We start from the raw sequence: 144,179 nt of genomic DNA on the forward strand, positions 1-144,179 counted from the left end.
TGTCTACTCACACTAAGTACACTGCCATGTATTTTTTAGAATGCTATTTTAATAGACAAATTTAGAAACAACCTAATTCCCACATAATAGACTATACAAATAATTCCTTTATTATTTGAGACAATTAAGAGGAATAAATTACTTATATTTGCACCAAAATACATGTGTCTCCCATTTGTATTGTTGAGAAAAGGAACTTGGCATAGAAACTACAACATTTACTATTTTACCCACATAAATGTCAAAACAGTAAATTCTGTGATGATAGAGGCTCTGGTGGTTTCCTAGGAGAAGTAACTGGAATATGAATGAGGCTTTGGGCATGTTATCAATGTGCTATATTTGACCCTGGCTGTGATTTCTTAGGTGTTTGTAGCTTTATACTTGAAATGCTTTTGTAGTACTGTGAGCAGGAAATCAATCTGTACCTTTTTCTGTAATTAAAAATGAAGCTTTGTAGACACTGGTACAGACACATAGTCTAGTTCACGTTGTTCAGAAAAGGAGATGACTGATGTTTCTTACATGGGGTATTATAGTAAGACAAAAGTAAGAATACACTTGCTTTCTGTATAACAGGGTAAATCAGAATACTTATGACTATAATTACAACTAGCTGTAGGACTTAAAGGGCTGAACTGGGAAGGAAGCAGTGAGGATGGGATGAAAATATGCTTAATCTTCACTTCCGGAACCATTTTTATTTTAAACCAGTGAACATACTCAAAATATTCTTTTTTTTTTTTGTTTTTTGTTGTTTTTTTGTTTTTGTTTTTCGAGACAGGGTTTCTCTGTGTAGCTTTGCGCCTTTCCTGGAACTCACTTGGTAGCCCAGGCTGGCCTCGAACTCACAGAAATCCGCCTGCCTCTGCCTCCCGAGTGCTGGGATTAAAGGCGTGCGCCACCACCGCCCAGCTCAAAATATTCTTTGAAATATAAACATCAGGTGTCCTTGTGGTATGATTGAGCATTCCTTGGGTATATGCCCAAGAGTGGTATAGCTGGGTCTTGAGGGAGATTGATTTCCAATTTTCTAAGAAAGTGGCATATTGATTTCCAAAGTGGTTGTACAAGTTTGCACTCCCACCAACAGTGGAGGAGTGTTCCCTTTGCTCCACATCCTCTCCAACATAAGCTGTCTTCAATGTTTTTGATCTTAGCCATTCTGACAGATGTAAGATGGTATCTCAGAGTCATTTTGATTTGCATTTCCCTGATGATTAAGGATGTTGAGCAATTCCTTAAATGTCTTTCAGCCTTTTGAGCTTTTTCTGTTGAGAATTCTCTGTTTAGCTCTATAGCCCATTTTTTTTTAAAATTGGACTGTTGGTTATTTTGATGCCTAATTTCTTGAGTTCTTTATATATTCTGGATATCAGCTCTATGTCAGCTGTGGGGTTGGTGAAGATTTTTTCCCATTCTGTAAGGTGTTGTTTTGTCTTGTTGACCAAGTCCTTTGCCCTACAAAAGCTTCTCAGTTTAAAGAGGTCCCTTTTATTAATTGTTTCTCTCAGTGTCTGTGCTACTGGTGTTATATTTAGGAAGTGACCACCGGTGCCAAAGACTACTTCCTATTTTCTCTTCTATCAGGTTCAGATTTATGTTGAGGTCACATGCTCAACTATGTTCATAGCAGCATTATTTGTAATAGCCAGAACCTGGAAACAACCTAGATGCCCTTCAACTGAAGAATGGATAAATAAAATGTGGTACATATACACAATGGAGTACTACTCAGCAGAGAAAAACAATGACATCATGAGGTTTGCAGGCAAATGGATGGAACTAGAAAAAATCATCCTGAGTGAGGTAACCCAGACCCAGAAAGACAAACATGGTATGTACTCACTCATAAGTGGATACTAGATGTAAAGCAAAGGATAACCAGACTGCAACTCAAAACTCCAGGGATGCCACTTAGTAAAGAGGACCCTAGAAAAGATACAGGGATCACCCAACAACAGAGAAATGGATGAGATCTACATGAGCAACCTGGACATGGGGAGGTAATGGAGAGCAAGGGTCAAGGGAAAGAAAGCTTAGGGGAGCTGGAGGTCCCAGCTGGATCAGGATCAGAGTGGGAGAACAAGAAAAAAGATACCATGATAAATGAAGACCCCATGGAAATAGGAAGAAGCAGAGTGCTAGAGAGGTCCCTAGAAATCCACAAAGATACCTCCACTGTAGACTACTGTCAATGGTCGAGAGAGTGCCTGAGCTGACCTGCTCTGCTAATTGGATGGCCGAACACCCTAACTGTCATGATAGAACTCTCATCCAGTTACTCATGGAAGTAGATGTAGAGATCCACAGCCATGCCCCAGGTGGAGCTCCAGGAGTCCATTCAGTGAGAGAGAGAGAGAGGAGGGATTATATGAACAAGAGATATTGAGACCATGATTGGAAAAAGCACAGGGACAAATAGCCAAACTAGTGGAAACACATGAACTATGAACCAATAACTGAGGAGCCCCCATAGAACCGGAACAGGCCCTCTGGATAAGTGAGACAGTTGATTAGCTTGAACTATTTAGGAGGCCTCCGGCAGTGGGACCATGACCTGTCCTTAGTGCATGAGGTGGCTTTCTGGAACCTAGGGCTTATGCTGAGACATTTTGCTCAGCCAAGGTATAGGGAGGAGGGGACTGGACCTGCCTCAACTGAATCTACCAAGCTGAGCTGAATTCCCAGGGGAGTCCTTGCCTTGGAGAAGATGGGAATGGGGGGAGGTTGGAGGGGAGGCTGGGGGGTGGGAGGAGGTAGGACAGGAGAATCTGTGGCTGATATGTAAAATTAAATTAATTATAAATAAATAAATTAATTAAAAAGAAGAAATATAAACATCACAAGATGAAAATGATATGTTTACTATTCCCACTGTTCCTTCTTAAGGTTGTTAGAACTCAGTATGTCTCCCTTTTACAGAAAACATTGCCTCCTCTGTAGAGCAGTTTCTATATCAACTGTATCCATGTTTACAATAAACATTCACAGATGGTTTACATTTAACCTTGTCTGTGCATGTGTGAGAGAGAGACAGACAGTCAGAGACAGAGACAGGAGGTCAGGAGGTCAGGGATGATGATGCTTCTTTTCTGAGTAACATACAATGCTATAGGTTTAGAGATTCTGTAGTTTGTATTTATTTCAGCACTAACCTTTTGAGCAGATAGCTGGAACACTTTGAGACCTATCACTTAGTATTCAGTTTATGCCAGTGACTTTGGGGTAAGTGAGCCCCTGTTCCATCTCAGCTTTTTATTCGAAGTGTTGACTGAGTGGCATGAAGTGCTGCGGGCTGAAGAAATGTGAAGTAGGAATTCGGCTGGTTATAACAAAGCCTGAAATACCTGAAAGAAGCCAGGAGTCTTTCCAAAGGATAAAGCCAAGGCTTATGAAGTCTTGGTGATATTGGCTTTTGAATATTAGTCATTTGCCACTATGAATTTCTGGTGTGCTACTGTAGCTTTTCTATTCCCAAGAACAGTATGTTTGATCATTCACTGGGCACAATTTCCCCTATACAAACGAAGTATTTGTATAACTTTCTCTAACTGTATTAACAACAGACACAGTCAAAATCCCTAATTTCAAGCCTTTCTGTAGTTATTGTCATTAGCAACATCTGGCCAGGACCTTCTTTGGATAGATGTTATCTGAGATACCTTTCGAACTTTCTAAGAACAGACTTAAAGCATCCAAACTGTCTGTTTTAGAAGGCCTATCAGATGTGCTAATTAAGCCTAACCTTCTTTCTTCCAAATACTGTCTCTGCTCTAGATCAATTAACTCAGAACTAAAGGGTTTTTACTTACCAGGTACCTCAAGCTGTGACTCAGGTTGCCTAGCTACTGAGTGCACTCCCCTGCCCTGCCAGAAAACAGCAGCAGCCAAGTTATCTTGGACAGATAAGCAGCCAAAGGAAAATAAGGCAGTTTTATTTTCACTTGTCACTGATAGACTCTTAACACCTTACCTAACCACTTCTAAGAATACAGTTTGAGCACACAAAATCCCTCTTGCTTAGATATTAACTGAATTTGACCATCAGTTGATTCTATTACCCACTAGTCACTTTCCTTTTGGGTTGTAAATGATAGCTGACAATTACTGCTCTTTGTGTGGACCTTATCACCCCTCCCTTTGACCCAGAAGGAATTCAAGCCTGGTGATCTTGCCTTAGCCAGAGCATTATTATTGCATGGGCATATAACTGTAAACCTCAGGGACCTTAGACTAGACTGAGAACTAGAAGAATGAGATGGAAGATGAGGGAAGAACTAGAGGAGGAACTAGAGGAGGAAGAACCATATGGAGGAGGACTAGATGGGAAAGAATAAGGTGGGAAGAACTAAGGAGATGAGAAAGAACGAAATGGGGGAAGAACAAGAGAGAGAACTTAGCAGAATAAAGAGAGGAACTAAGGACTAAGAGGAACAGATGGGGAAGAACTGGATGGATGAGAACCAAGATGGGGTAGAGCTAGATGAAGGAATTAAGACAGCACTTAGAGGGAACAGCAGGGAAATGTAGAAGGAATCAGGCAACAGAGGAGCTAGGCATGAGAGCAGAAAAGAAACTGTGTAGACAGAGAACTGACTTAGGAGAGCAAAGTGAATGGACTAGAGATTTGTGTATGTTTTTCATTTGAGAATCCTTCAGATTAATTCTCGCTGCTGGTAACATCTCTTCTGGAACCCTGGGAAAAGACTACTAGAGGCTGGACCCCAATAGCCTCTAATAGTGAAGGATAGTCACTTGCCATTGGTTTACATACACTTCATGAAAAATGTCACAAAACAGTGATTCTTTTAAAAAGAAAATGTGTTTGCCAGTGACAATGTTCCCGCCTTTGTGTTTGGCTTTAACAGTTCTGATTTTCACTTGTTACTTTTGTTCATGCTACATAGCCACACTAGGTCTTCAGTGTGGGTCACGTCCAGATCATTGAGTACCCAAACTAGAGAAGTTGAACAGTTTGGACAACATAACCGTACCGGGTGCTTTCTCACCAAGAGATGAAGGTTCTTATTCTGTGGAGACTTTTATTTTCATTTGAAGAACAGAGGAGCAGGGATGATCAGTGATCAATGTTGGTCCTAGCATCACAGTCGGGGCCCTCTGTGCCAGGGGTTCTTTGCCACAACAATTTGATCTCAAATCAGAGGCATGGGTTAGTCTACTGGTAAGAGGGCAAGCTATGTAAGTGGGCTCTGGATACGCTAGGCAGAAAGGTGAAAATAACAGCATGACTTGATTCAAGTCGGTAGCCATAGGTATCAGCTCACAGACAAAGATATCGGTGATACCAAGTCTTGAAGGCTAAAATGGCTATGCAGGGACCTGGAATTTCCCTTTTGGCTCTTACCACTTTGTAAATATGTTCTCCCCACTGGGACTGGTATGATTCTTAACTGTGAATTAGCAATGACTCACTTAATTCATTCTGAGTTTTTTCTGTACAGCTCAATTGTATTTTATATTATATAGATATTTAATTTTAGGCTGTATCTTTGGTGTCTTTGGAGAAACGGTAACTAATTAAAGAGACTTATTACTTCCTTTTGGTTTGGGGCAATTATTGGAGCTTTTCACTGCAATGACTAATGATATTTTTATATAGTTAAATAGCTTGTGGGAACTACCACTCTTTATTCTGTGCACAAAGGAAAATACCTACAGGAATAGCTGGGTGTCTTATGTATGATTAATGAAGGTAAAGGAACAAGAGAACATTGACATAACACTAAAGGCAATTCAGCAAGAAGAGTTCTTGGAAAGTTGTTCCAAGTTCCTGTGTCTTCAATAACAAAAAGGAATAAGTCTTCCAATAACAAAAAGGAAACTTGAGTAAGATAAGGATACCACATGGGGTCATACAGCTCAAGAAAGTTATGGACAGACTAGAAAAGATCCAAGCTCACAGTGAAGTTCTCCTAGTAAGGAGATGTCCTTATCCTGTGTGTGTGTGTGTGTGTGTGTGTGTGTGTGTGTGTGTGTGTGTATTTTGAGACAGAGTTTCTCCACGTATACCTGGCTATCCTGAAACTTGCTCTGTAGACCAGATTGGCCTCAAACTCGGAGATTTGCCTGACTCTGCCTGAGTGCTGGGATTAAGGGTATGTGGCACCACTGCCTGGCTTCCCTAACCCCTCTAAGATCCAATCTTTTTGCTTCAGATGATGATGACTAAGAAAAATGGCAGGCATTCTTCAGCTTTTGAGCAGAAGAAAGTGAGTCTTTCCACAGAAAGTTACAATACGGATTGTAATTCTTAAGACAGATTTGAAGGATGCTAGAAAAATCGTCAACAGTCATTGAGAAACACCCATGGGCCAGAGAGATGGTTCAGCAGTTAATCGCTCTTGGTGCTCTTTCAGAGGACCAGAGTTGGGTGGCCAGCATCTGTAATGGGCAGCACACAACATCCTGTAACTTCAGCTTTCAGAAATCGAATGTCCTCTTCTGGTCTCTGCAGTATCATACTCACAGTTACACTGCTTCACACAGGCACACAGATAATGCAAATATAATTTTAAAATAATGCAAATTTTAAAGACTACCCTAAGAACTAGTCGAGGACATTTAAGAGTCAGAGAAGGTCCAAGGGCTACCTTTGAAATTACCAGTAACTTCCGTCATATCCACAGGTATCTCTTCTTCTGAACCAATGGTTATGAAGGTTGGGCTCACCTTTAATTTTACTCACCATTAGTGAAGTAGAAATTAGACATGATTGCTTCTGAACACATTTCTCACGTTAATCTGGTTAGAAATAGTGATTTTTTTTAAATGTCCTATTTTTTCGCGTGGAGTATTTTCATTTTTCTGAAGATGTCAGCTTGGCTAGATGAATTTTTAATTTTCTACTAGCACTATTTGTTATTCTTCTTGCCTTTTTATTCAGTAAGATTACTCAAAGAAATAGGCAGAGTTCATAAATATGCAATAACAGTTCTAAAGTATTTCCCTTAAGAGTTTAGACAAGGAAATATCATAATGAGTCCACAGAAGGCCTTTTCATGAAGAAAACACATAAAATTACTTTTGTTACATTTGAATTATGATTAACAGAATATCCGTGACTGTAGATAAATAAGAAAGCATGGGCTAAAAGAAGTGTTCTTATCTCCTGTATAACTTCAAATATCAAGATGGAGGGAAAGATGGGAGTATACAGGGCTGGGCAGGGTAGCTCACATCCTCTAGACAAAGCTAAAAACTTAAGCAGTCACCTACATATTTGGGTCAACAAAGCATAAACCATGGAGGAAATTTTAAAATGGAGAATTAGCTATTCGTGCTTTTTCTTTTAAAGATAAAAACCATTAAACTCAAAAAGGCCAGAAATATTTTATTGATGTAAAGATACAAACAGATGATAGTTGAGATGATATTTTCAAATTATAACCATCATTGAAATTTTAGACAAACTTTAACAATTATTGTTAATCTTAATTGCACCACAATTGGTTTCTCTAAATCTACAATTACATTTAAATAACATCTGTTAATTTTTATCAATTTGTTTCATAAAGAAAATAGACGATGATATTTAAAAGTCCATGGAGATAAAATTAGTGTCATCTCCAAAAACAAAATTTCAGAAAATGTTTTCAAACATATCCATATTAAGACACTATCTGTCTCCACAGTAAATCTGTGAAGCATTGAGCTGTTTGTTTTGATGGTTCTCCTTTACACATGGAGATACAGATTCAGTCCTTTTAGTGAATTTTCCAGTGTCATCTACTGTGCCAGAATAGCACTAAGTAAAATCTATTGCTGTATTTTGTTACACAGTATAGTACCTGACCCAGAGAAGAAAGACTAAGCACTTGGTACACAGTCACTGAAGGATAACATAGTGGATAAACCATCCTGTTATGTGAATTTTAAAACAATTATCACATTTGCTCTCTCTTCCTTTATTCAGGAAATTGCATGGATGAAACCGCACCTAAGGGAAACACTTTATCCACTGTCCTCCTTGTAAGTTTGAATTGCTGAATGAAGGGGCTTTGCAAGATAGTACCATCTGCTCAGATGTGAAATGATGTATTTCTAGGTTTCCCTTCCCCTCCAAATGGTTCCATGAATCCAGTTCATTGTAGTGTTGGCCTTTGTGGTGTGAATTAAGTCTGTCAGCATCTGGTTAAAACTAACTTTCTTATAAAAGTTACTGATGTTCCAACATTAATGCTGAATATATAATCCACACCTTACCCAGAGATTGATAAAACTGACCTGTATTTTGGATCTCAAGAACCGTAGTTGGTTGCATTGTTTGAAAACCAATCACATGGCTAGGCCATTCACTGAGTAGCTCAGTCAATGCTGAGTTGATGATAGTGCCAGAAATGGTAAGTCATTTCCTGAGCTAATTTGTCATAAGTTCAGCTGCAACTGGAAATGTGCTGAAAAATTACAGACACATTTTCTAAAGTTGATAAGAAAAGTTCATTAAAACTGAGTGTTTGTATCACCAGGAAGATGAACACTCTCAAAGGTTATTTATAGTGATAGACATAGATGAGTAAGTTAAAAATTGCCATTAATTTAACTGGCATTAATGTCCAATTAGTCGAAAGAAAGTAAGACACTTCATGAACATATCTAGGACCAAAATGTCTCACTTGAACTTTTACAGCATTTGTATTGTTTTCAGTTGAAAAGGAAAACATTTAATTTTATAGAAAGAATGTATTGAGAAATAAAATTATGTTTGCCTTGGTCACGCACGATTATTGATTTATCTAAACCTTCACCCAGGTGATGTTTTCACTGGGACATAATCTGGAGACATGATAATTTCACATCTCCTCATTCCCATATTAAACGAATGATTTGCTAGACATGCTTTACTACAAGTACATGTCCACAGGAAAGAATGTCTAAATTGTAGCTCAAGACAAACCCCCAAAATAAGATTTGTCAAGCATTTGTTCCTTGTCATGTCCTGTCTGTCTGATACTTTGAGTTTCAAGAATGCGACAAGGGACTTACAACACTCTGGTGTAAGTCATACCTATTGTAGAACCTTGCCACAACTGAACTAGAAACAGACACGAATATAATGATGCACATAGGTCCTTGGGTAAACTGAGTTTACTTAAATGATTCAGAAGAGCAACTTTTATACATGCTCCTCTACCATTTACACCTAGAACACAGTCTGTTACCACTTTAAAAACTATCTACCTGAAGCCAGAAATTTCATTTTGTAATGGGCCAATTACCCAATTATATCTAGAAGACCAATACAAAATAAACTTTAATGAGTATAGAACCATACAATAACTAGAAACAGCTAAATGTAAGTACCCCTCCCACAGCAGCAGACACACATGAAGATTTTTAAGCATTAGACCCTCCAACACATTTGCTTATTAGTCAACCCCTTTGTCCACGCCATCTCTCTATGCCAGGCAGAAAGGTAGAATGTTTACAATGAAATCTCAGCACTAGATAGTTTCAATTGCCTGTGCCACTGTGGACTAAAGAGAAGATTCAGTTTTCACCCCCTTAATGCAGTTGTCAGGGTCATGCACGGGTGTCTATTGTCCTTGCTGTTTCTGTCCTGGAGAGTTGGGTTTCCCAGAGTTCTCTCCATGGCGTTGGGCAGGAGTGACAGGAAACTGAAATCCATAGCCATTGTATCCATCCAAGTAGACACATTGAAAGAAACTGATTGGATCTAAGGAAGAGAGCATGGTTTTGTTACAAGCAGGGTCTGGGCATCAGAAGAGCAGATACACTGAGCTGGGCACCACAGTAGACTATAGTTAGCCTCCATGGCTCCTGGGGCGAATTAAACTTCATTATGCCTTGGGATGTTCAAAAATAAAAATCAAAACAACAGGAATCAGGATGGGGATATTGAGAAAAGTAAATGAACCAACATAGGGTGTGTGTGTGTGTGTGTGTGTGTGTGTGTGTGTGTGTGTGTGTGTGATAATGTCCCAGAGAGTATTGAATTGTTCCATTTATCTTATTTCTGAAGGTATGAGCTCTGCTGAGACAGCCTGCTTTATCCTTCCTTCTGGCAATGCCCAAACCCAGGTCACTCAAGCATAGAAGAACACAGGAAAGTGAAATGAATGTAGGACAGGGCCAATGAGATGACTCAGTGGGTAGAGGTGCTTACTGTCAATCTTGACTACCTAAGTTCAAGCCCCATAACCCACATGATGGAAGGGGGGAATCAACTCCTAATGTAGTGTCTTGTGACACCCACACACTAGATGCCTATCCCCCACCTCCACCTAAATGAATAAATTTGTTTTTAACGAATGCAGTGCAAAATATTCCATGAAGCGACAGGCAGAACCTGAGCTCTGGATGTTAAACCAGGTCACCTTGGAGGCAGCTGTGCTGAGATGTAATGCTTCTCCTATAATCACAGACAAACTTATTGACCCTTTACTCTTTTCCAGACTATCCTTGTATATTATTGCAAACAACTGCAGGCATTTTTGCAGAAGGCCAGGGAAGAAAGGGCCAGATTTGTATGAATGAAAAGAAGCATGGGGGAAAGAAGCTGAGAGAAGTAATAATACCTCTTAGGCTAGCCTCCCCAAATTCCTTTTGCCTCAGCCTCCCAAATTCTGAGATTAAAGGCATGAGTCACACTGAGGGTATCTTCAGATTCCAGTGCTTAGGGGCTGTCCAGCCTCAATCACCAGGTTTTCAGAAATTAACCTGCTTGCCCTTTTTGTTCTAATTTGGTAGCACAAATCCTCTTTTCCCAAAGCTGCAGAGACTGTAACAGTGAGTGTGCATTAGATGGAAGTAACAAAGAAGCTGTTGGAGTCAGAGAGAAATAACAGCCCTGACTCTAAAATGCAAGGGCCTCTTCATGAAAGGTCGGTCTGTTCCATTTGAGCTTTAGCAGATTCCGGTGCTGTCCTGACATATACATCTAACTCAAGTTGAAAGAGCTATTAATAAAAATATCACTGGTTCCAAAAGTTTTAGAACCTACATTAAAGGCTCCTGAAGACAAGGTTATAAAACTACTGTTAAGGTAAAAATGGGAAAATGCTTTGATATAATAAATTCCAAGAGTGGAAATTACTGGAAAATATTTGAAAAATGTTTAATGTATTTATTTTTTATTAAATTTTATTTTGTTTTGTCTTCGAGGAAATATTTTTGCTCTGTAACAATGGCTATCTTGGGTTACTTAGTATGTGTCCCAGATTGGCCTTGAACTCATAGCAATCATTATGCCTTAGCATCTAGAGTGCTAGTAGTAGAAACCATGCCTGGAGACTTTTAATTCCATTTCTTTTTATGTTGAAATAATTTTAGATTCACATGCAATTGTAAGAAACGATACAGAAATGTTCCATGCATGTTCACCCAGGTTCTAACATAGGCAAGATAAACAGGAAATTAGTGTGGACACAATCTACATATTGAAATTTCTTTTAATGCTTTTTTATGAAATAAGAGAGTTCAACTAGTGATGCAACTTAGTTGAAAATTATTAACAGTAGTTTATCAATAGGAGAGTGTGAAAGCACGGATAATAATTGCTTCTTCATGAATTTTGCAATGGTATCTGAAATTATTACATCAATACTGCTTATACTCCTGTATTTCTCACAGTCTGATTGTATGAAGCATTCCAGTGATCATCTTTTATGTGTTTCTGACATGTCAGTATCACCAGCAAGGCTTGCAGCATAGTAGGCATCCAAACCTCTCAGTTAATAAACCACTTCAGCAATTTCCTACAGAAGGCATGGAAGAAACCATGCACATCTTAGAGGAATTATTTTCTCAGGTAAATATTCAGTTCTTTACTTTAAAGCATTATTTGTGATGACCTTGTTGGAACTATTTTAAAACTGCCTCTTCTATTCTGCCTGGTGAAGGTCTAATTTATATATATATTTATATCTATATCTATCTATATCTACATATCCATATATCCATATGTGTGTGTGTATCCATGATTTACTGTTTAATATATGAAAAAAAGTCTAAATTGGAAGCACTGGGAAAATGATAATCTTGAGCACCAAGTTTTGCAACTGCATGCAAATTATGATTGGATTCTAGAATCAAGGATCCCAGAGACTGGCTGCCAAAAGCTTGCCAGGTATCCAGGGATGTCAAAAGGAAATTTGAATCTTGGGAATCAATTTCCAAGCAACTGAATTACTAAAACCTATTTTTACATTTTAACAAAAATTTATTTAAAGAATTTCAGCACCTCACTTCTACTGTTCTGTTATACAGCAGACAGGAACTCACATTTAAGTAAGATTTACCTAGAAAGCCCAGGACCAGAATTGTACAGAATGGCTTGCGATAAATGACACTTCAATCATTACTTGGAGTTATCCAATGCTGCACTTCTTTCCTGACATGAAAATGACAAGTTTCTCTTTGAAATATAAATGGCTCACTTTAAGGTCATTCTTCAGGCCCGTGTTAAAAATCTTTTTTCTTTAATTGCTATTCTTGGGAGGCTCTCAGTTTAAAGTTTATAGTCTAAGTAGTATCTACATTATTGGAGGAGTTAGTTGTTTTTTGAATTTAATTATAAACTTACTTTTTTGCTTCTTTGGGGAAGATACATCATCAGTTACTTCTAGAGGAGGAAAATTTAAAAGGTAAGTACTAATATGTGCAGAGATACATATGATGTCCACAGTGTGAGTCTTCTATACATGAGCACAGTATTTTAGTGGCAGAAAATGCCCTTCCTACACACCTGAGGTTTTTTACTTAGATTCAATTCAACTTTCCTCATAAAAATGAGTGCCTAGGTAAAGAAACATGCTCTTGGCAAGTGTATAAACAGGAAGGCTGGCCCTTTTTGTTGGGGTGCTAACAGACGGGGATGAACTGGCATGCACTCATTTCTTAACATGTGGTCTTTGATGCTTAGGTATAAAACTGTCAAGTTAGTATCTACATAAATAATTCTGACTCTTTAGAGCTCAATCATTCTTATATACTGGAGAGTTTGCAGTTTTCTTTCAGTACTTCAAAATATCACATAGACTCTTTTAACCAATAGTTACTCTAGTGCACTATGGGAAATTCATCCTTTCTGGGTTTTGCTGTTCTTTGGTTGGGTCATTCATTACTTATCTTTTGCTGTCTCCACTTGCTCCATTCTGCTCTTATATGCAATTGAGATCTAGTTCTTAAAACATGGTGATGGTGTGTGGTGCTTTTCTTATTTCACCTAACACAATGACTTTCAGACCCTTCCGTTTTGCTGCAGATAGCAGCTTATGGGTTGTTTTTCTTGCTGTTGTTGTTTGGTTGGTTTTGGTTTTGGCTAAATCAGAACCCATTGTGTATATACGCCACAATTCTCGTACCTCTCATTTACAAACAGGCATCTGGGTTCACTTTGTGCTATAGCTATGTAAACAGTGCTGTAATTAATATGGACATGCAGGTATCATTTTGTGATAATAATGATTTGTTTCGTTTGAATATATATTCCATAGTGGAATTGATAGATGATGTATTAGGTCTACTTTTAGTTTTAAAAGGAATGATTGTATCTTAAATTGCTAAATCAACTGTCATTGTCACCATTTATAACAATGACAATTGATACATTTTAATGTAACACACTTTAATACAAGATTAGACCCAAAATTTGTTTGCGAGACATGAGTATCCATTTATCTTACTGTGTCTCTTTTCAAAGCAATGCTTTTTACATTTTGAATGAAGTCCAGGACCAGTTACAGAACATATATTTTATAGCAAGAAGAAATCTTGGACAACTTTTGCTATCACAGAATACAAGCAGAACGTAAAATGAGAGGGTCATAGCAGATCCAAAGTCAGAAGCTAGGAGCTCTTCAGCAAACAACAATGACAAAAACTGACCAAGCTAGTTCTAATTCTCACTTTCCAGACAGAGATATTTGGAAATGTTTGACTTAGATTAGACATCTGGAGGTAAGAAGCTTTTCTGAGTGCATGCACTATGTGTGTGTGTGTGTGTGTGTTGTGTGTGTGTGTGTGTGTCTTTTCTAGTTCCTATCTTCCCTCCCTTACTTCTTTTTTTCCCTTTATGAGAAGGTTGTTGCTAAAGGTGACTTTTTTCTTACATAGGAGCAATTCTTGACAAAATAATAGGTTTGCACTAAATGAAGTGATAATTTTGTTATCATTAAACATGATAATCTTAAAGAATGTTTCTGCAGATTAGACAATATCAGTATCTGATTATTACATGTAAATAATGTCCATCTAACTCATCCTCAATATTCAAGGAAATGAAGAGTTAATAAAAAATATGGAACTATTAAAAAATAAATCTACCACATAGATGTTAATAATTATAGCAAGAGATCGAAAAAAACTAAAACACACAGACAATAAAAAGCAAAACATTGCGTTCTTGAGAGAAAATGTGGAAAGGATCAGAATGCAACTGACTCACCTTTGTCTTTCTTTGAAGCTGGTACGTCTTTGGAATCTTCTAGAACACAAAAATAAACGTAAACCACATTCTAAATGCTTTTTGTTCTTCAAGGGAAAATGCTCTACTTAAGGTTTTTTATGAGTTATAGGTCGCTAATCTAAATGCAGCATCTAAATCAAGCATTCTGACTTGGGAAATGGGTTTAAAGGGGGCAGTACTGAGCTGCTCCAAAGCAGAGAGACAAAATACAGGACATATCACATCAAAGTACAGGACATATCACATCAAAGTACAGGACACACCACATCAAAGTACAGGATGTATCACATCAAAGTATGGGACATATCACATTAAAGTAAGGGACACATCACATCAAAATGTTTCTAAGCAACAAAGCAAACAGTTAAGAGAATAAAACCACAACTTATAAAATGAAATAAAATATTTGTAAACCATATAGCTGATAGAAGATTAATATATAAAATATGTAAGTTATATACCTAGAGAGAAAAAGATAGCCCAATTATAAATATCCATAAAAGGTATTCACATTGTCAAAAGATACATAGAATGTGGTCAATAACTATGTCGCAATTCACAGGCCCAGAGAGGCTAGATAATAAGGAGGGCTCAAAGGGGGACACTTGGATCTCTGTGGGAAGGGGAAATAGAAGAGATTTTCTGGGTGGACTGTGGACATGTGGGTTGGGAACAGTAGGGATCAAGTGGGGGAGGTAGTGGAAGAGTATAAAATAAATAAATATTAAATATATATTTATAAAAATAAAATAATTAAAGGAATATATAAATAAACGTGATTCAGATATAAAAAATGTATTGTCATGGAAATAAAGTAACAATCATTGTAAGATATCACATGTCAAATTGACTATTATCAAATAATGTCAAATAAAGCAAGTATTAAGAGGAAAAGAAGCTTTTTTACTTTCTTAGTTGGAAATTAAATTGGTCTGGTCAGCAAAGAAAATTTATGGAGTTTTCCAAAACCATAAAAAATATGGATCTGTTATATAACATTCAGCAACTCCACCTGGGGGTTCATGTTCAGGACGTGTTTAGGCTCATCATGCACATGAAATTTTCTAAGATAGTGCCTGGAGAGATGGTTCAGTGGGTAAAGAGCTTGCAAGTATGAGAGTGTGGATTCGGATGTCCAGAATAATCATAACATGTGGTGGTGCAGATCTGTCATCCTAGCCCTGGATGTGAGGAAACAAGAGGATCTCTGAAGTTTGCTGACATTCCCAAATCAATAAGCATCAGAGTCAGTAAGAAATCATACCTGAGAAGCTAACGTGGAGAGTTAAGTAGGAAAACACCTATCATAGACACATAGCTTCAGCATACATGTGCATGCACCTACAAGAATCTACACATGCATATGTGCACAGAAAAACACATGGACAACTATAGTATGTGTACATACACACACACACACACACACACACACACACACACTTCTCTAAGACAACAGATTTTAATGTAAAATTCTTACTACAAAAGTTAATTGAATCAATCAGTATGTTAATCAGCTTGATAATCATAACTATATCTTGATTCATATGTATATTAAACCATCAGACTGTACAACTTAAAATGTACAATTTTTTTTACCAATTATACCTCAATGAAACTAGACGAAAAAGACATTAAATTTGAACTGAAACTCAAAGACATAAACAGTAACTCAGTTATATTTTGAAAATTACCATGTCTTTTATACATTCTGGCTTGCAGGCACATATGGAATCATGTGGAAGAAAGTTTAAATTATTATAATAAAAGAAGAAAATGGAAAACAGAAAACAAAATTACTAGCACCATTTTTGTAGTTTGTAATTAAAGGTTGAATTGACCTGTTTTAAAATTTATTATTTTGTCTTAGCTCATTTAAATACCGATGAAATGGCCATAATCTTAACCTGACTGATCAACAGCTATAAATAAAGGAAATCTACAAATGGTGAGATGATATTTGGAATAAGATAGTGTGTATCTTTTATAAAATGATGCCAGACTATCTAAATGAGGAAACATAACTGATATTTTTAGGAATTTGTATATATACATACAAAATTTCTGTACAAACACAAAGTGGTACAAGGACCTCATTCATAGAAACATACATAAGAGTTTGTAGGTTATAACATACTCAACCACTAATTCCAAGTAGAATAAATCTTAACTATACTCTTCAAATATTATTTTAAATATGTGTATATTGTATCTGTGTATGAGTGTGTACGTGTGAGTACAGTGTCTCCATATTTCCATTTTTTATTCCTTAGAATAGTGTTATCAAATGACTTTTTAATCTTAAGGAGAGTTTGAAGACTCCAGAGAACTTTTGTTTACATAGATAATAAATCCGCTGGTAATTATGATTGGAAAATAAAGCAAACATTTTAAAATACATTTTGAAAGAATCTCAAGCATATATTTTCTTAGAGCAATGATACATTCCTGTTTTGACATTCTCTGGAGATCTCTAACAAGGGAGTGGAAAAGGTCATAGGAGATGGATGCTAATATGAAAGTTTCTTTTCTTTTCTCAATATGTGTATGTGTGTATGTATGTATGCGTGTGTATATGTGTGTGTGTCTGTGTGTGTATGTATGTATGTGTGTGTGTTGTGTGTATGTGTGTGTATGTATGTATGCGTGTGTCTGTGTGTTTATGTATGTATGTGTGCGTATGTGTGTGTTGTGTGTATGTGTGTATGTATGTATGTGTGTATGTGTGTGTGTTTGTATGTGTGCATGTGTGTGTGTGTTTGTATGTGTGTATGTATGTATGTGTGTGTATGTGTGTGTTTGTGTTTGTGTGTGTGTGTGTGTGTGTATGTTCCAGGTCCTATCCTCCCTTTCTTACTTCCTTGTATTCTCATTATGAGAGGGCTTTTAGTATAGGTGGCTTTTTTTAAATTAAGAGTAATTCTTGATGAAATAATAGGTTTGCCTTACTTGATAAAATTTTCTTTAAACTTGATAATTTTTAAAGAATATTTCTGGAGATTAATCAATAAATGCACCTGGTAATTACTGTTAAATAATATCCAGCTAGTTTTTTTTTTAGTTCGTAAAAATACAATATTATTAAAAGTTAATTCTACCACATAAATGTTGCCTACAGATTCCAATAATTGTACAAAGAGGTTAAAAACATTAAATTAAACAAACAAGCAATGGAAAGCAAACCATTGCATCCTTGAGAGAAAATGTGTAAATGGGTAAAGGTAACAAACTCACCTTTGTCTTTCTTTGAAGCTGATGTGTCTTTGGAATCTTCTAGAGAACAAAAATGAAAAGTAAATCAGTCTACAGCCTTTTTGTTGTTCGAAGGAAAACACTCTACTTAAAGATTTTACCAACTACAGGTCACCAATCCTAAGCGCATCTTAGTTCAAGCATTCTGACTTAGGAAGCAGGAGTAGAGGGGCAGCACAGAGCTGCTTCCAAAGCAGAGGGACAAATTACAGGACACATCATATCAAAGGATGGGACACATCACATCAGAGGATGGGACACATCACATCAAAAGGTTCTAAACAACAAAGTAAACAATTCTGAGGTTAAAAAGACTTAAATGAGATAAAATATATGCAAATCATATAGCTAATAGGAGATTACAAACAAGTAAGTCATATGCCTGGAGAGAAAAAAATAGCCCAATTAAAAATATCCATAAAATATATGTGCATGGTAAACAGTAACATAAAAATGTGGTCAATCTCATTAATTTTCATGGAAATGAATTAAAAATCATTATAAGTAAGCTGGGTGGTGGTGGCGCACGCCTTTAATCCCAGCACTCAGGAGGCAGAGACAGGCAGATCTCTGTGAGTTTGAGTCCAGCCTGGTCTACAGAGCGAGGTCCAGGACAAGCACCAAGTCTACATAGAGAAACCCTGTCTTGTAAACCCTCCCCTGCAAAAGCATCATTATAAGACATCACATCGCATGTCAGAACAACCATTATCAAGTAATGTCAAATAATAACAAGTATTTAGAGAAAAAGAAACATGACAATTTGTTTTTGGATGCTCTAAATCAACATAAAAATCTGCTGTGGTGGTCCACATCTGTAATTCTGGCCCTGGGTATGAGAATGCAGGAGGATCTCTGGAGCTTGCTGACATTCCCAAAACAATGAACATCAGGGTCAATAAAGATCTTGCCTCAAAAGCCAAGGTGGGGAGTTATGGAAGAGAAGACCTGAAATGGACCTGTAACTTCAACATGCATGTGCACATACCTGCATATACACATGTACACACACACACACACACACACACACACACACACACACACACACACTTCTCTAAGACAACAGACTGTAATGTAAAGTTCTTACTATAAAAGTTAACTGAGCCAATTAATATGCTAATTAGCTTAGCATCATAATTATATCTTGATGCATGTGTGTATCAAACCTTCATGTTGTACACCTCCAAACGTACAATTTGTCTTTACCATTATACCTCAATGAAACTAGAGAAAAAAGACGTGAAACTTTAATTAAACCTCAGTTATATTTTGAAAATTACTTTGTCTTTTATGCATTCTGACTTGCAGGCACACATGGAATTGTGCAGATGTAATTTTAAATCAGACAACACTAATACAATGTACTGGAGCAATCTTGACTTTCACTGCACTCTTTTAGTACTTGTTATTGTTTTATTTACTCCAAATTTGCATATTTTAACTAATAAATGGAAAAGAGGTAAGATAGGTCAATATTTGAATTTTCCCTAGTAGAAAAGAAACGTGACCTTCAAGGAGAAAGATTATTATGTAAAAGAACGAAACAGAAAACAAAATTACTAGTACCATTTTTATAGTTTGTAATTAAAGTTTGGATTGACCTGTTTTAAAGTTTATTTAAATGTTGGATTAGCTCAATAAATACTGATGATATGGCCATCATCTCAACCTGACTGATCAACAGCTATAAATAAAGGAAATCTGTAAGTGGTGACATGATGTTTGGAAGCAACATAGTATCTATCTTTTGAAAATGATGCCAGACTATCTAAATGAAGAAAGAGATCTTCCTTTAAGAATTAGTGTGCTTATATGAAATTTCTGCACAAACTCAAAATGATACAAGGTCCTTATCCACAGAAACATACATAACTGTTTGTAGGTTATAACATACAAAAAATTAAAACACTTATTCTCATAAGTTCTTTCCCCCAGGATAATCATAAATGAAACTTAACTATGTTTTAAAAACATATTTTTGTTATTTTCACTATGCGTCTGTGTGGGTGTATGCATGTCAGCACAATGCCTCTTGTAAGTGGTGCTCAACCTTCCTAATGCTGTGACCCTTTAATACAGTTCCTTGTGTTGTGGTGACCCCCAACTATAAAATTGTTTTTGTTGCTACTTCATAACTGTAGTTTCGCTACTGTTAGGAATAGTAATGTAAATATCTGATATACAGGATGGTCTTAGACAATTCCTGTGGAAGGGTCCTTCAACTCACAATGGGGTGATGAGCCACAGGTTGAGAACCACTTCTCTAGAGCATGGCAGATCTCCTGAAGCTGGAGTTATAAGTGTTTGTGGGTTGTCTTCCTGATATGGTGCTAGGAACTGAATTCTGGTCCTCTGCAAGAGCATTAACTATGCTTTAACTGCTAAGCCATCCCACCAGCCCCAAACCCCACTCTCAAACGGGACACTGTTCAGAGCGTGAGAAACCTTGGCACGCTCAATCCTAAATGGGAGGTCTTCATCAAATCCCTCTCCTCACAACTCAGGGAACTATGTGGAAGAGGAGGTGGAAAAATTGTAAGAGCCAGGGTAGATGGGAGACTTCAAGGAAACAGTGAGTTTCAGACACACATACAAACTCACAGAGTGTGGCTGCATATATAGGACCTGCAAGGTCTGGGTCAGGTGGGGTCTCAGCACTGAAAAGAAAGTGGCCATGAGCCTCAGTTCCGAACTCATTATCTCTCTCCATTTAACAACCACTCACAGAGGAAAAAGTATTTTCTCCAATGGAGTCTCACCGGCTATGGAAACCACACTTAAGAGAGGCCCCTTGCCCAGCATGAGATGGCCAACACAAAATGAATGCAAGTGGTATTTTTGGAGTTTTTCTCCTAATGCTTTGTTTATTATTATTATTATTATTATTATTATTATTATTATTATTATTTTTACTTATTTCTTTTGCTTATCTATTATGGTGGGTTTTTGTTTGTTGTTGTTGTTTTCTTTTGGTTTTCCAAGACAGGGTTTCTCTGTGTAGCTTTGCACCTTTCCTGGAACTCACTTGGTAGCCCAGGCTGGCCTCAAACTTAGAGAGATCCGCCTGCCTCTTCCTCCGGAGTGCTGAGATTAAAGGTGCAGGCCACCACTGACCAGCTCTATTATGGTTTCTAACTTTGTGTTTTCTCTATGGTGTGTGTATGTGTGTTTGTGTGTGTGTGTGTGTGTGTGTGTGTGTGTGTGTGTGTGTGTGTGTGTATTGTATATGTGTGTGTTTTCCTGTATATGTGGGGCTTTTTTGTGCTTTGTATTTTTTACTTTGTTTTCTTTCTGTTTGTTTGCCTTTCTTATTCTGGGTTGCTTGTTTTTCTATTGGACTGTTTGTTTTCCTAGGGAGGGAGAGAAAGAAGATGGGTACAAAGAATTTAGGGTGAAACAGAGGAGGGGAAACTGTGATGAGAATATACTGTATGAAATATGTATTTTCAATAAAAAAATTTAAAATAACAGAAAGAGATTCAGATCTGCTTCCTGAGTAAAATCTAAGTCATGATGGAGGCAGGATAGCATAGGTTACGTGTGGCTGATGAAGGAGACAAACTGAAGGTCCCATATGTTGGCAGTTAGGAGATTGCACACTTTATACACATATACTTGTATATAATCTTCATACATTATCTGTACAAAGTGTTTGCTAAACAGACATGTGTATGTAGTATGAGTTCAAGTTTTGGTCAAAATTTAATAGTCATAAAGAAATAGGCAGTCTGGCATCAGTGCCAGTGGGACATAGGGTGGATAATTATAAAACTTTTAAATTTTAAAGAGACAATTTTTTGTTGGTCCCATTAGTTTTATAATCTCTAGAACAGTGATTCTCAGAGAGATTTTTTTTTAATCTTAAAAAAGATTGAGGACTCCAAAGAACTTTTGTTTATATAGATAATATATCTATTGGTAATTGATGTTTGGAAATTAGAGCAATCATTTAATAATTCATTTTGAAAGAATCCCAAACATCTATTCTCTTAATGCAATGATGCATTCGTGTATCATTAGGTTCTGGAGAATTCCAGTGTACATTTATCAGAATAAGGAGTGGAAAATGTTATAGGGAATGGATGCTATAAAGAAGGTTTTATTTTAGTCAATATGTCTGTGTGTGTGTATGTATGCGCGCGCGCACGCCCATGTTCATGTGTCTGAGCAAGCAATTACATGTTGCAGGTTAAAGGACTACCTTGGGTTTCCCTCCACCCTTATCTGGGACAGAGTCTCTTGTTGACTGCTATGTATGCCAGTCAGGTTATCTGGTGCATGAACTGACTCTGACCCACGTCTTACCATGGGAGATTGAGTGCACAAAAACATGCTACCAAGTCCAGTTTATAATGTGTGTGTTGGGGATCCAAGCTTAGTTTCTCCATGCTTCCCCAACAAGGGCTTGAGTTATATGTCACTTGAAAGAGTTAGGTGATTCCGAAGATCTGCTGAGCACACATTGAGAAGTGCTAATTCAAATACCAAACTGGATTTCTATATGATAGCTAATGTATTACAAAAATAGATAATGTAATACAACATGTCAAAAGAAAGGGGACTATTTAAAAATAGGTACGATAAATTCCATCAAGCCAAAGTGTTTTAAAAATAAAATAGCCAAGTAAGTATTAGTTCTTAAATGAAGTCAAGACTATGTATATGCAATCATAAACAAAATTATGCAGAATATCAACAATAAAACAGACCACATAAAACTGGACTATTCAAAGTAAGAATTACTATATTTGGATGTATTCTTGACTTATGTATTTTATGGAAAAGCCATTGGGGTGGTTAGTTTTATGTCAGCTTGATATAAGCTAAAGTCATTTGAGAGAAGGGAACCTCCATTAAGAAAACATCTCCATAGTATCTGACTGTAGGCAGGCCTATAGGGAATTTTGTTAACTAGCTATTGATAGGGGAAAGCTGAGCCCATTGTGGGCTAGTGGTCCTGGGATCTACAAAAACAGGCTGAGCAAGCTAGTAAGCAGGAACAAGCCAGTAAGCAGCACTCCTTCATGATCTCTACATTGGCTCCTGCCTTCAGGTTCTTGCCCTGTTTGAGTTTCCATCCTGACTTCCTTCAAGGATAGACTATGATGTGCAAGTATAAGCCAAATAAACCCTACCATCCTCAACATTTTTTGTTATTCTTCATATAACAATAATAAGCATAACTAAAACAGCCATTAATATTCAATATTAATTATTGCCAATTAGCTAATGCAAATTTCACATTAGAAGCCATATTTTAAATTAACTTGAAATATAATAAAAGTGAAATCTACATTGTTCAGGAGAGTTATCAGTTTCAAACTCTGTTAAAATAACTTCTGAGTTTGGATAACCAGAGCACATTTAATAACACTATCTGATGTGTGCAAATGGATTAATTAGGAGCTTGTTTTAACAGTATTCTCTTAGGTGATGTAAAGTTCAGATTTTCATCCTAAAGATGAGACTTACCATGTGGATATTTCTGCATGATAGGTGTGTTTAGAATACTAAAATTAAACAATTTGTAGAGTTTATTTTTTTTAAATTTACTCATTAAAAATACCTTTTCAGTAACATCAAAAGAACTATGAATATTTTTTGCTATGTCAGGTACTCTACATATATGTTTTCATGGAAATTTAAAAATACACCTAAAAAATATATAGAAAATCTCAGCTTCTTAAAAGACAACTGAGAAACAATGAAGACTGAAAAGTAACTTTGCTGAAGTAACATAGAAAAGAGAGGCATGAGGCCATTTTCTCTAAATGTTTAGAGCCTCACTCTTCCATCAACCTACTCTAAGTATTCATAGGTACCATCTCATTGACAATGACTGTCAAGAAATCACAAGAACTTGCATAGTCAGAGATAAGAATGATAATACCTAAAAAAATATAATGATGGGACAAATTACAGTAAAGTTTACATCTATATCTAGGAGTTTCTATATCCTTTTGCTAAATAAAGATCATCAACTTCAATCGTTGTTCACTGAAAAGTTATTGAATTTTCTTATATTAATGACCTATTCATTATAAGATTCTTTTGGGAAACAATCTGGGTAGATAGGAAAAGAAAGAATGACCCAAATCAGAAAGTCATTCTGTCATTCACAGTGAGTGCAATGACTCAGGTAATAAAGAGTAAAAAAACAGCATTATTTGATAAGAGAACTAGATGGGACAGAAGACACACTGATAGTCAAAACTGTGAGTTCTATGTCTAAGTGAAGAGGGAGCAAGACTCAATGTTATAGGAGAAATTTCTTGGAGATTTAGAGAAATGGAAAGACTTAAGAAGTATGACATTATAAAAAAAGTCACAAATAACTATGAAGTTGAAAGAAGACTTCAGAGTACTGTTCCAGTGTAGACAGCGGGGTTAAGAGTCATAGTAGGTGATTCTAATGAAGAGGAGGAAAGCAGGAAAGAACACTAAGATTGGAATTTAGCCTCTAGAGCACTGGTTCTCAACCTTCCTAATCGTGACCCTTTATTCCTCATGTGGTGACTCCCAACCATAAGATTATTTTCATTGCTACTTCAGATCTGTAATTTTGCTACTGTTATGAAATGTAATATCTGTGTTTTCTGATGATCTCAGGTGACCCATAAAAGGGTCATTCAATCCTCCCAGTAGATCATGAACCATAGGTTGAGGACCATTTCTTTAGGGGGAAATTACTAAGGAAATAGGTTGGCTTGAAGCAATGTGATACTATAGAAGTCACGAAGGAAAAACATTTCTAAAAATGTGGTGGATCCACGGTGTATAGGGTTTCAGAAAGGTTGGTCATGGCCACTGACCTTTGTAACTTCAAATTCTGAAATGAAATTTAAATGAGGTATTTGAAGTAAGTGTGGGGTGAGTTGATCCAGATGTGGGAAGTTAAAACTGATGGAATGGTAAGGGGTCAATGAGAGATAGATGTCAGAAGTATGACTACATGAAAGCTCCAGGAAGCAGACATGGCAATGGGCGTGGCACAGAAGAATAGGTGTACATCTGAATGGGCATAGGGGAGGGCATCCCTTAGAGCAGTAGTTCTCAACCTCCCCTAATGCATGACCCCTTAATACAATTCCTCACGTTGTAGGGACCTCCATGATAAAGTTATTTTCATTGCTACTTGGAACTCTCATTTTGCTACTGTTATGAATCATAATGTAAATCGGTTTTCCGATGGTCTTAGGTGACCACCATGAAAAGGTTGTTTGATCCTAGAAGGGGTTGGGGCCCACAAGATGAGAGCTGTTGCCTTAGAGTGAAAACAGAACATGCCTGACTGATGGTCAAAATGAGAAGTGGCACATACAGGTCAAATTAAAGGGGGATTTTTTTTTTTAGTTTGTTTGTAAATTTTTAAGGTAGTATCATGGAACTCAGACTGGCCTCAAGATCACCATGTAACTAAGGCTGAGAATACGCCCTGATCCTTCTGCCTCCACTTTCCAAATGATGGGGTTACAGGAATAACATACCACGCCCTGCTTTGAGGAAGAAGTTTGAATGAGCATTTCCTGATTTGAGACACAGCGAGGGTGATAGCATTGTAAGATGAGCAAGATTAAGACACAGTAACTTGTAGATGATACATGCTAAGGAACTCATCGTGATAACGTAGATTGTTAATTTCGTCTTTTCTATTTTAAATCAGCTATCTGTAGTGGGGACCAAAGTACCCAGAAGATAAGTTAAAGAATGAGAAAGATGCATTTTGGCTCCTGGTTTTAGAGTTTTCCATCCATTATCCCTCAGCTTTACCATGCTGGGTTTGAGTAAGTTTGGGCATCAGAGTAGTATGAGCATATGGAAAAGGAGCATCACATTATGGTAGATAGGAGCCAATAAAAGAAAAGGATATTTGTGCTATCTGGGTCTCTTATTTTCTCCCTTTATTCCCTGTGTGCATCTATCCCACAATATGGTGCTGTCAACATCTGGAACACATCTTCCCTGCATGTCTGATCCCCTCTAACTGAAATCACAGAAACACCCAGACACATGCTTTACTAATCACTAGGCGCCTGCTAATTTGGTCAAACTGGAAATCAAGATTAACCATCTCACATTTTAAAATATATAATTTTACTCTGTGATGTTCAGACAGCTCTGCATGTTCTTAGCAAACACAATAAATAAATAAAATCTAGCTAAATAATGCATGCATTTTGTACATACACAGTTACTGCATCTTTTCTCTGCTAGCAATCTGTCTGGATAGCTGCAGTTCCAAGAGAAACTCATTATTAAACATCTGGGAACCTCAGGCACAAACACAAAGGAAATTCAGCCTGGAGTTTTGTATTCCTCCCTGCTCCTATTGCTTTATTAAATTCAACACATTGCTTTGTATTTTTAGAGCTATCCAATGTTTCAAATTATTTTTCAACTGACTTTCTGAATTGTGCATAAACAGGTTAATAGAATATTATATTCTATGAGTTTATATTTTCCCAAGAAATCCAATGCATCCACCATGATTCAAAGCAAGAGTTAGCAGATAGTTTATTTTCAGCTCTCAGGTGGGAGAGGCTCCTCTTATACACTATATTATTCAAAATGATCATGAGATTTAAAGAAAATTAACTGCTACACTGAACAATAGGCACGCATTCTTGAACTTGGCTCCAGGGAATAATAAAGTATGCAGAGACAGCTCACATTTAGAATTTTGCACACATCACATAGTGAAGCCAAGGGTGTTGAATAAACGTATGTAGTCCTTTCAGAGTATCCATGCTGTCACTCTTAGAGTGAGATGATTGTCTTGAGGGCAATGTCAGAATAACTTAACGTCACCCATAAACGAACGAGGCCACATTGCTGTGACCCAAAGACTAATAAGGAACAGTGGCAAACATCTCACCAAATGCACCTAACATAGAATTTCTCAGGGTCAGCAAAGAGGAGAGAGGTATTCAGAATGATATTCATGCAACCAGTACATAGAAGACTTCAGTCAAAGTGACTGTTCCATTGCTAACTTCTGGAACAAAATGAATTCAGTTACACTTGCTCCAAATTTGAGGTGGTTTTCAAATCTAACCAAAAAGGCAGGAAACATACATTCTTCCTAGTAATTCACTTGATAATTTTACTCATGTTGATACCAAAATGGAATCTGCCTCTAGCTGGAGAAGAAGCAGGTTTACATGAACGGTCACTACCACAGTCCTTATTATCACCAAATACCCACATAACTAAATGATCAGTGATATTATGCACCAAACACTATTTATATACCTTACTATTTTATGTTAGTTGATCTTCCCAAATTTTGTAGAATAAATATCATTGCGATTCAAATTTTTAACATAAATTCAGAAATATGAAGTAATTTTACAGAAGTCCAGAATATTTCTGAAGTTGAGGCCCCCAGTATCAGCAGCCACACTGTCCTATGAAACAATTTGTAGAAATTTGATGTTAATTTCCTTATATCAAAATTTTTGATATCATGATTTTTCATCATTCTATTCTAGTAATTACCCCCCTCAATAATGAAATTTAGGATTCTATAATCAGCTGCTCTATCTTTTTAGTTATATATTTAGCTCATAAAATAGTATGAAGCTAAGACAGATGGTGATTCTCCTTTTAATTTAGAAATGTACTTGTTACTGCTCAGCTAATATCAGATGTGGGGAAAAATAAAAATAATTTGGGCATTATTAGTTCTGGTGATATGTTCAATTGCATACCCAAGAGCTCATATACTAAACAAACAACACAAAAGAAAAGACTCCCATTTGTTGAGGTTCTGAGCTCCAAGTAAGGTCTTTTCCTTACTTTTAGCTGATGAGAGTTGGGTTCTTGTGTTGTGCAGGATATATAAGTCTATTCAAAACTCACAAATTAAGCTTCAGTGTAGGGTCTGGAGGCTGGGGTGCTTTGTTAAGATGGAATAGGGCAAGGAAATAAAAAATAACAGTAACAGAAGTTAAATCTTCATCTCTTTCAAGGAAACTGTAAAATAGATAGACACCAAAACACACGCATAAAAAATAAATAAATGGACCCACAAACACCCTTGGATGGAAACAATGGCTAAAATTCACAGTGAATCAAACCTGTGAAGGAGGAATTGGGGCAAAGAATCAGGATTGTGAGAGAGTGGGGAACAGAAACTCCCAAAAGGTGAGTCGATATCTTCCTGAGTGAATCACACTGACTTGAGATCATCTGCCAAAGTGGGCAGGGGCTTTGCCCACTTCAAAAGTAAGAAAGCAAAAAGGACGACCCGGAGGGCTGAAACCACAGGAGCAAGCAGGTACCCTTGACTTCTGGGAACCGACCAGCTGTAGCTCATTTTCATGATGAGAACTCACCAAAAGGAGAGAAGCTCCTGAGCTTGTAGTAAAAGTGTGGAAGGTAGGACAACTGAGACAAACAAGAAAAATGAAACTGTATTTTTCCTGTGAGATTTTAGTTTATTTTCACAATGACCTTTCCGCACACAAGCTTGGATTTTAGCACAAAATACTTTGTAATATTCAATCATGTAGCTGTACCTCAGGTGATGTATCCACTCCATTGTTGAGGGCATGTGGGTTATTTCAGTTTGGCCAATTATTAAGCTAGTTCTATAAATATTCATGCACAGCCTTTTGTGTGAACATGAGTTTTCATTCCATTCACCCTCCAGGGAGGAAATGATGAGGTTTTAATGTAAACCTGATGTTTATTTAAAAAAATACTAAAGCAGTATCTATGATTTCAGGACCATTTTCATTCCTAATAGCAATTATAAAAGTTCTGGTGGCTAAAAACACTGTCCTCATTTATTTTTCAGTGTTTTAAATTTTTCAATGATTCCAGAGCATGTGAAGTATTACATACAAGTGGATAAATCTGTATTTTATTAATATCTAGTGATGTTAAATTTTTTTTATACTTAATGTTTACCTATACATTCTCCTTGGCAGTTACTATTGAAGTATTTTATTTTGAATTTCTTAAAATTAATTATTAATTGTTGTGTCATATGTAATAGATATTAATTTCCTTGTGACAATCATCTCATGTATACATACAAAATCATATATATAATATATACAAAATCATATATATATATTATATATATTCTCATATATATTTACAATTTCAAGGTTGGCCTTGAAATTACTGTAGAGGTGAGGATAACCTTAAACTTCTGGTTCTCCTACCTCTATCTCCTAAGTGCTGCAATTACAAGCATGTACTACCACAAAATGTTTACGTAGTATTGGGGATTGGACCATGGTTTCTGCACACTGAGCATTATACCAAGTTGCTCCCCAACCCGGAATCACATATTACTACGAAACACAGATTCTTTTTCAAATATGTGTTTCTCTTATATATTTAGTCATTTACCTTCCCCAGGGTACTGAAGTAAACCTATAGTAGAGCAAAGATGTAGTAGAATATTATTTTAAGGTGTGTTACTTTTGTTTACGTTGCATTTGTTTAACTCTGTGAAGCTCTGTTACTGTGCCTGTCTAAAACACATGCTGGTCTAATAAAGAACTGAATGGCCAACAGCAAGGCAGGAGAAAGGATAGGCAGGGCTGGCAGGCAGAAAGAATATATAGTAAGAGAAATCTAGAAGGAGAAAGGAAGAAGTAGCCAGAGAAGGAGGAGGATATCAGGGGCCAGTCACCCAGCTACACAGCAAACTACAGAGTAAGAGTAAGAATTACAGAAGTAAGAGAATTGGAAAAGCCCAGAGGCAAAAGGTAGATGGGATAATTTATGTTAAAGAAAGCTATCAAGAAAGAAGCCAAGCTAAGGCTGGGCATTTATAAGTAAGAATAAGCCTCTGTGTGTGATTTATCTGGGTTAGGTTGGTGGACCCCCAAAAGTGTAAAAACAACCAACAACACAAAGCCAGAGAGAAATGATAGCCTCAAAGAAAGAGAGTACATTTAAACTGACCAAAGAATTCTCCTACCCTAACAGTAGACTAGAAATGCAATGGAATAATAGATTGAAAGCTTCTCTCAACATGCAAGTAGAGACCCAACTTACATTGCTTTGTGATCAATGACAACAGGCTTTTGGGCTGGAAATGGTAGAATTCATCTACAATTTTATCACTTGGGAAGCTGGTAGTGAAGGCTCACCAGCTGGAGTTGATCCTGGACTAAAGGTAATACTTGTCTCATCCTCTACCCCAACTCCACTACCCTAACCATATAAAAGGCTAATTGTGGGACGCCATAGAACAATTGTATTAAAGGAAATCTGAGTGGGCTCCCAAATGACTTTGCTGAAGGTAGTTCTGAAGAAGATGTCACTGGAAGGCAGACACATTAAAACATTGGAAGCAGTTAAACTGGCATAAATATAGACATATATTGACTTAAATAGAATATAGATTAAATTAATATGTTGGGGTTTCTAAGGACTGCAAGTACAGAACACAATTAGCATATAAATGACTTGATGTGATTGGATTTGTATGTTTTAAGAGATTGGTAAGGGAAATAAGGGAGACCTCTTCCATAGTGGTATAGGATTCAAAAATAGAACACATTTAAAAAGGAAAAAAAATAAGATTTGAAATTAGAGAAGACTTTTATTTTGAAAACAGCTTAATTAAGTTAGAACTTCCTTTAAATTCAGACAACTATGTAAAAGAGTGAATTATGACTATACAGAAACACACAGGAACCTAAGAAGCATAATATTAAGCAGAATTCTCAGAATGCAACCTCTAACCTGTAGCATGTTACCCATGTTCACAAACACATGCAAAGTTATAAGGATGATATACAACTTGAAATGAGAAAAATATGCCAAGGAGCTCAAAAGTGATGTTCTGATAGTCCTTGTCTCTGACAAAATTCAAGGTATGTAGTAAAGTGGAAAACATACTGCTGGTGGCAGCATATGCTTTGTGTGCTATTTTATACATGTCATATTTTCCATAATGAACTAGGTTTAAAAACAGAACCACTCCAATTGTTTATATTTGTTTGCATACTTGATCAAGAAGACATAACACTCAAATCATTATAATCAGAAGCAAGAACAAGAACTGTAATATGACTTGACAGCAGTACAAAGGAAATCAACTAATATAAAAGTGTGTGCATGATAAATCAGATAAAAGGAAATTATTCTTCATGCTTTCTTCTTTTGTATTTTGAAACACAGTTTCTCTGTGTAGCCATAGCTGTCCTAGAACTTGCTCTGTAGATCAGGCTGTGTTGGAGCCCACTAGGTTTCCTAATGGCAGCAGGACTGCATAAGAGGTTGACTGGGCCATGGGCTTGGGTATCAGGTGTTTATAAGGGTCTAACTAGCAAGGGGGTGTCTTTTACTCCACCCCTTGGCATTGTTATAAATAGACCTTTGGAATAAAGTTCTGGGCTGGTGGACAAGGAACCTGACCCACCTGAGCCTATCCTGTGTTTCTCTCTGTTTTCTCTCCCCTCTCTATTTCTAAGTAAGTCACTTATCACTCATTCCTCATGAGTTCCTGCGGTAGATAATGGTAGGGGCTGGTCCCCCACAAGGCTCCAACTCCGAGATCCACCTGCCTCTGCCTTCCAAATGCTGGGATTAAAGGCATGTGCCACCACCATCCAGCAAAGTTCTTTTTAATTGACAATTGTTCTGGAGCTTTTTGTAACATAAAACATTTTTCTCAGCTGGGCGGTGGTGGCCCAAGCCTTTACTCCCAGCACTCGGGAGGCAGAGCCAGGCGGATCTCTGTGAGTTCGAGGCCAGCCTGGGCTACCAAGTGAGTTCCAGGAAAGGCACAAAGCTATACAGAGAAGCCCTGTCTCAAAAAAACAAAAAAATTTTTTTTTCTCTTTTCTACTTTTAAAAACTATGTCAAATAATTCTATTATAGTGTTAGTGAATTTGTACATTGTATTGCTATATATAAAATAAAGCATAGTTTTTAAAAAGTAAAAATTAAAAACACTTTAGAGATGAATATTTCTTGGAAAGGTATAAAACTGATTCAAGAAAATTAGACTGGACAGATTCATAATAAGTAAAATGACTATATTGACAATATGTTAACAACACACAGAGTGCTTGCAAATTAAAACCCATGTCTCAGATTACACCACTGGTTAAGTCTATACGGCATTTTAAGGAATTTTTTCATAGTCTTCTAAAAACATGAAAGGGGGGCATATGTAGTTTTCTCATTCTATGAGGCAGTCTCACTCTGAAATCAAACCCAGACCAACACATCTTAAAAACAAAAAATAAACTATGGACCACTGTCCTCTTATAAATTGGGATGAAAAGCTCTTACTAGCAAACTGAAACCATCAATGTACAAAATCCATACAACAATCAAGCAAGGTGTATTCTAGAAGTGCAAGATTTGTTTAGCATCTAAAACTCAGTTACTGTATTATACCATCACTATGCTAATAGGTACAGAACATGTTTTTTGCCAAAATCCAATACCATCATTTCATGACTGAAAAACAAGCCAAGGATGAATAGAATGGAGTTTTTTCATCTTGTTAAAGAGCTAAACATAAATAGCAAAAAAAAAGAACAATAATCTCTCTAAAATCTTCATTTTCTTACTCCTTTTCTACATTTTTATCTTCTGAGGATTATTTTAGGAATGACAAAGACTTGATTTTTTCCTTTTGATTAAAAAAAAAGTCCTACTCTCACTGACTGAAATGATACAAAGGTAGGCATACTTTAAATCATATGTGACAGCACCAGGGATGACTCACTCCGGCCTCCCCAACACTTTCAATAGCTACTTAGTTCTTACAATGCCATTTATTTCTTGTTTGGACTTTGGCCACATTTAAAATAAGTTCAACATATATTGGCAAGAATCTCACCGTCCCATTCAGTAGAATTAAGTAGACAGTACATCAAGGGTTTTTGCTACAACTACATCTTAATAAGATCATTATGTTTCCTTTGGAGCACAAGAAATGTGACTGGCATGTGTTGTACAGTGGTAAAACTAATTCAATTCTTTAAAAGTTAAAAGGCTGATATATTTCCATTAATTAATTGCAAGATAATTTTCTCAGCAGCTTAATTCATCTCTTATAACATTAATTAATTTTAGAAATGAACTGACTCTTAAGTTTATCTTTCAGGATAGATTTTTATCACTTCAGTAAAGACCACAAATCCATTCATTAAAAAATAAGGCTAAGGGTGGTAACAACACCATGCAAAGGGTGTGTTTTCTGCACTTAAGAACTTAAGAAAATTAGCTTTTTTGTGTGTGTGTGACTCAATTAAATCAGTAATAGTAAAACTATTATTTGAAAAATGCCATATTCCTTCACTATATAAATTAAATTCCCCTTGGGATATTGTGGATTTCTGAAGCCATTTGAAAATTTTGATGTAGGAATGTACATAAAATTATTAACGTTTTCATTAATGCCAAACACTATATATTTATTATAGTTGATTATATTAAGAAGAAATATTTAATAGATAACCATTTCGGAGTTGGATTTTCAAACCTACATATACTAAAGATATACATTCAAGAAGAAAGCATTAACACTTACACTGGTGAAATCCTTATTTAATTATATCTAAATCTCATTTAACACTTTATGCTAATTTTTAGGATAATGTGGAACCACTGGCACCCGTGTGATCCATCCCACTCTAATATGGAAGAAAATTACTTACCTACCACATTTATAGAAAAAAATCTTAAGTTTATGCCCTTAAGAAATAACTAAACCATGGAACAAATACTGTTTAATCCCTCATCCTGTTTGAAGCATGGGACATTTCACTCTGCGGTGGTTCCTGCATTGTAACCTCTCTCAGTATCTCTGCTATCCTCTCAGCGGAAGCCCTGATGTGTGAGAACACAGGCCACTGGGATGTCTTCAGGTAGCCACTCCAAATGAGCACTACAATGCAGCTTGTGTTTGTTCTCAATCTAGGCCTTTCTTATCTGACAGTATTTCTTCCCTTGTCTTTAGCACCATGGACCATCTTGGTACACATTGAAACACAACAGGGGGAAAAAAAGTGACCTCATGTGTTAATTTAGTTAGAGGACCTGGTCCAGCCAGCAGACAAGAAATGCAGGTAATTATTTCAAACACAACTAATTCTTAAACAACCTTTATCAAGAGAAAAGTAAATGATCACAAGTATAAGTTATCACACTCAAAACACGACCCCTACTTCTTTTAACAAATTAAATAAGGCCAAGGAGGTGGAGGGATACAATGGTCATTGTTCATTACAAGCTACATTTTGCTGTGGGATAGTCTGTATGTCAAATTGCTCTGATTGGTCAATAAATAAAACACTGATTGGCCAGTGGCTAGGCAGAAAGTATAGGCGGGACTAACAGAGAGGAGAAAATAAAGAACAGGAAGGCAGAAGGAGTCATTGCCAGCTGCCACCATGACAAGCAGCATGTGAAGATGCCGGTAAGCCACGAGCCATGTGGCAAGGTATAGATTTATGGAAATGGATTTTAATTTAAGCTATAAGAATTGTTAGCAAGAAGCCTACCACGGCCATACAGTTTGTAACCAATATAAGTCTCTGTGTTTACTTGGTTGGGTCTGAGTGGCTGTGGGACTGGCGGGTGACAAAGATTTGTCCTGACTGTGGGCAAGGCAGGAAAACTCTAGCTACAACATTTAGTGTACTATACTTTATTTTTCTTCCAATTTTATCATTTTCCAGTCTTCCATACTCTAACCATTCTTCAAGGTACTACTTCCTCCACGGAATCTGCTCTTGTGATCCTTAGCTTTGGGGACCATAGAGAAAGAATGCATAATAGTGTAGTTTCCTAGGGCTCTTCTGCAGGCTCAACTATAAATCTTGTCCTTATATCCATGAGATAATTCATTAAACTTATAATAAGTCTCCTTTTTAAATTACTAGAGACTATATGAGGTTTTATTACTTTAATCAAAGAACTTTTGAATGATGAATTTGGAAAGTTAGAGTTCTTAATTATTATTTCAATGTTCACTTTTGTACTCAGCTATTGGATAAATAATAAATATTTAGACCTGTTCAGTCCATGTAACAGCCATTAACTATGCAGTGTGTGGGGAATTGAAATGTGGGTATTACAAATATAAATGTGTTATAAATATAAAAAACACACACAACTTTAAATTTGCATTTAAAAAGTTGTGAACCTTTATGCTTAGTACATATTTTAAAATGATATACATATGTATTGGATTAAAGATAATACTAAAATAATTTCACCTGCTTTTTAAAAAAACTTGTTATCCATCTATCAAAATAAAAATTATACATATAGCTGCAGTGATCTCATTTTATGATAATCCTAATATTCAATCATTTGTTTTTCTTAAATCTGGAAACATGGGAAAGAATAAATATGATTATTTCAATGAATTCTAGAAATTTTTACAAGTTTGTTTTACAGTCAGATGCCCAGAAAATTCAATGTATTTATTATATTCAATTGAACAGGGAGGCAGGGTTATTGCATACAGATAAACAGAGTCTGAGCTATTATATTAGCTGAACAGGCAGGCAGGCTTGGCTAATCCCAATAGAAGCAGTCTCTGTAGAGGAGCAGTCTTCAGACCATAAACTTGCCAGAGTGCGGGGGAGAGCTACAGTGGAAATTTTCTGCACACACTGTCAATATTCACATGACTGACATTCATCCAGGACTTCACTAGCTTCCAGCAGATGAATGAGTAGCCCGGTGGGTTATTAGAATGCAGGATTGAACTGGAGGAAGTGTCTTACTGAGGTGTAACCTTCAGAAGTACACCTTGCCCATGATCCTGTCTCTCCATTTCTCTGTATCTCAAGTGCCCCTGAGGAAGGTCACCTCTTTAAACACTTGTTTCCACCGCCGTAATACCCCACCTCATCTCAGGCCCAAAGTAACTGGAATGGTGACCGCAGAATGAACCCTCTGGAACGTTTCCTTCCTTAGATGATTTTTCCTGAATATATCCACAGCCACATACATGTACCAAAATGAATTTATCACTAATACAAACAGTACTTACTTGGTATTTTTGCAGATTTTTCTGCTGAAAAGAGAATATACATTTTGTTTTACTAAGATAATAAGGCAAGGGATTTGTAGCATGTGTCAAAGGACTATGTAAGTGTACCTAATCTCTTCAGGTCCTTTTCCTACTGATTAAAAATTAATGAACAAATATAGCTTTCCATTGCCTGTGAACAGGTTTCTTTGAATAACGTAGTCTCTTTTATAGATGAAGATATGCATGCTGTCAAAAAAGCCATTCTTCATCTCAACTGTCAAGCAATTTAATTTTTTAACACTTACTAAAGTCAGAAGGATTTTTTCTTAAATTATTTTAGTTCAACTGTAATTATAGATAACTTGAATAAAATTACTTTGCATGATGCAGTTTATGTACACTTTACAATTTCTAAACTACATAAAGTATATTGAGAATTATTTCCCTTTCAACGATGAATAAAGGCAAGTAACTGCCAATTACATTAAGGAACTAATGACTCTGTAAATGCATCATACAAATTGGATTTTTTCTTTTCAGTGAGTGATGATATTTGAAGAAGTGCATCTCTTTAACTGTATGTTTATAACATAAAATACACAGTGAGATGATTATTTAAAATGCTAGGAGATAGGCTTTTCTTAGAAAAGGAGATGGGTCATATCTGTCTTCTACCACCATTTATTAAATTTAATTGGTCAGGCTTCAAAATATAATTTCAATGGAATCTGAATTACATTGACATACTTTGAGACCTGTGGAGTTTCTCCTGCAGATTTAAGGATTACAAATTTACAAATATACAGTTTTAAAAGAAAACATTTTGAATTTGGAGACTTGTGTTTTGGGGATTGCTGTAGCTGGATGCCTTAAACAGAAAATCACAAACCTAAATAACTTAAAGTTCTTCACTAATAATTCTTCTACTTTAAAAATACTAGCATGATTAAGGACATAGAACCTACAAAGGACCCAAGTCAAAACCAAGATACAATGAACTATCCTTTAAATGAAGGAACAAGTAATGCTTTCTCAACTCATGATGAACTGGTATGCTTCGAGAATTAACAGTTCTTCTCCACTGAATGCCATAGTACTGTCTCAATTACTAATAAGTACATGTCACAATGTATGTAGGAACATCTTGCCTTTTGAGTGTACATGTCACTCAAAATAAGCACCAAAGAGACCTGAGGGAAACCAGTGTTTGTCTTCCTCTCCATGAAGATCTATGTTTATGACAAAGAAAAATAATTGACTGTGGTTGGGCTTCTCTACTGCCTAAACTCTTGCTCTCATGTTTTAGCAGAAAGTCATATCCACAAACTTCTTTAAAAATCAGTGTTAATAATAATAATGTCGAGTACAATATGAATTTACATAGCAAGAGAGAATGTTAATGTTCATAAAGTTCATTTACCTTTAGTCACATTGTGCACATGAAGATTTTCTTGTCTTGTTGGAACTGTTTATTAAAAATGCATATTAAAATATAAAACTTTAAAGTAACTTTGCATTAAATGTTTGCCTCATTTTAAATATTAAATTATGAGATTAGAATAATTGCAGTGTTATAACTAGTTTCTCAAAGTAATTTTCAACAATTTCATTTTATATTGAACTAATATCTAATGAAAGTAAGTGGTAACAAGATTATCATTCTACTGTTAAAAAGAGAGATACAACAGTGATGCAATTATTTAGAGGATTAGTATTTGTGGAAAACAGTTCACCCTGAGCACTCAAATACGAATAAACCAAACTAATCATTTTTATTTTTGTCAACCATGCTTTCTTCTTGGTTTGGTATGGATTTCTTAAATAATTAATGCCTCTGAAAGCTTTCCAAATGATTATGCTAAGACCAACCCTGACTGTATGATATTAGGCGGCTTACTAATGTAAACCTAATTTTAAGGGGAAAGGAAAACTGACATATGGTTTCCAGATTGTCCACCAGTGGCAAAATAAATGAACGCTTAATTTCTACAATTTATCTTTCATTCATTAATGTTTTGACTATGTCAGCACACCATACTCATTAAAGATTCCTTTCCATCAAACAATACCTTTAAAATGCACACATTAAATTAAAGATGATATATATAAAATATAACTCAAATGATTCTGGCTTCAAATCATTGGCTTATTTTTATCTTTTCCTGATAATATATATATTTATCTTTAATGTTCTTCAGTAAAAATAACCAATGGATATCTTAAATAAATGTCTGTATTCTTATGTCTTGAAGTTTGGTAATGAATTTTGTGTCATCCATCTCCACAATTCAAGAGTCATATGTATGGAATTTGTTTATAAATAACAGGTAGGTAGAATTTACTTTGGGATCTAAACTTTTATTCCCTTGATACTTAATAATAACCATGTGAAGACTATAACATTTTAATGTTTAACTGAAATTTTGATATAACCAATAACCAATTTTCATAAATTGCTTTTCTTCTTCTTTTTTTTTTTTTTTTTTTTTTTTTGAGACATATAGCCGGGCGGTGGTGGCACACGCCTTTAATCGTAAATTTGCTATGTTTACCTTTATTTTGCTTTTCAGATTTTTCAGTTTTCTTCTTCCCTAGGAAGAAAAGACGATACACAACAATCAGCTTGTGAAACTTTATGTTTTCATTCATTTTGGACAGCTGAAAATGAGTCTTGAGCCCATGAGAAGGATGGGCGATCAGGGCTGTTCCACTTTGAGATGAAGTAGGGACATTCTAGGTATGAAAAGAAGTGTGCTACTTATATTTAGCTACCTGTATGTATAGTGCCCTTTGCTTTTCCTTATGTATTTTGAAGAATAAGACTACAGCATTAAAAAGAGAGATTCAAAATAGAAGCAGAAAAAAAAATCTAAATTTTCATTGTTGCTGTAGATAATTAAGATTTGACATTGTATAGTAGTTTCTCAAACTAATGGATGTAAACAATGAAAAAGTCACTTGGGATAGTTAAATAGACTGTGGAAATAGATTAGCAAACAATGATATTGACTGACTGATGGTTTTCCTTAGTATGTATTTTAGGCAAGAATGAGAAATAATGAGTGAAAACTAAATATATGGTGGAAATGTGAGGTATGTTTTTCATTCACTCTTACAAGTAGGTTTTGGAAGTCTTGTGCTTGTCTGCAGATGAGAACACAAAGAACTTGAACATTTGAGCAACTTTGTTTATGCCTGTTAATGCTACACGGTTAAAGACAGACCCAGTTACAACTATTTTCCATAATTCAGTATTACTTCATTTCAGAGACAAAATATTTACCTGAGTCTGTGACTTCTGATGTTCCTTCTTTAGAAGAAAATAATTAAAAGAGAAAGAAAAATAGAAGATAACAATGTTTATTTTAGTAGGTAATTGAACTTTATTTTCAGATATTCTTATTAAATCACAATAGACAAAATGCCAAAAATGACAAAGAAATATTCTAAAAATTAGTACTTCTAAACTACAATGAGACATCTACTTTGAAAATGAATTTATTATACAAAGTAAGTAAGAACCATCCAATATGATACAGGTAAATTATAAACTATATAAAATTACAATATAAATTTTATAACTCTGTTCCATCAATGTTTAACTTGATCTCATAAATGCATGCATTTCCCATTAACTTTTATTAAATTCCCATATATAAGATTCTGTGCCATGGGCAATGAAATGAATTATCAAAGGCAGTGTAAACTGTAGCAGCAACTGACTTAGCACTTAGTGATGTGAAATGATATTTGCCTTTAGTTGTAACATTGCTTAAACTGTATTTGTTTTTTTTCTCCTTTAGTTAATTCACAGACTAATAATATTCTAAATGTTACTCAACAAGTTTTTATCCTTAAAATTATATGAAAAGATCAATATTTACTGAAAATAAATCTTTCAAACTATCAAAAAGTACCTCTTAAAACACTAATTTCTAGAAAACTTACATATTTAGTTATTAATCCTCAGTAAAATTATTGGAGCTACTTCTATATTTTTAGAAGAAGTAAAATAATTTTAATAATGACTATATAAATTAATAAGTTCATAAACAAAATATTATTTTCTCATGGCAATCATTCTATTTTAACTGGAAACCTTTTATTTTGGTAATATTCTTTACATCAGCAGTGATAATACAAACTAAATGTGGAAACAATTTTCTCCATTGTAAGAGTAATATCTAATTTTAAGGTTGACACTTTAACTCTTCAGAGGACTCCATAGCTTTTATTTTTTAAGGAATGTTATAATGCTATTAAGAAAGCAGTTGGTCCTTGGCATTTAAAAAATTTAAAGTGAGCTCCCTCTCTGCCTCCATTCCTTGGGGATTGTTCTAATCCTTGTACAAAGCCAACCATACTCCTCACTCCATCTGTTTGTGACCGCCTCCGACACCTGAAGGCAGTCTCTACCTGGGGACCTACTGTCCAGCAGACATGAGAAACAAGAAGGTGATCTTCATTGTCTTTCACTTCTCTTTTCTATTCCTAATTCCCCAGTCTTATCCTCAGCCCCATAGCAGATCATTTGCAGAAATCTGTCCTCCCTCTTGGCCCCCATTACCTGTAGATTCTGCTTTACTTGTAGGCATAACCAGCTTTCTTCATACATGTGGATCATTCCAGAGCCCACTTCAAGCTCATCTCCATTCCTTCCTGTCAGCCCTAATACTAGAAATACTTTGTAACCTACCTGGGATCCCCAGTGACCACACTGACAGGGAACAGAAGCATTCCCTACCAGGCAACCCCACACCCCCTAAACCCTCCTAAGATCCAGGGAGAGCAACAGAAACCAAGGAATGCTACACCCACTTCAAAAAGACAAGACCAGATATCAAGACCTAGAATCACAATCATCCCAAATGCAGATGCCTAGGCACCATCACAGATCACATTCGTTAACACCCAAAACAAAGTGTCTACACCAGAAGCCAGGAACCCTATCTGAGAAATATACTATGAATGAGCATGAGACAAGGACTTCAAAATAACTCCTACAAAAATATTCAAGATCCTTAAAGAGAATATCAATAACTTCATTAATAAAATCTGCAAAAACATTAACAGTGGCTGGCGTGAAATCATGAACAAATTTCAAGTCATGGAAGTAGAAATGGAATCACTAAAGAAAACCAAAACTGAAGAAAAACTGGAAAGGAAAAATTGAGGAAGTTAAGCAAAAACCTCAATGGTAAACTTCACAAACCTTCCACAAACTAATGGAGGAGAGAAGACAAGATAGAAGAAATAGATATCACAGGCAAAACAAAAACAAAAACAAAAATAAAAAAAAAACCTTGAATCTAAAAATGCAAGAAAATATCAAGGCACAAAACGTCCAGGAAATTTGAGACATTATGAAATGAACAAACATAAGAAAAATAGTAAAGGAGGAAGGAGAAAAAACTCAGGTCAAAGGAGCAGAATATAACTTTTATTTTTTAATTTTATTTGTTATTGAAAATAGATTGTTTTCACACAATTATAAAATTTCTGATTATGGGTTGTCCTCCCACATCTCATCCCACAGTCTCCCCAATTACTCACCCACCAAAATCTACACCTTCTCTTTCTCTCCCTCACTGAAATACAAACAGGAATATAAAATAATAATAAAATAAAGTAAAATAAGATTTCAACAAAATGATAGATGAAAATTTCCCTAACCTTCGGAAGGAGGTGCTTATCAAGATAAAAGAAGCAAACGAAACACCAACTAGACAGGACAAGAAAGAAATTCCCCACAACATATAAATGTACACAACAGAGGAAGAATTTTAAAAGCTGCAAGGGAAAAAGACCAAGTAATGTATAAAGGCAGACCCATTAGAATAACACCTGACTTCTAATTGTAGACTCTAAAATTCAGAAAAAAAATCTGGATAGATGTTCTAAAAATTTTTGGAGATTATGGCCAACCCAGACTACTATACCCAGAACAACTTTCAATAACAATTGACAGGGAAAGAAAGACATTCTATGCTAAAACCAAATTTAAGCACCATCTATCTATAAGACTAGTTGTATAGAAGGAAAACATCAACTTGAAGAGGTTTATCACACCAAAGAAAACAAAAGGAATATATTATCTCAGACTAACATATCAAAAGAAGGGAAAACACAGCACAACAGCAAAACAGCAGACGAAAAGATACTGTCATGGATAGTTCTCAGTACTGGTGTTTTTAGTTCCACAATAAAAAAGACATACTAATTGATAGGATTCAAAGGTAAGATCCATCTTTATCCTGTATGCAAGAGACACACCCCAAAATCAAGGATAGACACAATCTCGGATAAATACATGAAAAAAAGCTATTGCAAACAAATAGATCCAATATGCAAACATGTATAGCCATTTTAATATCTGACAAAATAGACTTCTAACCAAAACTAACCAAAAGAGAGAGAAAGACAGGATTATCAAAGGAAAACTCAACCCAGAGGATAGTACAATTCTAAACATTTATGCAGCAAACAGAAGAGCATCCAAGTTCATAAAAGAAACACTACTACATTTAAAATCATATATTTACTCTCACAGTGATGGTGACTTCAGTATGTTACTCTTGGCAATAGATAGGTCATCCACACAAAAACTAAACAGAGAAATGCTGGAGCTGAATGATGTCAGAAACCAAAAGGACTAACAGATCTTTACAGAACATTTCATACGAACACAAAGAAATATATTTTCTCCTTAGCAGTTTTCATCAGTAAATTTTTTCTAAACTGACTCCATGCCCAGGCACAAAGCAAGCTTCAACAGATACAAGAAAATTGATATAACAACTTCTATTCTATCTCACTTCCATGGATTAAAGCTGGATATCAATAGCAACATGTACCACATAAAGTTTACATATTTGTGAAAACTGAACAACTCATTACCGAATGGAAAACTTGCTCTAGACAGAAATTAAGAAGGAAATTAAAGACTCTGTAGAACTGAATAAACATGAAAACACAAAACACGCAAACTGATGGAACACAACAAAGGTGGCCAAGATCAATAAAACAAATGATAGCTCATAACAGAGTGACCAAGATTAATAAAGTAAATGGTAGCTCATTCTAGTAGGCATATAAACTTGTACAGCCACTATTAAAATCAGTGTGGCAGTTCCTCATAAACCTGGGAAAAAATATACATCCAGTTATACCCAAAGGATGCTGCATCCTGCTACAGAAACACTTGTACACCCATGTTTCTTGCTGCTGTATTAGTAAGACCCAGAAATCAGAAATAGCTGATATGTTCACCAAAGAATGAATACATAATGACAAAATGGTACCTATATGCAATAGAATATTACTAAGCTATTAAAAAATGTCTTATGTTCGGGTAAATGGATGGAGCTAGAACAAATTCCTAGTGAGGTGACCTAGCCCAAAAGACAAGTATGGGATGTATTTTCTTATATATGGATATTAGCTACTTAGTCTTAAAAATATTAAGCTACAATCCATAAAACCACAGAGGTCATGTATAGAGTATGGGATTAGGATGAAGGGAAGGATTTTATGAATAGAATATGTAGTGTAGATAGGTGGTGGGAGGGAGCCTGGAACAGAAGAATAAAATGGAGGAAAGAAAAGAGCAGGTACTGGGTCAATTATAGACAGGGACAACTATAACTAAGGACCATTTGAGAAGTCATATGGAAACTTACTATAAGAGAAGCTTCTTTAAAGATGTGTGTGTGTGTGTGTGTGTGTGTGTGTGTGTGTGTGTGTGTGTGTGTAAATGGAATTTCCACATAATGGGGCAAACAAAGCCCTAACTCAACATCTTTTTCCACCAAATGAAACTTTCTGTGTCCTCTAGTTGGACTGTTGTTCAAAGATGCCCCAGGGAAAACAGCAAATAACCCAGACTATTGCCAAGGTTGCACTCCACAAACTGATGGTAAAGCCCTGTTGTTGAAGATAATGCCTATATAATTCAATGAGCATGAAGAAGTCAAATTGGGGCATCCCTATAGCTTTCATCCTTACTTACTAGTGTTTATGGTACTGGAAGGTACTCATCATGCTACTAATGGAGAAAACTAAACACCAACCCATTTATAAACCCTTGGATTTACAATGGCAACCTGCTTGCAAGATCCACTGGTACAATAGTGGCACATAAATTTGGGGAGTAACCAAACACTACCTGATTGGATTAAATAAAGATCCACTCCACAAAGTGGAAATGGTGGCCAATGCTGCTCAGATTTCCAAGAATCTAAGACAAGACAGGCCACAGGCCCAAGGGAAAACCAGATACAATTGTTCTCCTAAAAGATCATAGCAACACAGTGATTCCTAACGACATTCTGCTATACTTTAGGGCATCTTCTTGCTCAGCCATCATTAGAGATGCCTCCTTCTTAAGCACACAGTACAAATATAGCTGGACAGTGGGCATAATGACAGACCTTGTGACACTCAGTACTAAATGGGATGTCCCCATTAATTACTTTCCCTACAGACTCAGGGAATTATGCAGAAGAGGTGGCATATAGATTTTAAGAGCCAGAGGGGATGAAGGACATGGAAGAAAAAAGGCCTAGACACAACAGAACTTAGGCACATATGAACTCAAGAGACTGTGACAGCATGCACAGGTCATGCACAGTTCTGGGCAGATGGGGTCCCAGTGCCTAGAGGAAATTTAGGCACAAGCTCCTATCCCTAAGCTAGAAGCTATGTCCAATTGATAACCATTTGAAAATGAAAAAAAAATAGTTTTTTTCCAGGGAAGATTCACTGAGTATACAAACCACACTTAGGGGTAGGCCCCATGCCCAGTAGTAGATGGCCAATACAAAATGAATTCATGTTATTTTTGGAGACTTTTGTTTGTTTGTTTGTTTGGTTGGTTTTGTTTCATTTTTGTATCTCATAATGCTTTGATAGGGCTTTTTAAAAATCTTACAGGTATTTTGCTTTTATGCAATGGTTTCATTTGGGGAGTTAGAGAAGGAGAAACTGTAACTATATTATTTTAAAATAAATCTAATTTCAACAAAAAAAAAGAAAAATTGAAGAGAAGGAAGAAGAGGAAGAATTTGAGGAAAAGAAAGAAACATAAAGTTGGGAGGTGAGAAATTCAGAATGAATAGGATCATATTTTATTATATATGTGTATGAAAGACTCAATAGGTAAACCTTTTTTAAAGATTTATTTATATATTATGTATACAGTGTTCTGCCTTCATGTATGCCTACTCTCCAGAAGAGGGCACCAGATCTCATTATAGATGGTTGTGAGCCACCATGTGATTGCTGGGAATTGACCTTGGGACCTCTGGAAGAGCAGCCAGTGATCTTAACCTCTGAGCCATCTTTCCTGCCCCAGTGAATATTATTTTTTTAAAAATAATCAACTTCTAGCTAGTCCTTATTCAATTTACATGTATTTACTCCTAAATAAAATTTGGGTTTTTAAAAAGCAAGCATTTTTATTGTTTATAATGACATTTTATTATTATTTGAAACATGGAGGTTTAATTTTTAATTACTAAAATCAATATTTTAAGGATTTAAAAATTGAAATAAAAGGCTAATGTATTAGTTGAAGATAATTGTGTTAGAAATACTAAAATATGAACCTTCTTGACTCACATTGTGACTTTCACACTAACATTGAATGAATCTTCACACTGTGTTTATTGAATAATCCCTAACAATTAAACAAAAATAGATAAAAGAGATGAAACTACTTGTGAGTTTATTAAGATTTATTTATTTTTATTTTATATGTATAAATGTTTTGCTTGTATATATGTGTATGTGCACTGAGTGCATGCCTGGTGTCCTGGACGTCAGAATAGGGCACTGAACTCCAGAAACTGGAATTGCAGATGGTTGTGGTCCACCAGGTGGGTGCTAGGAATAAAACCCGGGTTTTCTGGCAGAACAGTCAATATTCTTAACTGCTAAACATCTCTTCAGTTAAACAACCATTTTTTTTTTTATCCCCTGGTATCCTTCCATGAAAAATGTGTTAGCTGCATAGGCATGCTAAAAGAAAACATTTTAGGCATTCCTCATATATTCTAATAGAGTGTGCTAGGCAAACGTGCTCTGGTGTTAATAAAAAGAGTATACCATTTATCTTTTGTTGATGAATATTTATTATAGAAATAATATTATAATACTCTTTATATTAATAAACTTATTTTTGAAATTTAATTTACCACTTGGACAATGAAAAATTTAAATCTCATAATTGAATATTCTTTTTAAAAACTGTGCATTATTTATATGTGATCACGCATGTATGCCTGTGCATGTGTGTGTGCTTCTGTGTAAGTGTGTGCATATGTACTATACAGCACATGGATGGAAGTGAGAGGACAACATTATGGACTCAGGTTTTTTTTTTTTTTCTGTCCACCTTTTACTGGGTTCAGGGATTGAATTTATGTCACCAGGAATGTGTAACAAGTACATTTACCCTATGAGTCATCTCACATACCCATATCCTTAAAATTCTAAATGATACACTTACTTGAAGATGGCTTAGGTTTTTCTAAAAGAAAAAAAAAAGATAAGTGAAAATTTTCTATCACATTATCACACACATATAGATATACATCATATTAACTCTATATTTTCTATTTTACTGTCATAATTGGGAAAAATGAAGTATGCATTATAACAAGTAATAGATGAATATTTCATAAATCTTTAAAATATTTTCTAACATGTTCCCATAGAACAGGTATAGAATTTGGGAGTGTTTAAACTTCTTGATTTTCTCTTCGTCTGCAAAATTTCAGCTTTTATTGGAGAAGATATAAATTTTTAAAATAATCTGAACTTCCATCTTAAAAATTTTGCCACTCTCCTTTCTAGGAACGCACTAATATTCACTAATCATTTGAATTCCCTGGAGTGTGAATGAAAAGGGGCATGATAACTCTGGAAGAAGAAATAAATAGTAGATGAAAATCTATGCTTTATAAGTACATTTCCTTTCTCCAATACAGCATGCCTTTGGAAATTATTAATTAAAGTATTATTCAGTCCAATTTGCTCAGCCTTGGTACAGGGAGCAGGGGCTTGGACCTGCCTCAACTGAATGTACTAGGCTCTGCAGACTCCCCAGGGGAGACCTTGCCATGGAGGAGGTGGGAATTGGCGGGGGGGGGGGGGGCGGGGGGGGGGAGCTGGGAAGAAGGATGGGGTGGGAGGAGGGAGGACAGGGGAATCCGTGGTTGATATGTAAAACACATAGAAAAATCTCTTAATAAAAAATGTTCAGTCTTATATATAAGCTTTCATTACTCAAAGACAAATATTACATTATAATTTGGGTTATTTTTGAATGGTGATTGACTGTATAGAGAAAAGAAGACAAGATTTTTTTTTCAGTTATAATCCTTAGTTACAGCATCTGAGCCACACAATGTACTTCATATCATGAAACTTAGTAGTATTATAAAATGATAAAGCTAATTGTTACAGATTTTAATGAATTTATTTCAAGAAATTATTGTTGCTGATGTTCACAATCAGCCAAATTTGATGTATGTAATTTTAAATAATATTTTTAAACCATATGAAGGATTCCAATTCATAAGTATGATAAATGGCAATAATAGCAAGCTTGCTAAATAGCAAATATTATGGAAAGACCTTATAAGTCATGAAAGCAAATTCAGTTTGCTAGCTCCTCTGGATTATGTCGCATGCTTTGATAATCTTTTTTTGATTACCTATAATACCACAGCTCTAGTGTCAGATAAAACAGATTATATTACAAAACCCCAAACTAAACAGCACTGATAAATAAAACAAAAAGTGCCTACTTCATTTTTTAATGCCCAGATTTAATAAACATGGTGAACAAAGGCAGCGTGTAAGCCAAAAAGGCCAAGAATACCTGTTTTAATAGACTGAGGCTCTTTATCTCGAGGATCAGCTTTTTCTGGAGAGGAAAATGAAAATTCACAGGAGATATGATTATTCTTGGAGCAGGGAGTGTGTCGCATTTCATGTGGGCAGACAGTCCTCACTTGCACAAGAAGCATATTCCTAAAGGCATTTCTATGCAACTTACAACACAGAAAGCTTATTGTCAAAGAATATAGTATAAACAGGGTTAGATTCATTGTCAAGCGACTCTGAAATGTGTTCTCTCAGCAACTAAAAGACAGTGCCAGGATACTCAGTCTCTTGATAGCCTGTGGCTTTAAAGGAGGGAGACACAACATGCCAAAGGGAACACTGTGAAGAAGCTGCTTTGTTAGTGAAGGTTGTGTTTCCTGTGGCATCTGTTGGTCTTATTCTTCTCCTCTGACCTTTCTGCCTTCAACTTTCCCTCTTTCCATGTCAGAAATAAATTCAATTCTGGACATCTTCTCTTGTCTTGTTTAACGTGTAATATAGATGTGTCTTACTCTAGAGTGTTCCACACTTTGTATCCCTGCACATGACCCTGCCCTTCCAGATCCAGCCAGAAGCACCACAGCTTAATCTCAGCTGGGTCCAGGATGTGGCAAATGGAACCAAAATTTGTGACCAACAGACCCCTTTCTAAACCCTCTGAAAATACTCAGACCAATAATTGCTTTTTGAAAATATTTATCTACCACCAAACAAAGACTTTCTAAGTTTTGCATGGTGGAATATCTTAAAGGTGAGTGAGAATATTTGGAAACTGAGCAAAAACTAGAGCAGGACACACTGTATGCTTCCAGGATGTTATCTGTCTTTCTTTTCCTTCACCCTTGACCTTAGAAATTCTCCTTAATTACAAATATTTTTCTCCAACATCACACACCAGCCATTGAAGAAGATAGAAATATGTAAGAAGTGACACCACATGAGAATAAATTATAAACAAAATTTGATACCATTCAAGAGTAAAAGTCCATAAATCAAATTTACCTAAATGCTACATTACATATTCATACAAAATGACAAGTAGAAGCCGATATTCCAATATAAAATATTGCGAGAACAACACTACAAAAGCAAAATAAAGCAACAATTATAACACACACACACACACACACACACACACACACACACACACACACACACATACACATCCAAAATATGTGTCAAAAGTACTAGGGTATCTTTGTGTTCTAAATTGACTCCATAAACCCACACCCCATCTCCTGGGCCGCCAACATGACATCCTATCTTCTGGGTCACACTATCGTTTCATTTTTACTCAGTGGTTAAACATGCCCTGACTTCATTTTAGAATGTGTTCTACAAAGGCATTTCACCAAGAAGCAGAATCATAATTTTGACACAATGTTAGACTTAATTACCACTTGTGAACACAGGTAAATGTTCACAACCTCCTGAACTCCATCAACATCTCTTAAGTGTTCATCATTACAATCTGTGTATAAGGAAATGATCTCTGAAGATCCACTCAAGGAAAGTTTACTGTTTAAGTAGAAAAGTGGCAAAATGCTTGTAAATTTGTGGTTTTCTAAATGCTAAATCTGTAATTCAGCTTAAAACATAAAATTTAATAGTAAGTATAGTTAATAACACAATTACTCATTTAATTTCCCCTTTCTATTCACTATGTAAAATTTACATGATTTAATACCTACTTCTTGCTTCAGTATTTGATTACCTGTATGGACTTACCTGTTTAATATTAATAATACTTATAGACCTTCCAGACATTTCTTCTATACAAATATCATGAATCACTGATTAATAGTGAACCATAAGGATGTTAAATCAAAGCCATAAAACAACATTAATTTATCACTTACACAGAAATTTAGTTATAGTCTATACTAAAAACAAACAAAAATAAGCAAATTGTTAAAATTGAAGTTGGTAGGCTATTTTACTTGCTGGTTTAGGGCTTCACTTTGGAAAATGAAGCAAAGTAGACAGTATACTGATGAGTAATAGCAACAGGAAAAATATTTCATTCATACCCATATATATTTGTTCATTGCTTAGATTATTTTCTAAGCTTAAATTAAGCCTGTTTGTTTCTGAGCACTATTATTTTAAAATAGTAAATATAATTATTCATATTGCTTTGTGAAAAAACAACCAAAGATATTTAATTCACATAACATTTACAACAATCTCTGTATTTGGAATACAAATATGCCAAGATATTCCTTTATATCCTTAAATATCCACAATAGACTGAGATACTCCAGGCTCGGAGGATGTCTTTACAAGGCACTATGTCTGAAAATTAAGGGCACATTTACTGATTTTATAAATTTATTCAATGGTAAGAAATGTCGTGGTATTTGCTCTGCTGATGACCTTGGGCTATAGGCCTGGAGGAGGTGCTTCTTGCCCATTGTAAGTGACCTTTTAAAAGGAAAGAGAGAGGGGTCACAAGCTCTTCTCCCTTTTTCCTGCTTCCTGGTGTGATTGAACTGCAAGGTGGATTGGCTCTGGGTCAGATCAGAGGACGACTTCAGCTATCTATTCGATTCTGTATTCTTGAGTCTATTTCCTCAGTTTATCCTAACACATTTCCCTAATACTCCTTAAGCAAACCCCCGTGGATTTCTCGCATTAAAGAAGAAATAGAAGAATGCCATATCTAGTGAAGGGAAGTGGACTCAGGGCAGCCTATAATTTGTATTAGTTATTTTCCCTTGAGTCCTGTCTTCTTCCATGAAATATTTGAATCTTGCCTATCTCATCATCTCAGTTCAAAGGAAAGAATTCTTCATAGATGATTTGTTTTAGAACAATTATGAGGAATAAAATGTGGCTCACGGAATAATCAAAGTGGTGAGATTTCTTGGAGGATTCAAAGAAAGGAGAGTAAGGGGTTTAAGACATCAGCTCAGAGCAAGACACAAAAGTTTTCTTTGCTTTCTTGGGAAAGTCTCCAAAACAGAAAAGAGTGTGAATCCTTTTTCAACACATGAAATAGTTGGGATATGTTCTACTGATCAGTCCTTAAGGCAAATCTTTAAATAAAAATCCACACAATTCTCAGAGGAATGACACAAATTACATGAGCTAATTTATAAGTGGGACAGAGCTTCAAATTATGTGATTTGATTTGATTTTAAAATTTTATTCATTATTGTTCTATGTTTCCGTTCTTGCCTCTGTGTGTATCTCACTTGCACATGCACATACAGACTCTCTCTCACACTCACATACACACAGAGAGAGATAGAAATAAACAGATTTATAAATATAAATATATTTATAAATAAATAGACAGAGACAGATATAGATAGCTAGACAGATAGATGATAGATAGATGATAGACAGATGAGAAAGAGAATAGATAGATGATAGATGATAGACAAATGACAGATAGATAGATAAATAGATAGATAGATAGATAGATAGATAGATAGATAGATAGATAGATAGATAGATAGATAGATAGACAAACAAAACCGATAGACATGCTAACATTTATGGGGAGAAATCTCTGGGGTTTCTACCCCTAGACTAAGAACTACTATCAACTAATGAATGCTAAGAGAAGGAGAATTAGTCTCTCTCAGTGATGAGCCCCAGATTGGTTATCCAATATCAAGGTGTCAGCCCTAGATAAGCAACATTTAATAGAATCAGCAGGTTGTATTTATCTATTTATTCTTATGTACATGTATATGTTATAATAATAATTAAAGAAAAAAGATCATGAATATGGAAGGTAGCGGAAATAGAAGAGGTAGGAGGAAGGACAGGGAAAGAGGAAATGATGTGGTTATATTTTAATTTAATTTTTTAAATTCAAATTTATACATACTTCATGCATACTTGTGCATATCTGTACACACAAGACTGATCTAGAAAAGATGATTATAAAGGGATTTCTTTACCTGTCTTTTCCGCTGTGATAGCTTTTACCTGCTTGAGAACTTTTTGTTCTGTGGTAGGAGAAAATATCAATACAAGCAGAACTTTCCAACATAGCAGTAGAAAGCAGTCATGCATTCGAACATTCGTATTTTGTGTTTGTTTAGATAACATAATTTTAAAAGTTAGATTATCAATAAAACAGCGAACTACAAGTTCTTTTAGATTGAATGAAAGCAGAAGAGAAATGTCCCAGAACAGATCTATCTCCCCAGTAGCTCTCTTGGTGAATTTTTGCAAACTTAAATTGTCTCCTACCCTGTGCATATCAACCTTCCCCTTCTTCTTGACTCTGACTTAATAGTACTTATGTACAAGAGGTATTGCTATAAGATATACGGGCCTCTTTCATTACTTGATTAAAAAAGGAAGATCAATTCTGAATTTTCTTGTATAGGCGATACCGTAAAAATATTTGTCTCAAAACAAAGTGATTATTCCAACAATTCCATACAAAATTGAACTCCAGAAGTACCATTTTGGTTCGAGTGAACTGGCAGGTTAAATATCAGATGTAGAAAGTTTCCTTAGATAAAAGAATTTAAAGGACATGTAGTTTGTACTAAAGTTAGAATTATTAGAAGAAAATAATGTGCTTTATATACATAGAAATTAAATCTATTTTGTCTGTATTTCATCTCCAAATGGCAAATTTTAAGAATATTTAAAAATAATGTTTCATTATAGACTTTAATTAGGAGATTCCATTTTTGTTGTTTTTTTTTTAATATTTATTTATTTATTATGTATACAGCGTGTATGACTGCAGGCCAGAAGAAGGCATCAGATCTCATTACAGCCACCATGTGGTTGCTGGGAATTGAACTCAGGACCTCTGGAAGAACAGCCAGTGCTCTTAACCTCTGAGCCATCTCTCCAGCCCATTGTTGTTTTATTTTATTGTTTTGTTTTCTGTCAATGAGTGAGCCATTCCAATCTCTTGCTTTCATTCTACTACTCTTGTGTTTTATAGTATTTAGGTCTTGTATATATGCATACATGTAATGTACGGCCTGGTCTCATATAGATTGGACTGGCTTTAAACTGGCTAAGTAGCAGTGGATGCCTCTGAACTACTAATTCTTGTTTCCAGCTACCAAGTACTGGGATTACAGGTATGTGCATATGCTGCCAAACCCTGTGGCATCTCATATTTTAAAAGTATAGCTGAATGAAATCGCATTGACTCAAATCCATTACATAAGGATTTTCTTACATGCAATTTAAAACTGTAAGCATATTATTTCTCAAGTTTAATTTAAACAAATACCATTTTAAGCTTCTCAAAGAATCAGGCCTAACTACATGCACAGGATTGAGTAGCGCTTCATGGTATGCATAAGATGAATGGTAATACTGTATGCGGTAGCTGAGGCCTGACTAATCTAAAAATCAATTTTGTACTGAATCAGCACTTAAATAAAAACTAGAAATATCTATTCTTAAATAAAATCTAGCTAATAAATTGTTTCTGTAAGTTCTGCATCTTTATCATCAAAGCCCATTGTTTTCCTTCTATTTCCTCCAAAACCCAAAAGGAAAGGGTGCCAGAATGGAACAGAAGAAGGGAGCTGAGGAAGCAGGACAAATGTGGATTTCCTCAACACTGATGGGACTTGGAAAGTCTAGGGTGATAGAAGGCAATCTAAAGGACAACTTTTAGAAGACTGTCTTGTCCAAGGTGGGAAAAGGAAAATCCCCATGTAGAGCCCATTTACCTGGGTGATGATTGGGATGCTCTTTGCAATAAGCCCAGGTCTGCTGGGCAGGGGAAGCAGGATGTCTGTTTGAATACTACTGTGAAACTCTCAGTTCAACCTGTTTTGGGATGATGACTAAGACTGGAAATGCTCTTTAGAAGCTGATGGCTTTTGGCATGAGTTATCACTGGTAACTTCAGATCTGACTCTATAATCTTCCTTTTGATATAAGCACAACAATGGGAGACAACTGGATGCAGCAATGCCGCTTGGGAAATACCTGGTTTACCATGAGGAGGAGTAACTTGCTCCAGTTTGGGATCATCGTGTTCTGGAAATAATAAAGAGATACACCCGATATTTTAAAGTTTTCTAGTGTAGTACACAATGAAAAATTTTCTGATTTTGGCTGATGATTTATAAAGTAGAAGATAACAATTGTTCCAATGGAAAGAAAATATTTTTAAACTTCTATGTTATCCCATTTCATATCAAAGACCTAAAGGCTTTGTTTTAGAAAAACATTACACACAAAACGTTCTATTTACACAACGCCTGTAATTTTCAAATCATAGGCTTTGCAAAGCATAATGTAGAAGCATAGATTAAACTTTACAATCTTGGAAATAAAAAACATTTTTTAAAAAGATTGTCTATGAGCATTACAGAGAAAGCAGATATACATACTGCGTATTTGACCTTTGTCAGACGGTGCTGAAAGGATAAAAATTAATAAATTACCCGACAAATACAATATGTTAAGACAACTAATATAAATTTTAAGTGGTATTAGGTACAACTCACTTTAAAAGGCTTTTTATTTGTAATGCTGAACAGTGACATGGTTCAACAGGTATGCATTGTTCATCAGATTTGGATTTGGGCTTGCCACCAAATCTGATGGATAACCCAAGCTTGCTCCCCCAAATCTACAAGTTGGAAGGAGTGAGCCAATTCCCAGAAGTTTTCCTCTGACCTCAATTTGCTCATTTCGGCATGAGTATATGCGCTCCTCTCTCTCTCTCTCTCCCTCTCTCCTCTCTCTCTCTCTCTCTCTCTCTCTCTCTCTCTCTCTCTCTCTCTCTCTAAATAATTATAATTTTAAAATTAATGCAAGTGTCTGGTAAAACGTACTCAACCACCAGTAACCAAACAAACAAAAAGCATCAGAAAATAAGTCATAAAAAGGTAGATAGGTATTTATAAACCCTGATGCATGCAAATACATTATTTACAAGAGCATCTGGACACAAGCTATGACTAGCTGCTGGGTAAATGCTATTGAGGAGTGGAGGGGTATGGCAATGCTGTACATGACTCTAGATTGGCATTCTTAGATTAGTTAATAAGTAAAAATTTTGCTATATCATTTCTCCTAATTAAGGAATGGATTCCAGAGAGCTGGAGGGCTTCTATAAACTTGCCTCAGGTCAGTAACTAGTTGGTATCACAAGATATATAACAGTATAAACTAAAAGAGGTCATCCTGTTTTCAGGTCAAACTTAGCTGTTAATAAAATGATGCAGTTAGTTTTGGATGATTTCTTAATAGAACTTCTCAGGGGTTTGGAAAAAATTAGACACGGTGCAGAATTTTAGTGCTAACTTTTATTAGCTTGAAAATATTGAAAAAACTAATTGCTTCAATTTGATCTTTTGAACTATCTCCAAAACTACTGTATAAGGATAGCAGTTGCTGTGCTGTATGCTTCCATAATGATGAAAGTAACAGAGCGGTCCAGTTGTGCTGCCCAGGAGTCCTCCTAAGTTCTAGCCATTGCTCTCCTCATACTCAAACAGCCCATGATTTTATAAATTTGTGACACTGGTGATTATTGATACAAATAAAGCCACAAAACTGACATGATCCTACTTGATTTCAAAACACTCAGAATAAATTCTAAATCCTGGAGTCATCTCTAAGTCAAGTATAAAACAATGGTTCTCAACAGGTGGCTTGTGATCACCTTGGGGTGTCACATCTCGGATATTTGCATATCAAACATTTACATTATGATTCATAACAGTAGTAAATTGCAGTTATGAAGTAGCAATGGGATAATTTGATGGTTGGCCGTCGCCACAACATGAGGAACTGTATTAGAGGGTCATAGCATTGGGAAGGTTGAGAAGCACTGGTGGAAAGCCATAGTCTACATACACCTTGTCAAATGGAAATGTGAATTTCAGTAGAGTACTGCGAAATACTATTGGACAACAGAAAGGGGGAAATCACAAGTAACTGAGAACCTGTGGAAATTTTGTTGGTAGCCAGTGATATTTTCAATCTCAGCCCGAGGGAAGTATGAATTCTGATACTATTTAAAATGTTGTTACCTGGTTTTGCTTCCTTTTTAATTTGTGGCTCTGAAACGAGAAAAAAAAAAAACAGGAAAACACAATCTTAAGAAAATAAACTAAAGCATGAATTTATCATTGCAAATAATTTGTATTTTTATCTCAATAGACAATGAAGAATTTTGCTAATGATTAGTTCATATTCATGGTACTTTGTTAAGGAATGATTATTGAACACAGTAGAAGTAGAAACTCACTATACATTTGACTGTTATTAAGCTGTTGTCTTAAAATGTGAACAGGTAGTTGGTAGTTTATTTAAACCTAAACTGTCTTCTTTGTTTCAAGCTGATTGTAATAAGAAAGAGTTCTAAAATAATATTAGATAAATCATTTCAACAACAAAATTGGAAGAGATTGTTTAAAATAGATCTAAGTGATATGTTTAATTTAGGAATTTAAACATATACTATTATGGCTTGAATGTGTCCCCTAAAGATAGCTTGAGTCCTCAGCATCAACACCTGCAAAGTGACATTATTTGAAAATTGGGTTAATGCTGATGCAATTAATTCAGATGAGGTGAGACCCTGTTAAGGTAGGGTGGCTCCTCATCAGACAGAGAGGGAGAAGATGGACAATGTGACAATGTGACAATGGCAGAGGTTAAAGTACTGAGTTGAAATCTCAAGGAATATATGGATTTCTGGTACCCTTTAAAAGATAGAAGAGCCAAGGAAGATACGGAAGATATTTCAGCTAAGCTTGGAAAAGGAACGTTGTTCAACCTGCAGAGCTGTGGTGGAACACACATGCTCCTTTAAGAAACAGTTTATTCCTTATTCCATTCATAGAAACTCACAGATTGTATTAGGCAATGGAATACTGCTGTTAACAAATACAAAAATGGAAGCAGACTGTGGATTACATAGTGGTGGAATACTGGAAAATGTTTGAAATACTTGAAAAGAGGCTGGATTCCTTTGAAGAGACGACTATTTGAGTAAATACTGACACTGAAGACTGTTCTGAAGAGAGTTAAATATTTTAGCATCTACTGGTATTCCTGCGAATAAAAGATGTCACATCTGCCCATGACTCCTTGTACTACTTCATCTTCCTATTCTTCCTTGACCCTCCTCATTTTCTGGCTTCCCAACTCGAACCTCACAGAGATTTATATAAAAATCTGTATTTCTGTCACCACTGGTTTTTTGTGTGTTTGTTTGGTTGGTTGGTTGCTGGAATAGCAGAAAACCATACAGAGGGCAATTTATGTGGAAAAGAAACCCACTTTTCACAGTACTAGAGGTAGTGAAGTTCAAGACAAGAGCCAATTTCCAGCACATGCTGACCCTAGTTCTAAGAAGGTGTCTTCTTAATGCTGCATCCTATGGAAAGAAAGAGTGTTGTTCCACCACAGGACAGAAGGTAGAAGGTAGAAAAAGCAAGCATGCATCTGAAACTACTTTCATAACAGCCTTGATCTCATTCTGGAAACAAAAACCATCATCGTCTAACTACCAGTTTGTGGTCCATCTCCTAATCCTGCTGCATTGATCACACCTGGGCTTTGAAAGAACAAATTCAAACCAAAGTATATGTACAGCTCTGCATTTAAACAACATGCTGCTTGGAACAGGGATGCTGAAGAAGACTTTGTTGCTTTTCTTCATTAGAAAATGGGACACATTGTTGGACAATGTAGAAAAGAGAATGAGATGAAGTATGGTCATTGGAGGAGAGAATGTATTTGTTTAAAGACAGAGCTCTTAGCCAGATTGTGTTCTTCTGTAGAATTGAAAGGCCAAAATTGTAAGCAAATAACTTGAGTTTTTATTAGAAGAATATTTTCAAGAAAATGCTGAAGATGTGTAGACTGATATCAGTCTGTCCCTTGTAATAGAATGTGAAATACAATTAAAACTGTTAATGAAAAATAAACCATCCCACAGTGATTTGGGAAAATTTCACCCAGTCCATAATAATCCTAGAGACAGGGATAACTGAAACTAGACAAAATGTTGACATTATGTATAGACAGCTTGATCCAGTCACACTTACAGAAAATATAAGAAAAATGATCCTGGAAATAGCTATGGAAGATTCTGATCCTGTCTTTATTGAATCATCATGGATTGAATGTGGGCTGAATCAAGCTATTGAGAATTCTAAATAAGAAAAGACAACACTACTAACCAAACAGAGACAAGAGCAAATAAAGAAATGACTGCAAAGGTTGGAGCCATTCTTCTGTAGTGGGATGAGGCAGAGCTACCACTTCTGAGGACAGAGGACAGAGGACATAAACAGAGAAAATATTCTCAAGACTTGAAATTGGCCAGGATTGAGAACTTATTTACCCATTACATCCTTAATTTTTTCTTCAAATTTTTCCTCTTGGAATGAGAATGTGTACCTAATGGCTATCTCATTATTGTATTTATAAACATATCATTCATTATGGACTCATAGGTAGAAAATATTTTATCATATTTTTTCCACCAAAAACTGATGTAGATCACCTAAATAATGACTTCAACATCTGGATTTTTTAAGTGAAATTAACAGGTAGGATTAATAGCAGATGTTACAGTAATTAGTATTTGACAATGTAGGTACAGCATCAGTGTGTTTTGCACATAGGAAAGACATGACTTTTGGCAAGATAAAGGAAAGACTTGAACGGAATAAAGTATGTACTCTATAAAAAGTGTATCCAAGTACTTTTCTGCACAACCTCAGAATGTTATCCTATTTGGAAATATGTTTCTTGCAGATGTAATTAGTTAGGATATTACAATAGGCATGTAGGTAGGTTCTTCATCCACTGTGACTGGAGTTCTTAAGAAGAAAGCTACTGACACCAAAACGCTCATGGAAAAGATGGCCATGTAACCATGGAGACAGAAGTTAGAGTAGTCTGTGTGCAAGAAAGGCACAAGAATGCTGGTAAGCGTTAGCAGTCAAAAAAGACAAAGATGAATTCTTCTCTGTGGGTTTCAAAAAAACATGGCTCAACCAACTCATTGATTTGTAGCCTCCAGTAATTTTATTGTATTTTATTGACAACAATGCTATATCACGAATATATTCAGCAGCCATGAATTAAAACTTTAACTGTTTCACAATTGGATACCATATGTTCTTTTTTTTTTTTTTTTTTTTTTTTTTTTTTTTTTTTTCGAGACAAGTTTCTCTGTGTACTTTGCCTTTCTGAGCTCACTTGGTAGCCAGGCTGGCCTCGAACTCACAGAAATCGCCTGGCTCTGCCTCCCGAGTGCTGGGATTAAAGGCGTGCGCCACCACGCCCGGCCCATATGTTCTTTTGAAAACATTTCTGCTGCATACTACCTGTTACAGAATTGTTCATTTAACTCAGAATGCTGGAAAGAGAAGCATGAAGACAGATATTTATCTGATAGGAAGTCTGTGCTCCCGAAATTTAGAGAAAAGGTATGGGTCAGTAAGAGTCAAGGCAATGGGTTGGTTGCTTTGTTTGAAACATAGAAACTTCTTGTAGTTTTTATATGTATACTAAGATGTTTTTTAAGAAATAGATATCTTAGATGGATAAAAAAACTTTATTGATTTACTTTTTCTCCATGAATAAATATTATGTCTTTGTAATACTCAAAGTACATTTTTGATGTATAAATGGATACCCCGGGGCTGCAACAAAGTCAGAAAGACAGCTTCTCTTTAAAATCAGCAGCAAGCAATCTTGTCAATAAAGGCTTACTGATCTATTTATTCATTCATTCATTTATTTATGTAGGATGGCAATTGTTTGAGAGACTGAGAAGTGGCGGAAGGAAAAAGGGTCAGGAGGGAAGGATTACAAATAGACCGCAATTGACCAGAATCTTATTTATATATGATAATTTAGCTTCCCATAATATTTCAGAGTTACACTATTCATTTTAAGTATGGAATGCATGCATGAATTTATACATTAAAATTCATACCTGATTTCTCTTCTTTTTTCACTTGTGGCTCTAAAAATGCAAGGTGTAATGATTACACAATGGTATCAGTCTCTTTTCTGCACATGCATTTCTTTTATACAGCATCAATTCTATTGTAATCTGTCAGATTTTAATCAAATATGTTCCTTGCAGTTATAGCAAAGATAGGGAGACCAACAAAGGCCTTCCCTTCCCAATCAAAATAAGAATTATTCTGAGAAAATAAATGGAAACACAATCAAAAACTTTCAGTGACAGTGTCAAGGAAGGTTGTGTTTCCAATGCATCGAGAATAAAGGAATAGCCGGGCGGTGGTGGCGCACGCCTTTAATCCCAGCACTGGGGAGGCAGAGCCATGTGGATCTCTGTGAGTTCAAGGCCAGCATGTTCTCCAAAGTGAGTTCCAATAAAGGTGCAAAGCTACACAGAGAAACCCTGTCTTGTAAAAGACCAAAAAAAAAAAAAAAAAGAAGAATAAAGGAATTTTCAGCATAGCATCATTGTATTCTATTCACAGTGTCTAGACAAAACAGTAAAGCAACCAGCTTTCAACAAAATATTTAAAATGGGCTCAGATAGATATATAAAAACACATATTTAATATTTGTTTTATTTATTAACTTATTCACTCATTGAACATGCATATAACGTACGTGGTGGTTTGGACTTTGCATCTTTGCCTATGAAACATTGAGAAAAATTAAAGATTTCAGTCTTCCAATGCTTATTCAGTATCATAGAATACAGATAATTAAAAAATAAAAACCAAACAATATATACTTCAGCTATTCTTCTTTACTGAGATCCTATAACATTTACTGCTCATGATAAAGATGCTAATTGATGACTCATTTACAGAGCTTTTAGTGTGACTACATTATTAATAAAATTAGCATGTTTATCAATTCTTGTGCACTGCTAACTTAGTATTTAAAGTTAAGAAGAGAGCACACACAATTTAATTTTGACACTCATTAATTTTTAACCCAACAATGAGCTAGGTGAAGAATTCAACGATTTTTAAATTTTATTAGGATTATTAACATGTTATCTGCTAAGTTGGGAATTCTTACTGAGTACAGATACATTTATTGCAGGCTAAGATGATTGTGCAGGGATTAGCAAACTTCTTAGAAGGTCAGGTAGTCCGCATTGTCAGGTTTTAGGTCATTATGTTTTACACATCTATAGTTTTAATACACTAAAATGTATTTTAGATAACTATAATGAATTATTAATGAAGGAATTTCATCTTCCATATTGATCTCAGACTTTCTAATCACCTTCAATACGATAAATACAGAAGCTATTCTGCAGTGCCTAAGGCTTATCTTTAATTGAATTGTTTTAAATTTGAATTATAGAGTAAAAAAGGAAAAGTTTCATTACAAGTAGAAAATTAAATTCTCTGGAATTTATTTACCAAACTCATAATTTGAATGATTATTTTCACTTGACTTAGAGAAAAAAGAGTTAATATCTTTAAAATTTTGGGTTTGTAACACCTAAATTTTAAGACAGTTTAGGTAATTATAACACAACTACAGTCTCATAAAATCCTTGAATGTAGAATCATTTTATGAACAAAAAATGTGGAGATTTTTCTTGGGAGGAATTGCTTAAGGAATCTTACAGAGAGTATCATTAAAAAGTGAATTAAAGTTAAATAAGAGATAATGGCTTACTATAACAGGAGTGGAATCTTATAATTTTATAACACATGGTAAGAGATTTAAGAATCCACTGGAATCAATTTTTTTTTGGTTTTATAAAGTAAAAAAAAAAAAATACCTGTTTGTGAATCATCCAGGTTGTGCCCAGTGTTTGTGTGTTTATTGAGAAGCCATGTCATGCCACGTTCAATGTTGGGGAATTCCAAGAGCAGTTCCCAGAGCAACATCATTATCTAGGAAACTGTCCTCAGCCCACATCTGCTCTTTAAGACACTTTTGAGACAGGCCCCAAAGTTTGTCATTTAGAAGCTTTCTCCAATGACTCTGAGGATCACTTAGATTGCAAACAGTTATCCCAAGGGAGAATTAACAGTATTTGTGCTGGGTCTTGTTATACTGTGTCTTGATTCAGATATATGGCTATGCATTTGTAATTTGTCCCTAACCACTGGTCAGAGCATATAGAAAGAGAACAAAGATGTCCTAACAATGGAATTTCACCAGTAAAATATAGATATCAAATAGGCTGTTTATATCTCTGATTTGATGATGTCACATATTCAGTTAAGATAAAATTGATCAAGTCTAAAAATCTAAGAAAAGCCACAGGTGAAAAAAAGGTATCCATATATGATTGAATATTGCATACACACACACACACACACACACACACAAACACACACACACAATCTATTGCTCTTGAGTGGAACATTATTACCTCAAGTAACCTAACAGATTGACTGTCCTGCCTCTGTGAGCCCCTATGTGGCACAGCCATGTCTGAATGGAATGGAAGAAATCATAAAGTCAGCACAGCTGCTTGACAAAGATCCAGCAAAGCTGAGCTACATGATGGCTGCCATGTCACCTTTGGTTTTCATCTCCACCTGTTGCATACTTGGACACATTTAATATTTGTACAACTTGAGGATATTGGGTTGATGGAAAATTCCTTATAAATCATTTATGCCTTCTCCCAGGAATGCTGCTTCTAAGCTTACCCAGGAAAGTCCTGAACATACTTTCTCTCTCTTTTTTTTTTCTTTTTTTCTTCTCTCTCTCTCTCTTCACACACACACACACACACACACACACACACTGTGATTGAGATATCCTTATCTACTTGAAGGTCTTCCTTACGCCTTGGAGGTTGTGACACATAAAGAAGAAGCAGAGGCCTCTTTATGAGGCTATGAGACATTCTTGAAACATCTGTCCCTGTACTTACACTGGAACAAGATCAACAAGATTTGGTCAGCTAGAGGAATTGTCCGCAGTTCAGATTACAAGCCTCTTCCCACTGTACACTCAGACAATTATGTAGCATACAACTCTGCCCTACATAGAGATATATTGATGAGCAATGTATGGAGTGGAAAGATAATGAAAGTATGTGGTGTCAGGACCTCCCTCTCTTAGAAGTTAGCTCATGTAGAGTCACTACAATGTCATATGACCAAGGAACAACAAAATGCCAGAATTAGACATATAGACAAGTTCTATAAGGATATAAATGTGAACATTGATTGTAATTACTGCAGCTTTAGCCTGAGAATTTTTCCTGGGCACTCTGACCACTAAGAGTTAATAATACATTGCTTGAGACATGGCAAAATGCCCAGGGTGGTTGAAGATTTTGTTTTGGTCTAGTGTCCTTGAAGTAACCAAAACAAGCAGCCTGAGCACAGGCTGTCATATGCCTCTAGATTCTCAAAAATTGGGTTATGGGTTTATGAGTAAGAATTACAACTCTGTTTATTAATGATGTCAAAACTTGAGGGAAAATGATTGGAAATGATAACTCTGTTCTGTCATAGTTTATTAATGATGACTAAAAGATGAGCAAAAGAAAGTGAAACATATGTCCAAAAACAAAAATTATATGATCTATGTTTTGGAACATCATGAATGTATCCCTGCTAACTACATTCTGTATAAATAAAGAAACACTCTGGCTGCTAGCCAGTCAGGCTGCAAGATTCACCCAACCACCATGGCTTGGCTCACTTCCTTCTCTCGCTGACTCCTTACATCCTCTGCAGGACCCATCCACCGCTGGGGAATGGCTGCCGGCACCTATGAGCCCAGCAGAGTTGATTCTCTGAGTTTTCTTGTGGTGTTCCTGACTCCCCTGGATCATCCAATCCTTCCTCCCCATCATCCCCAGGATTCCCAGAGCTCCACCTAATGTTTGGTTGTGAGTCTCTGCATCTGCTTCCATCAGTTGCTGGATGAAACCTATCTGATGGCAATTGGGCAAAAGCAACAAAGAACAGATTTTTAAAAAAACATTTATAAAAAGAAAAGAGCTAAGTTTTGTGTCTGGTTCTTGTTCAGAGACAAACTACAAATTGGAAGAAAAGACATGCAAACCATAAAACTTTAAAGGGATTGATATTATGTCCAATATATATGTGGAATTAAAATGACTCAATAACAAGGAAAATAAATCTGATTTAAAAGTAAGCAAAGGGTTTGGACCAATATTTTCAAAAGAAGGGAGAGTATAGTGATATTTTATTTGTGCTGAAATGTGATTTCATTTGTATGTTAACAAAGTTGCCTAGAGATCAGAGCTAAAGCAAGCCATTTAGCAGAAGTCCAGTGGTGGTAGCCCATGCCCTTAATCTGATCACATGGCAGGCAGAGTCACTCTGTGTTCAAGGACACAGCCAAGTGGTGACCCGAACCTTTAATCTCAGTATGAACCATACAGACCTGGAGGTTTGTATAAACAGGCAATGATGAGAAAATCATGTGGTTGGGTTTAGAGCCAATGAGAAGGTAGAACAGAAAGGCAATAAAAAGGCGGGTCACACAGGAGAAGCTCTCTCTGAGGGGAAGGACAGCAGTGTCTGATAAGATAACGGCTTCCCTAGTGCTCTGATCTTTTGGGCTTTTAATTCTGTATTTGGCTCTGTGTTTCTTATTTAATAAGACAATTTAGAATTTCATCTACAGGATACCAATGGTCAAAAGATATATATAAAAAAAAATGCTGTCTCTAACCATTCAGTAAATGCTAATCAATACAACAATGGGATATATCCGATACCTTTTAAAATGATGTCATTAAAAAATGAATACTGACTAGCTGAGGAGGATATGAAGAAAGGGGGCCTCCATCAGTCCCTATCAGTAATAACATATGTTAGCATAAACATTTTGGAAAATAATATGAAAATTTTGAAAAGCCTAAGAGCAGAATTAGCCTATGATGCTGTGATCCCATTTTGGGAGCTATCCCTATGAATTGAAGATATTCAATCCACTCCTGTTCATTTCAACATTATATGCAATCAAATAAGTGTCCATGGATACAGAAAATTGGCACATGAATACAGTAGAATGCTACAAAGCTTTTAAAAAGGAGCTTTATAAACAAAAAAATTATGTTTTTATGTACATATAGATGGAACCTGAAGACATTGTGCTAAGCAAACGGTGCAGCACAGGAAAACAAATACAGCCATGTTCTACATAAAAAGGGCTAGGTTGGTGAGGGAATAACTATAGTAATTAACTTGGTCGAGTTTTTACACAAACACCCAAAGATTACATTAAATCACATGAACATACATAGTTATTATTTGTCAGTTAAGAATTAATAAACATTTACAGTTACAGAGAAGGTAGATGGAGGGTATAAACTTCAAAACTGCATTAATTTGAAGCTATTGAAGGTGCTGTCTACTATGGAGACACAGCCAGATAAAAACCAACATGAAGTGCTGCAGACTAATTCCTCTCAGGCTTATTGCTGTTTAGGAAGTCTACTTACTCAGTTCCTGATAGATTTCCTGACGTGGAAGCTTGTTTAAGCGTAAGGGCACATTATCACACCTTGTTTGTAAAAGGAGTGATTCTGTTCAGATTCTATGCCCAGAGCATTTAAAAACACAGCAGAAGTTGGCTCTGCTGGGATATTCATCTTGCCTGAAAAGAGCCATCTAACAAGCAGTCTATCATTTAAATTGGCTTGAAGATTAATACCTAAAATTGAACACCATATATATTGAATGAGCAATCCATGATTCAATCAATTTAGAATCTTATTATATATTGCTAGAAGACACTTTTACTAGCTTATTTTAATTTTAATATTCTCCAATATTTTAAATAGATTACTATAATAAAGGAATTATAAATAGAAAATATAAATGACAATACATGATAAAATATATGCTACACTTAAAGAGAACATACTTTTTGAGATATATGTGAATTTGGACATTGATATGTTTTATTTCCCTTTTGGAAGTATTTCCCTATGAAACTATTCCCTATGGAAGTATTATAAAATCTATTAGATTTTCAAATGTTACTGGCCTGAAATAATAAATCACCATTAATTTAAAACCAGAAGAAAACTTTTGGAGAATTAGTAGGAAATTGTGTGAGAACTGATTATTTATAACTGATAGAATTCAAGGAAAAATGATAAAGAATTCTTTGAAAAATGATTCTTATATTCTGAGATCCATATGATAAGAATATCCTTCAATAAGTAGAATGGAATTATTATTATTTATTATTATGATTATTACTATCATTTATTTATTTATTTATTTATTTGTTTGTTTGTTTTATCCCTAGCTAGCTTGGAACTCACTGTAGCCGAGGTTAACCTTGAACTCACAGAGATTCACCTGCCTCTTCTTCCCAAGTGCTGGGATTAAAGCATGCACCATCATATTTAACCTAGAACTGAATTCTTTTATGTTTTTATTTTTGAGGTTACAGTTTAATCCCAATATTTCTCCCTTCCTTTCCCCCCTTCCAAATCCTCTCATATACCACTCTTTTCTCTCCTTCAAATTCATGGTCTCTTGTTGTCACTAATTGTTGTCCAGTTCCAAATGGCTAGCTCTGAAGCATTCATTTATGTAATTACATGGGCTGAACAGGTTATATTTAGGAATATCTATGTATATGCATATATGCAAACAATAAAAATTAAAACTGAACTCTAAAAGGAATTTTCACCTCCTGTTATAGTAAATAGAAATATTATGGGGTACACAACATATGACAATGTGATTCATGGGTCTGCTGTTTCTAAAAGCAGTAATATTGGAGAGAAAAGTAAGATAGCAGTAGAAAAATCTTTCAGCTAAAGCCTGCAACTGATATGTCTTTCCTTTTTCACAGCATAGGCATTGTGCGACATTGTCTAGATGCCTGTTGTTTGGTTTAATTTCTCGAGATTGCACTGTCCTACAGGGAATAGCTATGAAAATACTTTAGTCATTACCCATCCTACTGCTTTCATAGTCTCATATATGACCTAATTCTTTGCCCCAAATCAGTTGTGTAGACACTTTGGATCCTGTGATTTACTATTCAATGAACTGGAGATGATCCAAAATTAATTAGTAGCAAATAATTTATTTAAATAAGGATTAAATGTAATAAATTAGATGAAGTTCAGAGAGTACCAATTAATCAAATCTGCCCAAACCATTTATAAAAAATATAGACAAAGATTAGCATTGGTATAACACCATAGTTATTCATATACTCACCTACATCTCCACCAAGGATTAGCATTGATATAGCACCATAATTTCTCATGTACTTATCTACATCTCCAGCAAGGCTTAGCATTGGCATAACACCAGTTACTCATGTTCTCATCTACATCTCCAACATGCACTGTCAACACTTAGTACTTTCTAAGCACTCTACTTTTCTAAGAAATCAGCCTCTCACACGTATTTATCAACGGAAACCAAACCTGTGTGTATTTAGCTTATTCTCTGTCATGAAGAGAAGAGATTTGGTTGAAATTTCATGCTGTGCATATCATTTTTAAAGAGCTTACAAAAGAATGTCAACTCCAGATATCATGCAAATCATTTGAAAATATAGGGTAGATGAGGATATGAAAGGGAAGATACATTTATTTCAAACTGACCCAGATATCTAAAATTCTAAAGACCTAAAATTTGATTCTTCTAAAATTTGTAATTCTCTCATTAACATACAAATTGGTCTAGAATCAAAAACTTTGGAGTAGAAATTATTTTTTTGGCAAGTGGTATGTCTACAAAGCTGTGTTTTTCTTTCATTACAGAATAGTCAACCATCAGCTTTTTAAATGGCAAGTTACAAAGCCTGCTTAGTTTACTTTTACCATTCTGAAAGATCTCCACTACACCATACTTAATTAGCTTTTAAATGAATTGAAAATTGGAAAAATGATTTGTGGTGTATTGTGTTAAGGAGCTGACCTTTTAAAAATTCTCACAAACTAATATTGCATAAAAATTAAATTTGCAATTTCTGAATGTGAATTTATTGTACATGTATCCTCAGGTTTTTTTTAGTTATAACTCAGTGTGATTATTGCTCTGGTCTGCCTCAATGATGTATTTTTTAATAGATATTGCCATCCTGTTTTACAAGTTAAATTATTACAAATATTATATTGTTCAACTACCTGCCTAAATCTCTTAGATAAAGAGTTATAAGATATCATTCCTCTCAATGTTTTCAACTGGACACTGTCTTCATAGTAAAAGATGAAGCATAGTATGATTATTTGGGGAAACATTTATTTAAATGAAAATGAATTGTTTATGACTACCTGATATCCTAGATAGGCTATTTGATATATTAAATTTACTTAACCTCAAAAATTTGTTGTTTACAAGTAATTAAAACTAGGATTCTAAACAGGGCATTCTTTGAAATGCAAAATCCCAGTTCAGCTTACTTATACTGTAGAATACTCCATCCTTTTTACAATGAAGTTAGTAAGTTAGCTAACATAAATCCTAGGTCTGAACCAATAAAATGTCTTAAAAGTGGATGCTGAACACTCACAGAGAAGATCTGTAGTCGAACTGACTACAATGATCCAGAAAGCAAAGCTACACAGAAATCTGTCTTAAAACCAAAAAAAAGTGACATCATTGGCTTTTAATGAAACTATAGCTTTATAAAGTTGAAAAGAACTGTGTTGATTTTTGTTTGGATTAATTGAAAACCATGTGAAACCACTATGTGGGGCAGCTACCTACCAACCCCACAGTTCCCTAGAGTTTCCTGAGTGAGAGTAGCAGGAAATATTAGACAGAAGAATTTAGATTGTGGAGATAAACAGATAGAAAATACAGGATAGCCTCAAGAGGGCCTGGAACCTATTCCAATGGGCCCTGATTATCTCTGCCCTACGGTATTTATAGAAACGCCAAGGTGTGGAGCAAAGACCCCCCCCCCCAGCACAGCGAAGTGCAGACCATCTCAGACACCTGCACTCAGGCTCATGGTCCAAACATCCTCTCTATGCAAACCTGCTGAGTAAAGCCATGAGGAACCTGAAAACAGGCTCCCACACTACTAGTTCTCTTAACTTCTGCCCACTTCCACCATGATGTTTCCTATGAAAATATCTACTCTTTGTCTTCCTTGAGTCAGAAATTTTGTAAGAGTATCTTTAAATGTATAGAAAAAAAAAAACATTTTTATTGTCTTTTCTTCATTCAGTTTCTGAAGTAATGTCTCAAACTCTGATAATTTGATTTCTTCTCCTTCAGCTCCAAGAACTTGTCCTTAAGATTATTAATGACTCCATTTTATGCATTCCAATGAATACCTTGCAGTGACTATCTTGAAGTCAGTTTCTGCTGCATTGAAGATTTTAAAAGTATTTCTTCCGGATTCAATAACAATATCTCCTACTTCTAGGGCACTCTGCCTTTTGCCTTTTTCTCCTTCCTTATATATTTAAAGTCCTTTCATGGTTCACTTCTCCTCTGTCCATTCTCTAAATCATAGTGTCCTTCATGGCTATCCACCCAGTCCTTGCTCATTTCCCTTTCTGCTTGCTCTGTGAGAAAATATCCAGGCTGAGATACCCAGTTCTATCATTGTATTCTTTCCCTACCTTCTTGATAAACTTACCTGAATGCATGCCCCACAGAAACATATGCTGCAAGATGTTTCCTCTCCTCTACACAGATGGATTATATCTGTTTTTATGGGTTGTATCTTTTTTTATGACTAGACTATCACTTCACACATAGTGAATACTTCAAAATGTATAGGATTAAATACTCTGAATTTACATAACAGAGAGAGCTTCATTTTCTTGATCTATCATTACTTTTATAAATTCAGACTAGGCTATAAGACATTGATGTCTACAGATTGTCCCAACACAGAATTCTGGGGGTTATCTTAGGTGGTTTTTTTTTTTTTTTTTTTTTTTTTTGTGTGTGTGTGTGTGTGTGTGTGTGTGTGTGTGTGTGTGTGTGTTTTTGGTACTCTCCTCTCTTCATAAATTCTAGGACCATTTATACTATTTCTACAATCTTTAACTTTCTACCCTACTAATAATCTATAAAAATCTTTCAGTACCTCTAAGTGATAGTGCAATAGCAAGTGTGTGCAAAATGTGATTTCCTGAATTCTTTGGTTTCTGTTTTACTTCTAAATTCTGTGTGCCATTAGAATGAGCAAATTCAAAATATGATTTAAATTTAATCTCGGTTTTCTTAACTGCATTTGATCTTTCCCCTTTCATTTAAGAAAAAGGACACAATCCTTGGGTACCTGGAGCTGACAGCACTACTGTGGGTGTCTAGTATTACCCACTCCTGTTTTCTACTTCAAATTTGATGCTTAGCAATGCTGGAATCACTGTGATTCTCAGTTTGCCCCACTGTTTCCCATCACTAGCCAGATCTTGTGTACACTCTGGAACTTCTGCTGCCAATAATTACTCATGTTTTGAAGCCCTCCTTTCAGTTGTTGACGAGGGTTGTCTGACTCCTCAAACACACTGCCAACTGCTGCTGCCCTTGCCTACCCCCACCCCCAGAGGTGGAAGCTAAACTCCTAAACCTTAAGACATCATGCACTCCAGAAAGAGTTCCAGAGGCCTTTGAACTAGAACTGACGTGAATGCCCCTCTCCTGAGGACTAGCTTTCATAGTACCAGAAGCAGCCATGCAAAGCTTCCAGAGGAGAGAAACAGCAAACTGCCCTACCCAACTATGAGGCTTATGAACCACATCAGCAACCAGCATGACATGGTAACCTTTGGGGTGGAGTAATGATACCTTAGAGGTGAGGTAACCCCTGACTGGCTAATTGCACTTAATACCTGATAAACATGGGAGGGGGGATACAATTCCTGGTACTAGAAAACAAGCTTACAATTCGGTGCTAGTGTGGCCATGGTATTGGAGGGCAATCAGCAACCACTAATTTTCGAAACCAGCATAATCCTTAACAACAATCTGTAAACATTTGTCCTTATTATCTGTGGGGACAAGTCAGTGTAGACTTCAGCTTCCTTCAAGGAAACTTCTCTTTAAAACAGATGAAGAACCCAACAGAAAACCACAAGCAATCAATATGCAGAGCTATGGAGCCCAGTCCCAGTAAATACCACTACAAAACACTCACATACCTAAGATTAAGGGAACTTTGCAGTAGAGGAGGCAGCAAGATTGTAAGTGCTCGAGGATCACAGACTTTGCTATGATATTGTGTTTCCTAGTAACATCAGAAACTACACTGGTAAAGTCTCACCAACATTACTGTCCAAGTGTGAACTAAACAAGTAGAATGTCAACAAAGGCCTCAACCCTACACAATAATTGGAGGCAACCCAGTAAAGCTGGGAGCCTGAGAGGTGGTCCTCCCCAGGGAGGAGCACACTAATTGTTTCCTGATGCCTATAATCATCCATGAAAACATAGAATGAAGTAACATTATATAGATTCAGCAGGTTATGTTTGGGAATATATGTCTATACAAATACATATATACAGATAATAACAATGGAGGGAAAAACTGGCTCTGAATCTGAAAAAAAGCAGGGAGGGGTATGTGGGAGAGTTTGTAAGCAAGGTTGAAAGGGAAGTGAGAACTGTTGTAATTAGAATACAATCTTGAAAAATAAGCCAAAAAATTAATTATTCATGTTTTGGGATGTCTTATATCTGCTGCTTTGGATATTGTTCCTGAACAACTAGTAATTTTTTGTGTTCACAAAAAAATGTGAACATTCTCCAGGAATTTTGCTTGTGTTTTATTTTACTTATTTTTATTGCTGTTGTCTGTTTATGTAATCACATTCTCTCTCTCTCTCTCTCTCTCTCTCTCTCTCTCTCTCTCTCTCTCTCTCTGTTGTGTGTGTGTGTGTGTGTGTGTGTGTGTGTGTTGTATGCAAATATGAGAGAAAATGTATTTGGGGAGATGTAACACAGTAACTATAGGAAATAGTAACCTAGCCATCTTGCTCATGGCAGATATCATTTTGCAAAGAAAACTATGGCAGACTGGTGGTAGAACTTTAAACAATGAACACAAGAATGATTAGTTAACGATATCTCATGTTTGCACAGAAAAAGATGACAAGAGTCAGAGGCATAATCAAGTAACAGAATGAGTAGAAAACAAGTTGGGGAACATTTTGGACAATGCAGAATGTGGTACCTACAAGAAGGATGAATTCAAAAAGAAAGAGAAGGGTAAAGGGACTCAGAGAAGCTTAAATTAGTGCAACTGATGTTGAATTCTGATTGTCATTTACAGAAATAAAGAATAAAATAAAAGTAAAATGGAAGAAATGCTGCTTTTGGTTTTAAGCAAGGTGAGTTCATACAGACATTGTATATGTGATCACAGAAGACTTAATTTTCATATAAATACTATTTTCTTAATAAATATATTGGTGCTTCTTATTTTGGCAAAGTCTTTGTGGAAAATGTCCTATTTTTATTCTAAACTTTCTTTACACGTACTAAAGTGTATTTCACAAGGAAATAATTGTGTGTACATATGTATGCATACGTATACTAAAGACATATTATAATGTGTTGATGTGTATATAAATTGTGAAATGCTTACCCCAAATCAAGCTAATTTGCACATATAACACCTCATATATTAGAATTTCTGTGTTTTGATTTGGTAATAATACTTATGTTAGTATTCTTCTTAAGTATTAATAATGCTTAAGTTAGAATCTCTTGATGTATGTAGGTATTTTGTTGTCATTGACTCGCGCCAATGTTTTACTCTCTTTTGGCTATTCTAACAATACCATACACCAAGTGTCTTATAAGCAACAAAATTGTATTTGTCACTTTTTGAAAACTACGAAATAAGTCCCAGCTCAAGGTACTCATTGACTGGTACATTAAATATCTGATGATGCTTTCTGGTTCACAAACAAGGCTTTTGTCCTGTGTATTCATTCAAGTGACAGGAAGGCAAGGAAAATTCTGAGATCTCTTTTTGAGGACACTAACATCAGATACCTCTACAGATTCTACCTCCATATGCCACACAGGTAATTTATTTTTCAGTGTGTGGATTTGACGACTACCCAGACATATCCATAGAAATTGCTATGTTCTACTTTGATCCCCAAACTCATCATCTGCAATTGAACTTCTATATCCTTTCTAACATTTGCCCATGTTATTTGCAGTCAGCCAAAGTCCAAAACAAAAGAATCTCCATAAGATGCAGAATATAAAATGTCTTTTAAATCATTTATTATTTTCTGTTACTGTAGTATTCTCCTGAATGTAACAATTAACTTGTCATAAATTACTTCATAAATACATATTATACCCACCTTCCCTGTCAGTCTACTACATAAAAATAATTAGTCTACTGCTTCCCTAGCCTTAGAAATTTAGTCATCTTGTGTAGTTGTTTTATTTTCAATTACTATGCCATAAATAGTTTAATTTTTCCAAAGAAAGACAGCTTTAATTAATAAAGAAGTTTGGGAAACATTATCTGATCTCTCAAGAGGTGTTGCTATATTGAGAAAGGATATTATCTTAGATTTCGATATCAACATGTTGCTAATCATGGCAAACATTTTGGAAGGAAAGATCACCAAATATACATAACCTTGCACACTCTTCCATATTACTCCTCATACACACTCTTCCAGATTAATCTGTTCTTTCATTATGTCCTCCAAGCTCAGGGGAAATTTTTCTTCCTCTTAATTAAAATTATTTCCCTTCACTTTAAGTATAGACCCCAACAGTTCTTAGTCCTGGGACACTACCTCTAATTAATATTGTCCTCTCTGGAGTTACTGCTTCCCCTCTTCCTGGGATTTTCTCTCCTAATGAAAATATGAAAGTATTAGTATTTCGTAGTTTCCCTGTGCAGGAATCTCACTATTTTCCCTAAGTTATAAACTTAAGAAACAGTACTGCCCTGCTCTGTCTTCAGTTACAATGGATGAATTCCCCTGATAACTCCTGTAGTCAGGTTTCTACTCTCACCACCCTTCCGAAAGCATCTTCTCAAAGGTCATGGCATGACAGCTTTATTTTTCAAGTTATAATAGCCATTTTTTTCTATCATCTTGCCTGTTTACCTTCGTGAGAGAGACAGTGGTTCTAACTGGTGGCATTTCGACTCTATCGAAAATGTCTCTACTTCACATTGGGACCTTGGAACTATTTATTGCCTGATTTCCTGCTAAGGCACTTCCTGCTTCCTGTCCACCCTGTTTATTTTTCCAAGAAGTGGTCTTTCACAGGTCTTTTTTCTCTCCATTCTTATTGTTTTAAAATATTGTTTTTGTGTTCTCCTGCTTCTTCATGCCTCTTCACTCATGGTGACAGTATGAGGACTCAAAGCCGTTATGACTCATTTTCCAGGTTCTATAGACTCCCTCCATGTGGCTGTCACACCTTCATTCCATGTTTGAAGCTTGCTTGAGTGACACCTGCTGGAGCATCTCATGCTTGAGACCTTGAAGTTATAAAAATATTGAGGTCATATGCATCTATTCTCTGATCAGGAAATATCTTGATAATGACCGAGACAGCAACAGCATAATACAAGGAGAATGATGTTGCACTCTCTACATTCCCATTCATATTCTCAGAGGAATACAGGACAAATTGTCAGTGTTTTTCACTGGGTTCCAAGAATGAATGATCCTTAAAGAATCTTTCCACACTAAACACAAATCATAGTTGTAATTAATTTTGAAAGCTGTAGCTGTTTGAATAGGAATGGCCCCCATAAGCTCATAGAATTGAATGCTTCATTACCAAGGACTGGCACTATTAGAGGTGTGGCCTTTGGAGTTTCAGATGCTCAAGCCAGGCAAGTGACACTCTCTTTTCTTGCTGCTGCTGATTCAGACGTAGAACTCTTAGCTACTATGCAGCACCATGTCTGACTGCAAGTCACCATGTTTACTGACATGACAATGACTAAACCTCTGAACTGTAAGCCAGCCCCAATTAAAAGTTTTCTTTTATAAGAGTTGCTGTGGTCATATTGCCTCTTCACAGCAATAGAAATCTTAACTGAAGAGTAAATAATTAATCAGAACCATCTTAGGATCATTATATCTTGTCTATATCAGAGCATGAATGTAGTTAATTTTATTTTGTAATACTTAGATTATTATAAAGAATTTATCCCCAAATCCCCAATTCTAAATTGTAGGACAAGTTCTAATTGGTCTTAATAATAAAAACCCAGAGCCAGATATCAGGGTGAAAGCTGAAAGATCAGACAAGCAGAGCAGCCAGCCACTAACAAGACTTCTTACCTCTGCTGAATCCACAGACCCAAAGAGCCTAGCTCCTGTCTCCACCCTGCCTTATCACTTCCTCTCTCAGCCCAGCCATATCACTTCCTGTTTCCTCTTCCTAAGTGCCAGGATTAAAGGTGTGTGCCATGCCTGCCTGGCCTCTAGTGGCTAACTCTGCACTCTGATTTCCGGGCAAGATGTGTTAGAGCATAAACAAAATATCACCACAAAAAATAGTTCTACAAGGTATTATTCCATGTTCTGTTATAACTCAATACCCTTGCTCCTTACTTGGGTCTTCAAGGATCCCAACTTTCTTTCTGCTCCTCAGCCCCAGGCCTGGATTTTGAGAACCCTTTCTATATGGCTACATCTCATTACTGTATTCTTTCGGTCTTCCACTCATCTCATTGCCCCTGAGAGTCTTTGGGGATGTTTGATTTTCTCATCTTTCCATCCAACAATATGAGAGACTCAACCTTGAGTAGGCTCCCTTCTAAAGACAGCTACCACATACTGAAGCTAGCTCAAGTTGCACGCAACACCTGTCTTGCATGTAACAACCTTGATAGGTGAGTTTGGACAACTCTCATGAAAAAGATAAGGAAACCGAAGTTTAGAATCATAAGCCAATTAAACCACATCTTTAAGAAGTGGCAAAGAGAGACAAGTTGATGTCTTTCTAGCATAAAGTCAACAGAGTCTCCATCATTGTAATAAACTTCCTTTCTCAGTGGCTCTTACGTATTCTGAAATTAGAATTTAAATACACCATCACTCTGAGAATTTTACTGATGGTTACACACTGTAGGAATGCTTTCGCCATCTAGAATCCTAGAACACTCTTCACGAATACTGTTAACCAGGTTGAAATAGTTCATGATTATAACTTTTGGAAAGAAAAGACCATCTTCTCACAAGTTTGTAGATTTAATAATCACCAGTACAATTGCAGACACACGGCAGTAACACTAAGTGTGCTATATGTTCTCATTAGTTTGCTGGTTGATTATTTTTTATTAAAATGATATTTGTGCTTATTTCTTTTTTATTTTCTCTTATCTGCAAACTGGTTTTTAATGTAAAATATCTTCATGTTAAGCATATCACAGTGATATACATTTTCAACAGAATTGTGTGCATGAGTTAAAATTTAAAATTTTTTGTTATAATTAGTGCGGTCTTTAATAGTTAAAATATTCTTTTTCACTTAAGCCAGCTCTAGGAACACAAACATTGTATATTTCTTCTCATGTGATGGGAAAAGTACAGTGGGATAGGGGAGGGGCAGAATAAAGAAGAGGCTAACAGCAAGTGAATGGCAGTCAAGATTCCTGATATGCATATTAGAATAAAAATATTATAAATAACATTTGTAATTCTTTCTGTCATTTATATATTGGTAGTTCAAAATGATCTCAATGTCATAAAGCAAAATAAAAAGCTATTTTTATCTTTTACATAGTCTCTTTCTTCAAGAAAGTTAAAAATAAATATCTCATACAGCAGAAAATATTTAGCGTGATTGATAATAATGTGTTGATAGTATGTATGTAGCATGACTCTTAAAAGGACTTATTAATAAAACAAACCTGGGGCCAGGTATTGGGGTGAATGCTGGAAGATCAGAGAAGCAGAACAAGCCACAGCCACCTTCCCTTGCCAATTTCTCAGCTGATTCTGTTTCCTCAGACTAGAAGTTTCTGAGTCCTCATCCAAATGGATCTCAGCTGAACTGCTGCTAAAAGCCTAAAAGCTTAGCCAGGCTCTAGTTCCTGGTTTTCATGCCTTATATACCTTTTTGTTTTCTGCCATCACTTCCTGGGATTAAATGCGTGAGTCACCATGCCTGGCTGTTTCCAGTGTGGCTTTGAACTCACAGAGATCCAGATGGATCTCTGCCTCCCAAGTGATAGGATTAAAGGTGTGTGTGCCACCATTTTCTGGCCTCTGTATCTAGTGGCTGTTCTGTTCTCTGACCCCAGATAAATTTATTAGGGTGCACAATATTTTGGGGAACACAATATCACCACATATGTATATTGCCCTTTTTTTTTTAGATACAAGCATCAAAATACAGGGTAAAAGGCAATACCATGCTTACACGAAATGATGCTGCAATATGGCTTTTATGTATTAGGAAGCTTTCACTGAAACTAATCAGGAAGATCTAACAACACAGCATATTTTATATACTGTTCTTCCTTTTCATTTCTATCTGACTTTTGATAGAAGCATGGAACAGGAATAGATCATCATCATTATCCTACTCATTTTTCCTACAGTTTAAAATTGTAAAATTTTCCACTGAGTATAAAGCTAACACTATCTTCTCAGTCTGTATTATCTTTGTTTTTTTTTTATGCGTTCTTCCTGAGACCAAGTACTTTAAGATTATAAGTCACTTAAAATGGTTATATTCACTCACTAAAAATGAGAAGACTCACTAAACTTCTTTCAGATTATGGTATTACTTTTATGAAAAGTTTAAATGATCACTTGGGTTAATATTAAATGTAAGATGGAGAGATGTATGTAAGATGGAGAGATACTTAGATGTATGCTAGAAAATGTGCAAAGGGAAATGTGCAAATGTTCTTAGACCAAAAGTACAATGCTTGTCTTTCTGTAGAGCAATTTTCACTACACAGAGAGACAGAGATACAGCCACAATCACCTATTGCCTAGGTCTGTGCACAATATTTTCTGCATATTGATAGTAGAAATATCTCAGATATGGTTTGTGGTGGTATTCTAATTGTACTGAAACGTTATTTTTATTGTATGTTAATAAATAAAGTTGCTCGGGGGTCAGAGCTATTAGAGCCATAGACAGAGTGTGGTGGCAGTGGTGGCACACGCCTTTAATCCCATAGATCTCTGTGTGTTCAGGGATACAGCCAGCATTGGAGACATATGCCTTTAAGACCTGGGGGGCTATACATACAGTCAATGACGAGGCAGTCACGTGTTTGGGTTTACAACCAATGAGAAGGCAGAACAAAAGACTATGAAACGACTTACACACAGGAAATAGCTCTATTTCGGGAAGCTAGGAGCTGGCAGGAGGAAGGGTAAGATTTTAGCTCTGAGCTCTGACCTCTCGGCTTTCTCTTTTACATTGGTTCTGTGTTTCTTATTTAATAAGACGGTTGGTTACATCTACAATAGTTGGCACTAGAAAGATTGTCATTAATTAGAATTAAGGTGTGTGTTTCACCTGTTTGGTAACGTTTCTTCTTCAACCTCTACCATTTTCTCTAAGTACTCAGCTAGTCTTCATTTCCTCCCTTACAAAACACTGATTTTAGAAAATGTACAGCAGACAAGGGAGATAAATGGAGGGGACTTATGCTTGTCACTGATCCTTTTATCTCCATCCTTGGAATCATCCTACAGGAAGAAGAAAACTGGCTTCTTCAAGTTGTCTTCTGAACCCCAGAGGTATGCCAACACCTGCCCCCCTGAGCGCAACATACACAGTAAACAAATAAATATAAAAATACATATAGTAGAAATTTTAAATTAAAATCCAAAGGTACAGAGTTACCTCCCCAAAGGAACATATCCAAAAGAAAACGATAGAATTTATGCTTTGTGCTATATGACACTACTAGTTTAAAATAAAGATGGGTTGAATGTAGGTGAGAGTAAGTGTGTCACAATTAACCAATCATCAAATCGTGTAGATAAATATCTAGCATTTATCATGCTCTGGTTAGATTTGAGATCCCTATTGATTACTTGGTGTTTTGAAATAGTGTTTATTTGCAGTGTATGTAAAGAAAAAAGTGGTTGGTAATGGTTCTGTTGGTTAAATGGACTTGCCCAAAATCTGTCTCCAAAAAGCATACATTTTATTTAAAGGCATATTTCATTTTTAACATACATACAATCTTATTGCTTGTAAACTTTAAAATATATGAAGAAGATATGCTGCTGTTTTTATTTGTTTTATTTTCTCTATGTTTGGGAAGGCTCACAGATTTCCTTTGCCTAGATTGTAAGTCATCCTTTATCAAACCCCAAAGACAATCTATTCCTATACAAGCAACCACTAGTACCCTTACCTGCTTTGGAGATCATTTCACCTTTTTTAGTTTCAGGTACTGGGGTGAAAGACACAAGCAAACAAACAAACAAACAAAGGAATGAAAATAAGTATTAGAAAAGTTCTCAGTACCATGTTGATTAATTGGATTGATTTTTCTTATAAATTTTATGCTAGTCAAGCTGGGTGTGATGACACACACCTTGAATCCTAGCACTCTAGAGGCAGAAGCAGACATGTTTATGTGAGTTTGAGATAATCTTGGGGTGTATATGGTGAATTTCAGGTCAGCCAGAGCTACATAGTGAAACTCTTACTCAAAAGACAAGAAGAAAAACATACCTAAACAAAACAAAACAAAAAATCTTATGCCAATCAAATCATTTGTGTTTTGTCTTTAATAACAATACATTATTTTTTTAAAAATTCATTCATTACTACAATAAGGAAATTAATTAAACATACTCAGAAAAGGAGTACCATTACCTTCCTTGACTTGACAAATTTAATCATCAATTTTCTATGGACTACCACAGACTCAATTCATAGAGCGCCACCTGGTGGTTACCTTCACAATTTTAAAACGATAAATGTTTTACTTCTGTTACTAATTTTACAAAATCAATTAAGTTGGCTTAAATTTAATTATAAAGGTGAGATTAAGCATCTGTTATTATTTTTCATAAGTCAATGTATTTGACTAGAAAATTCTGCAATCTATCTTAATATAAAATATATAGTTTTTTTAAATACACAGTTTTTAAAAGTATGTAACTAAGTGCCACAGAATCAACTCAATTAACACAATAATGACTACCTTTCAAAACTTCTTGTTCATCCTCTATACAACCAGGCTTGCCTAGGATTTATTGTTTGCATTCTTGGCATAGATACTTCTGACCAATGCATAGTATGTACGTAATAGTTGTCTTCCTTGGAAGAGCATAAAACATGACCTCATAATTATGGTATTCATTGAGCATAGATAATGTGTTAAGTTCACTCTAGTCATTTCCATTCAAGGTTTCTTTTAATGTGATTTCATTTTCACTATTTAAATAAAAAGTGCTTCATTGTGTAGAACTTACAAATACAAATTAGCTCCAAGATTAATGTAGTCATTCAAACACATACCTATCCAAAACCAAAGCCTATGCATCTCAACTTGCAGACAGTTAGATAGCCATTCCTTTGTACAGTAACTACATAGTCAGCTACACCCTGTTAAATACTCAAATGCACATCATGCAAAACTGCTATTGGTAGTAAAACTGTGTTTTTGACACCTTTGGCACATATACTCTTCTTTAGTTTGACACATTCACTTAATTTTAGAGAACAAACCTGATATTAACATTGATATGCCTCAATAAGATATGAGTGTTATTTTCTATAGCTTTTTAAATATTCTATATTCCTTCCTGAAATATTTTCCATCAGCATAAGAATTCGACCTTTCATTCACAAGTTTTAGGATCTGATGAAATATACAGTGGTCAACAAATAGTATCTTTTTTAATTGAAAATAAATCTTTTTGCATACAATATTTCTGATTAATTTCCTCTCCCCTATCTCCCTCAAGATACTTTCCAGCTCCCCACACTTCAAGAAATGTCTTTCTCTCAAGAAAACAAACAAGCAAAAAGAAAAAGAAAAAAAAAACAAGAGTAAACGGAAACAAACAAGAAAGTACATGAAAAACACATAAACATGCACACACACACACAAAACCCATAAAAACACAAAATCAGAAACCATAATATACAAAAAATTAATCAAACTAACAAAGCAATATGAGACAAAAATATCTCCAAAATACCATTGAATTCATTTTGCACTGGCCAGTGACTGCTGAGTATGGGGCTTGCCTTTAAGTGTGAATTGTATACCCAGTGAGACACCCTTGGGGAACCTAAATGTTCCTTTGTGAGCAGTTGTCAATTTGGGATAGCTTTTTGTTTGGTATTAGAACTAAGGTCTATTAGAATTAAGGTCTACACTCTCAGTTCTGGATCCCATCTGGTTTGGACCTGTGCAGGCCCTGTGTATGATGATGGTAAGACCCTGTTGCCGAAGACAACACTTACCTATCTCAATGTACATGGGGAAGGTGAACAGGTGCCTAAATAGAGCGTTCTTCCCTGCTACTTACAATCTCTATAAATTCATGTGTACTTCAGTCTTGCTGTATCTGGAAGACACTGTTTCCTTGGAATCACTCACCCTCTCTTGCTCTTACAATTGTTCCCCCTTTTGTGCAGTTCCCTGAGTCCTGAGAGGAGGAATTTGATGGGGACATCCCATTTAGGGCTTAGTGTTCCAATGTCTCTCACTCTATGCACACTGTCCAATTGTGGGTCTCTGTGTTTATTCCCACCTACTGAAGGAGGGACCTTCTCTGGTGATGGCTGAGTGAGACAATGATCTATAGGTATACCAGGCATTTTCTTTTGGGCCACCAAGCAGCTCCCAAATCATGCCATGAAGACTCATAATTAGTTATGAATGCTCAGGCTAGCTTAGGCTCATTTCTGGCTAGCTCTGTTTAACTTAACTTCACCTGTTTCTCTTCATCTATGTTTTGTCCCAGGGCTTTTGCCCCCCCCCCCCCGTATGTAGATCTTACTTTCACTGTTTCTCATGTCTGGCTGGTGGCTGCCTGGCTTCTGGCCCCCAGCATGTCCCTCTCCTCCTCCCTCATTCTCTCCTCTCTTCTTCTTTTCCCTTGAACCTAGAATTCTTCTCCTATTTATTCTCTCTGCCTGTCAGTCTCACTTATCCTTTCTCTCCCAAGCTATTGGGGATTCAGCTCTTTATTAGACCAATCAGGTGCCACAGGCAGCCAAGGTGAAAGAGCAACCCATCTTTTTTCATAATTAAACAAATGCAGCATAAACGCATGTAACACATCCTTACATCACTAACAAAGGCAGCAGAAACAACTGTAACACACCTTCACAAAGTTGAAGAGTAAAAGTCTGCAACATAAATACATACAACACATCTTTGCTCAATGAAAACAATATTCCACAACATATAGGTATAGCGGAATGTTGTTAGGAGTCATTTTGTTGTTGTGTTTCTTTAGCAGAACAGAAGTATTTGAGTTTTCCCTAGGTCCATTATCCATTTAGTCTCAGCTTCTTAGCCACCCAAGCAGTGTCAAGCACTGATTTACATACAGGCTGTACATGTTTGAACTTCAGCCAGCTGTGAATGAGTGTTCCCTTTACCCACACACTCACCAGCATGAGTTGTCATTTTTTTATTGATTTTTTTTTCATTCTACATAAGATGAAATTTGAAAGTATTTTTGGTATGCGTTTCTGTGATGATTAAGGATATTTGGGGTGTTTTGAATAAAACTGTCCCCCAAAGGCTATATATTTGAATGCTTAGTCGTCAGAGAGTGGCACTATTAAGAAGGATTAGGAGGCATGGCCTTGTTGGAGAAGGTGTGGCCTGATTGGAGGAAATGTATCACTGGGGATGTGCTTTGAGGTTTCAAAAGACAAACCAACTCGATCTCTCTCTCTCTCTCTCTCTCTCTCTCTCTCTCTCTCTCTCTCTCTCTCTCTCTCTCTCTCTCTCTCTCTCTCTCTCTCTCTGTGTGTGTGTGTGTGTGTGTGTGTGTATGTGATTACAGACTAGCTCTTTCAGTTACTTCTCCAACACCATGCCTGCCTGCTGCCATGTTCCCTACAATGATAATGAGTGGTCTAAGTCCCTGAAATAGTTATCAAACAACAAATTAAATACTTTCATTTGCAAAATTTGCCTTGGTCATGGTGTCTCTTCACAGCAGTAAGACAGTGACTAAGACAGAAGTTGGTACCAAGGGCTGGGGTATTGCTATGACAGAAATGATCATGCTGTTTATTGGAACTCTATGGGACTTTGAAGTAGAAAACTGTTGGATGCTCAAAACAGGTGTTACTGGGCAATCCTTGTAGGCACATGGAAAACCTTGTTAAGTGTGATTTGAAACATGGGGAGGGGGCAGCTTAGGGAGTTTCATAGGGGAAGAGTATTAGTAAGTGACTTAGAAATCATTCCTGTGAGGTTTTGGTAAAGAGTGTACTACTTTTTGCCCTTGCCTTAAAAAAATCTGCAGGAAGTTAAATTGGTAGCTTCAGTCACGTGGTTCCGGTGTTCACATTAAGGCTACAAGAAAGGGGTTATAGACTATCCCTCCAAGGCTTTTGCTATTAATTATTTCTCAGATATATAATTGGTAAAAAAATTCTTTTCTCATTCTGTAGCCTGAAGGCTTGTCCCATGATAGTGTCCTTTGACATACAGAAGATTTTCAATTTCATGAGGTCCTGTTTATTAATCATTGGTCTTATTGCCTGTGCTATTGGTATCTTAGTCAGAAAGCCTTTTCCTGTGCTAACAAGTTCAACACTAACCCTCATTTTCTTCTCTGTCAGATTCAGGATATTTAACTTATGCTGAAGTCCTTCACCCATTGGAGCTGAATTTTGCAGGGGGATAAATTTGGATCTATTTGCATTTTTCTACATGCACTCATCCAGTGTAACAACAACATTTCTTGAAAATACTCTTTTTTTATCCAGAGTGTATTTCTGGCTTCTTTGTCAAAAGTCAGCTATCTGTAGGTATGTGTAGTTAATGTCTTGGTCTTCAATTTCATTATTTGATCAGCATGTCTGTTCTTATGCTCACACCATGTTCCTTTTATTATGATAGTTCTGTAGTATAACTTGAGATCAGGGATGGTAATACCTCCAACAGTTCTTTGAAGTCAGGATTGTTTCAGCTATCCTGGTTTTACTTTTTTCTGTTTCTACATAGAGCAAAAAATAGTCCTTTCAGTTTCTGTGAAGGATTGTGTTGGAATTTTGACAGGGATTGTGATAATCTATAAGTGGCTTTTACTACAACAGCTGTGTGTACTATATTATTCCTATAGATCCATAAACCCTGAAGATCATTCCATCTTCTGATAGCATCTTCAATTTCTCTCTTCAGTGTCTTAAAAGTTTCTATTATATGAGACTTTCAGTTGCTTGCTTAGAGTTACCCCAAAGATTCTCTCTCTCTCTCTCTCTCTCTCTCTCTCTCTCTCTCTCTCTCTCTCTCTCTCTCTCTCTCTCTCTCCATTGATCCATCTATCTATTTAGTTCAATTTTTAGAGACAGGGTCTCACTGTCTCTGTCCTTGAACTGACTATGCAAAACAGGCAGACCTCAAACTCATGCAGATCCTCCTGTAGCTGCCTTTTTGAGTTATAGAACATCCTAGCAGGCCCTTCTGGTTTTTAGAGTCTCCACTAAGAAATCAGGTGTTATTCTAATTTGCCTGCCCTTATGTTACATGGTTTATTTTCCTTGAAGCTTTTAGCATTCCTTATCTGCTTGCTTATTTAGTATTTTGATTACTATGCAGCATGGGAGATTTCTTTTCTGGTGCTGTCTATTTGGTGTCCTGATTCTTCTTGTATTTTTATAGGCACTTCCTTCTTTAGGGTAGGGAAATTTTCTTTTATGATTTTGTTGAAAGTATTTTCTGTACCTTTGACCTGTGTTTTCCTCCTTCATTTATTCCTATGACGAGTAAATTTGGTACTTCCATACTTTCCTAGATGTTTTTTGCCTGGATTTTTCTTTTAATTTAATGTTTTCTTTGACTGAAGTATTTATTTTTTCTACCTTGTCTTTAATGCCTGAGATTTTCTCTTCCATGTCCTACAGTCTTTGGTGATGTTTTCCTATTAGATTTTTGTTTGATTTCCTGAATTTTCATTTGAAGTTTTATCTCAGCTTTAAATTTCTTTAGTGGTTCTTTTTCTATTTTTATGTCTTGAACTGCTTTCATTATTTTTTGGCATGTTTGTGTTTTCACAAACTTCATTAGGGCATTTATTCATATTGTCTTCAAGGTCCTTGAACATATTCCTAATCACTACTTTTAAGTGCTTGTCTGTGCTTCAGTTATATTGCATTTCTCAGTGTCTATTGTAGTGGAGTTACTGAGTTCTAGTGGAGAGATATTGTTTTGGCTGTTAATGATTGTGTTTTTGTGCTAGTGTCTAGGCACCTAGTACTGTGATAATTGATGTGATTCTATGTCTTGTCTTTGTTTCTGGGTCTTGGTGTCTGTTGCTGTCCCTGGATCTTTGGGAAGTGTTGAGGTTGTGGGTTGCCTGGTAGGGAGTGTTTCTGCCAGCTGGTGGTTGGCCTAGAGAAATAGAGGTGAGATAGGAGAAACGTCCTACAGAGGCTTTAGGAAAGATCTTAGGCGATCCTGTTCACATCAAGGAATTGGAGGTGTGGTGGGAAGAGGGGATCTTGTAAGTAGGTTGCAGTAAGGTAAATAATTATCTGGAGCGACAGGGATGAAAAGGCTAGGTGGAACCTGGATCAGAACCAAGAGTCAGAATCTCAAGTGGATGAAGTAGAGGTTTGCTGAGGTGAGCAGCTGCTCTTCAGAGCACTTTGTCATTGAAGAGCTTAACGTATAAAATCTCATTTTATAGATGCAATCTTTGTCAGTGGATAAATATGTTTTGAGTCAAATGAAAATGTAGTTCCTAAGTGGGACTTGTATGAACACTGAAATTAAACTAACCCCCAAATATCCATTAAAAAGCAATAAAAAGCTGGAGAGAAGTCTCAGTGGTTAAGAGGACTGTCTGCTTTTCCAGAGGACCTGGGTTCAGTTCCCAGCACCCAATGGTAGCTCACAAATGTCTGTAACTCTAGTTCCAGGGGACCTGACACTCATGGCAAAACACAAATGCACATAAAAATAAAATTTAAATTTAAAAAAAGCAGTAGTCAAAGGCTTCTTGGCAGCTTCAGGGAAAAAAGAAACTAGTTTGTGAACATATTAGGGTTTGGATGCCAGGGGCATGGACTGCTATTTTTTTCACCTTCTTCACTGTTTTTTCCCCTTCAAACTTACTAGTTATGCACACGAATACAATATCCGGTTTGAAAAACAATTAACACTGAGGCCCTTCATTTTGAGAATTTCAGAAACTTGGAATCAGTAATCCCCAAGCAGAGCCACTGAGCAGAGAACCTGCCTTTTCGCACAGGGCACTCACTTTTCCAGGCTGTTGGTTTCATTTATGAAATGTAAATTGCTGTTGGGCCTGGGGAATGGAGCTTCATTAATGAGTTTTCAGTGTCATCAACACTGTGTTCTGAAGTAGAACAGGCAGGGCGTAACTTCCAAATGCATGCCAGGAAAGAGGAGCCAAGACCAGTTCTGCTCAGGAGTTTCTGCTACATAACAGATTCAATGGACAATTCAGGAATCCTCATCATTTTTAGAACACTTCTATTTAAATATTTGCAAAACCCACTAATCTCTTATTTTGATTTCTTTACCTCATAGTTTCCTGTTGACTACATGAGCACACAGAAGGCTTATATGTGCAGTAAAATATAATATTGATCAGTATCATAGTAACCAGGGATACTTTGCATTTGGCACAGGGTATTCATTCATAACTAAGTATATTAAATGTATTATCTATATTTTATTTATATAATGTTAACTAATAATCTTTAGTGTTCTAACCTCAACATCATATATATTTTGGCTGTTGTGGGTGAATTTTTATTTTCTTTGTTAAAATTACTTCTCAGGGAATGCTTTGCATAAAATAGGGATCATTAAATACTTGTTAATGAAATGGACATGTTATATAATCCCCAAATGCAGTCCATTTAAGTAAAATTGGTCCACTTTACAGATGAAAATATTGGGCTTAATGATCTAAAACCCTCTTTGTTGAATAAGTAGCACAAATACTATTTGAATGCATATTTTCTCCAATTTCCAAGTTTTAAGGAAACAATTTCACTTCACTAATGTTATTACTATAAAAGGAATTAAAAATTTTTAATCAAGACACACATAAAAACTGTATAAGGTGCACTTTATGTAGGTAAACTATATTATTTAGATTATGTACCTTAGAAAAAACTACTACCAGTCATCAATATTGTAATTGAATTTCCTCAGTAAAGACCCTGAAGCATCTGTATTTTGGAGTCAATCATTAAATCACAATCGTATTAATTAGTTTCTTAAATTGAGTTGGCAAAAGAAAGATTCTAAGCACTGGTAGATAATTGGTATCTGCTGTGGGATAATCTTCTGTACGCTCTGAATATGTATTACTCTCATTGGTTAATAAGAAAGCTGTTTGGCCTATGGCAAGGCAGGATAAGGTTAGCTGGAACAAACTGAGGACTGGGATGAAGGAAGGTGGAGTCAGGAGAGATGTGAGTGAGCTACCCAAGAAGCAAGATGCCAGAGGACCGGATGGTAAATCCATGGTCTCGTGGCAATACCATAGTTCAATAGAAATGGATTAATTTAAATGTAACAGATGTTAGTAATAAGCCCGAGTTATTGGCTGAGCATTCTGTAATTAATATCAGCTTTTGTGTGTTTATTTGGGACCAGAAAGCAGGAACAGAAAGCTCTGCCTTCATTTACAGGTATCTATCTCATATAATCCAGAGGTAATAATATCTTGGGGAGGTTTTTTCTATTAAAACAACAGATCATAAAACCTATTCACACAAAGGAATATTATCTATTGACATTTGTTTAACATATTGAGCTTTTCTCTGTGGCTTTGGGAAGCATGGTGGCTGAGGACACAGGTAGAGTGAGTCTGCAGCTGAGTTCTGAGTCCACTGAGATAATTGTGTGACTTTGGCAAGGCACCTTCAGGACTCCTATTCTCATGTTAATAAAAACAGGATCTCTGTGAAAATTCAAATGAATGTTACACATGAAGTATTTAACAAATCCTAGGTGCTAAGCATTCCGTGCATGTTAGCCATTTTATTAGTATTTATTTTTCTGCACATTGACATTAATGTTAAATCGTATTTAAATTTATTTTAAAATAAATCAGTGACATATTAATTTGAGTTAGATTCATAAATATGCTCAAAAATCATGGTTTTCATATCATTTGAGTAATCATTTAGATTTTAGGTGAAAATTTTCCACTCTACTACTAATGCTCACATACATGTTATATTTTCTTTCTCTGTTTTTCTGTCTCTGTCTCCATCTCTCTCTGTGTCTGTCTCTGTCTCTCTGTCTCTCTCTATCTCTCTCTCACACACACACACAAACACCATACACATATATCTTCTCTGTCTCTTCTTGCCTGTCTCATGTCTTACACATAGCTCTTAAGTCATTGGGTTAACAAGAAAAAAAATTTTTTTTTTTTTTTTTTTTTTTTTAAGATAGGGTTTCTCTTTAGTGATCTGTCCTGAAATTCACTCTGTAGACCAGGCTGGCCTTGAACTCATAGAGATCCACCTGCCTCTTCCTCCTGGTGCTGGGATCAAAGGCGTGTGCCACAGCCACCCAGCTAAAACAATTATTCTTTACGAATTCAGATGTGAACAGCTCTAAAATGGCTGTGTTTGTATCTGAGGTGCTCAATATGTTCTGCTGAAACTCTGATTCTGCAGTCTTTTCCGGGCAAGATACCCAAAGAAGTTTGACGCTCAGATGAGTTTGCTGAGTGGACACTGAGGACACATAATAGGCCAGAGGGCTCTGAATAAATGCATACATTGTTCTTGCCTCATTCTGTCATGGTTTCATCTTCAGGATCCCTGTCTCTTCTGTATGCTAAATACAGTGTACTGCATTTCTGATAGTGCCACCTCGACTTTATCTGTTCTCTCTTTTATGCCTAGTTATGTACAGTCTCATTAGGATTTCTTTCCCTGAAGCTTCCAAATGTGAAGTGTGTGCATTTAAGTCGGGAAGATATAATTGGGGGTGGCTGCATACAATGTAGGTCATACAAAAGCTCTTCAGTAAGAACAAGCTCTTGTGTTGTTATTTGAAGATGCCAAGATAGCTCGAGTGTATTCCAACTATTGTAATGACCCAATAACCCTTTCAAGAGATTCAGGAATTATACCACACTCACCTGCTAAGATGACAAACAGATACATAGTGTGAGTTGTTTTGTTTGTGAAAGGTAAAGTCCCTACATAGACTTATCTTTGCTTCTCAGGGTGGCAGTTTCAATCTTTTAAACATAAATGGAAATAACAACTAAGATAAGATTTCTGATATAAATATGGATCACCTTATATCTGGTTCATAATTGCAAAAATAGTAGATGACCCTATATGAAAATGATTCATTCAAAATAGTTTAAATAAGTACTAAACTAAATGAATTGATAGGACATTTAAAAGAAATGCACCAATGAAAGAAGCATATAAAATGGTGAGAAAAGTGGACGCACTGAGTCACAGTAGGTTTCAGCAACATTTGACTTGCTCTACTTTGATGAGGACTTAAATAGAAAAATAGATAAAAGAAGGAATATGATGCTTTAAACTTATAAATGTTTATAATTGTGTGTATTTCCATACATACAATTCTGCACATACCACATATTCTCAGTGTCATTAAGATTCATGCTAACTAAAGAATTTTAATTAAAATAATTTTATAATAAATAACCACATCTGGATAGATAAGTTCTACCATTTGTTCATTTTCAAGATCCTTTCCTAAATTATTACTCTTTTCCTTTCTAAAGAAAATTTTAGAAAATGTGTTATCTTATAGTTTAAAGTAATTTGTTGTAATGTGTATGTTACTTTTGAGTGAAATAGTACATTCTGATTTTACTTTTAATTTTTATTAACTTTTGTGAATGTGTACACTTTTAGAGGTCAAAGGACAACTTGAATGAGTCTGTTCTCTTTTATCCTGTTTTGTTCCCCAGGGACCAAACTCAGATTTTAAAGCTTTGAAGTGGGTGTTTTTTTATATGTTGAGCCATATCTCAGGCTTAGGAAATATATTCTAGATGAAATACCTATTAATTAAATGTTTTTTTAAAAGCTGTTTTACAATTTATATGAAAAGTGTTGCAAATATATAGTTAAATTTATTCTTTTTTTTGTTTGTTTTTTTTTTTTGTTTTTTTTTCGAGACAGGGTTTCTCTGTGTAGCTTTGCGCCTTTTCCTGGAACTCACTTGGTAGTCCAGGCTGGCCTCGAACTCACAGAGATCCGCCTGGCTCTGCCTCCCGAGTGCTGGGATTAAAGGCATGCGCCACCACCACCCAGCTTTTTTTTTTCTTTCGAAATTTATTCTTTATATGTAGATATTTTCTGTTATTAATGATATCAATTTAAATAATTAATATTTTATCAGCCTTTGCTGAGGAATAGGAATAGTTTGATTTTGTACCTAGGAATTTTGTTAGCCTCTCTTACTCTGGTCAAATTCGTGTATATATAACTGGACATTTTCAGAGGGATGGCAATATGCTCTGCAAAGGTAAATGCCTGGCCTTTGAATTTTCAGTTATGATCCATTTCTTCAGTGGAGACTTTGTGTGATACAATGTTCAAACTGAAATGACAGTTTTAGAATTTCCTCACTGCTGTGGACATGAGAACTCTGTTTTTGGATCTTTATTTTCTTGCTTGGCTAATCATTGCTAATTAATCAATGCTGGTATTCAGAGGACTTTAATTTCTAGAAATAATTTAAATATCTGCTTCATGTGTATCACAGGTGACTGTAACTAGGACTCCTTGATGTCCTTATTTTTGCTATGATTTAACAAGTCATGTTGTCTTATGAAAGTTTTAAAGGATTATCTGTTTTATTTATAATTTTTATACAATATTGTTTACTGGAATTTTATTTTCTGAAGATGGCTTTCTGATATTGTATATTATTGACCATGATGACTACCATGGTGCTCCTTTTGTTTAAACATCTGGTTTGTTTATTCCTAACAAAGCCCTGACCTCCCTTTTCTTAGAGACTATGCTTTAGAACCTTTATGAAGTCCACTTCTCCCTTCCTGTTTACAACATAGATAAATCTCCCAGCCTTATGCAAGCTTGCAACTCAGGTCTATCTTTCAAGTCATCCTCTTGCTATAAAAATGTGGAGAAAAGTGGGAATTCTCTTCAAGAAGGTGTCTAAGCAATAACTGGCTTTGAGGAGCACATTGTGAGCTAACCACATTGTTATGCCACCCCCTGAGGTCCATACTAGCACAGCTCAGTCAGAGCTTAACACCTCCTAGCTTTGGGTTTCAGTAAAGATGAACTCAACTTCTTCCTAAGGCATAAATCCTTTTTACTCTTTGCTGTCATACTGAATCAAGACTTCCTGGCAAATGAAGACTGGTGCAGTTTTTCATTGACATCATGATTGTCTCATAATTGAACAACTTCAGTGCATTTCTCCCCTGTTTTCTGATCTGAAGCAATTTTCTTAACACAGAAAAAGCTATCTGCAAAGCTATTTAGTGTCACTTTGAGGATAAAGATTTCTTATTTATTCAAATTGTCTATGTTTTTAGTAAATCTCTGTTATTCACTTTGAGGGTAATTTCTTTTCCATTCAAATTACCTATGTTTTTAGTGAATTTTTGTTATTTACACTTACTTTCCAAACTGCCTTCTTTATCTAAATGTGAAAGATATTTACATAAATTTCAGTAATCTAATCACCCATGACTTAAAACCTTCTATTTCCTCTGCAGTCTCCATCTTTCACTCCCTTTTCATCTTTATCTCTCTCTACTCTGTGGCCAGTTTTGCCAAAGATTTTCCATTTCAGTAATCCTTCGAGAATATTGTTACCAACAGATGTTCATCAATATCATGGATTGACATTGCCACCTGCCACACATGTCTTCATTTTTATTCTTCTGCAGCCTGCCTGAGGCAAAAATGAAAATTTTGCATATATGTAAATTGAAATACTATTCAGTTCTAAAGAAAAAGGATATCATAAAATTTTCGGGAAAATGGATGGAGTTGAAATGAACAATAGTATGTGAGTTCATTCACTCTCACAATGTAAATGAGCCACACTTTCCCTCATATGCATAATCTAGCCTATAATATACATGTATTTATGTAAGCAAGTGAACATGTGGGTACAGCATGAAGATGTAGAAAAGAGAATAAGAATGCTATATATCATGAGATGACAGAAGACTGCAGGCAATGAACATGTTATAAAAGAGGCTAAATAGCTAATTATTTTTCTGGTTCTAAACACTGCCATGGACTCTTCACGTTTGATAGTGGATATATATATATATATATGGTGAAAATAAAAAAAAAATCAATGTCAATCTCCACAGCTTCCATTTTGAATGGTTTTGCTTACCGTATGAAAAAGGTATGAGTTATAAAGTCTTTTGGTTGGTTAGTTTGGGTGTATGGTGTTCAATTTTTTTATACTTTAAAGATTAAAATTTATACAGAATATGCCCACTAACATTTATCCGTCTATCATTTGTGATGAAGATAAAATTTTTCAATGTTAGTGTGATTTTTGTTGGATTGATTTCTCTGGGAAAAGCTGGCCTAAAGTTTAATGTATTTATACGTAAGCATAGGTTTAATGTAAGTACACACACATGGCCATGATATGATTACATATGTATGTGTGAATACTATTTGAGGTTGTTTCATGAATTACATCAACTTGATACATATAATTCCATATTTTTTCATTCTCCTTTAATCATAATCAAGTCAATAGTGAAACACATATATGGCAGAAAACACAAAATCTGCAAGACAGTCCATTTCTCCTTCTTCCTCACACTGATATTATGCATATCAGGAACCTATGATCTCCATAGCAACATGGATTGACTTTACCACCTGCCACACATACCCTCATGTTCCTACCTCTTTTGGCTGACTGAGTCTCAAATACTGACAGATCCCACAAACCCTGTATTAAAGACAGCATAACCAGCCTCAAAGAACTGCACAATCCCAAACACCAGCACTCACCCAAGAGCTCATTACACTTATTTCTTCAATGTGGTTTGAGTTAGTGTTGTATTTCAGTGGGGGAGCTGTGTTATTACGGTAACTCCTAGTTTCCGTTGCTTTTAATTGTTTTTCTTTCAGGGTGGTTGTGAGTCTCTTCCTTTACTCTCATGGTAATACTTGGCATCAATTCCATGCTTTCTTCAGTGATGGCAGACTCTGTCTCATGAATTTAATAGAACTTTTTTTTTGACAAAATCACTCTCCCTGATGTTGACTTTTCCCAGGCCCCAGGTAGGACACTTAGTCTATTCCCTCCATTTTCCTGAGTCTGCAATTTTGTATAAACTGAAACCCAGAAAGATACCAGCAGCAACTGTTTTTAGTTTCTTTAGAAGAAAATAAAAAGGTCATATGGAGTGAGGTTGGAGAGGCTCACTTCTAGTTTGATTAATTGTAAAAAGTCTTGCTATATCCTTGTTTATTCACATAGCCAAAAATGATTTAACTACAGAGAACACCACTTCTGGCAGGCATGTGTTTAAGCAGACATCCACACAACTTCCTTCTTGCTCACTATCTTATGATCTTATTTTCTATTCTAATTTCACCCTCTTACATGTGTTCTTCTTAGTTGTAAGTGATCATGTCATTTTGAATTTACCTATCTATAATTTTGTCTTTCATTTTATCAACCAAAAAAGAGTTTTAAAAGTCTGTATATATTTCATTGCCTTAGAAAATTGCTCTTTGAAAAGCCAGAATCCACATCTCTAGTGCATAATTATTGAATCAGAAATTCCAGTCATGAGTCTTAACTCCACAGGAGGTATTAGTGATATCAGTTCATACCTAGGTTAGAGAACATAAATTAGACTCTATCTCTTTAGCCAAGAAGATCACACTATAGCTATATAAATTTTACAAAGTTACTATACAATAAATCAATGTGCTTGCTGTGTGTGGAGCCTCTTCAGTGGAAATATCAAAAAATAAATAAATAAAACAATGAAACAATAAAAACAACCTTTTAAGGAATTTTCTGTTTTGTGAAAGAACAGGTGATAAATATTTAGTTTGACACATTTCTTTTAACATTGACTCTTCTTAGTGTGGACTTATTTTACATGTGACTCTTCTAGTGTTAGAGAAGGCACTGGCACTTTTAAGGAAAGAACATCTAATGGGATGCTTGTCAAAAGCGAAATTGAGAATCAACTTATATATCATAATCACTGATAAAAATATAAAATTGAGTGCTGGTTGGTAGAAGAAGTAGGAGGAAAAAGAGGAGGAGAAGGAGGAGGAGAAAGAGGAGGAGAAGGAGGAGGAGAAATTGTTGGATGCATACAATTGCAAAATACCACTAGTACACTAGTGAGTATAGCATTATTGTCACTAAAAGTGGAAAATAAAATATCTAATTAAATATCTTGAGGTAATTTGTATTTAAAATAATTCTGGTGGGTTAATTTTATAATTTCTTTGCAAACCCATGTCTGTTCATTAAACATTATAAAGAAAACCATATAATAAAACTACAGTTGAGTGTTAGTGAAATGAAAACTTGACTTTAAAATGCATTTCTGATGGTTAACTAAACTACATAGGAGAGAACTCTCATCTCAATAGCCATGCTGACACTCATAGAAAGCAGATCCTAGCCTTAATCAGAGAAGCCTGTCCTTTCAATAAACAGTGGTGAATGAAGACACTTGGCTGTCCAAGAGGAAAAGCACAAGCACCATTATTGGTTTAGCCCAAGATAAGTCACTTATAGCACCCCTGTCAGAATAAATCACTTATACCACCCCTGTAAGAATAAGTCACTTACACCATCCCTGTAAGACTCAAGGAACGTTACACAAGAGGGGCCGGGACATGTGTGAGAGCTAGTGGATGAAGTTAAGGGAAACAAAAGACCATTCCAGAGACTAATATAACTTTTGTAAGTAATTAAGTCACATCAACTGGGGTTACCTGCACTGAGCTCTCACAATTCTGTCTCTATTGATAATCATTCAAGGATCAGGAAGGGATTCACAGGGCACCACCCTCCAACTCTAAACTACTGGGCATCAGTAGACTCTGGGAAATAGAAAAAAAATCACTGTTTTTAGTGATAAATGATATGAGGTAAGACTGATAGGTTCTAGTAGATAGTCCCAGATACATAGGAACACAGACTGCACTACTTAATCTTAGTGGATCACAAAGCAAAATGAGTAGACAAGAATGTGTGAGAGAACATGTGGGGAGGGGAAAAGGTGGACATGGGTGGGAGAGAAGGAGGATGTGATAGTGGCTAGTCTTCAAGGTGCATTTATATGAAATTGTAATAATAATACCGCTACTCATAATAATAGTAATAATAATAAATTTTAAATGCATTTAGTTCAATATATGTTTTGACTTTACCTTGTCTTGTTTCTTCTGACCATGTACTGGTAAGGGTTAGCCTGGCTATCAGTTATAAGATTAAAGGAAGATATTTGAAGAGTACAAGAAACAAGGAAAAATTGTTGAAAAGGTGTGAACAAAAGAGGAATAGAACAAATAAAAATTTTCTTAAAAAAATGGGTTCAGCTAGATGGTTCAGTGGGCAAGGGTGCTTGTTGCCATGACACCTGAGTTTACAAGTTACCTGACATTTGCATGGTAGCAGAGAATAACCCCTGCAAGCAGTTCTGTGGCCTCCACATGCTTGTGCATATATATATGCACACACAAATAAATAATATATAAATAAATACTTAAAGTTTCAGAAAATTCCCATACTCCAACTTTTTCTCTCTTTTTTTTTTAGTATTTCTCTCTTATATTGGCAAAGGAAATAGTGTAGTGTTGTGTGAAATAATTAATGTCAAAAACCCATTAGCATGTGAGTTTTATGTAGTGGTCCAAAGTGACCAATAGTGAAATTATATTTTTTTAAAAATCCAAACTTGGTATAAAATAAGCATTTAGACAAATCTAGGATTGTTTCTTTATAATAAATTCATCTTTTTTTATCAAAATGTATCTGCCTATTAGAAATCAAACCTGCTGGTGGCTATGTCCAAGAAACAGCAGATGGCAAATGGAGGTTGGTCTGTCTACCAGGACACAAAGCACTGATGAACAAGTCTCAGATAGACAAGGCCCCAAGGGTTTTGGCCCCAGAATGTCTCATGCTGCTAGAGTGCCTTTATATATTGCCCCTGCCATTTTCCTCTAGAATCTGGTATGGTATGAATGGGCATGGGGTTGGAGAGGGATCCCCACAGCCTTTAATATCGTGTGATTATTTCGTGGAAATATACCATTCTATTGGGCATTTTTACCTATAGATTATTGTGAAGATGATTTTTTCCAAAGCTGTACTGTTTAACTGAAGCAATACTTTTATACAATAATAGTCTTGGTTTGAATAGAATTTTGATGATTGGGGCTTTTTAATAAATATAGTAAGTGATTATGATAGAGGCTAGTTTACTGGGAAAACTAATATAGGGAAAAGAAAGATATGGTATTGCCTCCACCCCTGATAAAGCAGGGGCTGCAGAGGATAGAAAATAAGAAGAAGGAAATATCACAGAAGTAGTTTCTCTTAAGGAGCAGTATAGACTGTGGTTTAGGTTAGTGATTAAGAGAAACAATTGTGTCCCAGAAGCTAAGTTAGTTCAAGTTTTTAAATCTTAATGTTGGGAGATGTGTTCATGGATTTCAGTGTGCATCAAAGCTGAAGCAAAGCTTTAACTATGACTTAAGGTAAGGTTAAGATGTTTTTGTTACTGACTTTGAGGTAAAAAAAATCTTGGAAAACAATTTAAAGAACAACATTTTAATAGCTGAGCAAGGGACTCGAGGTCAGGTAGCAGGAACAATGGTAGCCAGGCTATCACTGGCTGGCATCTTTTCTTTCTAGGATGAGTTGGTGACCAAAGGTGATGATTAATTCCTTGTACCTATTTCTGCCCCAGCTTCCTGATTTAAAAAAAAAACAAAAACTGTTGACAAATGGGTATGCACACTGAGGATTTAAAGTAGAGATGGTTAATTGTTTTTCATATATAAGTTTAAGCTTGTGATTCTTCTAAGATTCCTTCTAAGATTATGTTTTGAGAAAAGTAATAAAGTGATTGATCCTTTCTTTGTAACCACAAAATGAGCCTGTCAGCAGAAGAACTGAGAAAAATGCCTTGCTTATTTACACTCTGATAATCTATAATAAGTTGCTTGGCCAAGAATGTATGTGGGTTCTTGGGATAGCTTGTCTTTCACCTGTAGTACATAAAATATTAAATTATGTAAGGGATATGGAAAACATTCTGGTTTTTTTATTTGTATTCATTGTAATTATGCATTTGAAAAATAGAATGTAACCACATTGTGATTTTTATACTGCTTGAAAGATTTTGCTGGGGTATATAAGCGGTAAGGGGAAAAAAATAAAGAGATGAGAGAAGGAAAACACCAAGACGTAGAAGGAGTTAGAAGGAAGTTATTAAGAGAGACAGAATGGATATATCTGGATAGAAGTAAGAAAAAAAAAAAAAGAACAGAGAAGATGATGGAGAGACCCTAAATGTGTGTGTGTGTGTGTGTGTGTGTGTGTGTGTGTGTGTGTGTGTGTGTTTTCCCTTTTTGCAGGACATAGAGAGTTAATTTTGCACCCTCACTAGCCCCAGAGAGTTAAGTTTTACTCCTTCAGATACAAAGTCAAGTTGAGTGATTAGTCTACCAATTCTGTGACTTCCCCCTCAATTCCTGAGCTGCTGGAGGCTGGTCCTCACACCAACACAAACCCAGCATGCATGAGTTCTCCTGAAATCTAAGTCACATAGTTTCTCATGTTTCAATCATTCATTAATATAGGTATAATGAAAAAATTATAATGTTTATTTTGACATCAATAAATATGGACCATCCTGGGCTTAGTGCCCTTTCTACAGTGTATACTTGTGTCTGTCAAAATGTACAAGTATTACACAGTAATTAATATCCTTACTGAGGTTTTAGAGGACCAGTTCTGATGCATGATACATCACACATCAGCACTTATCTCACTTAGGCATCTAGTAACAGGGAGGCTGGAAGTGTAGCATGGTGAGCGTACTCAATTCAAGGGACTAGTTTGAATACCATTTGTGCTGCAGCCTATAACTTTCATGGTTTCTAGACTACTCCTACTCCTGATTCATTTATCCATCAAATGGGGAGACTGGGCTCTTTGTCTCTAAGCACCTCTTAGTTATAATACTTTTGGGTTCTATTTGATCTTAGAGAATAACAAGCCTTCATAGGGAAATTTTGAGCCTTGCTTCCTTGGTGTCTTCCACCTTCTCTGGCTCTTAGAATCTTTCTGGCTTCTCATCTGCAATGTTTCCTGAGCTCTCAGAAGAGGAATTTGATCAATATATCCCATTTAGGACTGAGTGTCCCAAGGCCTCTCACTCTGTACATTATCTATCTGTGGGTCTCTGTGTTTGTTCCAATATACTGCAGGAGGAAGCTTCTCTGATGATGGCTGAACAAGGCACTAATCTATGAATATAGCAGAATGCCATTAAAATTCATTTTACTGCTATATTCCTTTAGCAGAACATTGGTATTTGTATTTCTTCTAGGTATCTGGCCTATCTAGTCTCAGATTACTAGATACTCAGTGTTGGGAATGGGTTACATCTTATGAGGTAGGCCTCAAATCTAATCAAATATCGGTTGGTTACTTTGTCATTTTGTACCATTATTTCACTAGAGCATCTGGCAGGCATGTTAACATTGTAGATATAAGGGTTTATAGCTGGGTTGGTGTTTATCTCTAATCTTTGGCAGTGTGTAGAGCATATTCTAAGTACAAGGAAAACTAGGCAGTAGGGTGTAAGGTTCTATGTAGGCATTGACTTAACTTCTCCATGTTCAATGAGTTGTGCAGGTTTTGTCTTCAGAAATAGGACCTTACCATCCCTGATAATTTTTATTTGCACTAAGCACATTGTTGAGCAAGCTATCTTTGTTCATTTAAGAGAACAGGCACTTGAAAGGATAGGAGCATATTTATTTGGGGTTTATTAAAACAAAGGATCACAGCACCTGAACATTTCCCCCAAAGGATTTAATTAATACTAAATCAGTTTGTTTCTTTGAGTTTTGTTTATTCTAATTTTTTAAAGCAAAAATAAATCTTCAAGTGAAAACACCGTTTTATGCAATACAGTATTTTAGTCTTCAAGATACAGTACAAAATAGAGATTACTAAATTAAGTTTTGAGAGGAGATTTTATTCATAAGCTAGCTTTATCTGCGGAACAACAAAGGCCTAAAATTCAGTTTACTGTTGAAGTAAAATAAAAATGAAAATAAACACTTTCCTCCACTAACTTCAATTCAATGTTGTTGTTCCAAAAAAACGGGCTGCAGACATGCCTATGGAAAATGCTTTTCACATCACTATTGCTACTCAACAGCGTATTCACACACTGGAGGTAAATCCATTTTTGTGTTTTTTTTTGCAACATTAAAGCTCAATACATCCTTTGCAGATAAAGAAACTATTATGCAATAGAAATGGGAAAAATGTGAGACATATCCTTCTGCCCCTTTATTCTTTATAACTCAGCGTTTGGGGTTGCAATTCTAAGCATACAGTGGGAGCCCAGATCTGTGGAGATGCCCTCTACTCATGGCTTAGAATATGCTGTTAAGGTGGCTAAGAGTATGCCAAGAATGGGTGACATGAGCCAGACACAGGAATAAAAACACCACACCTCGATGACACATACAATCAAAATCAACAAGGATTTACAATTAAAAGAGTAGAATAGCTTCCAGATGCCATGGCAGAGGTGGCTGGGGATGAGAATGATAATAGCTAATGAAAGGGTGGAAAGTTTCAGTTAGATGGGTGAAGTTAGCAGCACTGCTCTAGTGCACAGGAGGGTGATTGTGATGAATATTAATGCATCCTGTAGTGCAAAATTTCAAAACACCTAGACTTTCAGTGTAATTATGAATGCAAATTTGTGGCATTTTTGCTAATAATTCCGATCTAATATTCCTCATGATAAACACATATCAAAAATCACAATGTATCCCCAAAATGTATATAATTTTGTTGACTAAAAGAAAACTTAAAAATTATCATGTCCTTCAAACCAAGAGTTTCCTGGGGGATAAGCTAGACCTATATATGTTATACAGAAATTTGAAAATGGATTTGGTGGCAAAGCAATATTCATATTGTTACTTACAATGCTACAAATAAGTAGGGTCAGCTTTTCACCTATACCCCAGGGTGTAAAATTGATATCAAAAGCCATGGATCAAGAATCACAACAGGTATACTCATTCTCATTTTCAAAGATGGGAGTAAGTTACTGCTTCCAGAGCAAAAAAAAAATATGAATGGAGAAATGATGGTGTGGCCAGATTCCCAGTGTGGTATCCTGAAGTCTTCAAGTTCCAGGGTCTTACTGGCAGGATATACATATATATGTTTGTATGAAATTAAAGCAGTTATAAAACATAATTGAAACAGAAAACTCAAGGATGACTGATTTTAGTGGAGAAAGAAGTTTTGTATGCTACAGGCAAGCTAACCAAAAACCATTATCACTACAGGAGTTTTCTGGTTTCTGGATGCCAAGGCCACATAAGTAGGGCTCTTCCTTGTATGTGTATTGAGATGTTAAAAGTAAGTTTGTTTTGAACCCACCATTCTAAAAGCTCAGCCAGCAACAAAAGGCACCAAGGTGTGCTGATCTTCATTTTCAAGAGTTCTCTACTCTTCCTTACATAGACACAAGTCCAATACTCTTATCTAAATGCCTGATTGATTCATATTAGTATAGCTCTTGAAAATGTGGTCTCAAATGATTTTTCCATAATAATGCTGCTTTTTTTTTAGAATTTTACTGTAATTCAACATGGGTTTGGACTGTCCATGCATGAGAGTCTATAGGAGACTGGTAAATGCTGAAATTCACTTTCTGCCTAATAGAAATAACTAGTGAAATACAGTGAGGTGAAGTAGGAGGTCTTTTAACAAGCGAGATTTCTTCATGCTTCTTCAGACAGACTTCCACAGCAGGCTTCAAAGAGACACTCTGGGAAGAAAAGCACCCTGGAGGTTTTTAAAGCCCAAAATCTTATATGGGATATTACATTTTTCTTTGATATACTTTAGAATGATAAATTATGCTAAGAACTCGAAAAAGGAATAGTTTTCCTCTGAGACAATATCTGATATAACTTAGAAAGATATTTTAGTGCTTTAATGTTACCCTTTTAAAAAATAAAGAAGTCCACTGTACATAGTTATAAATCAATAGCCATATACAACAAAATCATATATTTTTATATTTGTGCACATACATATATATTTATATGGTTTTATAATGAATGTGCAGACATTCTGCAAAGAGTAGATAATTCTAAATGGAGGGAAAATCTCACTAGTCATTTATTTGTAATTATATATTAATAAGAACATAAATTACAGGAGTCTATGTAGTTAACTTGGTGAACTAGCCAATACAGTCTTAAGTCTATGATATTTTATTTGCCAGGGTAGGTTTTTATAGTTCCCCTTTCATACAAATTTGGGGCTTGGCAAGGTTATGTCTTTAAACAAAAATTTAAATTTGTAATAGTTTTATTACATGGAGAGTTGGTGTTAGAGGTAAGTGCAAATCTTTTTTTTTTTTTGAGTTCCCTATGTAGCAAATAATAATTCATAAACTAAACATGCTCATTATACAAGTATCATGTAAAACAAAAGTATCTCAAACTACATTAGAAGGAAAGTACAGTTTTTGTAGATTGTGAATTGCGCAATATGTGCACTGAAACAGCTAAGCACACATATTTGTGTGTAGAGAGATGAGGGGAAGAGAAGGTGAGAAACAAAAGTAGACAGAAAGAAGGAAAGAGGAGGGAAGGAGGGAAGGAGAGAGACAGATAGAAGAGAATGTTGAACTTGTACAAATATCACTCTGCCTCTGCAATATTCCCACCATGTGATACTTTGGCAAAGAATGTAGCTTCTTTTTGCTATTGTCCTAAAAATTTTGCAAGAGGCTAAATTGAAGAGTATTGCATTAATGGCATTGGCACAAGAGACTTCAAGACAACTTACTATTGACTGTGGTTGGTTATTAATGATCACTATTATGCAAATCTATAATGAAAAGGAGCAAGGGGGGCAAAGAGGAATGCAAAATGTGCAATTTGAGGAGAGAAAAAAAAAAACAAACACAAGGAAATGCAATATTGGAGCCAAATTCTGCTTCAAGAGACAAAATGTTTAAAGGGAAACTCAGTGCTAAATGTAATAATGGGAGTAGTTCCCTAAGGGCAAGACCCTACCCAGCTAAGTTTCTAACTTGTGAAAAGGAATTAAAAAAAAAAGTTTAAGCAGTGAGGGAAGAGAAACAAAACACTGGAAAGCTAATGCAAATGCAAGTCAAGGAAGAGTCCAAGTTCTAGTCTTAGGAAACAGAAGAAATTGATAGCTTTTGGTTCTGTGGTTTTGGCTTTATCATTAAGGATACAAGAAGAAATCTTCCCACATGGTTTAGAGGCCTGGAGAGGCTATTTCATGAGGCTGTGAGTATAAAGATCAGATTGCTTTGGAGACCCCAAGATAATGGGATACCTGCAATGGAGAGCTGTAGACTGAGTGTGGAACCAGCTCAAGAGAGAGCAGTGTGCTGAGAACAACAATGCCGGAAGGAGTTGTAGTTCTGGAAAGTAACTTGACATTAAACATGGAGTTGCTAAATGTGGAGTTTCTCCTGCTGATTTTCAATCTTGATTTGGTCCAACACTGCTCAATTTTTGGAAAGGTAATATATATTCTGTGCCATTTTATGTTAGAAGGATATGATCTGCTTATGGATAATTATTTTACAGATGACCATAATTAAGAGATTTCCCTGAGTCTCATAAGAAACTTAAATAATTTTTTAGATGGAAAGACTATTGGAACTTTTGAGGTTGAAGCAAACAAATTTTGCGTTACAATATGGATACCAGCCTATAGGAGCTAGAGAGTGGAGTGTGGTGGTTTGAATAAGAATGCCCCCCCAAAACTCATATATTTGCATGTTTATTTCTCAGTTGATGAACTATTTGGATGGATTAGGAAGTGAGGCCATCTAAGAATATGTATTTCCTGTTGGAGAATGTGTGTTACTGAGATTAGGCTTTTGAGCTTTCAAAAGCCCATGCCAAGCCCAGTATGTCTCTCTCTGCCTATTGCCTCGGGATGATGGTCTAAATCTCTCAGCTTATATGCCTGTCTGAATGTCACCATGCTCCCCATGATGATGATAATAGACTAATCTTTCCAAAATTGTAACAAAGCTGCCAATTAAATAGTTACATTTATAAGAGTTGCCTTGGTCATAGTGTCTCTTTCCACAATAGAAACCCTAATTAATGTAACTTGTATATGCAGTAAGTGAAATTTTTAGTGTATTAATTCTGAAGAGAGGAGGCTGAGACAAAGCTGAAATAAATGAGGTTGATGATTTATTTAGAAATTATTTTTGAAATAAGACTATGATTTTGATGGGCAGTAGACTATTGTCATGAAACCCAAATCATGATATTTAAATAATAATTTTATGTTTCTGTAGCAATAAGAATCTGATAAGACTAAAACACATAGAAGAAGCCTGATAGTTTTGGAAAATAAGAGGATTCAGAACTCCAATTAGTGTCTTGGTTCCTTTTTCTAGAATTATCATTTTTCCTTCTCAAATGGTTTTAAGGGTTTCAACAGTATCTTTTACCATATATATATGGTATATATATTAGTATAGATTATATATATTAGTAGAATGAGGGTGTCAGAGGCTAGAGAGGCAAATATTTCCTAATACTTTAATTTTTTTATATATGTTACTTTTCATTGTTAACAAAAATCCTTCTGTCCTTTATTTCTGCCTTTCCCTCCTCCACTTCCTTATAAATGCTGATATTTTAAAACATATGATGTTGTAAACAGCCTGTGTAATTTTGTTTTGTACAACTGTGAAGATAATACACCCAAATTTATAAGGTACTGGTTCAGATAATTTAACTTATAACTATACTGTTATATTAAATGAATTCTATTACCTTTGTCTTTCAAAACAGAAGAGCTTTTCCCAGATTTTTCTTTTTTCGTTTCTAGAAGAGATCATAAGGAAAAATATTAAAATAACAGAATATTTTTATCACAAGATTTTTTTCTATGTTTTGTTTATGAGGGCTTCAAGAATTGGAGGCCCTCTTCATTGCTATTCAAGATCCTGCTGTTATAGATTATTGTAGTTGGAAGTTTTCCTGTGTCCCAGCTGGCCAGTGGTTGGGCCAAATCATTCCCATTCATGTCTACCAAGTAAACACATAGAGGCTTATATTAAATATAACTTCTTGACCATTAGCTCAGGCTTAATATTGACCAGCTCTTACACTTAAATTAACCCATAATTCTCATCTATGTTTAGTCATGTGGCTTGGTACCTTTTCTCAGTTCTGCCTTGTCATCTTGCTTCCTCTGTGTCTGGCTGGTGACTCCTGACTCAGCCTTCCTCTTCCCAGAATTCTTCTTGTTTGCTTTTCCCACCCAAACCTCCTACCTGGCTACTTGCCAATCAGTGTTTTATATATCAGCCAAATCAAAACAACACATATTCACAGCATGCAGAATGACATCCCATAGCACTTCCCCTTTTCTTTCTCATCAAAAAGGAAGGTTTTAACTTTAACATAGTAAAATTACATACAATAGAACAGTTATCAAGCAAGAATTACAGTTACAGTATCTAGTCTATTTGTATTTGTCAAAATTAAAGAAAATGTTCTATCTATCCTATATTTGTGACTCTAAAATGTCATATCTAATTTATCTTTTGTCATAATCAAAGAAAATTATGACTATTCTTCAACTACATCAAAGAACTCAGAAGAATATATTTCCTAAATAAACAGGAAATGCATTGTAAACAACTTCCAAAATTCTGGAAATGACAGAGACAGTTGCCTGCCTGGACAGACATACAAAGTTCCTCTGTAACGTTGGGGCATCCATCTTTAGCCCATAGACCTAGTCTCTTGGTCATTTTTTTCTTTGTGTCCTGTAGAATGTTAGGCAGTTTCTTCTGTGAAGCAGGAATCTGAAGGATCATTTCAGTGGTCACCTTCCTATGGGTCCTACATATCCAATTTATACAATATACTGTCAATCAGTAGACTCAAGGGCATTTCCCCCCCAGTGGCTAACTTTTGCCACAAAGAAAGCAAACTCCATAATGAATTTCTTCAATGCCCATTATCTTCTCTGGAGTAGATTGGTGCTGCCAGGAGCAAACGTGTCTCAGTGTCCAGAAAGTCAAAGTTCTTAAAACATTTTAAATGCTGTATTCTGTAGGTCTTTGAAGTGTTTGAAGATTACATACCTAACTGAAAAATATCTGTGTATGTCTAGAAAACTTAACTAACATGACTACAAGTGTGATTATCATAGAAGACTAATTTTTAATTTGTGTTTCTTAATTATCCATTACAATTTAAAGGAGTTATATATACATAATACCTTAAACTAGAGTAGAAATATATATATATATATAATATATATATATATATATATACACAGTATAACAAAATTAATTTTAAATTTGCAATAAACTAAAATCTATAACAATTTAAAAAATTTTATACAAGTTGTTGCTCTTTAAAAGTAGATTTAATAATCTACCCTTTCATCATATCATATCTATATTCTATCGTTTTTTCTTTAGAAATATATTGACTATGACCAATAACAATTTGTAACCAACCTCTAAACACAGACAAATATCTATAATCCATATTTTTGGGAATGTGGGCATAGTGTTCTAGGCTACTTTCTGATGATAGGGGATGCTGGTAATCTTATGGAAATTACGAGAAAATTCCAGATAATGGTCAAGTCCTGGGAAGACAAGCTATAAACTTTGTTGATAGGTACCATCTGTTAAGGTCTGATCCATCTTAACCTGGAACAAATTCATAGCCTTTTGCTTTCTGTGGAAACAAAAACAGAGCCTCCTTTCCAAAGTAACATATCTCAGATTCAAATTTTGAAGTCAAGATACCTTTAAAATACACTTGTTACTTTAACTAAGCAACCTTCATAATTAACTCTTTCTGCAGTTAAAAATACCAAAGACAATATAACCCAGACTCTGTGTGATTTCCATCTTTACAGGGCTTATTTTTTATATTACTTCTACTTTCTCCTTAAAGACTTTTTTTTAAACTTTCTATTTCTGTACATAACTGTCTATACTCCCTTTCCTCTCTCTTCCAAGCCTTCATACATTTTTACACACATTGTAAACTGTTTAGGGTTTATCCCATCTGAATCTGTCTTATGGTGAATCTATTGCTTTAAACTGCAGTGTCTAGTACTGCAGCAGCAGCCTTGGCTGCTGACTCCACCAATCTTAGCTTTTCAAATTGGCAGAGGTTATTCACTGCCAGCTCTGGGAGCCATGTTTTCTGCTGACTCTGGGAGGCAGTGGGTCCATGTCTCCATCCAGCAGCATGTAGCCCAGAAACCTTTTTTTCTTGTAATACTAGCAAAAGCTAAATCCACCACACAGTGTGCTGCACAGCTTGGAGATACCACTGTGTACTGTGGTGGGAATCCACCAAGCTGCTTAGCTTATGGCAGCTGGCGGCCAGCTCCATCTCACAGGCAGTTGTTGGGAGACAAGTCTCTATGCTGCTACTGGCATTAGACTGTGAGACTAGGAAACCTAGTGTGGCTCTTTTTCTGTGCATTCAGAATCTTTAAGCTCTCTTAAGTCTATGTGGTTCAATGCCCAACAGTGAGCACCGAAAGTATTTGGAAGTTTTCCTGTGTCCTGGCTGGATGGACAAATCTTTCCCACTTATGCCCACCAAGTAAACACACAGAGGCTTATATTAATTATGCCTGCTTGGCCACTAGCTCAGGATTATTACTGACTAGCTCTTGCACTTAAATTAACCCATAATTCTTATCTATGTTTAGCCATGTGGCTTGGTACCTTTTCTCTGTTCTGCCTTATCATCTTGCTTTTTCTGTGTCTAGCTGGTGACTCCTGACTCAGCCTTCCTCTTCCCAGAATTCTCCTTGTCTGCTTATTCTGCCTATGCTTCCTGCCTGGCTAGTGGCCAGTGTTTTATGTATCAACCAAATCAGAGCAACACATATTCATAGCATATAGAACGACATCCCACAGCAGATTATATGGACCCTATAGGTCATATAGTAATATATATGAGTATATAAGTAGACATGCATTCAATAACAATTAGTAAAAAAGGAGTCATGAATTTGAAGGAGGAAAGGGAAAGTCATATGGGAAGTTTGGGAAGGGAGAAATGTAATTAAATTATAACTCAAAAACAAAACTAAAAAATACTATAGGGGACATTATAAGAAAACTAGCATCATATGCTAAGTATGATGAGGCAAAACAATGTTCTGTGTTGTCATAAAATCCTATAGGACATGTATGTTTTGTTAGTTCTGTTACCCCATGAAAGGTTTAAATAATTTTCCCAAGCATGTGAGTTAGGATACCTGCCCCTTAACCTAGTATTTCTCTGGCTTAACTGCATCATCAAAGAAACTAAAAGCTTTGGGCACATAGTACAAAGGCAGATTTTGGAAGATAGAAAGGAATTAGACTAACAAAGCTGAAATGGAGGATTTCATCAATGAGACAGGATAGAATCATAAAGACATTTTAGAAGAACAGAGAACCCTGGGCTGGGCAGATTCATCAGTTAGAGGTATGTTGGCATAAGTTATTTGTCATCAACATAATGCTGTAAAAGTGACACTGAGTGACTTGAAGGTCAACTCTGGGAAGGTCATGCAGTTTCCACATTGAAAAATCTAGTGACACCAGCTCTAAGAATTCCAGCTGAATACATTCAAGTTCTCACAACATATTAGAAAGCACAGGTAAAGATGGCCAGATAGTGTCCTTACTTGAGCTCTTATCCAGCAGCTCACACTCATTGTCAGCCAAAAGAGAGAAATCCCTGGCAAATACAGCAGTCAGAAATTCCACAGGACTTTAACCCAGCCTGACATTTAATTGCAATTATATTAGTTACCTCAGAGAAAAATCATTTAGTTTATTCTTTCTGGATTAAATTCTAATTAAATCACAAACAAACCTAAATCTTCTACTAAAACAATTAAATTGTGCTTTCCACACACAGCTAGTGGATGCAAACGTAGTTATCTGAGCAAAAAATAAATACTGCACCATGTCTCTTTTTACACATGGAAAGGATTTGCTAAATCTCCCTTAAAATTGAGAAAGGGGGGGAGAATCCTTGCCAGTTTATTGTTAGCTGAGAAGAAATTTATTGGGCAGCAAATGCCATTTTAGCTGTGTAACTTGGGGTAAATACAGAAGATTTTGTTTTGTTTTGTTTTGTTTTTGCTAAGAATACGAGAATAGTTCCTAAGTCTACAGTAGAATAATATTCCAGTAACTGAGATCCAAGACACAGGAAAGAAACATCTTTAGAGATACAAAACTTTTGGAATGTATTATGTTTCCCATGTTAGCAAGATGCCATAAAACAGATAAGTCAGAAGACAGTTGAAGAAAACATTAACTGCAGCTTATATACAAGGATCATTGTAGTGAAGCAAGTCCATTGATAAATGAAAACTGTTAATATAACCACTATCATTTTTTTTAAATATCAACCACCTCCAGATCCTAATGGTTCTTCAAATAGATTAGCTTTACTTAGTGGACAAACTAATTACACAATAGTACAATAAAAGTTAAATATAGTTTCTCTAATGATACATGCAGATTTATATATATATATATATATATATATATATATATATATATATGAACTAGTGCCTCAAATTCTAGTGTTTTAGATACATGTCTCAAACATACTAATAGACCATACTGATATACCATCCATTTACTGGTAATAAAAGCAGTTATTTAAAATTATATGTGCTATTGTTTTATAATTAAATACATAGACTGTGATCAAAATAACTGTACTGATTAAGATTTTAAAATGTATGTGATTAAAGATTATTCAGTTTGACCTAAAAATATTCAATTGCCATGAATCCAGGGATGTTTTATCGAGTCTGAACATGACTATAAGAAGTAAATTGAAATTAGTGTTTCTTTTTCTTCTAACTCTATTCTTCAGAAGATCAAATTTATGTGTATAAATAATATTCTTCTTTTAAGAATTTAATAAAAGGCTCATGGGAAAGACAAAAGACTGAAAACTATAAGGAATACCATAAGGGAGGAAAGGAACATTAGTATTCTTCCTGGTAAAATTATAACTTTGTTCAATCTCAAACAATAAGTATCCAAGTATTTTTAAAGAAAACAGCAACAGTGAATAATTACTTTAATTTACTTTTCATTATTCATTGCCCCAAATAACCATTTTCAAAAAGAATGTTATGCATATATTCTTTGGCCTCTCAAAATATGTTTTAAATATTTGAGAACCATTCAGTCAGAATTTTTTATTTGACTACATTCCCATCTTGGTGTTTTTGGTTAGTCTTAGAAACCCCTTTGTATTTATTATAAATCTTTGTGTTTATGTTTTAAAAAAATAAGATTATGCAACCTCTATCTCTGAATAACAATTCAATTAAAACTCATAATAAACGTTTGTTTGACAAAGTGCTCTCAGTCCTTGGAGACTGTGGTGATAAATTTGTCAGGACAACATAAGCAAAGGAAATTATATTGGTGTCTTAAAGCTAAGTGACATAATTGGAGTGGGAAGACAGTGAATTCTCATATTGCCAACTATATAACAAATAGCAATCAGTCCAAACATGTTATAAATGAACTTGAAAAGCTTTCTTCAAGCACTGTGTTTGTTCCATAAATGCTGGGCTGTACATGTACTTTAGAAATGCAACATATACTATGGTCTAATAATTCAAAACCACGATGGTTATGGGGCTTATTAAGGTATATATTGCCACCCTAAGTGAGAAAAAGTTTAAATCTCCTTGATGTTCTAATTCCTTTGACAGGCTCATTTTTTATTAAGATAGAGTTCTTCAAATCGCCTTAGATCAGAGACCACTCCTGAAATCATCTGGCCTCCCATTTTATTTGTCTAAATTCTGAACCATATTTAATTACCTTGTTTTGAGGCTCTTTGCTTGTCTGCAGAGTAGAGTTTTCTTCACATGCTTAGTCTAGTGGTCATCACACCTTAACCAAAATGCCTATTGGAATTCTAGGAATTCATATGGGTGCATTTTAGTTCTCCTGTGCCTAGCTCTTGCAGAAGTATAAGTAATATGTAATTATATACAAATAAAATCAGGACTTTTATTTTGTAAGGTTTTAGACTGCATTATTTTAACTTCTGTTTCAATATTTAGAGAATTAATTCCACTACAAAACATTGATTTTTTTTCAAGAAAATTTTATTGTGAAATTTTCTTCATATAGTCATGATCAACTTCCAATATCAAGTCCCCATGTTGATAAATAATGTATATAAATCACAAATGGTCTTAGCAGTTATTGTATCCTAAACTAAAGCTTTGCTTTCCTGGTTACATACATTGACATAAAATCGTTTACACTTCACATCTATACACAATGACTTGAATGATATTAATATGATAGCTTAAGCTAAGAGATCATGTGTTCAGAAGCTTGTACAAGCATACACCTAATGAAAAATAATGGCAATCCTATTCTGCTCCATACCCTATCTTTTAATTACATGGTTTGCTTTCTTTGTGGTAAGTTTTTCAGTTCATTGTATATTCTAGACACTAATACAGTGTGATCTCTATTGCTGGCAAAGACTTGTTTCCCATTTTCTAGGCTAATTTTTCACTTAATCAATAGAGTTTTTGCTGTACGGAGTTCCTTGAGGTACTGTTTCTTAATTATTGGTCTTATTCCCTGTGCTACAAAAGTCCTATTCAGAAAGTCAGTACCTGTAGATATGATTTGAAGTGTGTTACCTACTTTCTCTTCTAAAAGGTTCAGGGTATCAGGTCTTATGTTGAGTCCTTAAACTATCTGGGATTGAGTTTTGTACAGGTGAGATACAAGAATTTAGTTTCCTTTGCCCAATTATGGCTATCCTGTTTTCCTATCACTATTTCTTAAAGATGTTGTCTTCCTTCCAAGTTGCATTTGCGGCTTCGTTATCAGAAATCATAAATTAGAAATGTGAACTTATAGCTGGGTCCTCAGTTATACTGTGCTGATGACTGCGACTAATTTTTTTTATTCAAGTACATTGCCATTTTATCACTGTATCTTTGGAGTATAAATTTGAAATCAGGAATGGTGATACCCCAAAAAGAGGTTTTATTGTTCAAGATTGTTTTGACTATCTGAAGATTGTTGTGCTTCCCAGTGAGTTTTAAGATTGAGTTCAATCTCTTTGATGAATCAAGATAGGATTTTCACGAGGATTGCATCGAATCTGCATATTGATTTTAATAGGTTAGCCATTTTCATGATGTTAGTCCTAGCAATGCCCAAGCACAGAAGTTCTGTTCATCTTATTTCTTCCTCAGCTTCTCCCTTCAGTGTTTTAAAGTTTGAATCATTAGAGGTCTTTCATTTCTTTGCTTAAATTTATTTAGAAAGGTTTATATTTCTTAGAGATTTTTATGAATGGGATTGTATTTCTTATTTCTTATTAGTATGTCTTTATTTGATAGGAAGACTACTGATTTTTGTGTGGTAGTGCTGTTTCCTGACACTTTGCTTAAGATGTTCCTCAGGTATAGTAGTATTCTGGTAGCCATAAGCAAACTAACAAAAAACAATAAACTGTAAGGAAATGGAAGTACAAACAAAAATTGTGGAGTCCCTTATAGGATGGTCAAATACTCTTGAGCATAAAGCCTGTCTTGGAGTGGTTGATATACCCAGGGTCACCTGATACATCTATTGGAAAGAACTGATTTCCCTATACCAGCTGGTATAAGTAATAGCCCAGTTGCTAACCTTTTCCTTAGTGTCTAGGTTTTCATTCATTCATTTATTCATTTAAAAATATAACAAAATGAAATATAATATGACAAAACAAAAACTATCAAATCGAAGTTGGACAAGACAACTACAAGGATAAGAAATAGTTTGAAAGATCAACCATCTATTGGTCAATACACACCATTTCACAATTCTTTGACACATGTAACTTTTTAATGTTCCACATTGTTTCTAAAGACATATATCCATTATTAATTTTTATTTCTCATCTGCTTTCATGATGAGAATTAAGACAAGCTATACACTTTCTCATATCATCCAATGTACTCCTTTTCCTTTTTCTTTTTTCCCCTTTTATTGAAAATAGATTCTTTTCTCATGTAATATATCCTGATTACCATTTCCCTACCTTCTACTTTTCCCACTGGATCCATTCTTTTCCTGTTTCTCATTGGGAAAAAATTAGCTTCTAAGAGATAATAATAAAATATAACTAAATAAAATATACTAAGATAAAACAAAACCGATCATATTGATTTGTACAGGACAAACCATAAGAAGAAAAAGAACCTAATAGAACATACAAGAATCAGAGACCCACTCATTTGCACACTTGGGAATCCAATAAAAACACTAAACTGGAAGTCATAATCTATGAGCAGAGGACCCATTGTAGACCCATTCAGGCCCTATGTATGCAGCCTCAGCTTCTGTGAGTTCAAATAAACTTTGCTCATGTCAATTTAGAGGGCATTATTTTCTTGTTGTCCTCAATCCCCTCTGGCTCTTACATTCTTCCCGCCTCCTCTTCATCAGGTTTCCGTGAGCTCCGTGGGGAGAGATTTGATGGAAACACCCCCTTTAAAGCTGAGTATTCCCAGGTCTCTCACTTTCTGCACAATATTTGGTATCTCTGTGTTTGTTCCCATCTGCTGCGGGAGGAAGTTTCTCTGAACATGGCTGAGCAAGACACTGGTCTATGAGTATAGCAGAATGTCATTAGGAGTCATTTTATTGCTGCATTCTTTTAGTAGAACAATAGTATATTTGGTTTTTCCCTAGGTCCATGGCCTATCTAGTTTCATGTTCTTGGTAATCCAAGTGGTGTTAAGTATGGGTTCCAGCCTATAGAGTGGGCCTCAAGTCAAACCAGTTATTGGTGGGTTAGTCTACAAGTTTGTGCCACCATTGCCCAGCCTATCTCGCAGGCAGTACACCATTGCAGATGAAGGTTTTGTGGCTTGGTGTTTATGTTTCTATTTTGAGAGCACACAGAGTACTTACTGTTATGAAAGACTTGGGAAAATAGGAGTGAAGGCTCTAGGTAGGCATCAGGTTGACATCTCCATGTTCAATGAGCTAAGTAGGTATTGTCTTCTACAGTGGGCCTTTGCTGTCAGTTTGTAGAGAGCAACCCATAAACTTGGCAATAGCCTGAGTTATGTAGGAATTTCTGTGGGGCCCCTTTCACCAACAACTTAATTAGATGTAACCCAATCCCAGTACTGGATGCTTCATTTAATGACAAGAAATGGCCAGTTGAGAATCATTCTCTACCATTATTTGACAATTTCATTTATATTGCCTTCATATATGTATATATTTTAGGAAGTTTCTACTGTATTAGGCCTCCATACTAATTCTCAAATGTCCTTAATTTTAGTTGTCTCTCGCTGTTTTCCTTCCCACCACCCCTCTCCGCACTCGATCCTGCCATTCCAGGTCCCATTCATCCATAACTATCTGTTCTATTTCCGTTTCCCCAAAAGATCAATCTTTTCCTTCTAGTCCATTAGTCTATACATGCCCTCTGTTTTTCTATGGATTACATCTTGATTATCATTGACTTTACAGCTGCTATCTTCATATAATTGAATACATACCATATTCCAAGTCTGGGAGAATTCATTCAGGGTGATTTTTTCCTAGTTCCATCCACTTGCCTGCAAATTTCATGTTAATACTCTTTTGTGTAAATATACCACATTGTCTTTATTCATTCTTCTGTTGAGGGACATCTAGGTTGATTCTAAATTCTGGATATTAGGAATAAGAGCAGCAATGAACATGGTTGAGCAAGTGTCTCTGTGGTAGGATGAAACATCCCTTCTGTGGATAGCCAAGAATTGTATAGCTGGATCTTGAGGTAGATCAATTCCCATATTCCTGAGGTACCACCATGCTAATTTCCACGGTGGCTGTACATTTATGCACTCCTATCAGCAATGGAGGCGTGCCCCTCTTACTTCACATCCTGGCCATAATGAGCTGTCACTTGTTTTGTTCATTTTAGCCATTCTGACAGGTATAAGATGATATCTCAAAGTAGTTGTGATTTGTGTTTTCCTGAGGCTAAGGATGTTTACTATTTTTTAAAGTGTTTCTTGGCCATTTGAGTTTCTTCTATAGAGAATTCCATTTAGATAAATATGCCATTTTTCTTCAGTAGATTATTTGTTTTCTTTAAATAAAGCTTCTTGTGTTATTTATATATTTTCAATGTTAGTCCTCTATCAGATGTGTAGTTGGTGAAAATCTTTTCCCATTCTGTAGTCTATTGCTTTGTCTGAACGATGGTGGCCTTGCCATTCAGAAGCTCCTCAGTTTCATGAAGTCCCATTTACTAATTGTTGATACTAGTACCTATGTTAATGGTGTTCTGCTGAGAAAGTTTTTTCCTATGCCAGTGAGTTCAAAGCATTTTCCACTTTCTCTTCTGTCAGGTTCAGCATATCTGGTATTATGTTCAGGTCTTTTATCTATTTGGAGTTAATTTTTGGGAGAGTGATAAATATGGATCTGTTTTATTCTTCTACATACAGCCGTCCAGTTTAAACAGCATCATTTGTTGAAGATGCTCTTTTTTACCAGTGTATATTTCTGCATTTTTATGAAAACTTTGTTGTCCATGGATATGTGGATTCATGTCTGGGTTTTCAATTCAATTCCCTTGATGAACATGTCAGTTTGGCATGCCAATACAGCTTCTATTATTATTCCTTTGTAGTACAACTTGAAATCAAAGTTGCTGATGCCTCCTACAGTTCTTTTATTATTTAGGATTGTTTTAGCTATCCTAGAGTTTTTGTGTTTTCATATGAAAATGAAAATTGTCCTTTCAAGATCTGTGAAGAACTGTATTGGAATTTTGATGTGGATTGCACTGAATCTGTAGATTGCTTTTGGTAGGAAGGCCATTTATATTATATTGACCTTGCTGATCCAGGAGCATCTTTCCATCTGTTGACATTTTCTTCAATTTCTTTCTTAAAAGACTTAAAGTATTTGTCATACAAGTCTTTCAATTGTTTGGTTAGAGATACCCTGTTGTGAAATCTGTTTCCATTATTTATTTCTCAGATAATTTTCATTTGTATATAGGAGGGCTACTGATATTTGTGTGTCAATTTGAATTCAGATACTTTGCAGAATGTGTTTATCAGCTGTAGGATTTCTCAGGAGAGTTTTTCAGGCCATTTATGAATACTATCATATTTCAACTTTCTTTTTGTTCATGGTTTTAATTCAATAAAGTTTTAATAAAAGAACATGGTATGTATGGAAGACCTGATAAAGAGTCATTATTGCCTTCCTGTCAACCATGTCAGCCACTAGTCATTATGTCACCACAGTCTTCTGCCTTCAGAGACAGTATTTTGTGGCATTTTTCATAATGTAATTAATAATATATAATTCATTTTATACATATGTATATACATATACATATATATATATAGTATTACGTCTCCAAGACAACTTATGTCATGATTACTGAATCCCATGATTAAATTTATGTTTAAGAAATTTCATCTCATTCATTCAATATCCAATAGTATGCTTTGTTGATATCTTTTGAAATTTAATTGTAAACTAAATATATGCAAATATTTTAAATATTAGCATTTTTTTAAAGATTGTTTCTAGAATTTTTCATTTTAAAATTTTTTTTATGTGTGTGTGTGTGGACATATGTGTGTATGTATGTCTGGTGTATTTCTGGGGGTTGTGGATAGGTGTATGTTTGTGTATGTATGTGTATCTCTGGATATGTGTGTGTGTGTGTGTGTGTGTGTGCATGTTTCATGGTGCATGTGCATAAGCCAGAGGACAACTTTTGGAAGTAGGTTGTCTCTTTCCATCTTTACATAGGTTGGGGGATAAAACTTAGATCCCCAGGCTTTCATAGCAAGCACCTCTATCCACCAAGTCATCTTGCTTACTCTATAATATTTTTCATTTTGAAATTTGAATGAGGCTACCTGGAAAACAGGACCCCAAGAAAGACACGAGGATCATCCAATGATGGAGAAATGGCTGAGATCTATATAAACAACCTGGACATGAGTGGGAGCAATGAAGGGTTGATATGAACATAGCTGAGCAAGTGCTCTTGTGGTATGATTGAGCATTTCTTGGGTATATGCCCAAGAGTGGTATAGCTGGATCTTGGGGTATATTGATTCCCAATTTTCTAAGAAAGCGCCATGTTGATTTCCAAAGTGGTTGTACAAGCTTGCATTTCCACCAGCAGTGGAGGAGAGTTCCCCTAGTTCCACATCCTCTCCAGCATAAAGTGTCTTCAGTGGTTTTAATCTTAGCCATTCTGACAGGCATAAGGTGGTATCTCAGAGTTGTTTTGATTTGCATTTCCCTGATGATTAGGGATGTTGAGCAATTTCTTAAATGTCTTTCAACCATTTGAGTTTCCTCTGTTGAGAATTCTCTGTTTAGTTCTATAGCCCATTTCTTAATTGGACTGTTGGTCATTTTGATGTCTAATTTCTTGAGTTCCTTATATATTCTGGATATCAGTCCTCTGTCAGATGTGGGGTTGGTGAAGATCTTTTCCCATTCTGTAGGCTGTTGCTTTGCCTTGTTGACCGTATCCTTTGCTCTACAAAAGCTTCTCAGTTTCAAGAGGTCCCATTGATTGATTGTTTGTCTCAGTGTCTGTGCTACTGGTGTTATATTTAGGAAGTGATCTCCTATGCCAATGCATTCAAGATTACTTCCTACTTTCTCTTCTAGCATGTTCAGAGTATCTGGATTTATGTTGAGGTCCTTGATCCACTTGGACTTAAGTTTTGTGCACGGTGACAGATATGGATCTATTTGCAGCCTTCTACACGTTGATATCCAGTTATGCCAGCACCATTTGTTGAAGATGCTTTCTTTTTTCACTTGCTGGGTTAGTGTTACCCCAAGGTATTTTATGTCATTTGTGGCTATTGTAAAGCGTGATGTATCTCTGATTTTCTTCTCAGCTTCAAAGAGTATGCAAAGTGGAGATTTAGATATCTGAAACTTTTAATTCTCCATTATCGATGTGAAATACTTAATGATTCTTCATTCTAAATTCTACTGATGGTGATAAAAATGCTATTTGAGGAGAACAGTATGTGTGGGGAATTTTCCTTGTGATGAAAATGGAAAAAGAAACATCCACATGATTTCCGGGTATAGAAAATGGTCACAATGTATACCTGTTTGTTTTGATTAAAAGTTTCCTCAAATTCTATAATATACTCTCAAAAGAAATATGAAATGCTGTGTCATTAAATTAACAGGTCACATGAAAATTCCCTTCGTATTTATAACGAGATTTAACTGTGCAATAAGAAATGAATCATATTTGTATTTTTTTCACATTGAGACAAAGATTAGGGACTATAAGTGAAATAGAGACACACAATTGATACAAGAGTCTGTTACTTTTAGAACCTAAATCACTGAATCTTTTCAAGAAGCTATACTAGTACCGAATGGAGGCAACATAGGATGCTTTGCTTGTATTTGTGTTTCCTGCCTTGATAACCAATGTACCCAGTTTAGTCCATCTACCTACCATCTCCTCCGACTTTCTTGTTACTGAGGTGCCTGGATGGTAGAAGTGGTGCCTTACAAAGACAAGGCTTGGAGGAAGCCCTTGAGAAAATCTGACATGTGTACTGATATCTTTATGTTTTAGAAGAAAAGAATGGCATTAATGCATATCGTTATCATCACTTTCAAATGTCATCATAGACTCAGGTGGTCCATTTTCTAGGGAAAAATTGTCCTCAGTGTTGGCTGTCAATGCAACCCATAAAAATTTGAATCACATGCGTTAAATGATGCCCAACAGATGGTGGTACTGAGGGAAAAAAACAAGAATAAAAATACAAACTTCCTTGAGTAATGTGTTCTCCTGTGACATGTAGAATTTAGACTTGTTTACCAAAGTAATAATGGAGGGGGGAGTGGAAAATCAAGAAAGCTAGAACCAGAAAGGAATTTTCTATAGGTCATACAAATCAAATTTGGTAAAATTATTGTAAAAATATTAAATAAGGGTAAGGCAAAGTGAAATGTCTATATGAGCATGTAAAATGAACTGCTAAATATTCTGTTAAAATATGTTTTAAAAAAAGCATGGTGGGTTCATTTGCATGTATTGTATGGTGTTGTTTGTAGACCAGCTTCTCTCTTGAGTCAACCAAGTCCCCCTCATATGCCTTCCCAGCGCCGGGTCTGTTGTGGGCGCTCAATAAATATTAAACAATTGAAGTAAAACTATTTTCAAAGGTTTGAAATTCACAGGAACCAATCATATTGTTATTACCATTTAAAATTTATTGAGGGTCAACAACAAGACTTAATCAACATATGGAAATTTGTTATTTTATAATCACACATCACACAAATCATTAAATACAATTGGGTCGACTAAGCCCTTTAATTTTACTCCATTGACTTTTTAAAGATGAAATAACTGTGGTATACCTGGAAATATAAACACAGTCATTCAAATATGCAGGACTGTCTCAGGAAACCACTGCTCTCAGATATTTTTAACCATCTCAGAATAAGTCTACAGTAATTACAAATCACAGATTCAAAAATGACCAGTGCATTCACAAAGATTGAGAATATCTACTGAGATAGAGGAACATAATGATTCACATACAATGTACTTGTTTTCCACTGGTTGTCCTAACAAATTTAAAGGCTCTTACAATTATATGGGTAACATGGTTTACAGAATCACATCCAACCCAAAGAAAGACAGAAATCATTCACATGCATACAGATTAGGTTGCTTATGAGTGCTGAAACATTTCTAAATTTAAGGCAAAAGTGAACAACTTATTAGGAAATTAACTTTGATATGGTTTTGATGTATACTCTCATATTTTACCCTTCATAAAATGATCAGTAATTGTGCTCACATTCATGTTGTTGGTATTTGGAAACCAAATTCTGTTCATAAAGAATTGTCATGTTTCAAATTAACTGGGGTGTAAAGTCATTTTATTTTCTAAGAGGATGGAATAAATATGTTATTACTCTTTTAAATTTACATTAAGGTACCAAAGTGTACATAAGCATTTAAGATTATAAAGCCGGGCGGTGGTGGCGCACGCCTTTAATCCCAGCACTCGGGAGGCAGAGGCAGGCGGATCTCTGTGAGTTCGAGGCCAGCCTGGACTATCAAGTGAGCTCAGAAAGCGCAAAGCTACACAGAGAAACCCTGTCTCGAAAAAACAAAAAAAAAAAAAAAAATAAAGTATGATTTTCATTGCAATCTTATAATATAAAACAAGAGGCTTTCTAGACAAGGCCTCACATAAAATAATAATATTCTGAAGTAAGAAATACTCCATTTAACAACTTTCTACCAGAGTATCAGAAATTTTTCATTTGAAAAAGTATTAGCTTTTTATTGTTCCCTAAATTTGTAAATGTGTTTTGAAAGCTAGGATAAGGTATACTTTATTGAACTTGGTACATGACTTTGCATAATTAAACAATTATTTAACTTTCTCTTCCCTTTTGCCTTATTAAGAAGTTCACATTAACATACTTATAATTAATAAATAACAATTTCCATATATTTGTCCTTATGATTGTTCATCACACAGAACTTCTTAAGAATAAGAACCAACTATAAATATATAAGAACTGATAGAGTTGATGAATAAGAATTCATTTTCCTCAATTAGTTCTACTTTTAAATTGATATGGTAAAGATTTAATCTAACTTCTTAAATATTGCCTACTCTCTCGGTGAGAACTTTGACTTATAGAATAATCTTTTAGCTTTACAGTGTATTGGGCTCAAGTTGTTGATCTGGGTCAGCTAATACTTCTTTCTTGACATTTTCTCTGTGTTTGCAATCAACCAACAAATACTGAGCACACAGTTGGAAGGCCATAGTGATAGGCTCTTAGAACAAATCCTAAACAAGACCTCAATAATGTCATGAATCAGAGGGGATGACAAAAATGGTGACTATTTTCCCCACCTTGCCTTTGTTGCAGAAAACTTACTCTAACCCTACTATTGAGACCCCAAATAATTGTCTTGTCTGTCCTCTTCCTGTACCTCACTATGCTTCTTTAGAGTGGCTTCTCCCCTCCATCAGCTAGTACTAAGAAAAATGCATCAGTCATTTCCTTCAGAAGGAGAAAAAATAAAAGACAAGGAAGGGGAATTTAAGATTGCAGATCTATTTTGAAAAAAAAAAATGAACACAAAAACATCTACTTTGATAAATTAAATATCAACAAATGAGCAGTTTTTAGTAACAAGCACTACATCATTGAATCACAATGCACTCTCTTAAGACACGGTGTATGAAATGTAATGATGCATCGCTTCATGGCAGCTCATATGTGACATTTTTAACTTTGCCGCACTGGTTCCTCTCATAAGCACAGCCCTATCAGTTGTGGAAGACGTTTATTGAGAGCTATTCTGATATGTCTAAATACATCCGTGTGTGTGTGTGTGTGTGTGTGTGTGTGTGTGTGTGTGTGTGTGTGTGTGTGTTCCTAATTAAATGGCTTTTAAAATTAAGGATGTACAAAATCTTAATCCTCAAATCTATGATCTAGCCAACTTTAGATCTGCAGGAGAAAAATAAAAATAACATAATGCACTATAAACTAAAAATAAAATAGCTTTTTTTTTAGTTCTGTAGCTCTCAGTCCTCCTAGTCTCCCCTTTCTTATATGTGATGATGTCTCTTTTTCTAAATTAGGTTCATGAGTAATTAATTCTACCTATTCCAAAAATGCATTCCCATAATGTAAAGTGGGCTGGAGTTAACATATTCATGCATAGTTGGGATGCACCTACACCCAGCAGATCAATGTGCACAAGATTCAGTGCACACAGCACATTGAAACCTGACAAGAGTTATACAAATCATGATGTTTTCCCTAGGAAGCCCACAAGTTAAAACTTACATGAATAAAAAGGAATCTTTGATGATATTTGATTGTTCTCAATGCATTATAAACTTCATTTATATAATGGATATTTTTTAAGTTAAATAAAACTATGTAGTAGAGAAATGAAAACATAGTTCCAAAACACCAGTTTAAGATTAAATATTAGAATCCTATCATGAAACACATAGATCAGAGTTAGGTGTTTTCACATGCAAACTCTCTGCTTTATTCATATCTAATTTTCTCATCAACTATTTGACATAAATGTACCACCACAAAAATGGCAATGTGTTTAAATATACGATTTTCTGTTATGTTTATAGTTTAAAATGTGAGAGGCCATTCTCACACATTTAAAACTGAAATGTTTACAATTATTACAAAAATAATTGTCTTTGTTTTATGTAAGCCTATAATCCTCAGCTTTCATAAGATAAAATATAATTTTAATAAAATTATGATAAATATAATCTGCAATAGTAAGTTCACATCCTAATGAGCCATTGCCAACTTCAGGAAACATCAATGAGTGAAGAAAACTGGCACTGTCAGAAGCAAACAGCAGTGTTCCTATCAATCATGTTAGGCATCACTCATTATTACCTTGCTCTCCATTCCTAGTCAGTCTACTTTTAACATGCTGTAGTGATTTACAGCATCCAGCTACGTGGGGATGCTGTTTAACGGTGCAGTGTCTGCTCAGCATGTTTAAGGCCTTAAAGTCAATCCTGAATACAAAAATATGTAAGAAAGAAAAAGAAAAATGAGAAGTAAAACAAGCTATGATAAGTCAGTGCTCTGACTAGAGAACAGAAAACCCTGATGCTCAGTGGATTAAAGTGTGCTTTGATAATTTAACAAAAACTGTTTCATGAGAAAAAAAGACCTAGGGAAGTATATAATTATGTATGTGATTTAGGAATTTATAATTTGTTACATCCTTTATACATATGATTTCTCATTTGAGCTACACAGTATCTTGTCAGAAAAGCGGCTTGGGAATGATTGTCTTCATTTTGAGTAAGAAATTTGCACACAGAGAGCCACATAAATGAACAAGCCAAAGCACGAGTCTGTGCTTTGTATTTCAGACACTAACGTAGGCACTTTCACCCAGACAAAGCTGCCTCAAATAGTGCACTGACACCTAAAATTGTCGGTGGTATCCAGAAGCCAAAATAAATGGAAAAACTTTATCAATATAATTATCATGCTATTTTCTCTGTAAAAGTCTCTAACTCTTTTCACTTAGTTGAGCTGCAGGAATAAGCACAATATTGCTCTCAATGTTTAAAAGACAGTGCTCTGAAGCATTTTTAAAGCGTATGCTGGAGTGATATTGTAGTATAGCTACATTAAACCATACATACACACACACACACACACATATATATATATATATATATATATATATATATATATATGGTTAGATACATATATATTCATGACTTTATGATGTATAATGTTAAATTTTCAGGCCTTTTGGATGAATCAACAAGCGAAGTCATCACATAAACTATAATAACTTTTGCTACCATTTGCCCCAGGGTGTTAACTTTAACAAATTATTTTTAAAGTAATATAAATTATTTTTCATAAATAGGGAAAATCATGTTTATTCTTTGATCTGTGAGGTGGTTTTGAACAAAAAACCAAGCAGAAAGTGTCTACTCGTTACCCAGCTCATTTTCTCATTATCAATACCCTCTCAGCATCTCTGCTGGTGTAATGAAGCAGTAGGTACAGGTTTCCTGTTCTGAATTTATACTCAAAGCTTGATACACAAAAGAAAGACAAGGCCAGATAGTCACCTCCCATTCTCCTGTCCAGAAAAACATGCAGGGACATTGCTATGGAGCAAGAGATTTAAAGGTTATTGTCTTCCACCTGTCTGAATCCAGTGTTTTCCTCCTCGTGTTGTTTCTTTCTAAAGAAGATAATGTCAACCTGCTTCACTTTTTTTTTTACCTTGCTCCACTGTCTTGGATTTCTCTTCTTTCTTTCCGTGCACGGCTGCAAAGCAAAGATAAGGTTTAAATAAGAATTCCAGCCTGAAATGTTTATTCTGCACATAAAAGCATTTGGGAATGCATTCAATACCAAATATTGCTTCTAAACAAGCTCTTCTCTAATGCTTTTAAAATATTTCTCATCTCTCTATAATGCGATTGAAATCTGTTTTAAATCTAATCTTAAGGAATTAGAACCAAAAAAGAGAAGCAATAATCCCTTCAGTCTCCAGGCTGATTCTTCCACACTCTTTTCTACTTTATTCCTTTATGCTGTGTTTTTATAAACAAGCTACAAAGAATTGCACTTGACGGTACTATGATTAATTGACTTACATTCTAGGTTATTGCTGGAGTCACAGTATCTTACAAATGTCAACCAGATGAACCTTAAAATTCAAACTTAGTATGTCTTTATGAACTCCAAGGACAGTGCCGTTCACGCTTGAGAAACATTTAAATATTAAACAAACCCATCCCACATCACAAGTAGCCAAAAGTGATAGTGAAATCTTTTAAAGTGCTATATCCTCAGATTCATGGTTTCCCTAAGATTTATTACTCTTAGTTGAAGATTTGCTGTTTACCTAGTTAAAGGAGCAGAAAAATTTTCATGCAAAATCAGTGCCTCTAGCTGAAGTAACTGTTTTGAGAAAGAATCTTCAGAGAATTTGAACATCTATGAGATGAAGAACTGATGTGGAATTGAGTAATGTCATGACAACCAACCCTATGGAGAGTTGCAAAGAGGAAAATGCAGTTTTAAATGAATAAGTGAGTCTGCTACTGGCTTTACTCATTTTGGAAAGGGAAGTATTTCTTCACTGGGGCCTTCAGAGAGATGCTGCTTCCGGTTGAGAGAACGTGCAGTATGTTCAATATTCTGCAGTATTCTTGTCAAAGCACCTAACTGGAATTCAGTTAAACCAGAGGTCCAGCTTCCATTTTAGTCAAATGCAAAGTGTAGTAAGCACATCACTCAATATTTGAAAGAAGTCATCAGGCAAATAAAAATATCCATTGGTAAGAAAGGAAAAGTGGGAGAGAGTAATGGAGGGAGGAAGGTATGAGGGTCAGTAAAAAATGAAGGAAGAAAACAAGGAAAAACAAAGATGTGATGGATTTTATCCTTTGATGTATTTGCTTAAAAAAAAAAAAACACCCTGAAGTTTGAATATTTACTTGACAGAAATAAAAAGAAGTAGATTTTAAGGAAACATTCTAACCCCCAAATGGAACTCTTGAATAAGGAAAACATTTAGTTCAAAAGCAAATTAGAATTCCCCAGTCTCACAAATCCCACTGGTAGAGTCAGTTTCTGAATAGGGAGAACTTTAGGGACATGTCAGTGAGGGTTGTGTTTTTATTTTCTATTCATGTTAAATTGTAGTCAGTGTTAGATTAGACAGTTCAAGGAGGATAGGAACTGGCTTCCATCTAGAAGGACAGGAGCACTATTGCACTCCTACAGTGACAAATTCTAGGAACCTAATTGCTCTAAGAAATGAAGCACATGGTTAGGACTTGTGTTACAATTTGTACAGGGGTTCACAAATCCAGGAGAATGAGTAAGGCTCTCAAGCATACATTCCTGCTTGGTCATATAAATGCTGTTTCAGTGATGGCACCTTATCTTGAGCCTTAATCTTTAAGTAATAATGCAAGTAATGCTTCGAGTACTGTAGAGACAAAATACAGAAAAAAAAAGTTGCTCAGTTATGGCAATTATAATGCACAGTAGGTGGAAGTAACCTGTCTTTCTTTCCCTCATTCTTTTTTCTTTCTTTCTTTTTTTCTTTCTTACTTTCTTTCCTTCTCTCTTCCTTTCTTTTTCTTCTTTTTTTTACTCTGCCTTAAACAAAATCATCCTTTTTCACAGAAGATTTTTTATTAATTTCCAATATTATTTAAGAATAAACTGGTTATTAATTAAAATAAATAGATGAAACAAAGTTAAAATTTAGTAATGTATTAATCCATTCTGAAACAATATCATAGAAATCAACCAAGAGAGAAAAAAAGAAGGAAATATACAATAATTTAACAAACATGAATGAAATAAATTTTACTATAAATAAAATTATATTTTTAAGTAAAAGAATATGAAGAACAAAGCAACAGCCAAATTTGGAGAAAAAAAAATGCTCAGAGACTGAGAATGCAGGCACTGATAGTCAGATGCTGAAAACACAAGTTTCTGAAAGGGAGAACAGCTTAAATTTACATGTTTTCCTTAGACTATTACCCAAATAAAACTTAAAAAAAAATTATTTCTTTAGCTAGGCCTACTTGGTGTTTATATATATATATCATTTGGAAGGCTGAGGCTTGAGTTTGAGATCAGCCTGGACTGTATATTGAAAGTCTGTTGAATCAACTAACTAATAAATAAATAAATAAATAAATAAATAAATAAATAAATAAATGAAAGTATACATCATAGTACTATCTCTTTGAAAAGGTTTAGTCTTTCCAGTGGTAATATCAAATTGTCTATTCAATTGGAAGTTTCTTGCTACCTAATGATGACATGCTTTTAATGCACATGTTTTAGATACATAGACTTGAAGGCTTTTGAATGAGATTCTAATTTTGATTTTATTTCTTTACCCACTGGTTTCTTTAGTTTTGAGATTAGAATACAGTTAAATATCTCCCTTCCCTTTTCTTTCTTCAAACCCTACCATAAACCCCTAGCTACTCTTCTTCAAGTTCATGGCCTTATATTTTTCATTAATTATTATTGTATGTGTATATGTATACATATACACACACTATATATATATATAAATATATATATATATATAAATCAAATGTAGCCCGTTGAGTCCATATAATGTTATAATATATGTATTTATAATGTATGTGTGTATTTAGCATTGATTATTTCTCACTAGCCTATGCTTCCAGAATACTTAATGAAGACATCTTTTTTAATTAATGTATTACAATAGCAAGCAAATTAGTATTTATTATTTACTATTTCAAGAACAATGATTGTGTCCAATAAGAAAGTAAATGTGTATATCAAGCACAAAAAAGAAACAGAGAGAAAAATAAAAAAAAAAAACACACAGAGGACAAACAGAAGTGAGGTAATTCCTTGCACTCACATAAAAGAGAAAGAATTAGCTTCTAAGAACTATGTTTTATTGTGTGTGCAGAAGACTTTCCAGTACCATGAACACTAGTCAAGTAAGGTTTAAGACTATATGTATACAGCATCTTGACTTCTCCATGTTCAGTGAGGTGTATAGGTCTTTTCTTCAGCACTGGAAACTTGCAGTCAGTTTGTAGAGGACAACAAATCACTTTGGCAACAGCCTCAGTTGTTTGTTTGGGATTCCCACGGACTCCTTTGGCCAACAACTGAATTAGATGACACCCACTCCTGCCACTGGAAGCTTCATTTGGTAACAAGAGATAGCCAGTTGGGGCTCTGTCTCCTCCCTAATTAGGCAATTTTGTTTAGACTGCCTTCCAATATGCATGTAATATATAATTAAAGAAGCTCCTACTGCTCTACGTTTCCATGGTAGTGTCAAATGGCCCTTAATTGTAGCATTCTCTCCCTGTGTTCCCTCCCCTGTCCCCTTCTTCCATGCCACTTCTTGCTGATCAATGTGTTTAGTCCTTTTGTAGTTGTTACTGTAGCTACCATTGCTTCTATTCTTCACTGATTTCAGCCTCCAGCTTCTTCTTCTTTCTAGTGGGAAGTGGAGAAGAACTGGGAGGGTCAGGGGAGGGGAAACTGTGTTCAAAAAGTCTATTTTCAATAGGAGAAAATAAAAGAGTTATTATGTGGGGGAGGTGTAGGGTTGAATCTGGAAAGAGGAGGAGTGAATATGATCAAAATATTTTGAATGAAAATGGCAGCCTACAGAAATGGGAAAAGATTTTAACCAACTCCATATCTGATAAAGGGCTAATATACAAAGTATATAAAGAACTCAAGAAACTAGACATCCACAAACCAAACAATCCAATTAAAAAACGGGGTACTGATCACAACAGAGAATTCACAGCAGAGGAATCTCAAATGGCCAACAAACACTTAAAGAAATGTTCAACATCCTTAGCTGTCAGGGAAATGCAAATCAAAACTCTTTTGAGATTCCATCTTATATTGTGGGATATTTGTACACTATATAAAGATACGTTGCTGTGATTGATGTAATAAAAAGCTGAATGGCCAATAGCTAAGTAAGAGAGTGTAGGCAGGACTTCTGGGCAGAGAACAACTCTGGGAAGAAGAAAGGCAGAGTCCCCAGCCAGACGTGGAGGAAGCAGGATAGACAGTACACAGATGAGATAATTAGCCACATTAGATAATGGAAGAATGTTGATTAAAACTGTGAGTTAATTTAAGTTATAAGAACTAGTTAGGAACAAGCCTAAGCTAAGACTGAGCTTTCATAATTAATAATAAGTCTCCATATCATTATCTGTGTGTTGGAAGCCCCCCCAAAGAAATCCAACTACAGTCTTATTCATGTAAGAATGGCTAAGATCAATAACACAAGTTACACCTAATTCTGGTAAGGATGTGGAGCAAGGGGAATACTCCTCTGTTACTAGTGGGAGTGCAAACTCATACAGTCATTATGAAAACTCAATATGGCAGTTACTCAGAAAACGGGGATTGATCTACCTCAAAACCCAGCTATACTACTCTTAGGCATATACCTAAAGGATGCCCCATCCTACTACAAAGACACTTGGTCAACTATGTTTATCATTGCTTAATTTATAATAGCCCAAACCTGGAAACAACCTAGATGTCCCTCAGCTAAATAATGGGAAAAGAAAATGTGCTATATTTATACTGTGGAGTATTATTTAGCTGTTAGAACAAAATGACATATGAAATTTGCAGGCAGACAGATGGAACTATAAAACAAAAATATCCTGAGTGAGGCAACCTAGACACAGAAAGACACACATGATATGTATCATATGTAAGTGGGTATTAGCCATAAGGTAAAGGATAACCATGCTACAATCCACAGACTCTGAGAAGTTAGATTAAAAGGGAGGTATGGGGAGGGGGCGCATGAATATTCCAGGGAAGGAGAAATACAATAGAGTATGTGGGTGAACTTGTGTGGGTGGGGATGGGAACAGAAGGACTCAGGAGGGGGAGGGAGGAATGGGGGAGAAAGTATGGGGAGAGACAACTGGAATAGGTGGGCTTGAGGGGGCAATGTGGAAACCTAGTGCAGTGGAAACTTCCTGGAACCTATAAGGGTGACCTTAAAGGGACTCTTAGTAATAGAGGATATGAGAGGGAGCCCATGCTCTACACTGCGTGGATAGCCAGGAATCTGAAGATGGGTGGCTCAGAGACCTAGTGTATAGCTAAACCAAAATTGATTGACTGACAAAAAAAGTCAATGAAATGATTCCTAGTGATATTCTGCTATACTCATAGATTGGTGCCTAGCCCAATTGTCATCTGAGAGGCTTCCTCTGGAAGCTGATGGGAGCAGATGCAGAGACCCATAGTTAAACATTGGCAGAGCTCTGGAAACTCCTCAGAAGGGGAGGAAGGATTGTAGGAGCCAGAAGGCAAGGACATTAGGAGAACATGGCCTACAGAATCAACAAAGCAGGGCTCATAGGGGCTCACAAAGACTGAAACAACAATCACGGAGCCTGCATGGGTCTATACTTCTGATTACAGAAGATTACACACAATATTACATCTCTCCAGTTGAAGGAGAACCGTAAGGAGTTCATATCAGTGGAAATTTTGCCAATGTCTGACTAACAGTGGGCTTAAGGGTCTTCAAACTCATCTTGTGGTTATTTCTACAGTATCAAAATAGGTAATTGGCATAGATACACTTTGAATCTGAAAGAATCATCATGCTGATTCTCTGATCTGTGTTTGGAAAATAGGAGCCACTGGAGCTACATCTGCCAAAGAAAATATTGAACCATATACTATCTCTCATCCCTAGAAAGATTACATCAGTGAGTGTCTTGATTAAGGACCTGAAAAAGGCAGTGATAGTGGTTTCCACCATACCTACCTTTAACTCTATTTATCTTGTACATAAAATGGATGGCAAATGATAGTTGATTATCTTGATCTTCATCAAATAGTGACTCCAATTGAAACTGTTCAACCACATGGGGTTTACTTACATAAGGAGACTAACATATCTCTTGGTATCTGGTCTGCAGCTATTCATCTTACACATGCTTTTTTTTGTCTTCATACCTGTCTATGAGGCCCACTGTAAGCAATTTGCTTATAGATAGAAAAGCTAGACAACCTCAAAAACAGAGTAATTCTCTAGTCCTGTATCGTAACTTCATAGGTATGTTGCTCCCCCATTCCCTGTATCTTCGACAAAGTGCTACAGTGGTCCATCATGTTGATGATGTAATGTTGACTAGACCAAGTGAAGAAGAGAGAGGAACTACTGTTTACTTGTTGGAAAAGCACATGCGTCATGTACATCACTAAAATTCCTGGAGGTCCATAATGTTGGGCATTTAAATATTTCTTTTAAAGTGAAGGATGAGTTGTTTCACCTGGGACCTGCTACCATCAAGAAGGAAGTGCAGCATTTAATAGACTTATTTGGGTTTTGGAGGTAGCACATTCCTCATTTGTGGGTGTTACTCTGATCAATAGGCCAAGTGACTCTACATGTTTATATTTTGTAGTGTAGGCCCAGAAGAAGGCTCTATATGTTCAGGCCATATGATCCTGCAGACCTGATAGGACATGAGGTGCTAGAGGCAGTTAGGGGCACTGTGCAGAGGGTCTAGTAGGCCTCCATAAGGGAAACACAGTTGAGACTCTTGGGATTTGGGACCAATCTTCTGTAAACAAATAATCGCTGTTAAATAGGCAGCTCTTGATATGTTACTTGACCTTAGAGGAAACTAAATACCTGATAGTAAGCCACCAAGTTAACATGCAACTCAAGTCGCCCATTAGGAGCTCTATGACCCACCAAGGTATCAATTTGGGTAGGTGCAACAGCAGTCCAACATCAAATGTACGTGGTATACATATGATCTGCCCTGAGTAGAATGCACAGTGAGTGCCATGGAGAGTAGGCAAATGTCTATTGTTCCTACTCTTGCAACAGTGCCTTCTGTGCCCAGCCATGCAAATATGGCCTCAAAAAATATGTCTTATGATTCGTTTACTGAAGAAGAAAAGATCAGGGTCTAATTTACAGTTGGTTCTGTATGTTCTGCAGCCACCAACTAGAAGTAGACAGCTGAAGAATTAAAGCCTTTTTCCTAGACAATCTTGAAAGGTATCACTGAAGAGAAATCTAGACATGGACAGAAATTCAGGCAGGACACTAGGCCATATATTTTTCTTGGAAGGAAAAATGGCAATTGTGTGATTATATAGTGACTCAAGGGTTGTAGATAATTGTTCGGCTGTATTCATGAAAGAATGTGAAGATACTTGGCGTGTTGTGTAAATTCTCACCAAAAGGTGACCTTCTATGACCAAGTAGATAGAATTACTTGTTCTGTGGAGAGTGGTGACCTTTTTTATGGCTATCACTATGATTTCCCTATGAGCCTATGAGCAAAGTTGATGTGATGGAAGAAATGGAGGTTATGCATGGGTTCAACAACACAGACTTCCATTCACCAAAGCTGAACTGATGGATACTGCTTAGTATCCAACATGCCAGGAGTAAAAGACTATTGCTGAGCCCCTAATGTGATACTATGACACAGGGTGAACAGCCAGTGAAATGGCAGGTTGATTTTATTGTACCACTTCCATGATGGATGGAGAATTATTTTGCCCACATTTTCAAAGGTATTCAAAGATGGTATGGTTTCATTTTCTTCATGTAATGCTCCTGCCAGGTTAATTTCAATGGACTGACAATTTTGCAGGTAATGAAGGAAGACTTGTTGAGGTGCTTGTTAAGGGTGGAAAAATATGAAATAAATGGCTAAAACAGGCACACTAGTACTGTATAGGAGCCTTTCAAGTCTTCAGAATCAAATTGGGTCTTCTGAGCCTTCTGTCTTAAATAACTAAGCATCCACAGGGTTCTCTAGCCTCTATAGTAGGGAGAAGCCCATCACTGAACTATACAACTACCACTGTAGTGGTCATTCTAGTGAATCCTCTTTTATAATATACACATTTTATTGGTTCTGACTGCTAGAAAATCCTGCCCACTATATCCAGACAAGATCACTGAAAATGCTGAGTATCTACATGGAAAAAAAAACGACATTTTGAATTCCCTGTTTATCTTTTCATTTATAGTTTTAATGAAAAATTCACCAAGCCTTATTTTATGGTGATTAAACTTTAGGAATAAACAATTCATCTAAGTAAATATATTTTCTGCCTGTCAAGAATCAATAGAAAGCCCTAATCAATTTTTCTTCTCATACCACAGAGTACTTCAAACTTTGTTTGGTGTTAAGGGATGACATTTTCTTTTCTCTACATTTGTTTTAAGAAAGAAAAAGAGTAGATTTGTATTGTACAACTTCAGAGCACACAATTAATGTAAAAGAAACAATAGTTATCTTTAAATTTATTTATGCATTATTGGAGACAGGGCATGAACACTGTCTAGAGTGTTTGTAGAAGCTAGAGAACAGCTTGCATGAGTAGTTTCTCTCCTTCCTCCATGTAAATTCTGGGGATTGAAACCCAGTTGCCAGGCTTTTCTGCAGACAGCTCAATCTCCTGTGCAATCCTAATGGACTGCTGTGTCCACTCCTAGATTGTAATGACGAATTTAGTTAGGCTTGTGCTGAACAGGAAGAGGAAGACATGGTTTGCTTTATTTTCATTGTTTGCTGAATTTTATTATTGTTCTTTTAAACATCCCTTAAGAACCTAAATGTCCCCATCTCTCCTTACTCACTAGTCATCACTCAAAACGTTTAATATGTCCATTAGCATCTTGGGCAATGAGTATTATCTAAATGTGGAGGATGCTAGGATTTTGGTGAACAGGTGAGTCATAGTACACAGTTTCAAAAGCCCCTGATATCATGCTTACATACTACAATTTAGCCTTGGAATAATAAGATATTATTTTGATGTATTTAATGTAACTAGCCCAAAGGTCACTAGGATTTTAAAGATACTATTTTAAGCCAGGCAGTGGTGGCACACGCCTTTAATCCCAGCACTCGGGAGGCAGAGCCAGGCGGATCTCTGTGAGTTCGAGGCCAGCCTGGGCTACCAAGTGAGCTCCAGGAAAGGCACAAAGCTACGCAGAGAAACCCTGTCTCGAAAAAAACAAACAAAAAAAAAAAAAAAAAAAAAAAAAACTATTTTAAAATGAGAATGACTAAATTAACAAAGTGCATAAATGTCTTTAGAAGGAATTTGATTAGGTCTTTGGGCATATATGGTAGGAAAATAAGAATGATGTTTTCTCATCAATTATCAGATGATGTGAAATAGTTATTAATAAGTCCACTCTTCCACTACCAAATCTAAATGTACCTTTTATAGGTATATTTAGAATTATGTGCAATGATTCCTGTGGCCTCAGCTCCTCTCCCACAGCACATCAGCTCAGCAAAGCCACCTTTTTTTCTCTTTTGTCTTAACCTTCACTCTATGTTATACCCACTGAAACAAACAAAATTTGTAGTAAATCGTGGCTCCTGGACAATACATTATTTTGTTTTAAAATAAATCTTGTCTTGCAATTCAAAGACATCCTATTTTGATTTTTAATGGTATATGACTGTAATTATACTTAATGTCTATTTCCATATGAAGACTGTCAGTCTTAGAAAATATCGGGACCTCTTAGAATTATAACACTTAAGCAAGGTACTTCCTGTAAAGGGGAATCTGCACTCTGAATAGAACAGTAGTTTTTACCGACTGAGGGACAAAGATGAACTTAGATTAGGATGCCACTAGACAGGTATTTGGCTTTCTGGTAAATATTTCACGTAAAAGATCATTTTAAATTTTTTCTTCTTAGCATTCTAAGCATCCCAAAAGAGGTAAATAAAATATGTCTAAGACTATTTTAGATTATGCTATCTATTTAAAGATATTTAGGAATTAAGAAAGGAATAGAAAAATAATGTTATGATTGCCTCAAAAGGAAAAATCTGCAGGAAATTTAAAAAGTTTCTTTTTTTTCCATTTTCCCCATGAGAAAGCTATGGTGAAATACTTCCTATTTATGTTGATGTTGAGAAATTTTTTCTTGTATGTATGATATACTCATACTCATTTGTATGTTAACACAATTCAATGCAGATAAATCTTAATAAGCCCTTGTATCTGACAATCATACTGAAAGTAGATGAAAGCCATGATCACCTGCTAATTCGATATCTCTTCTTTAATATCAACTCAGTAAAGCAAGTTAATTCAGTCAAAAAAAAAATTATGTGCAATGCAATGTTATTGTAACACATAAAATGGCCCATGTCTGAAGGTGAATTTCGAAAAGGATACTGAAGACTGATCATGGGGATTAGTCATTTTAATGAGGTGGGACCTCATATTATGAATTGCTGGAGGAAAAAGAATTTAAATAAAGTGGTTTATTCAGTGTCATGTATTGATGATTTACTGCGGCTTTTTAGTGGGTTTTAATATAAATATAACACCCGGGTCGGTCATTCGATCACAACAGTATTTCAGGTAGAAGACAATGAAGATTTGAGTTGTATTGACAAGAGGGTTATGAATGCAAACACATACACAGGCAATATCTAAGGAATAAAAACAGAAATACATTAAGATTATTTGAGTAAGCAGGTAGTAGAAATAAAGAGAAAACTCAAAATTGTTTCCAGATTTCTAGTGAAGTAAAGAGTGATTAATGAAAAGCAAGCGGGGAGGAGAGATTAGCCAGTTTGAGTTGAGGCAGGCTGGGTCTGAAGTTGTTTAATTGAACAACTGAGAACACAAGCCTGAAATGAATAGTAAAATCTGAAATGGAGATATGATAGGAATCTTTAGAATATAGGACAGAATTGTGATCTTGGCACATCTACACCATAAGTCAAGGATAGAATATGAAGCTTCAGTTAATAATGGGATCCCTGGGATACCAACAATTAAGTGTGTATACAGTAAAGGTATACAAAGATTTAAAGAAGTAAAGTTCAAAGACTAGGAAGAGAAATGGTGGACTAAGTTGCCTTAGAAGCACCTCACCAGACACAGATAAAGTGAAAGTTCCTGTTGAGGACTTTAATTATTCAGAGATTAATGGGTTTCATTGCATTAGCAAGGGAAACACTGTCAGCATTAGCCACATGTGGCATGCCTCTTGGACACCCAGAACTCCTGAGATATACTGTTCCTCACATACATCTGGCAAAGCTTCATTACCTTGCCTTGCTCTATTGCTGAGACCAAAGATGCTCTCATAGATCCTTCTCACATTGCAGAAGTTATCTGTTACTGAAGGCTTACTTCTGAAATCACTGCAAAGCAAATCTTTTGATGTTTTCCAGGAAAGAATAAATTTTAAACTGCCATGTCAATTCATCTGAATTTATCTCCCTGTTGGACTTAGGCCTTGAGCTATAGTTTTGCTGAAAACTTTACTGAGAGTGAAAATAGAGTAAATATTTTTCCAGTATCTTATTTGCTCGAGAGTAGAACTAACTCTCATATTTTTTTGAATTAATATACAGTATTGTATCCATAAGCTTATGTTGAATGAAAGTGAAAATAAACAGAAAACTGTAAAATTTAAAAAATAGGTGTCAAATGATGATTTAATATCATGTATCTTTAAATAAAGTACTAATGGAAAATAATTCATACAAGCTATCAATTAATACATTATAGCTTAATTACTAAATTGTAGTTGAATTCTTATTAACTTTGAAATTTTTATAAATTTTCACACAATCAGCAGATTTCACTCTATAATATACAGTCCCTTGCTCAAAGTCAACTTGGAAACAAAAACAACCACTAATTCAGTCTTCTTATTCTATTTAATTGTGAGAGATTCTAAGGTAACAAGTGCTGTGGGTGCCTTATTCATAAAAGAAGAATAAGTGTGCTCCATATGAGAGAAAAGGAAATGTGTACACTAGTGAACAGATGAGAAAAATCAGCTTTAGTGTTGTTTTGTAATTTGTCAATTACGTTAAGTCCCTCTCTGAGTTTATGATAACTTTGGAGCAATGTGTGATTCTGTTGATTCTTTCATTATGCGCCAAGCCAACATGTAGAACCATATTTAAAACAATAATAGAGATACAAGATTAATTAGCAAAGAAGTTGGTTATAATATCTTATGTTTATAAGTAGATTGCTTTTCTGTCATTTGACTCTAAAAATTTACTAAGCAAGCTCATTTCAACAAAAATATTGGCCATGTTATAAATTTATGACATTTTTAGTTGAGGATTCTGATGAGTTTCATAATTAATTATACAGTTTTGATCTCATATCATTATTTAGTCTCTATTTACATAGTTGAATTGAAAATTATGAATGCTTGTATTTATGCCCTAAATACTCAAGGTAAAAATGCCTCAATCCATGCATGAATCCAATGACAATAGTTTAATATTTGTTTTTTTAATAACCATCACATTCTTTTCCATAATCACTAATTACCCAAAGATGATTATCTGCAATCAACTAACAGAAGAAAATCATCTACTTTTTTTGGACACGGTGTTGGGTCATTGTTAGCTACAGATTTGAATATGCCTTGCCTTCAACTTCCTTAGTGCCTTCAAATTTATCAATAACCTTCCCTTATTGACAGCATATGAAACCCACATATCCATGCCCAGAATAATGACTTTTTATTATTGACTATTAAAATTCTTAGCCTTTTCATAATACCATGATATCCCTCATTCAGAAAAAAACCCTGCATTTATTTACACCATACAATATTAATAAGCTATGTCAATTTCAGAATATAGTACCATATAAAGCCATATTAATTTAGCCTTCTGTCACTTATGGTAAAATTATATCAATTAAACATAATATAATTACCTACATAAAATGATATAAGTATGTATATGTATATATACCAATTCAAAGATATATATCAACTAATAGTAATATATGAAACACATTAATAGATGTGGCACATTAGTTTATGTTTATACATATTATGTTAGAAGGAGCATGTAAATAGGTGTCATGTATATTTTATTAGTTTTCCAATTTTTATGTTTGTTTTATTTTCATACATAGATAAAGTCATTTTTATAAGAATATGTAATGTCATTTTAGTGGAATATGTGTATAAAGGTGCATGCATAGATTTTTGGGACTGTGAATGTATAATGAAGGCTAGGCTTATTAAATATTCCTGTGAGATACATTTAAAGACAGTGTTAGAATTACTGATTTCTTTTGAACCTTCCCATTTTACATTTCAAATCATAAACTGCCCTATGTCAACATTTCATGGAATATATATATATATATATATATATATATATATATATATATATATATATATATTGGTTTTTCAAGACAGGGTTTCTCTGTGTAGCTTTGCGCCTTTCCTGGAACTCACTTGGTAGCCCAGGCTGGCCTTGAACTCACAGAGATCTGCCTGGCTCTGCCTCCCGAGTGCTGGGATTAAAGGCGTGCGCCACCACCGCCCGGCCAGAATATATTTCTTAATCTTATATTATTTTCATACAAAATGAACATTTTTATGTGAGTCTTCTTAGCCAAATTGTAATTTATTCAATAATTGATCTTTAATTTATTCAGTTTAAAGTAGTGTGGTGAATCCAAATGCCCTATGAATGACTGAAATCATATTGAATTTAAGCAGTATAGTTACAAAAATTTTCAAAATTTCAATTGCAGTTTGGATCTAATTACAAACACTTGTTTATAGCTCTCGAGGACCAAGCCTAACTGCAATAGAAAACTGAACATAAAACCTTGTTAGTGTAGATGTTACCAGTATCATGCAAAGTTTGTTTCTGTATCAGTGAGATAGCAGAATCAGCAGGCAAAGCTTCTCTCACAACATTACACAAACTAAGCTAGAAGCTTCAGGACTGATTAGAGTCATATCAGCCTTTTTTTTTCAGCTGTGTTTACCCTTTTTGGTTGAGGCAGCAGCAATCTCTTCTTTGGATCGTTCAGCTTCTGCAAATTCAGTTATTCAAAGAATAAGCAATGGATATCAGAGTTTTCAGAATAATAACATATAGTACTATAGCCAGGCAAGAACACAGACAACCAAAACATAAAATACGTATAGTGTCTGAGGGAGAGAAAAACAAGCTGCAGAGAAGCTGAGCTATAAAACACTGTTTCTCATTTTTGCTTTCTGATAAATTAACCCTATGTAAACTCTCTTCCAAGGCATAACTCATTGATATCACAATTGTATTCTTAGGTAAGTAGTGTTGATAGAAAGTGGCTTACCTCACAAAAGGAGATGTTAAAGTATTCGATATATAAATCACTTTGAGTGATTTATGAATGTTAGGAAAGAATATATAAAGCCCTTTGTTCACTCTTTAATTATGTAGACGATGAAGAACACATGAGCGGGAAAGCTGATAGTGTAAGTGCTGTTAAATATTAGTGATGACTTAATAAATATTCAACTCAGTTGTTGATTCAAGAAATGAGAACTATTTCAAAGACAAAAGTTTTCCTATGGTGGAGTTATCTGAATATCTGGTAAGGAAAATGAGGAAGGTGAACAAAAGATATAACATGGAATGCTATTCCTAGAATAAGGTATTCCATTTTGAAGCAAAAATAGGCAAAGCTTTCTACAATTTGCAGGGTTGTGGAGGGGAATAATGATGTGATAATAAATCTTTGTAATGCTTTCCATCTCATTTTACAAACCTTTCATTATTTGAGGTAGTTCATTATTATCATATTTTTATACTTTTAGTCTTATTAAAATTTGTATATTACTACCACTTGTTACAGTGTCAAGTGGCAAAGATCTTAATTTTGCTATTATAAAATACATTGATTTTAAATTTATGGTTCAGCTTTTTCATATAGAGTTTTAAAAGTCTTCCTGTGTTTCAAGAAATGCCTAAATATTTCCCCATATACATATGTGGTTTTTATTAACTTTTCTCATCTAGCTGATGGCACTTCCTCTAAAAGCCAAAGACCACCTAACACAAACCTAATGCCAGACATAAGAAGCCCTCTTTTGAACAATAGCCCAGGGCTGTCTAAAATATTCCCAAAGTGTACAGCCTATCGCTCTTGTCATTGGCTACCACCAGGAAGTGGAAGGTAAATCCCTCTTGCTGAAACACTATGCACTTCAGAAACAGGATCCAGAACTTGAACTGACCTGAATACCCCATCACGGAAGTCTAGCTCCTATGGTACCAGAAGGTACCATACATGCCTCCAAATAAGAGAAGTAATCAAGAGTCCTACCCACCTATGATACCTACTAATCACACCAATGACCGACCAGCTTGGCATGACATCCTTTCAGGTGCAGTAGTGGTACACATACTTTGGTGGTAACCAGTGGATTAATTGGACTTAACTGGACTTAGTACCCACTCAACAAAAGGTACTGGTACTGGAAAACCAGCTATCTATTTTGTGGAATCATGGTTACTGTGGGAGAATCTGTGAACCCTAATTTACTAAACCAGAATAAGATTATATTCCTTTTTTTGGTTTTTCGAGACAGGGTTTCTCTGTGTTTTTTGCCTTTTCTGAACTCATTGTAGCCAGCTGCTCGAACTCACAGAATCCGCTGCTCTGCCTCCAAGTGCTGATTAAAGCGTGCCAACTGGCAATATTCCTTATTTTTTAAGAATTAATTCAATGGTATTCAAATAAATGATTAAATATCTTGGTACAAATGCCTCCAAATACTCTTTCAATGATAAATACCTAACTTCAAAATTCTCTTAATCTTCAGTTCTGCATATTGGTTGTTCCAAGATAATTCTGGGGTATGCATTAGTAGAGGATTGCTCTTGGCTCCACATATCAGGATACTAAAGTGAAATTAGATTGATCAACCTCTGCTTGTTGGAGGAATGTATAACAATATGTTCAGTGGTAAAATCAGAGGATGAAAAATGATTGGTTGTTCATATCTCAAATAAATTTATATAGACAAATTTTCAATTTTGTCTAATCTAAGGTCAATTTCTTGTAATAACTCAATTGACCAGAGGATAGATTCAGATAATGTGAACTATGTGATATAAGCCTTTGAATTACTCAATTTGGAAAGAATTAGATCTACCAATGTTTCCAAAGACCTTCAAAGCACTGATGCTTCGTGTGACCATTCACAGTAAAATAGAGATGATGCAGTCACATTTTTAATAACTAATGTGAACATAATATCTTTTGGAAGATTTGCCATGAATGGTACCACATATGTTACATAATCAGTACTCTCAAATCCCACCTGTTAACTATCTTGTCAATATCAGAACTATTATATCCAATGTTCAAGGTAGTATATACATTCAAGTAACTACGTGGATGAAGAAATGGGCATTTGGAGACATTTTTGACTTTCACCTGAATGGAAAAAAGAAACAATATCAACTTTCAGAAATTCTAAATATAGGTCTGAAATTTTTGAATCTCCAATACATTCTTCATCACCCTCACCTCATGACATTGTAGGGACGTTAAGATCCCTTTGTTAGCACTGTGCCATTGAAACCTGAAGAGTTTCTGTTTGTTTTCAAGATTACAGTACTCGTGAGAACCTCCATTTCATACTGATAAGTGTTTCTCCTACAGTGATAATAATTATTCCTCAGGAGCTGGGTAGATAGTTCTTCCCTAAAACTAAGTCTATTTTCCAGCTATGAATATAGTGTTAATGAAAAATAATTTTCCATTAGTTTTTCTTCTATCAGTCTCACCTTTCCTTTTAAATACAATGCCATCATACTGAATCACAAACATACATGATTTGTGTTAATTTTCCTATATATCTAACTGTCTTACATACTCTTATGATTTAAAATAACATACCACAGATATTTCAGCACTACCTACAAACTGCACAATACAATATTGGCAAGTAAAAGACCTTTTAAAAGTAACCATAAATTATGTATCTTTCTCCTTAATATTAACATTATAGTTATTGGTTGTCTATAGTAACTGTGTAAAATCTGTTGCTTTATTATTTCAATACCAAAAAAGGCCAACTCCTATATAAATGTCTAATCAGAATTATATTAGATAATTTAAATAATCAAGGGCTTATGAATCATTTTAAGTTAATTTTGTAGTGAAGAATAATATTCATGTCAAGTTCAATGGTCTCAATCTCATAAAGGATTGGATACTCTTTTTAAACTTTAAATGATTTGGCAAACTAGTTTACTAGTTTACTGCAAAAGATGCTTAGGTCTTTAAAATGTGATTGGACAGTACTGCACAGATGGACATAATTCCAGGTTTTATTCTTGTAGATGAATATTTTTAACTGTATATCACATTTCCTAGTGAGAAATGTAAATTTTCTGAGTAATTTTCAATCTAAAGTTTTCTATGAGTGATGCAAAATTATCAGTTTCACTTTGTGCATTTTCTTGATTATGCATTCCCATGGCTTAGCATACTGAACAGTCTATAATTCCAAGTTCCAGTTAGCCTTACATTCAACTTCAAACTCACTGTTTTGCATGAACATATAAACAGAATTATAGGTCATGGAAAACTTTTTTTTTTTATTTTTTTAAGATAGTGTGTGTGTGTGTATGTGTGTGTAAGTCCTCATGGTTTGGGATGCTTATTGATGGCAGGAGAAGACATTGGATACCCTGAAACTAGAGTTACAGGCAACCATAAACCAACATGGGTGTTGGGAACTGATCTCAAGAACTCAAATCTCTGGAAGAGCAGCAAGTGAGCTTAGCTGCTGAGTCATCTCTCTAACCCTAAACTACTCTCTTTTTAATATCTCTATTATTTGAATGTCTTTGTGAACAACTGAAATTGCAATGTCCTATTTTTTTTAAATTATATCAAGCTATCTAATGTGTTACAATTATTCTATGATATATAGGTCAATGATATACTGTTTCAAAAACCAAAACATTAAATAAAACATAAGACTCGTTTGTTTATCACTAGGTTCAATATGAATGCACCTTTAACTCAAAACAAAAACATAAATGCATTCTACAGTATGTGCAGCATATATTTTGCCATTAATCTTATATATAAAGCATAAGGAAGTTAGTATTTTTTCTGTAAGTAAATGCCTGTTATTCATTTATAACAATACTGAAATAACTGTATTTTATAAGATTAAAAAAAAAAAACAAGCAACAAATCAGCATTTCTCTCTAAGAATGTTATAAGTTCTGCCACTGATGCATCTGTCATGAGAAGTTACTGGAAAATTTTCCTAATATAAGGATATAAACACTAAGAAAAATGAAACTCTACAAAGGAAATTTTAATAAAACTTTAGGAAGGCTGTTTTCCATTGAAAATTCAGCTTTCATGATAGACAAATTACATGGCTTAGTAGCTTGATCAAGTAATTAATCATTGGGATCCTTAAATAATTAATCAGGAAATGCTTAAGAAAATGTAACTTGCTAATTCTATGGGATGCAGAAAACATATGTGACTGAATACAGAAATTATGATCTACACATTACAAAGCCAGATGACACACAGAGAAACCCTCTCTCGAAAAACAAACAAAAAAAAGCCAATTGAGTTATCTTGCATATTCTTTCACCATAACAATTAATCATATAGAAACACGGACAAATGGGACTCACAAAATCAGTATTAACAAGGTTGACAGGAGAAAATACAAGTGCATTAGCTGCTAAAATATGCTCCTCTTATCAATATTTGTTCAACGTACTTGTTTTCCCGTGTTTTTCACTTGGAGCTGTAATGACAAGAGAAAATCAATGCTTCAATAATTAGCAGTTTACTTTTATTTAAAATAACTGAGGTTTAGTTGTTTGGAATATTGCAAGTATAGCATTGGAAACTGAGGAAAAATGGATCTGAGGAGAAAATGTAGCTTTGCAATTTTTTTCTTTTGCTCTGCTCTAAAGTGAATTTCAAAGCCTAAAGATTTGGGAGGCAATAGAAGGTAAGTTCACACATCCTTCAGCACTTACTCATGTTCTCGTTATCCACTTTCGAAAATTATCAAAGGGCCTGATTGCTTACATGTTTAGGCAAGTGTATTTTCCCATGTCTGTAAGATTGCCCCCAAAAGCGTAATTTTTTAAACAAATTATCCAGTAATTCCACTTTATTTATTTATTTATTTATTTATTTATTTATTTATTTATTTATTTATTTATTTATTTATCTATTTATTTATTTTATCCTCCATCCTCTCCTCCCATTCCCTCCCCCCTTCTCCTCATCTCCCTCTCTCAATTCACTCCTCCATTCTTTTTGTTCAGAAATCAGTAGGCCTCACATGTGTATCAACAAAGCATGGCATACACAGTTGCAGTAAGACTAAGCACCTCCCTTGTATTAAGGCTGGGCAACGCTATCAAGCATGAGGGATAGATTCCCAACATTAGGGACAGCCTCTGCTCCCATTGTTAGGAGTCCCACAAGTAGACCAGGCTACACAACTGTCGCATATATGTAGAGGGCCTAGGTTGGTCCCATGTAGACTGTCTGGTTGTTGGTTCAGACTCTGTGAGCCAGATTAGTTGTTTCTGTGGGTTTTCTTGTGATGTCCTTGTCCCTTCTGGCTACTACAATTCTTCCTCCCTCTCTTCAGCAGGATCCCCAAGCTTGGGCTAATGTTTGGCTTTAGGGTCTCTGCATTTGTTTCCATCAGCTACTGGATGAAGGCTCTCTGATGACAATAGAGTCGTCACCAATCTGATAACAGGAGAGGGCCAGTTCAGGCTACATATCCATTGTTGCTAGGAGTCTTAGCTGGGGTCGTCTTTGTAGATTCATGGGTATTTCCCACTTTCTTTAAAAAAAGTCTAAATATTCAGGCATGTTAGTGAATGCCTTTAATCCCAGGACTTGGGAGGCAAAAGCAGGAGCATTTCTGTGAGTCTGAGGCTGGCCTTGTATACATAGTGAATTCCAGAACAGACAGACTTATATAGAAAGACCTTGTCTCTAAAATCAGAGCAAAACAAAACAAAATGCCTGAGTATTAGTAAGTTGGTGCATTGTATTCACACATTGAGATGTACATACACTGATTACAAAAAATTAGACTATTGTAGTTAGTGATACTACATGGCAGTGATACTGATCCATTGAAATTACTCCTATCAATACTTGTGAATACTTCTGCATGTTTTCCATATTTTATACTCTATTTTAGGCTTCCACATATGTACATAAATATGAGTGTTGTTATCTTATTGTGGAAACACACTCCTGGATAAATAGGCTCCACTCTATAATGTAGACAAAACATCCCTTTTCTGAGTTGTAGTAGCTTGACTGTTAATGTGAAATAATGAAATATGCTTAAATTATGTGACTGAAAATTACTCAGTTTTTATACTTTATAATCAATTATTATTCTATTTCATGTTCTTCTCTTCAACTATTAAACTCTCGTCAAGTGCCCATTGTGTATCTGGAATCAACACAGACATTTTTGAGAATAAAGAGCTAAATGCCATCTGTATTCTCTAACTTCTGATGATTTAAAGCCCCCAAAAGAAAAGGGAATTATATCAGCATATTAAAATCTATGATAACAGAAAGAAAGTAATGCTATTGAAGTACTGAAAAGATGTCTAAGCAGATTTTGTTCATACGGGAGGTATTACAAAGTTGGTCAAAGAATGAGAAATGTAGGTTTGAAAAGCTATCGCAAAGAGTTATAGATATACTACTCTACATTAGCTGTATTCACTTGGCTACTGACATAGTGCTAAATGAATGTTGTTTCATTTTAGATACAATTTAATGTGTTAGGAGCATCTGAAAGAAAATAATTGAGGTGATGTTTGACTGCACACATGCACACCCCCTGCACATAAACATGTCTTCACACCTACACTCTCCATAAGTTACAGCCTGCACAAACATATACACTCTACATCTTGTACACACACACACACACACACACACACACACACACACACACACACACACACGGGGCGGGGGGAGGGAGGAAGAAGAAGGGAGGGAGGGATACAGAGAGAGAGAGAGAAAGAGAGAGAGAGTACAAAAGCCTCAGTTATGTTATTTGAAAAGTATTTACAAAGAAAAAGCTATATGTAGTGTTTAAGGCAAGATCAAATAAAAGTATTTCAGGAATTTTGATTTGAAATGCCATGCCAAAACTGGTTAAATTTTAGAAAATTGTAAGGAAATGATTTTGTGTGCACATTAACTGTACTTTTAGTCTCAGTTGTTTTATTTGTCTGGTTGATTGGTTTTAATTTCAATTTTCAAATCATAGAATGTTGCTGTATTGAGAGAAACACCCAGAGTA

At 35.4% G+C, this 144,179-nt stretch overlaps 1 protein-coding gene and 1 long non-coding RNA gene across 2 annotated transcripts in view; both read right to left on the reverse strand.

The window, feature by feature from the left end:
• Nucleotides 1-7,334: 7,334 nt before the first annotated feature.
• LOC114692538 (triadin-like) lies at nt 7,335-106,253 on the reverse strand. The gene is made up of 16 exons (XM_037200380.1): nt 106,199-106,253; nt 103,656-103,706; nt 55,551-55,580; nt 53,901-53,927; nt 53,494-53,544; nt 51,477-51,524; nt 47,558-47,602; nt 46,181-46,201; nt 38,957-38,983; nt 38,226-38,264; nt 37,094-37,138; nt 35,692-35,715; nt 17,681-17,719; nt 14,429-14,467; nt 12,566-12,604; nt 7,335-9,697 (listed from the first exon to the last, which is right to left on the reverse strand). The coding sequence occupies exons 1-16, from the start codon at nt 106,251-106,253 to the stop codon at nt 9,558-9,560; spliced, it is 720 nt and encodes a 239-aa protein (XP_037056275.1). The 3' UTR covers nt 7,335-9,557.
• A 30,569-nt stretch (nt 106,254-136,822) lies between these two features.
• Nucleotides 136,823-144,179, reverse strand: part of LOC114692541 — an 8,186-nt gene continuing 829 nt past the window's right edge. The window contains exons 2-3 of the long non-coding RNA XR_003734441.2: nt 141,594-141,620; nt 136,823-136,876 (exon numbers count right to left, since the gene is read on the reverse strand). This is a non-coding gene — a long non-coding RNA (uncharacterized LOC114692541). The remainder of the gene's footprint in view (nt 136,877-141,593; nt 141,621-144,179) is intronic.

The sequence above is a fragment of the Peromyscus leucopus genome, chromosome 8a (genome assembly GCF_004664715.2).
Source record: "Peromyscus leucopus breed LL Stock chromosome 8a, UCI_PerLeu_2.1, whole genome shotgun sequence".
Classification (NCBI taxonomy): Eukaryota; Metazoa; Chordata; class Mammalia; order Rodentia; family Cricetidae; genus Peromyscus; species Peromyscus leucopus.

Bases quoted from the DNA above. Each gene is read 5' to 3' on its own strand.
- LOC114692538 (XM_037200380.1), bottom strand. From the start codon at position 106,253: ATGGAGCTGGCCGCCAGCTGCCATAAGCTAAGCAGCTTGGTGGATTCC. The intron at 38,265-38,956 runs GTAAATATTTTG...TTTTCTTCCTAG, and splicing joins ATCAGAAGTCACAGACTCAG to GGAAGAAGAAAACTGAAAAA. The intron at 12,605-14,428 runs GTGAGTCAGTTG...TTCCTCCTCTAG, and splicing joins AGCTTCAAAGAAAGACAAAG to AAGTAACTGATGATGTATCT.